The sequence below is a fragment of the Pinus tabuliformis genome, chromosome 6 (genome assembly GCF_031772625.1).
Source record: "Pinus tabuliformis cultivar Carrire ecotype Pingquan chromosome 6, CPIR1, whole genome shotgun sequence".
In the NCBI taxonomy this organism is placed as follows: Eukaryota; Viridiplantae; Streptophyta; class Pinopsida; order Pinales; family Pinaceae; genus Pinus; species Pinus tabuliformis.
In genome coordinates, this window is record NC_142292.1 from 340,320,650 (window position 1) to 340,464,828 (window position 144,179).

At 37.5% G+C, this 144,179-nt stretch overlaps 2 pseudogenes; one reads left to right on the top strand and one right to left on the bottom strand.

Moving 5' to 3' along the window:
- Positions 1-16,751: 16,751 nt before the first annotated feature.
- Positions 16,752-63,319, bottom strand: LOC149258689 (ribonucleoside-diphosphate reductase large subunit-like; annotated as a pseudogene).
- Positions 63,320-83,115: 19,796 nt separating this feature from the next.
- On the top strand, positions 83,116-84,158 carry LOC149258690 (microtubule-associated protein 70-1-like; annotated as a pseudogene).
- The last annotated feature ends 60,021 nt before the right edge of the window (positions 84,159-144,179 follow it).

The window sequence follows — 144,179 nt, forward strand, 5'->3', positions numbered from 1 at the left end:
ACACCTTTGTGCATTATCTCATTGATTTAAGGCCAGTACAATTCCTACTGCATTTATGGAAATAATTCAAAAGCTACATGGAAACACAAAAGATTATTGTAAGTGACAGAGATCCAATTTTCACTAGAAATTTTTGGACAGAATTATTTTCTTGTCTGGGTACTCAGTTAGCTCATAGCTCATCTTATCATCCTCAATTTGATGGGCAAGCTGAGATAGTGAACAAATATTTGGAAGGATATCTCTATTGCTTTGTATATGATAAACAGACACAATGGGTCAAATGGTTTCCTCTTGCTGAATGGTGGTATAACTTTTCCTTCCATACTGTAGCAAAAGTGCCCCCATTTATGGCATTTATGTATTTATGTATATCATCACCGTCCATCACATCATATTTAAGAGAAAATTCTAAGGTTCAAGCAGTGGAAAATCAGATCGAGCATCAACAGAAAGTTCTCCAACTCTTAAAGGATAACCTCACTTTGGCGTAGAATAGAATGAAACAATAGGCAAATCAAAATGCCAGCAAAAGAAGTATTGATATAGGTGACTGGGTATTTCTACGACTACAACCATACAAACAAATGTCCCTCAAGCAAGCTAATAAAGATAATAAATTATCATCAAAGTATTATGGTCCATACAAGGTGTTGCGAAAGATTGGTACTATGGCATACAAATTGGAACTTCTTGCATCTTCCCGAGTGCACCCAGTTTTCCATGTTTCATGCTTAAAGAAGCTTATAGGTGACAAGCTCCGAGTTCAAACTATATTTCCAGAGCTTGACGAGGAAGGAAAAATCATATTGGAACCTGAAGCAGTCACAGAAATAAGAACTCGACAGCTGTGAAATTGATCAATTTCAGAGTATCTCATCAAGTGGAAGAACTTACCCACTGAATATTCTTCATGTGAGGATGAGAATTTTATACAGAAGCATCCAGAACTACTCAAGCGTTGAGGAAAACAATTTTTTGAAGGAGAGGGGCATGTTAGGTCCCTATAATACTAGTGCATTCCCTTATTATTATTGTCATTGTACCCCTTATTGTTATTGTTGTGCTCATGTTGTCCCCATATTGTTATTATTGTGCCCCATAGAAGCCTACTATTGTTATTTTTGTGCCCTTACATTATTATTGTTATGTCAGCTCTGATGATATTGTCAACCCTCATACTCCTATATATAAAAAGGAGGCCTTGTCATTTGTATCATCCAACAATTGTTAATTTGTGTAATGTAAAGGAGGTTTTCCCCTCGAAGAGGCTACGTTTCAAGTCATTGATATATCTCTTTCTTCTATTTTGTGAGCTAGTTGCATAACATTCAGGGAAATAAATCACCTCTTATGCTCTTGCCACCCTTGTATTTCCTTTCAAAGCACCATAAAAAATAACATGGGTGAAGAATGTCTACCTTTTGAGGACCATAACTCATCATTTCCCAATCTTAAAACCTAATTTTTGTTTCATTCAAGTGATCACTGAAGTTGACAACATGAACTAATAAGGCATACATGTCTATCCCACTCTTCTCCAACTCAGATAAGTCATCGACATTAGAAGCCTTGACACCTTTCTCCAATAAAGTATCAAAGAGAAAAGACATGGCTTTGGAAGCTACATGAATAACTAAAAGAGATTGATTTTTAAAAATGGCTTTATATATTTCTAACCAAATTGTCCAACACATAATTTTTGGAAGAGATGCCGAGGCCTGCTAGGTAATGGAGGATTTAGTATTTTATTTTGGACAAATGTTGATCCAAGTTTCAAACATTTCCAACCAATTTGAGGGGATGGAATATATTGGGTGCACCTTTTCAAAGGCAAAATTCCATACCTACAATGAGAACGAGAAAACTTGGAATAAATCACTTATTGATTCTTCTTCACATTTACATAATATGCACATGGAGGGGCCATGGATACTTTTGTGTCTGATATTTTCCGCAATGAGAACTTTCTCATGTATCAAAATCTAGCAAAAGAAATTGACCTTTCAGATGTCATCTCTATTCCATATTGATTTCCAAATCTTTGAAGGAGAAGGAAGTGAGAGCTTGTGCATCAAGACTCTATATCCTTCTTTGACTAAATGATGAGATGTTTTACTTGGATGCCAAGACCGGAAATCCAGAAAACCACATCTTATTGTGGCTAAAACTTTCAAGGAGGAGGCCTGCATTAAATTCCATTAGTGCTATAAATGTGAAGAAAGACCATGACATTCCCATCCTTGCCACATTCCTGAATCATCCTAGCTAGTTATGTCTTTCAATCTCACAAATCCATTTTATTTCATCCAATATACAAGATCCTTAAGCTCACTTTGATCATTTCTCAAATTGTCTGGGATGAATTTATCTCTCCATATTTTAATCTTTGCTTTGTTGCCTACATTCCATCCCAAGTTATCAACAATTAGAGGCGCTTTTGTCTTGCATAACCTCTATACCTTGGAACCACTTCCTGACCACTGAACGCTTTCAATTCTTAAGAGTCTAATCTTGTGAAAATATTTCTTTAGGAAATATTCTTTCCACCATTATTGAGAATAAACCTCCAGACTATTTTAGCCCCTAATGCTAGGATCATAAAATCTATAACGTTAATCTCCAATTCCCCACATGCTTTTGGAAGGCGTACTATATTCCAATTTACTAAATGAAACTTCCTGTCATTATTTTTACCCCACCGCCATAAGAATTTTCTAATCATTATACTTATTTAATTGAGAATTATTTTTAGAGCTAAGATCCTAGAGCATAGATACATAGACAAAGTTGAAAAGAATGACTTAATTAATATTGTTTTCCTATCTATATTCAAGCAAAAAGAACCCTGAATTCCTATTTTCTTCTTAAATTTTTGGATTGTCTCCAGCGAATCATCTTGGAAGGGAAAACCTAAATATATCAGGACTCCCAAATATTTAAAATATTTCCATCCAATTTGAATCCATAAGTCCAAAGCTAAATTGATCTCCTGTAACATTACATAAGAATTGTTCCAACTATAAATACGACTCTTCATTTTGTTTATTGATCCTCCCGTAAGTTCTAAGTAAACTTCAAGAATCCCTTTGAATCTTCTTGCAATGATTTTTAAAGCACCACTCAAAATAATTGTGTCATCAATGAATTGGGAATGGTTGATGTCTTTGAAATCTCTAACGATGTTAAGGCCAGATAGTTATCCACTTACTCTAGCATTTTCTAAATTTTTGCTTAAACTCTCTGCCACTAAGATATATAATAGAGGTGAGAGCAGACAACCTTGATGAAAACCTCTAGATGCTCTAAATAAAGGATATGTTTTACCATTGATTAAGGGGGAAATCCAAGGGGATCTAATACAAGCATTTATCCAAAGAATTAATCCCTTGCAAAAACCAAGTTTCTCCATAATAAGGAAGAGGAAAAATGACTTACATGGTTAAAGGCATTTTCTGTTGGGTGTGGAGTCTGATTATCTTCTTTATTCAGAGGTATCACTGCATTGGACCCCAGTTCGTAATGTGGCGGCAACACCGCCTGTAATATTTGCGCTGCAAGGGGGGTCGGGGGGGCTGCCCCCGAAGCTAAAAATAGATGTAAAATTGCCTTGTAAAATGTTGTAATTTCGTAGTCAATCTAGGTCGTTCATTAGGCAGAGATCTGAAAGTAGAAGTTCTATTTAATTTAGGGTTTTTTTCCCTAGAAGGCAAACCCTTGCTATATATGAGGGAATTGTATTGCGTCTATGTAGATCGGTATTCTAAGTGAGAAAGAGAGAGGAGATTGAGTGAGAGAGAAGAGGGAATTACAATGGATCTACTTTGGGTTGTATCTTTCTAGTTTGATGGATAATATAAAAGGAAGGACTGGAATTGGGTGAACCATGTATATCTGTGTCTCTCTTGTTTTATGTGTTTTCTATGTTTATATTTTTGCAATATATTTTATGTGTTCCATTTCTCTGTAATATATAATTTTCTAACAACTGGTATCAGAGGCGAAGGTCTATTTGGTTGATAAACTCGTAGGAGAGAAGGGTTCTTGGTTTGAGTGGGAGCAATGGCGGAAGATGGTAGGTTTAGGGTCGAAAAATTTAATGGACAAAACTACCAGCTGTGGAAGATACAGACGAAATATTATCTGTACTAGAAAGATCTGTACCAACCATTGAGTGGAAAGGCAAAGAAGCCGACGAGTATGACAGACAAAGAATAGGATATTCTCGACAGAAAGGCACTTGGAACAATACGGTTGTGCATAGTGGAGTTTGTAGCATTTAATATTTGAAAGGAAACGACAACAGAGGGTTTATTTCGGCATTGGCCAAACTATATGAAAAACCCTCGACCTCAAATAAGGTATTTCTTATGAAGTGCTTATTTAATATGAAAATGTGAGAAGCTGGATCTGTTGCTTATCATTTAAATGAATTTAATACAATTACCAGTCAGTTAAGTTATGTCGGGGTAAGTTTTTGATGATGAAGTGAGGGCTATGTTATTTTTGTGCTCATTTCCAGAAAGTTGGAATGGTTTAGTTATGGCCATTAGTATCTGTGTCTCTAGATCTAGTACGTTAAAGTTTGATGATGTTGTCGGCGCAATCCTTAGTGAGGAAATGCGACGGAAAAGCTCTGGTGAGACATCATGTAATGCTTTGGCTGTAGAGACTAGGGGAAGAAAAATGGAAAGAGGAAAGAGCCCAAGATGTCATAGTAAGTCAAGGAAAGGTAGATCCAAGTCCAAATCAGGGATAGTGTGTTGGAAATGTGGGAAGAAAGGACACCTGAAGAAAGACTGCAAGTCTCGAAAGGGAAAATAAGGAGACACACAACAAGAAAACAATCATGAAGCGAATGTGACAGGTGATGTGTTGCAAGATGCTTTGATTCTATAATTAGAAAATATTATTGATGCCTGGGTGGTAGATTCAAGGGCCTCATTCCATGCCACACATGATAAGAAACAATTTCATGTTTATGTTCAAGGAGACTTTGGACAGGTTCGATTGGGTGATGATGAACCCTATAAAATCATTAGAATGGGTACAGTTTTCATAAAACAACAGAATGGAAATCAATGGCTATTGAAGGAGCTATGGCATGTTCCAGATCTGAAGAAACATCTAATTTCAACAGGGCAGTTCAGAGGTGAAGGCAATGTAACTACTTTTACAGAAAAAACCTGGAAGGTTACTAAAGGAGCCCTGATAATAGAAAAAGGAGAAAAGGTTGGTGCATTGTATTTATGCAATGGTATTTCTAATTCTGTTAATGCTTTAACCTCTATAGGAGAAGATATGGAATTGTGGCATCATAGGCTCGGGCACATGAGTGAGAAGGGGATGTAGATTCTTCACTCAAGAAATTCGTTGCCAGGTTTGAAGCATGTTGATTTAAAATTCTGTGAGAAATGTGTTTATGGAAAACAGAAGAGAGTCAAGTTCCTCAAAGTTGGGAAAGAAATGAAGAGCGAAAAATTAGAGCTTGTGCATACAAATGTATGGGGACCTACTCAGGTATCATCTCTCGGTGGCTCTCGTTATTATGTTACTTTTATTGATGATGCAACCATAAAAACATGGATTTATTGTATTCGAAATAAATATGATGTATTTGATACTTTCAAGAAATGGAAAGCTTTCATTGAAAATGAGACAGGAAAAAGGTTGAAGTGTCTTAGATCAGACAACAGAGGTGAATATTGCAGCAAAGAATTTGACAGGTACTGTTCAGAGAATGGAATTCGCAGAGAGAAGACAGTTCCCGGAACGCCACAGGAAAATGGTGTGTCAAAAAGGATGAACATGACAATCATGGAGCGTGAAAGGTGCATGAAATTGCATGCAGGATTGCCTTTACAATTTTGGGCAGATGCTGTAGATATTGCTATTTATCTATTTAACAAAGGGCCTTCAAGTTCCTTGGATGGTGGTATTCCAGAGGAGGCATGGACAGGTAAAAAGGTAAATGACTCATTTTTAAAGACTTTTGGTTGTGAAGCCTTTGTCCACATTAATAAAGAAAATAGAGCAAAGCTTGAGGCAAAATCAAAGAAATGTACCTTTATTGGATATGGTGTTAATGATTTTGGTTATCGCTTTTATGATTATGAAAAACATAAAATCATTAGGAGCAGAGATGTCATATTCAATGAAAATGTTTTGTATAAGGATCAATTGCAGGAAAAGAAACAAGAAAAAGAAAACAGATAATACACAATGCTTGATGAGATCACAGAAAAAGTGAAGGTGCTTGAAAATCATAATGATCAACAGCCAGAACAACAACAACAACCACAACAACAACAAGCCCCTCAAATTCCTGAACGTGGTGTTAGAAGATCTACCAGGATGAGTAGACCCCCTAAACGATACTCTCCTTCATTATATTATGTATTGTTGATTGATTCTGGTGAATCAGAATGTTATGAAGAAGTAGTGTAGGTAGAAACCAGGAAGAAGTGGGAGCAAGCCATGAAAGAAGCGATGGAATCCTTAGCACATAACTAGACTTGGGACTTAGTCAGGTTACCTACAGGTAAAACAACATTACAGAATAAATGCGTTTACAGGTTGAAGGAAGAAGATGGAGGTAGAAAAATTTATAAAGATAGACTTGTGGTGAAGGGGTTTGCACAGAAAAAGGGTATAGACTTTGATGAGATATTTTATCTTGTTGTTAAAATGACTTCAATCAGAAATATTTTAAGTCTAGTAGCAGCTGAAGATTTGCATCTTGACTAGCTAGATGTAAAGACAACCTTTCTCCATGGCGATTTGGAGGAAGAGACATATATGCAGTAGCCACAAGGATATGAGGTAAAAGGGAAGGAGAAACTAGTGTGCAGGTTGAAGAGGAGCTTGTATGGCTTAAAACAAGCTCCAAGGCAGTGGTATCTAAAATTTGACAGGTTTATGTCTGAACAAGGTTATAATACATTTCACTCTAATCATTGTGTTTATCTCAAAAGGCAAAATGATGGTAGCTATATTATATTGTTATTGTATGTAGATGACATGCTTGTTGCAGTTTCTAACATGCAGGAAATAAATGTGCTCAAAAGAAATTTGGCGAACTCATTTGCAATGAAGGATTTGGGTGCTGCAAAATAAATCCTTGGTATGAGAATAACTAGAGACAGGAAGAATCGAAAATTAACATTGTCTCAGAGTGAGTACATAGAAAAGGTGTTGAAAATATTTAATATGAAAAATGTAAAACCAGTTAGTATACCTTTGGATAACCATTTCAAACTAAGCAAGGAGGTGTGTCCCAAGACTCAAGAAGAAATGGCTTATATGTCTAAAGTTCCATATGCATCAGCGGTTGGAAGCTTAATGTATGCAATGGTCTGCACTAGGCCTGATATTGCACATGCAATGGGAGTTGTAAGAAGGTACATGAAAAATCCAGGAAAAGAACATTGGATGGTGGTGAAGTGGATTCTCAGGTATTTGAGAGGTATCACAAATCAAGAATTATTCTTTGGTGGTTCAAACATTGCTCTACAGGGATATGTTTATGTAGATATGGCGGGTGATAGAGATAGTAGGAGGAGCACAACAAAGTATATGTTTACTATAGGTGAAATAGCTGTCAGTTGGGTTTCAAAACTGTGAAGTGTTGTTTCACTCTCAACAACGGAAGCAGAGTATGTTGCTGCTAAAAATACTAGTAAATAAATGATTTGGTTACAAAGGTTTCTGGATGAATTGGGTAAGAAGCAGGAGTTGGGTAGGTTATACAGTGACAGCCAGAGTGTCATACATCTTGCAAAGAACTCTGCATTTCATTCCAGGACTAAACATATACAACTCAAGTACCATTTCATACGATCAGTGTTGGAGGATGGATAGTTGAAGCTGGAAAAGATACACACTAGCCATAATCTTGAAGATATGTTGAAAAAAGTTGTAACTAGGGAGAAACTGAGATTTTTCTTGGTTTCAATTGCTCTTCAAGTATGATGATGAATATGAGAAACAAGCAGGTCCAAAGTGGAGTCATTATCTAGCAAATGAAGCAGCGATAGAGTTGCTATAATCAGTCTCCAAGCGGGAGATTGTTGGGTGTGGAGCCTGATTACCTTCTTTATTCAGAGGTATCACCGCATTGGACCCTCGTTCATAATGTGGTGGAAACACCGCTCATAATATTTGCGCTACACAGAGGGGGTGGGCACTGCGATCTTTGGGAGCCACCCCCGGCAGGGGATCAGGGGCAGCGCACTCGAAGCTAAAAATAGATGTAAAATTGCCTTGTAAAATGTTGTAATTTCGTAGTCAATCTGGGTCGTTGATTAGGTGGAGATATGACAATAGAAGTTATGTTTAATTTAGGGTTTTTTTCCCTAGAAGGAAACCCCTCACTATATATGAGGGAATTGTATTGCGTCTATGTAGATCGACATTCTGAGTGAGAAAGAGAGAGGTGATTGAGCGAGAGAGAAGAGGGAATTACAACGGATCTGCTGTAGGTTGTATCTCTTTAGTTTGCTGGATAATATAAAAGGAAGGACTGGCTATTTCTCCGTGGACGTAGCCCAAATTGGGTGAACCACGTATATCTGTGTCTCTCTTATTTTATGTGTTTTCTGTGTTTATATTTCTGCAATATATTTTATGTGTTCCATTTCTCTGTAATATATAATTTCCTAACATTTTCCATATCCAACTTTGTTACAATTTGGATTTCACCCGTTTCTTTGCTCGAATGAATGGTTTCTTACACTAAAATAATATCATCCAAGATATGTCTATGCCGAATAAAACCTCCCTAATTATCATAAATAAGACTAGACATCAATTTCTCTAATCAACATTCAATATTTTTTTAATATCTTGTACGAGGCATTACATAGTGAGATGGGGAGAAATATGGAGAAATTTAATAACATTAGGCTCTTTAAGAATCAAAGTAAGAAAAGTTGAATTAATTCCCCCTCCAACCTTACACTTGGCTTTCGACCAGTTGATCATTTTGTTAAGGTCTTTTTTGATCAATGACCAAAAGGATCGATAGAAGCTAATAGGAAATCCATCGAGACTTGGAGCCTTATTTGGATCCATAGACCAAATTGCTTCTCCACTTCTTCTTCTGCAACTTCCTTCATTAGATATTGATTTTCCTCTTCTGAAATCTCTGGAAGAAATGAGAACAAAAATTCCTCATCCTTACTTAGATAAAATTCTTTGTCTGAAGAATACAAGGACTGTAAATCTCGAAGGCTTCAACTTTAATTTATGAGAATAAAGTTATTATTGCCTAAACATCTAGAGTGATATCCCTCACCCTATTCCTTATTTCATTTTCTCTTGTATGCTTATGGAAAAGTCTCCAATACTCTTCCTCCTTCAGATTTTCTTGAAAGCTCTGATTGTTTAAAATTTTCTATCTCTCTAAATGCCAATCCTCCATTGCATTTTTTTCCATACTGGATGGAAGTTGTTCCAATTCGTTAAGCAATTTGTTACACCTTTTGCCTAGCATGACATGCACTTCCTTTTTCTAGGCTCTAAGCACTTGCTTAACAAATTTTATCTTTGACTACCAAACAAAGGTTGGGGAACCTCAAATTGAGATGTTCAAAGCCTAAGATATAATGTCCAAAAATCCTTCCTCTTTCATCCATCAGAGGTTAAACTGAAAAGGGATAGGTCCCAAATCCTTCAATGCTTCCATCACCAATGAAATTAATCAATGGTCTAACTCACTCAAGGATAGGATGGAGGAAGAGGGATCCAAACCTTTGAGGATCCATGATCTTTGAATTAAAATTCGATCAAGGTGGGCCGCTATATGACTAGGTCCACTTCTTCTATTCGACCATGTAAACTTCCTTTTTTTTTTTTTCATCTATTAAATCTCATTCTTATATGAGGTCTTCCATCGTTTCTCTAAATGGATCACACACTACATTTCCTCCCCTTTTCTCCGATGCAAATAGGGTAGTATTAAAGTCATCTATGATGATACAACTCTGATTCCATTGATCATTCTTTAGCAATATAAGCTTGTCCTATAATTCCATCTTTCCCCATATATGGACGACACATAGACATTCACTAGCTTAACCTTCTCTTTGCAATCATTTCTTTCTAAAATAAGAGAAATCCAGTTCATATTTTTTACACATTCAATTAGAGTGAATTAAAATTTGTTCCAAAACTTCCCAAAACTCCAAATGCTCCCCGAGATCTCTGCCCAACTCCATCACCTTCTTTCCAAATTTTTTTTCCACATTCATCAATTCTTCTTCTTCTAACTTGATTTCCTAGAGAATAAGAATGGAAGGCTTCTCTGCTTTGATTAGATCCTTAACCGAGAGGGATTTTGAGAGTCCTCCCAAACCCCTTATGTTCCGTGAGAGAAGCTTCATCCTTTCTTATGAGGCGAGTGAGATTTGGTACCTTCGTCCATTGTACCCAGTGTGCCTTTGTTTTCTGGAAACTTTAGCATATTTTCCTCACTTCTTTTTTCTTAGGTGTTCTTAAAGTCTCGAGCGAAGTGCCCATATTCATGGTAGCCCTGACACTTGAAGGGAATATGTTCACAATATATATCTTGACAGTGTTTCCAATCTCTCATTGCAAGAAAAATATATGTGGATAGTCCCTTCTCCAAATCCATCTCTACATAGATTTTTATGCATGTAAACTAACCTCCCTTAGGCTCAGATCTGTTAATGTATTTACCTTGTCCATTACTGATGGATCTAAGACAATCATCATTCCAATAGGAGAGAGGGAGATGAGGGAGTTTTATCCACACTTGAACACCATTTGGGATGTCTTCCACTGAATCGAAATCTAATGACCATCTATTCAAATACATTCCCCTATTCCCAAAGAAATCTGGGACATTTTTGAAAATAACCTCTTTGTCTCCCTTGAGCTAAAAAAGAAAGGTGAAAAATCCATTTCCAACTGTATATATTCCTAGGTTTCTATTTTATTTTTAGCCCAGGACTCTATTGATTTTGGTGATGACCAGATCCCTGTGAATTTTCCCACTAAGGATCTATCTAATAAAGCCAACATGGAATGATAGAGGACAAAGGGCATTGCCACCGATGAAATTTCATTCACACTTTTCATGAATTTGGAAGGGTTTTCCTTGGATTTTTGCTTCAATGGAAGAGATGTGATCAAAGGGAGAAGAGCCCCCTCCAAGCTGGCCATGCCAAGAGTGCAGAAAGTGGGAAGATAGGGTTTCTAGGGTTGCTTACAAGAGTGATTTTGAGTGAAGTGCATCTCTTTATAGTTGTTAGTAGCCACATTTTTTCCACTTTCCCTTCCATACCAAAACCATGCTCTAGGGATTTAAGTTCAAAGATATTCACCTCATGTTGAATGTTCTCCTTTAAATTTCACATAAAGATATCTAGTATATTACCCTTTGGAATATTATTTACCGTGAGACTAAGGTTTTTGAATTGTTGAATGTGATTTGTGAATAGAAATTTTTTCTAAATATTTATCAATTGACTAAAGAATATGTCACTCTTAATACCCCCATAACATGCTATCAATCCATCCACAAAAATGGAGCAAGAGATAATAGGATCCTTTTTCCATTCACAAAGCCATTGGCACCAAACAAATTGATAAGGTTTTAAATACAAGGTTGCAAGAGTTACCTTCTATAAAGTTGGCACTTGGGGTATATCAAATAATTTCTCCATATGGATATCAAAATTATAATATTTTACCATAAAATTTCCTCATATCAATCTTGGAAATTAATAAGTTTCTCAATGTATAGTGGAACCCTCGATGATGCAAATTTAGAGGTGATGAATAATCAAGATTCTACTACTCAACCTTTATTTCCTCCAGATATCCATGATTTCCTTACATCTTGATATGTCATTTAGCGAGACTCTCATTTAGGGTATGTAGGGTGGCAAACATGGACATTTCCAATTCTTCCATCTTTTTATCCATCTTAGTTTTTATATGTTCCCTATTTTCATCCATCTTCTTTTCTATATGTTCCCTATTTTCATCCATCTTCTTTTCCATGTATTCCCTATTATCATTCAATTCATTAATTGTTATTCAACACCCACTAAATTTATAAAATGGCTCTCCAATTTAGGTATTTGGTGGAAAATCTCCTCTATCTTCTTTAGTCATGGTTGATTTCTTTGGATGTTCATTGCAAGTAAAAAATTTGCAGAATCCTTTGTGAAAAAATTTATAATGTCCTCTTTTTTATCTTTATCACAAGTTTGAATGACTAAAAATACATCTTCCAATCTAAAGTGACACCAATGATAAGTTACATACCTTTAAAACTTTGATGTCGATATTGTTTTGAAGTTGAAATTTCTCCTAATATATCTCTAGAATTCCATCCTTTATGAGTATGGGAATTTGTCTTGTAGTAATCTAATATGTATTCTCCACAATGCCATAAGCATGATTAAAATTTGATGTGCCAAATGAAAGTTATAATAACCTCCCAAAACTTGTTGATTCTTGGCCTTTTCTGGATAATGAACTTGTATGGAATGCCACATGCTCAATATTTCAGGTCTACTTTTAAAAGTTTACTAGAACTAATATGGTCTATCTTCTTTCCAAATGAACTAGTGGAAATCAATTTAGACTTTGTAATATTTAGGTCAATAACACTTGTTTAAGACTAGTTTTTGGACTAGTAAGAGAAACCAATTTCATAGTTTGTATTTCATAGTCTGAAACTTCACCAAAACAATTATAGCAAAAATTCCTATATAACTTGTTTGAGACTAATTTGAGGACTAGTCAAACTCCATAACTACCACAAGATATATTCCATAAAGTGTAATGGTTCAAAACATGAAATTTTAACATAGGTAATTTCTATGTCTCCTCAATATCTTGAAAGTTTTACGATATGAAACTTCACCCCAAAAAAATTCATAGCGAAAATTCCAAGATAACTTTTTTAAAGTAGATTTCAAGACTAGTCACAAACCCTAAGTTTCACAAACTATATCTTAGAAATTATAATGAACAAAAAATTGAAATTTTGGCCATATATACCTTGATAATAATCCTCAATCCCCTCAAAATTTTGGTATATAAATCTTCACAAAAAAGTTATAGTGAAAATTGCAAGATTTCTTAATCAAAGGAGCAAAGCCCTAGGATCACAGTGTTTGATACCAAATGTTAACATCAAAATAGATTAAAAATAGAGGATATAAATCCACGCCTTGAGAAATAATATAAGAATTAAAGATGAGTTTATCCTAATCCTTAGGTAGGGCATTATCTAAGGAAGAAATAATAGAACTAATAAAGGAGGCTAACACTTCCAATGTTGTTAGGAATTTTGGTGTCACAAATATTATGTATAGCTTGAAAATAATGTTTATTGGGCCAATTTTCTAGTTTCTAGTATGATCCATAAACTGTCGTGGATATTCCACTCGATATTTCGCCACAACAAATCTGATAATATTATATTAAAAATATGAAATTCTACACTATTATAGTTTTATTGTATTTTTGGATCTGTAGATCTACTATTAATAGTGCATGCATGCAAATGAAAATTATGCAGAAAATAACGAACAACGAAATAAAATATCACACACACATATAAAACAAGATATGCTCTGGGAAACCCTTTCTGGGGAAAAGCCCAATTGGAAGGTGAGGCCGCTCCGCTCTCTTTCTCTGAATGAAAATACAGCTGCAAGTACATAGAAGTATGACCTATGGCATGTGGGCTACTACAACATAAAAATCTTATCTGTGTGCTCTATTTCCTATCCCTCTTGGCTATTTTTTCTCAGCTATGGAACAAATGCACTCGAAAGAATGGGATCTCTTTTTTCCTCCTAGTGGTCCAGTTATAACATAGCCTGATAGCCTACTAGTGTTTAGGTTTGACTACGTCAACTCTTAACCAGAATTACAATATATAATCTTCTAGACTCTTCTACATCATAATCACTTGGATAACCCCTTTTTCCGTGAATAATGGGGGTTGATGTGGCATCCTCTCGAACCATGGTGGTTAAAACAAGAAGGTCAACTTCTAAGTGGCATAATTTTCGCATACAGACTTCGATTAACACACTTCTTGCATCGTTGGAAAGGTCTATGTGTGTAGAATAACGCGAAAAGGTGCCACACTAAATAAACAATATTTACCCCCAAAAAACATCGTTTTATGCCTTAAAATGCTTTCAAAAGGTTTCAGAGTTTGTTTTTTCAAACTAGGTCCCGCTGGTAAAAATGGTCCCGTGAGTTGATTCCTCCACTTTTTCCACTTTGAAAGCATCGAGATGGATGAAAAACAATATAATGATCCAATCCAGATCATAGTATGATAAAATTTGTACATTATATATTATGAGAAAGCCTAGTGCTAGGAAACAAGGACAAAACCATGCACTTCTAGTCCTTGTAAGGCCATGTAAAGCATATTATGGAATTTGTTGGGAGTTTGTTGAACACAATAAGAGGACATGACTACTATATGTGGTAGAATTCTACTTTTTATAAGGCCATTGGAGGACAAGGAGTGGCAAGGTCATTCTTTGGAATGGTTTGAATGGACCCGAGATTCCAAGGAGCATCATATTAGACATAAATACTAGATTTGTTAATACATTTTGAACTTCATCATGAGAGAAGTTTGGTGCTAAATTGAAGTGATCCACCACCATTTTGCGCATAGTAGAAGTTGGCAAATATTACTTGGTTCAACTTTTGATAGGTTGCAATCATAAGCATCATAAGACTTGTGATGGAAATTTGATTTACATATAACATTCTTATAATATAGTTGTCCACATTTTCACTAGTAAGTCCCCTTCTGATTTTGATTTTGGATATTTTCCACTACCACTATTGGATATTTTAATGCATAGCCTAAGGTAGGTACATCATCCACAAGTTTTGCATTAAAGGTTGACAAATTCATAAACAAGATTAGGAATATAAACCTACAAGTATAAGAGAAGCTAAATAAATCTCAAGAGAAGTCCAAGTTCATGCATGATCAACATAGGATCGAAAAGGCCTCCTAAGTAGGTGAGAAAGTAGGAGACAATGTTTGGTTGCACATTAATAAGGAAAAGTTACATTGCTTAGGAAAGAAAATCAAGACTTTGTGCTATGTACCTTTTGAAGGATTAAAGCAGGTAGGAAATGGTGCTTATAGATTCAGTCTTCCACTTTATATGCACATTGATCGAGTAACAAATTTAGAGAACTTGAAACTCTACTAGCCACCTATGATAAATGTGTATGAAAGGGTTTGATTCTTACCTTCCATATATAAAGACTTGGCACTAGCATAATTACTAGAGGACATTATTATGCAAACTAATATTAGAATGACTAGGAGAGGTCAACAAAAAATTGGTAGGTGGAATTAAAAGGACAACTACCATCCAAGGCCAAATGGTACTCCCAGGAGAATACTAAGGAAATGTGAATCTTTTGGAAATGAAAAGCCTCCCAAAATTAGGATGGACAATTTCAAAATATATATAAATAATCACCATTAGACTTTATTGATTATTTGGAAACCACACTAACATACTAGAGCATACCAACATACTAAAACTAAAATTCCTCCTATTTGGGGTAAACAAATGTCGATAGGGTCTTGTAACTTAAGGACATGGATCTTAGTGGTCGTCACTACTTTCTATTAGACAATATCTTTCCAATGTTGTTTTGTTTTATCAAACATAATGCATATGTAAACGTTATGCCCTTGACAAGAGAATAGTCCAATTATACTTCACACATCCAACTGATAATGATGTCAACTCACCATGATTTACACATATTATAAGAATCTAATAAAAACTTCTAAAAGTAAGAAGAAAATTCCAAGACAATTCTTAAATCCTAAATCTCACTATAATTTCTTTATAAAAAAATTAATTCAAAAAATTTAACCATTTTTATTTTCCCATTATATATGAATAGTGAATATAAAATAAATATTTAAATAATAAAATATAAAATATAAAAAAATAAAAAAATCATAATATTTAATAAATTTATAATAAACTTAAACTTATATTTTCTAAATTAATTCTTTAATAAAAACACTAAATAAGAGTCTAAATCTTGAAATTATGTTTTAAAATTTTTTTTAAGTTAAAATGAGATATATCTCTTCTTTCACATGTCTCTGTTTAAAAGAAATTTAACAAGTTTTTTAAAATACACTAAAAAAAACTCTCTTCAAAAAATGTCAAATAAATTGAAATAAAATGTACCTTAAGAATGAAAAAGACGAAACACCCATCATGATAACCAAAGCCTAACCATCATCGTGCCCACTTGTATGGTTATAGGGAACACTCCATAGGTTGTCTGGTTGGCAAGTTTGTTCTATTAAGAAGTTTTTTTTAATAGCGAAAAGTTTTTGGGTGGCGAATGATGTCATCGATTTTTAATAATGTCCGAACAATAAATATAAATTATGTTTATCGTAAATTATAATGTCCACGTTTTGTTGCACACGGTAAATTAAATTTTACATTTTCAATTATTACTACAATATATCATTTTAGAAAGCAAAAATAAATAGGTAATTATTTATTTGTGTTTCTTTTACAACATAATTTAGAATATAAATAATAGCGATGTAAAGATAAAAACTGATATGACAGTTTTTGACACTATCAAAAAAATAATTATAATAGCAAACAATAGAGTGGGTATGGAATTAGAAGGGAGTAATTTGAATTAAAAAAAAATAAATTTAAACATGGGTAATTAATTTATTTATAATTAGGTTGATTCATATGAATATTGAGACTTTGGTTCTAATTTATATAATAACAATGATCAACTGCTAAGTCCACAAGTGTTCAGTTGCATATTTTACTAAACATATAATTAGCCTAAAATTAATGACTATTGTTAAACCTGTAAATAGTCTTAAGTTCTTCTAGAATCTCACTCGTGCTTTGAACTAAGCCATTATGATAAATAACCTCATTCTTTAAAGCAGGAGATCATAGTCCAATGTCAGTTAAATCATGAAGAAGATGTTTGTTCACCACCACAAATTCATCACTATTCAACACAACAAGTTATTTTAAATACTAAAATTAGAAAGACAATTGAAAAAATACATACAAAACAAGCAACTCTAAGAAAAAATGACAATCACATAAAATAATCACCTCAACACTCTTCTGCTATAAATATTTGATGTATAAGGTTCAAAGCACTAATTATTCCAAGAATTTAACTAGTTGATGCAATTGGCATAGGAGCAAAAAGAAGAGAGTTTCTCACACCATGCTTTGTTATCATGTCCCTTAGCCCAGCCCAATCCCAACAATCAAAAGGCTTTACACCCCACATGTTTGGTTGAAGTATTCCCTGAATCATGATCAAAAGGCTTTACACCCAACATGTTTGTTGAAGTATTCCTCGAATCATTCAAAACAAAGACAATATTATTACATTCATAACATTGGGGATCCTTCTCCCTTGAAGGCAGTTAGCACTAGCCTTAATATTAATGGGACAAGAACTACAAACTCTTTTTTATAGATTAACCTTACTCACAGGGCTCCCATAGTAGGTTTCATATGGACCTTTCGTAATAGCAAGCTCAACTGATGCTTTCGAGGCATGATAATAAATTGTTTCAAAAATATCCTTATTCAACTTTTGAGCTTGCATGAAATATTTGTTATTAGAGACATCCCTATCAAACATACATAATCAAAGAGACATATCTTTATTGCCTGACCTCTTATTATTCAAGGCATTCCAAGTGGTGTAAACGTGTCAGCAAGACCCCAAAAACCTATACCAATTGGCTTATGTCACATATTTGATAGTTTTGCAGTTTCCATAGGATAAAAGTTCACATCAATTATCTTATTGAGGTTGATAGCAACTATTGATGTGACCTACTTCAACAATGCAATGTTAGATTCTTTTACTTGCACACAAATAAAAACTAGACACATTGGAGACAACCACTGAAGATTTGAATGTTCAAAGTATCACTTCATAAAAGAAAAATAACAAGACCAACCTCTGCTAATTTATCAAAACCAAAGTAACGGTTCCTCCAACCTCTACTACCAAACAACTTAGAGGGTTGATAATCAAGGGTTATACCCTAAATAAGTGGAATAAGTTAGTTTTCATCTTTAATTAAGTTGATCTCTACAACAATGATGTAATTAACAAATATACATTTTCCCTCACATATCTAGGCAATACAATAGATGTCAAGTTACATAGTGTTGTTTCTGGTGGACTTGTAAATTCAATAATCTCTGTGCATAAGTTAGAAGATTTGATGGTTCCCAGATTTTGTTGATTGCTTTTTCTGTTACAAGTATCCTGCATAGCTAGTAAAAAATAGTTGGAGACATTCAATTAATTTTGCATAATGCATTCATTTTAAATTGCATTAAACAGACATTTAATCCAACATTTATCAAACTATAGATCCATAAATTGTGTACCTTGAAGAGCATGTATGGATTGCATGTTTCTATCTGAGCTTCCAAAATAGAAAACCAAATCTTCTATGCCTATGTAACCTTTTTTGTCTTACCTTGATTTTGAAAAAAAAAATGTTATAATTAGTTGTTCAACTGTCAAAAGATACAATAAATATACAAAAATAATGCACACCTCTTGCTCATATTTCATGCACAATTTTTCAAATTCTTCACCCCAATGATCAACAAACCCAAGAACTTCACTCAGAAAAAATAATGTCCATGTAGAATTCTCTTGAAAGAGAACTGACATGCAAAGTGCAAAAAATAAATCACATGCTCTATTCTCTTCCTATAAAATACACAACTATAAATCTATTTTTTCTAATATATGTAAAAAGGAGGAAAAATAATTTGGTATTTAAAACAACCCTAGATGAAGCAATGAAAAAAACACCAAATAAACCACAAAGCCAACCTATGTTCATAACATTTCACAAAAGCAATATGTTTGCTATATTTTAGATCAACGAACACGTCAATATGTGATAAGGAAGATTGATACCTTCCCATGGTTCTTTCTCAACTCTAGAAACTCAAAAACATTTGCATGCCATGGCTCTAAGTACATGGAAAATGCATCTGCAAAAGGAAAAATATCCCCATTAATATTTCTTTCATTTATTAACTAAAATTAGTTTTTGAATACAAAAACAAGTCGTGTAATGAGCACTCACCGTTCCTCTTGCCTCCACCTTGATCAACATAACAAGCAGTATCATTGAATACTCTCAACATTGGCACAATACCATTCAATTTGTCATTTGTTCCTCAAATATAACTACTAGTTGCACGAATGTTATGAATTAAAACACCAATTCCTCCAGCTGATTTTCTTATTATAACACATTCCTTTAGAGTATCATATATCCCCTCAATGCTATCATATTTCATACAAACAAGGAAACAACTATTCAACTGCCAAGTAAAGGGAGCAAAAATAAGTTGATTCTAGAATAAAAATAGGAATCTAACTTTGCTCCAACTGCATGTCAGGAACCGACCATCACACATGACCCCAAAAGTTGAAGATAATAAAGTCCACTTTAGTTTAATCCTTTCATTTCAGACACTACGTTTTATGGACTAATAAAATTATTTTCATTGTCAAAGCAAGTTCCAACCTGTGGCCTTGGTGTACCAGCATTGAAAAGTGTAGGAGAAGCATGGTTGAACCAACGTTGTGACATTAAATGGTAAGTTTTGATGGCTGAATCAATATCATTCTTATGGATCCCTACAGCAACCCTCATTATCATATGTTGAGGCCTCTTGACTCAACAATTCCATTGTATTTTAAAAGATATGATTTCTCCAATGTCTTAAAACCAAAGTAGTTGTACTCAAAATCCCTATCATAGATGATTTCACTATCCAAATGAGTTGCATTATGAACATCAATAAGAAAGTCTTAGAAAGCATAGTCTACCAAGACTCACAAATACATGCACATTTTGCATCTAGGTAGACAACTAATTTAATGCATAGTTAGTTACTTCTACAAAACCAATAACAATAATCTTTCATTTGAAATGTGCAAATTCAAATTAATATTGAGGTTGTTGAAAGTGTAATATACTAGAATACAACCCAAACCTTCATGATGATTTCATAAACATCATTTGCAATCACAAAATCCTTTGAACCAGATTGCTTATTGACACGAGCATACATTTGCTTTATTCTATAAAACCACCCAATATTTGTGAAGAAATGAAGTTATACTTAAAAAATTTCATAGGAAACATGAGAAATACACAAGTGTTGTCATACTAATTAATTACAATTAGAAACAACTTTTAAACCTAATAAGATCAACTTCATTTCACAATTCACAAATGACAGAAGCACTTACGTCTTAGAGAATGAACTATTTGTATTCTTGTGAATATTGGAAACAATTCCATTGCATAAACTTGGAAATATTGTTTACTATTAAAGAAAAGGGCACCTGAACGACTAGGGAAACCATACACAAAGTCAATTATTTTTTTATTATACTAGTTTTCTTTAGAAAGTTATTGTTAAACAATATCCAATTGACAACCATGATAGCTTGAACGTCAATATAAAACAATTTTTTCTAATATAAATTAAAAATAGGGTTAGGGTGCAAAATAATTTGTGTTTTTGTTAGGAAAAAAATGGGTAAGCCTCCCCAACAAGGCCAATCCACCTTGGACTATTTACAATACGTATACCAAGTTGGAGAAACCATATTTGACATTTGTTTATTATTATACATAATTCATACAAGGCCAATCCACCTTGGACTATTTACAATACGTATACCAAGTTGGAGAAACCATATTTGACATTTGTTTATTATTATACATAATTCATACAATATAGTATCTGTCCATACCACTTGTTCCTAGCCTTGATTAAGGAGTGCATTTGCACTAGCTCTTCTTACATATGGTATCTTTGATGCAAATCTTTCTCTCCCTCGTTGTTGATTTGGTTGCTAAAAGTTTGTGACATGCATACTAAAAAACAAACACGAAATCAATGGATGAAAACTTGAAATCTTGATACTGATAAAGATACATAATCAAGCCTCAAAAGGCCAGCATAAAAGGAAAAAAAAACTAGAAAGTATATTTGACAATAAGAAAAGTATAGCGAAATTATTAACTCTACCTTAATTTTTTGGTTGAAATATATTTCATTGTGTTTCTTCCTATAACTATGGATACGTTCCTTATGTTCTTCCACAATGTAATGTCCAATTCTGAATTCCTTATCTTCTTAGCCCTGTGTTAGCTTGGGAACTAAAAAATTTATAACACCACCATTATATAGAAGAGAAAGGTTGTGGAGCCTAGGAAGTAACATGGCCCATCCTCAATGGAAACAACAAGATACTCGATTCAATTATCCTTGGCGGGATATCACTAGTGTTCTTCGCCTACCTGAGAATAACCCGAGTCAATTACCTTTGATGGGATATCACTAGTCTTTTTTCTTACCTGAGGATAATCTGATTCCCTTAGCTGTCTTAAGATATTGAAAAGAAATCTTATATGGACCTAATCAAACCAAATCTTGTACCGCGACAACATAAAAAGGAAACCCTACGTGAAACCATGGAGAAGAACGTTTACAGAGACAATTACATTAGAGAGAACAAGGAGTCTTATGGTGATCTTTGTTTGTCCCAAGGCATTCCTCTGAAAATATTGTCCCAAATAACCAGGATGGAAATACCCTCTATCTTTTATATGATGAGCATTCTTACCCATATTCCACCTCCTGACAAAGCAATTTTGTTGATCTTAAGCTACACATGTAGTATATCACACAACTAGCTCGATGCATGCTTGGTTTTGGCCACAGCTAAGTGGTACTATATTGTTTAATTTAATTAGTTTTGGATTAAAGGTTACACAACAACTTAATTCATAGGCCCATCTATTGCCCACATGCCCAATATGCGGTAAAACAAAAAATTTGTTGCTTTTCTTAGAATGCAAGTTTTTGTGATTCATGATTTATACAATTTTTTTTTTAAAGAAATCACATATCAAATTTTATGTCAACCCTTTCGAACCACTTATTGTGGTTCATCATCAGGATATAAATTGTTGCCAACTTCTAGGTTTGGAGTAGAGAAGGGATTAATAATCAATCAATCACCATGGTATAAGTTCAGTCAAATAATCAAATCATTAATTATGTTTGTGAGGTCATTTCCCAGATCAAAAGATTAGGAATAGTTGGATGACTTGTTGGTTAGATTTGCTTCATTGAATTACTATTGTTGATTTGAGTGCATCCATGGTTGCATAACTTGTTTGGATCCATGGTGATGTGTGGCCACAAATTGATGGTTTTTTCCATCCTATCACATTATTCAATTAGAATTGAAGCTTGCATCCATGGCTATGTAAGTTTCAACAAATTTTGTTGCACCATTCGACAACAATGTCAGGAAATCTTCTCCCTGGCTGAATAACTCAAGCACATCATCATTCATCGTATCGGGTCACCTCATGAAGGTAAATTGATTGGCTGCATCATAGCTCACCATTATACAATGAAGGTCTCAAGGTATGTATAAGTTTCAAGGCTTCTCAGTTTCATGTGCTTTTAGTCTTAGTTTATTCCTCCATCTTCATAATGCCATGGTTTTATTTGATTGGATTCGTTGAAATATTTTATGTCCGTGAGATCTCACATATTTATTTGTCTTTCATCTCATCTCACATATTTATTTATTTTTCCCTTTATTAGTGTAATTTTTTACTCTGTAGCAAATATCCATAGTCAAAGTAATTTATGTAGCAAACCCCAACTACTTAGTTGCAAGTACTGGTTTATTATTTAGCTGGTATATAATATAGATAGGTATTCGAGATAAATGAGTATGTCACCATGATTCGGGTAGATGAGGTTGGATGAGAAACACAATGTTAGGACCAATTTGATTGGTTCAATGAGTGTCCAATAAGTGCGGGTTAAAACCTATATATAGTGAGCTATTGGTAGTTCAAGTAGCTATGCTTGCTTGTTTGTTCATTAGGGTGATTTGGCCATCCTCCCCATGTATTTTCCCAAAAGCCTTTCTCCTTTTATGTAATATTGAGTGACATAAATAGGGGAAAGGAGGTTTATCAAGAGCCATAGGGAGGTTTATAAAGAGCCATATAACCCTAGAGCCTTAAATAAGTATTCATATTGCTGAAGAAAATATTCTATCCCTTTAGAGTATGTTCTTAGAGGAGTTATCCAGAAACTTACCTTAAAAAATGTGAGACTTTGAGCCAGTATTTCATTAGTTAATTACACTTTGATGCTCAGTGAGGAAGTACATAATTTGAATTTTCTCAATCAAGAAATACAAAAGGACAAGGAAGCGCTGTGATTTCTTACCAAAATATTGTCCAAGAGATCTTCTCACTTGAATTTGCACTAATTTTTTGATGAGAAATAATATATGGAAACATTACTAACCAATTCTCTTTTTTCTCTAAAACAGGTTCACAAGGTCAATTCTTCCTCCGTTCTTTAGTGCACTCCTTCATTCTTTAGTACATTCTTGTCATACATTGATGAATTATTAATATAGTTGATGGTAAAAGTGGTAATAGATTTGTGAAGTGGTGTATTAGAGGGCGAGTTATGAAGCGGTCGACAACATGTATTGTAAGGGGTTTTTTCTTCCACGTGTCATAAGGGGAAATGTCAGTGGAAACATGTTTGAATATGGGTAGCTAAAAAAATAAAAGAAGAAATATGCATTGAAGAACTTTGGATATCCTGAAGAGCACATTGGCATCAACTAAAACTTTGGATATTATAAATGAAGACTATTATCACAACATATATCATATGAAAAATATGCAATAAGAGGATTTAGGATATTCTAAAGTTTTGTAAATTTATATCATATGAAAAATATGCAATAAGAAGATTTAGGATATTCTCAAGTTTTGTAAAATTTTTGATGACAAATATATATTGGTAAAGTTTTTAACGTTTCACTTTGTAGTAAAACCGCAAAGTGGCGTTGTCCAATGAAAATTGACACACACACACACAAAATATGGTTTTATACTCCAAACATTAGAAAATGATGAAAAATATATATAGAAAACTAAATTAATGGCTAGTCAATGATCTACCGATCGATATAGGCCCTATTTTCCATATTTGATTTTTAGGTAGAGACTGTTAAGGGTAATGATTCTTGTATGTGTGAATATAATGATCATCACATTTATAGGTGGTTTGAATTATTTACTATCAATTATTTTATTATGACATCAATATGAAAAAGTATTTTTAAGACTTTGACAGTTATTTTATATATATATATATATTTCAAAATAATTTGGATAGATGAGATTTTTAATTGTTAATTACAAGAGTAGTTAATAATTTTGAGGGACTTAATCAAATTTATATCTATTATTCATGGGTTCCAATCAACATTATGACTTTGAGTGAGAGCGCATGCTACCTCCTATATATAGAGAAAGAGAGATACCTCCCATAGAGAAAGATACCTCCTACATATAGAAAGAAAGATAGCATAATTGATTGAACTATGTCTCTTATTTATAAAAGTGAAGCAATGATCACATCTTTAATTTGGTCTTCAATTTTTTGAAAAAAGTAAACAATTTAAATATTGAATATGCAATTATAAAATATGTTTAGGATATTTAATTAATTAGCAAAAGACTATGTGTGAAGGTATAAAGGTTCCAATAAAGTCTTTTTGGAAAATAATCAAAGTATCTCCCAAAATTATATCCTAAAACATCAATTAAAATGTTACACCAAAGCTTGTCAAAATTCCTCAATGAAACTCACATTAAAATTTTAAAGAGAATAAATTGGAATACAAATCTCCAAATAAAATTTACATTAAAATTGCAAAGAAAATGAATTGAATATATATTAATATTTTTTTTTGTTGATCAAGGTTCTATTCATTCTTCCAAAAAAGAGTACATTAGTAGTAGAGTGTAGGTAGTCTGACCCCAACCAGGTTTGTTGAATACCGTTGTTAGCTTATGACAAAGAAATAGAAAAACATCATGAGACATAGTCCACAACTTGAGAGGCCAGAAGCACTAGTAAACAAACAAAACAAGTAAAACACCTGTAACCATGCTAGTCATCAAAGGTGATGGAGGTTGGGTTGTCCAGAGCTGTTCCTGGAGGAGGAGGAGGACGAAAGGAGACTTGAACGTTCTCTTCAAAATGGGCCATCCAGGCCTCCAACTTTTCTACTTTCTCATGTAAGATGTTATGGACCCGTCAGACCACCACTACGAACTCTCAGACATGGCACTGAAAATAATGCATTTTTTACAAAGTAGCCATTAGCTCAATGTGTTCCTAACACCTCATCCACTCTGAGGTTTCCTGACATTCAAGAACTAATTAAATCAAATCCTGACAACGCTCCATCCCTTGTGTCCTCGAACCTTCGTGACGATTCGACCGACCACGTTGTTGACCCCATAATGTGAAACCCCCATGACCAGTTAATGAGCCACCCCGACTGCTACCACCACAAACTTCAGAACCCACTCGACTAGAGTGGCTTGCCCTGCCACCATCTCGACCACCAGGGACTGCCTTACCCGAGCGACCACCTTTGTTACCTCCTCACATGGAGCAATTTGGATGGGACGCTAATTCCAATGGTGAGAGACTCTCACCACCCATAGAGTTGTCGGAATTGGCCTTAATTTGGGATGAGGAGTAGGGAAAATGGGGAACCTAACACATGATGATCATCCCAACACCACAGGGATGAACATAGGCTAACCAACAATGATCTTTCCAAACTGTAACTATCACTGAGGAAAAACACACCACCGCCACTGGCATGACCACCGCCAGCCGGTCCAGAATGAACGCAGAGGACCACAATTTTACCACAATCACATGCAATTCATCGTCCTGCTCCCTAGGAAGAACCCACGCAAACCATACCACCCAAAAAGTAGTGTATCTACTCCACAAACACTGCCAAGGTCGACAAGACCTCGAGAAAGGACCGTTAGAGGCTGCATATCCAATTCCACTCCAACACGAAAGAGATAATAGCAGACCCCAACAGGACTAACAAAGGACCACCAGAATAAAACAACCAGGTCTTTTCCTATGTTAAAAAAACCTTAAATTGAGAACCAAACTGGAAATTGACAAGAATTCACACCTTTAAGCCGAGGAGGGGATGTAGACGGATCAAACGCCACCTCAACCAGACAGGGTGCCTGTAGAAACAACCACTTCCTTTCTCAGAAATCGAATTTCCAATTCCATACCACAACTAAACTCTGAATGTCTGATAGCAGACCGCATCACCCTCCATAAATTTCCAACATACACCACCTCCTGCGAAATCCAAGACAAAATGAAATCTCACAAGGTTCAATATATGCTCTCCTACACAAGGTGCATGGATAGGATGGGGAGATCGGTCCTCAGACCTGCAGCCACGCACCCCTCATGAATGCCCACGCGTTCCTTCGGGAACAATATCCATTTGGTTAATCACCCCGATTGGGGTAAATATATATTAATATTATTATATAAACATTTATATGGAGGAAAATTCTTGATCACCCGTTTTGATATCCAATATACATCTTTAATAACATTGAATTTATATGAAGGCATTACTCCAATGAAAAGACATCAATATATCCAATATACATCTTTAAAAACATTGAATCTATATGAAGACATTACTCCAATGAAAAGACATCAAATAATTACACTATGAAACATTTATAAGTTATTAGATAGTTTTTATGGTTCTAGTTTTAAAATACACCTTTTTTTAATAACAAATATATATCTTTAAAATCATGTTCTCATTGTTGGTTCGACAACTAAGTTATAATAGGTTTTCCATTTTTTTTTAACAAGATCGGGTACTTATATATTAAAAAACATCAAAAGAGGGACAAAGTCCCATTACATATGCCTGAGGTAACATAATGGAATTGGTGCAAAATGGGCACGCAGTCCCGATTTCCAATTCACTGCTCTTGTTTCTTAAGTTTTGAAAGACATAACGGCTATATTGCCGAAGGAACTGACCTAAAAGAAAACAATATTTACAATGCATGGAGAGTTAACACCAGAATTGGTTAACTGAGTCATCTAGGGGCTGATCTTTCTATCACTGTGCTTGGTGGATGCTTCACCTTGCACACTTTGATTCAACGTCCTTATATAGCTGACTGCTTCTTCTAAGTGGTGGCACTTCTCTTTAAGTCCTTCTATTTCGGCTTTCTGTTTTTCAAATTTCTTTTTCTTTGACTTGTTCTCGGACTCGACTTCAGCTTTGAGTTCGTTGAAGTATTTTATGAATCGTGCTATCATAAAGCAGTGCGCCTTGCAGAGAGCGTAACTACTATTGGTCTCAATATGGTCCAAGGGATTATCAGACATTGTTGAAGCGAGATTGATTGACTCCTTGTGCTTGATTCGAAGCTTGATCTGCGGTCTCCTGGAGGGAGAAGGGTGGGAAGCAGAGATTCTGTGGGTAGTTATCAGGCGATTCCAACTGTTCAGGACTCTATTGCAATCCCGGGAAATCTTGTAATGCTGAAGAGCACCGAAAACTAGCTGGGGCAGGGAACTGAAGGGGAGAATGATGGCAGAGATGGAGGAGAAACCATAGGGATTTGACTGTGAAAAAGAGGGGACAAGGACAGAAGGCACTGCAGTGAATGAGAAGGGTGCAGAGAGTGGTAGAATGGAGACAGGGCGAAGATGGAACCAGCAAGAAAAAGACGATCACCACGAAACTTGAAGCAATCTGATCCACAATTACATGCCAAGAGTTAGCGAAAAAATGTTTAAGGTAGTTACAGACAAAGGCAATACCTCTCTCGGCTGGCAGAAGAGAAGAAAAGACGCTCCACCTCCAACCGAAACCACTGCAACACTTTCTGCTCACTGCGAGCTGCCTGATAAGGAAGCAGCAAGAACCCGTTCCTAAAACTTTGACGAGCAGAGAGCGATCCCCGAACTTGTTTTCACAACCACTGATTCTCGGGTGAATCCAGCGAGCCCCAAACTGCTTATAAGCCAGCTCGATCACCATTTTCTCATGATTCTGATCACCCTTCTCGGGATTGCACCTGTCACAGGAATCATTTCTTATTTTGCCTGCGCAGACTCTACTGATTTTGAAATGACTAAAACCAAACTTTTGTATGTCCTTTGAGCGGGATTTTTCTGACTCCAACATCCAATGCGGATCATCACTTGATCTATAGATTCTCCTCGCTGATCTAAGGGGATGATCAGAGATTTTGTCAGTCCTGAGATGATAGGTCCTCCAGTTCTTTTGACTGTGGGGAGTTGTATCCATTTGGCTGAAATGACTGGTGGTACAATGTGACTCAAACCCATCCAAGGGGAATGGAAAATCAGGGGATTGATTTTTCATAAATATTATGGATGTCTTTAACCTGCCCAACCGACCGATTCACTGCATTGTTGGCAAGGGAGTCGGCCTCATGATTATAGATTCTCAGGACATGTTTATACTTGATGTTTCCCAACTGCTTGGTGTTTTCCAAAATCCTTTGTTTAATTCTATTAAGAGCCTGATTTTTAAAATCTCCCCCTGATTCCATAGCAGCGATGATTATTGCTGAGTCGCCGATTATTACTGGGTCTTTGGCTTGGAGATTTTTGAGAATGCAAGTGCCAAGAAACAAACTGTATGCCTCCGCTTTATTATTTGTCATATTACCAAGCCCCCATTCGTAAGTAGAGATGACTTTTCCTTCCTGATCAAGGATAATTCCCCCAGCTCCTGCTTTACCGGGGTTGTTTTTGGAGGCCCCATCGAAATGAAGAGTGAATGTCTTTTGGTTTTGGATCCACTTTTCAATTTCATTTTGGCTTCCCCTGAGCTTCCAACCTTTATTTCTTCCCCCTGTCTTAGCTGACACTTGTTTATTCACTGAACACACCAAAGGGAATTTATTGTACCATTCCTTTTCTTCTTTCTGCCAGTTATTTTGGTTGACTTTGTACACTGAGTTAGCACTGATCATTTCTGCAACTAACCCCCAAGTTTTAGCCAGAATGAGTGCTGGGTTTGGCTTTTGGTTTTTGAAGATACAACTATTTCTAGAGAGCCATATTTTCCAATAGAGAGCAGATGGGAGGCATTTCCAAATTCGGATAATAGCAGATTTACTTTGTTTTGTATATGGGTAGCATTTCTCCCAATTCCTGTTTAAAGTTGTGAGTTGGTCAAAATTTTCCGTGGGCAACTTCAGAGGGCTTATAATTTGCTGCCAACAATGCTTAGCAATGGCACAATCTAAAAAGAGATGTTGGTTGCTTTCCTCCTTTTGACATAAACAACACATAGATGGCCCTTGAATCCCTTTTTTCCTGAGATTTTTAGCAGTGAGAATTTTACCCTTCAGAAGGGTCCAGGCAAAATTTTTTATTTTTGGAAGACACTCGTTCTTCCAAACTGCTGTCTGAAGGTTCCAATTTTCAAGGTTGTTGCTAGGTTGGAGGAACTTATACCCGAATTTCACTGTAAACTTTCCTCCGCTTGGGTCCCAAACAAAGCTGTCTTGGATTGTTTTATTTATTGGGGCGGCTCCAGTCAGCGTTGTCTTCAATTTAGCCCACTGATTTTTCAAGTTATTTGGGAGAGGAAGGTCCTTCCATGTGGACCAGCTGTTTTGATCCCAGACTGAAATGTCATGGAGAGAAGTTATACTTTTTGCATCCATCCAATTTTTCAAGGATCTATACTGCTGACATTGAATTCGAGGCTCCGATCCCATTATTCTGTCAGTCCATAAATCTGTGTCTTTTCCATTTCCAGGGCTCTTTGAAATGTAATTTTTAATTTGAGGGATGACCTTTTTAATGAGTCTCCACGCTTGAGTGCATGGTCTTTCTGTGATCAGATCAGAGAGAATCTTTGAGTGCTGTCCATTGAGATATTTCTTTAGAAGAGCCTCGACCCACCAGCTGCCTTTTTCGATTAACATTCGCCAAACAAGCTTAAAGCCCATGGCTTTGTTTGTTAGACTGGGAATCCTGATGGAGATGCCTCCTTTTTCAAAGGGGAGGGTCACCTGTTCCCAGCGAACCAAACTAAATTTTTTTGTGTCTTGCTTCCCTCCTTGCCAGAGGAATCCTCTCATGATTAGCTCCATTTGTTTATGGATGCTGGCAGGAGCCAATATTACAGCATACTGATAGATGGGAAGAGCTGATAGAAGAGCTTTTATGAGGATGGTTATGCCCGCTAAATTTAACCACATCAGCCCCCAGCTTTGAAGTTTCCCTCTCATCTTTTCTATCTGTTTGTTCCATGTCTCGGACTTGACCCCTTCCTTTGCCAGAGGTAAACCGAGGTAGGAAAAATGGCTCCAGTTCCTTTGGACTGGGATGTCCATAATTTGGGAGATCCTTTGCATTACTTTGGGCGAGACATTCCAAGTATAGATTCTGCACTTCTTATTGTTTAGCAAACCCCCTGAGATAGCTAGAAGGCTTCTAAAATTTTCTTGAATCTCCTAGCTATTATACTTGAGGCTCCTCCAATTAGAAGTGTATCATCGACAAAGAGAGAATGATTAATTTCTTTTATCCCTCGCGCTATGCTGATGCCAATTATCTCCCTTTTTTTCCTTTGATTTTCAAGATGTATACTTAAAGTTTCCGCCATAATGATAAATAGGAAAGGGGAGAGAGGACAACCTTGTCTCAAACCTCTGGTACTGTGAAAGTAGCGGCTGGGCCTTCCATTGATCAGGGGGGCTGTCCAAGGATTTGAAATACATTCCATTATAATGTTGATGAACTTGTTAGAGATTCCAAACTTCTGAAGTACTGCCACTAGAAACTGATGACTGACCCTGTCAAAAGCATTAGCCATATCAAGTTTGATGACCATGCCTTTTTCGTTTCTTTGTATACTGCTATGGATGGCTTCCTGTACAAGAATTACATTATCCGTTATCTGTCTTTTTGGGACGAACCCTCCTTGATTCTCTGAAATGAGACTGGGCAAGATCTTTTTCAGCCTATTTGCCAGGATTTTTGTAACAATTTTATAGGAGGCGTTACAAAGAGAGATGGGTCTGAAATGATCAAAAGAGAGGGGGTTTGGCTCCTTGGGGATGAGCGCCAAATGAGAAGTTTTTGTGTTTTCTCCCATCTTGTTTTTTTGAAAACGTTTTTAACCATCCTGACAAAATCTTTCTTTATTATGTCCCAATGTGTCTTGTAGAAAGCTATGGTGAAGCCATCTGGACCGGGAGCTTTGTCCGGATGCATGCTCCACATTGCTTCTCTAATTTCTTCCTCAGACACCTCCTTCTCCAGCTCACTGTTTTGCTGTCCACTGATTTTACTGTCAAGATGTTGAAGGAAATCAGCGCTGTCCAGAGGCTGAACATCAGCTGATAAGAGGGATTTAAAGTGATTGTGAGCTGCTTCTTTGATTTCCTCCCACTCGTTTATTTCTTTCCCTTCAGCAAGAATTCTATCTATTTGGTTGCCAGCTCTTCTAAGCTTGAGGTTGTTATGAAAGAAGGAGGTATTTTTATCTCCCGCTTTCAGCCAGAGGCACCTAGATTTTTGTCTCAGCTCCTCCTCCTCTTGTCTGTTCTGCCTGTACAATTCCATAAAAATTCCTTTTTCATGGACTTGTTCTTCCTCTATTATTTGCTGGTTTTCCTTTTCCTGGCTCCAGATTTCCAGCTTTCTATGCAGCTCGATTTTTTTGTTTTTCTCTGTTAGTGCATTCTCTCTTCTCCACTTTTTAGTTGCTGCTCAGATTTTTTAATTTTGATTCCCATACAAAATGAGGAGAACCAAAGACTTCGATTTTCGAGCTTTCCTTTATGATCTTGCTAAAATCCTCCTTGCTGTCCTTTATGATCTTGCTAAAATCCTCCTTGTTGTCCCAATTTTTATTGTATTTAAAGGGGATTGGCCCAAAGTTTTCGAGTCTGTCTAAAATCAGAACCACTGGCTTGTGGTCAGAGGTTGTGGCATGAACAATCTTGCTTTTTATGGATGAGAATCCTGCAGCTATACTCTCATGGATTAAGATCCTATCCAATCTTTCTTTGATATTTTGAGTTCCGGCTCTTTTATTGCTCCAAGTAAATTTCCCATTACATGGAGGGATGTCAATGAGTTTATGGGCTTCTATAATTTCTTCCAGAGCAGCTCTTGATGGGTCATTGAGATATTTTCCTCCCATCTTTTCTTCAATGTTCCTTATTAAATTCAGATCGCCTCCCAAGACCAGCTTACTTCTTTGGCACTCTTGCACCTCTGTTTTGACGGAGTCCCAACATAATGCTTTGTCCCTGTAATGGTTTGGAGCGTAAATATTTAACACTGTAAATTCTTCATTTGTAATTTTATTTTTGTGATCTGTTCTGACCCACCAGTTATTTAATTTTTGACTAGTGAGCTCCCATTTCCTTTTATTCCATATTGTGCCTATGCCTCCTGAAGCACCAATTGAATCTGTCACTATTCCTTCAAAACTTTTTTGTTTTTTCATTAATTTTTGAAAATCTTGGTTGGACATTTTGGTCTCTTGGATCAAAAAGATATCTGGCTGTTCTTGTCTAATGATATCTCGGGCTGCGTTGGATTTAAGAGAGGAGCCCAAACCCCTGCTGTTCCAAGAGACCAAAATCATTACTTACTTGATTTTTGGTGGGCCCCGCTCTTCTCCTTCTGCTTTTCCCAGCTTCCTCTTTGTTTGGCCAAAAAGGAATCCATTGGTTGTTGGGTACCTGTGGCCATTTCTTTAGCTGCTGTTTCATCTCTTATTTCTTTATTCGACTTCCTCCCTGCTTTTTTTGGTTGCTCTGAGGTGTTGTTTGATTCTTTGACTTTGTTTCTTGTGAGGATTCGGTCTATAGTGGGAGGAGGGGATGGGAAGTTCTGAATGGGAGAGTGTATGACTGCTAGAGATTTGTCTTGAGAAGGAGAACGAGGGGATGAAGGTTCTTCTTCTTCCAAGGATTCGAAAGGATTTGATGATGAAGGTATTGGCTGGGCCATGATGAGAGGAGGAGTGGAGGTAGCAGCCAGGTTTTCCAGGGGTTGTTTGGGGTTTGGACCTAATTGTTTGGAGTTTGTTTTCTTTCTCTTGACTTGTTCCCATGTGCCTTCATTTACTTCTACATTCTCAGTCGTTTTAGTTTCTTTTAATTTGCTACATCTATTAGCAAAATGACCGTATTCATGGCATACCTTACATTTGAATGGGATTTTCTTGTAGTCTAGCTATTGAATGTGAGTCCACTGGTCCACTTTGATCTTGATTGCTTTCGGGAGGCCCTTCCCCAAGTCTACTTCTACACAAATCCTGGCGCAGGCATGCATATTGTCCTTTGGTTCGCATCTGTCAATGTATTTTCCAATAGCATTTCCTATTACTTTGACTGATTTGTCTCCCCAACAGCGGAAGGGAGGTGAGGCAAACGGACCCAGACCAGAATTGCATTAGGGACATCCATTTCTGGATCGAAATCTGGGGACCATCTGTTCAAGTAGAGGCCTCTTGAATCCATGAAGTAAGGGCTGCTTCTGAAATAAGGTTCCGATCTTCTTTGGTTTCAAAGAGGAACGTATAGTATCCTCTACCACAAAATCTTATTGCTATTTTCCCTTGGATATTAGCGCTCCAGTTGCGCTCCACCCATTTCTGAACAGCTCTGGGGGAGGGCCACAGTCCAGTAAATTGACCAACCAATCCTCTTTCAGCTAGAGAAATAGCTGCTTTCCTTGGAAGACTAGGAGGTAAAGAAATTTCTGGGATATCAGCCAGTTTTTTAACAAACTTGGTTGCTGTAGGCTTGATTCTTGGGGCACCATTTTCAGAGATTAATGAAGCAAAAATCGCGGCTTGTTCATCAGTGTCATGCAGGTGGGAGGAGTCGCACCCTGCCATGAGGGGCGAGGGACGAAGAAGGAGGCCAGCAATGGATCTGGCAATGAAGGGAAGGCAGAGCCCAGATGCGGGGATACCAGGGGCGCAACCAGGGGGCCCAGCAGCAGGGGCTGCCAGGCGAAGGGCCTGCAGAAGGCAGCGAGAACTGAGGCTGAGCAAGGGCGCGCGGGAGCTCCAATTAGATATAATAGGTTTTCCATTATTAAAAGAAAAAAAAAATATTGAATTTATACTTTGGCATTACTCCAAGAGAAAGGTATCAAACAACTGCACTATATAACATTTATAAGATATTAGCAAGCTTCTATGATTCTTGTCCATTTTAAAAATTCATATACTAAGTAGCGTTTTTTGATGCTCCATGCGAAAGGATTTTACTAGAAATAAATCATTGTCCTTAAAAACCTTATATTATTATTTTTTATTTTTAAGTATTTTGTTATATATATATATGTGTGTGTGTGTGTGTGTGTGACAATATATATTATATTTTTTTGATTGATATTAATGAGGAGACATTAATATTAATAAACTATATAATATATAACTATTATAAATTTTCAGAGTAGTATGATATACATTATATATATATTTTAAATAAAAAATATTAATATCAAGTTAGATACCAACGAAGTTACAATAAAGGATGGTAAGATAAAAAATAATAGAATAGTTTGTATATTTCAAAAGATTTATGAAGTTACAACAAAGGACGGGAAGATAAAAAAATATTAGAATAGTTTATATATTTCAAGAGATTTTCTTACAAATTTCATAGACACATCATTATTATTAAATTTGTTAACGCAACTAGTTGATGAGACCAAGATAAACAAATTTGGATATAAAAGGTTGTCTTTGGATTTGAGAGAGGTATATGAAAGCACTAAAGGGATTTGTAAAGTAGTTGGCATGTTCGAAGGGTTTTGATGCTAAATGATTTTCCATAATTTTTTCTTCTTCTTTAATAAATATGTTGGCATTATGGCTAATGTGTTGTCCTTGATGGCAACCTACTTGATAAAGATATCAACATTATGATAACAAGATGATTATGCAGGCTAGTACATATGTGATAGGTGATATTGACAAAAGAATATCAGTTTAGAGATAGATGAATAATAAAGGTGATGTTTGGGAAAGTATACGTGGATCCTATTTGGAAGTGTCACGTACATACGCAGGTATTGTGAAGAAAATTCGCGTACAGAATCCACACCATGGTAATCTAGATACCAAGGGTCTTTACCATGGTATTGGACCATACTAATGAGAGTGACAATGGTTATTTGATCCCATCAAAGAATACTAATGGCATTACCAAAGGATTGGCCTAAGGTATTGGCTAAGACTAAAATCTATACAAGGAGATGGAGATCAAAGTGTTAGGTGTGCAAGTGATGGATTCTTTATGAACGATTTGGTTTGAAACGCGTGTGCATCACGGAGCAAGGAGAAGACTTAGATCTGAAATATCTAAAGCATGGTGACATACTTGTTTGATTTACTTATTGAAAATGTCTAAGTAACTAACAATGAAAAAAAAGCATGAGATATGGTATCGGAATTGATGGTTTATGCAGGAGTCATTTATGGTTTCGACCGGGCTAGCCTCCTGAGCAACAACAATGCACCAAGCTCAGACTCCCAAGGTACATCAAGCAAATCCACCATCTGTTTTGGGAAATCGGTTGGGTTATTACTACAAACTTTCTTACATGAACTGGTGCCAATGATCCATGCCCTCGTACAAAATCTCACTGGAAATTTGAAACTCCTTTTCCCTCTGAAACACATGCCTATGTCCAGATCTGACAAAGTTTCCACGGTTTCACCCACACTGCAAGTAGATCTGCCCATGCACAGGCCGAATCTAGAGTTACACTTATCTTTTGGCTCATACTCTGGATCAAAACCCATCTTTATAACGAACACGCCCTTACATCAAGTGGATCTTCCCATGCACATGCTGGATCTGGAGATTCACGTACTTTTTGTAACCTGCACCAGATCAGATTCCATAATCGATGCCCTTATCAGATTTACTATCTGGCACAAATATGGTCCAGAAGTAAAGGGACCACTTGAAGCACAATTTGTCCCGACCCCCTTAGATCGCAATGGGCCTCCTGCGAACTTTGTGAATCTAATCCAAAACCCACAAAATTGTGAGTTTGGTTTCGATAAGTGCCACTTAGGATCTAGATCAGAAAATGTAGTGAATGTTTTAAATGAGGTCCTTTCTGTTTTGGGTGATGGGGAGCCCCCACTGCCTACCCTACAGGTAGAATAAAAGATGGGGATAGTGTATCCTCGCAAACCCAAGAAGCATAGCTATGCTGGGCCAACATGGATGCTTTAAACAAAGGATTGGGGTTTTAATCACCCATATCTATCAGATCCAATATCCCTTACAATAGATCAACCCTTGTCAAGGATAGATCTACCCATTACAGATCTGGATCTGATACAAATTTTCATCAGAACCTTGCAAGGAAATACTGTCTGCAAGCGGATGTGGAAGGGAAGGCTGATACAAGAATTGAAGCATGAAATCCAAGTGCATATAGGCATATTAGTAAGTATGCAAAGCTTGATATATGCAGGAAAAATTATGCGGGATAATTACACATTATAGGACTATGGAATTATCTCAGATTCAACCATCATCCTCAATTTGAGGCTGCGAGGTGGATGTTCTGGAACTAGCTCAAAGGGAACGAGTTCCTTCAAAGAGGCAGTCAAAGGGAAGGGAGAAGCCAACACCAAGCCAACACCACCACCAGAACTACCTGGACCCTACATTATGGAGAAAAAATCACAGATATTAGCCTTGATAGTCTCTTTGCTTGAGGTAAATGAGCTTTATGCAGAATTCTATACTAAAGCTGTCATATGTAGATTCAATGGTTTTGGCCTAAATCAGATGCTTTACACCAATGGATCTTCTCCACATGGACAACGAATTGTGATATTCATCTATGTTCCAAGGGGTTTTTTATTGTCAAATTTGACACAATCAAGGATAAGGAATATGCCCTTAATGAGGGACCATGGTTCTGGGGCAACACAGGAATTTTCATGATCCCTTGGTTCCCAGGTTTTGATGCCACCACTATGGTGGTTTCTAAAATGCCTTTTTTGGTCAAGATACACAACCTCCCACTACATTTCTGGCATCACAAAGTATTAGAAGGACTAGGGAATTTGCTGGGAAAATTTCTCAAGATAGATGCAGATAGAGTCTCAAGAGGCATATTCACCTTCGCCAAAATTTGTGTTGAAGTAGATCTTAGTCAGGGATTACCTGATAGCATTATTTTGATCCATAACAATATACAATGGACACAACCATTAGATTATGAAAATACGACATTTTGTTGGCGTGGCTGTCAACAAACAGGTCACCTTCACAGTGCCTGCCCATAAGAAAAAAAAGACACTAGAAGAAACAAGAAACAATCACAAAAACTAAAAGGTTGGAAATGCACAAAGCCTCAAGCTAAAACAATAGCATAAGTTGAGACAACAAAGAAAACTGCAGACAATAATGTGCAAACTGTACAGATCAATCCAAAAAAGGATAACATTGAGCATAACTCTGCATTAACACAACGGCCAACAACCCCACACTGTAGAATGAGCAACAAAAGAAGTTAGTGGTAGAAAACGAATCCATGGATTAGATGGATCTAATCTTGAAAAAGAATATTTAACTAATACTAATGAGAATCCCATATCTATTGTAACTTCCACTCCCAACATTGGTGGTTGGCGAAAAGTGGAAAAGAAGAAAGGTAGGAAATAATATATTAGGTTTTTTATGGATTCTGAGAAATCAGAACCTTCTATTACTGCATATGCTCATTAGCATCTACAACATGTAATTTTTCTCTTTTTGAATAAAATTACGATTTTTCCAAGGGAAAAAAAGTAACTAATGATGATAGATTTGTGGTTGTAATGGTGTTGTTATTTGAATGAAGTATTCTAATGTAATTATGACAGTAAGGCATGCAGCGAGTAAAATTGTTTTTGCAGGAAAAATTTCCAGATATGTATGCAAGTTTATCGTAGGTTAGTGGCGTACATATGCAGATCTTCTCCTAGGTAGTCATGCATATATTCTACGAAGTGTTTTTCAGTATGTTCAGATATGTACATGGGTATTGTGAATGTTAAGCACATACATATGCTGATATGTTTTGTGGAGGTCACATACATATGTTAAGGTTTTGTAGTATGGCTAGTTGATGACATTTGATCATTTTTATTCTGATTGTTGTTGTCTATCTTTGATGTCTCTATTATAATGATCTGTATCTGATAGTGTTGATTGGGTTAAATATGAAATGGTATATTGATTGATAATGATGCTACAATATGGTGATCTATGCGTAAGTGATATGTGGCTGATGAAATGATATAAGTATGGTTCAATGATTCAGTGTTCATTATTCTGAGATATGTATGCAGGTGTGATATAGAGGAAGCACGTACATATGTGGTTTTTGCTCAAAATAGTAGTGTATACCTTTTGATGTATGTTTGATCATAGTTTGTAGTGACAACAATTGGTTTCTATGATGACTAACAGTGTATGGATTGGTATATTGATGAGTGGTTGTGCATTGATATGATTTGTTATAGATTGGTTTGATCTAGTTACATTGGTTTATTGTGATTCAGTGATTGGTTTACTTATGTTATAGTGATTCAGGTGGTTCAGTAATAAATGATTTGATTCAAAATTTGGTTTCAGAATTGTTACTTGGTATTAGGCTTAATGATGAAAGTGGGTCAAGTTTGAAAATATGATGAAAGGTGGCCTACAAGTTTGATGTTTTGAGTCAAGTGGATCCAGTATGAAATATTATGAAACATGGTCCACAAAGGTGCTGAGGGTTGGAGCCTTCAGTGAGGGAGTCAAAGCTTCCTTCCAATAGTAGTTAGTGAATTTTTGCAATGGGTAGGTGCTCCCTTATGTAGGAGCTGGTAAAGGAGATCAGGGGGTTGGATCTCCCTTCTAGTGGGTGTTGGAGAAAGAAAGAAGGTTGTATCATTCTACAGGTGGGTGCTTGCATACTGGTAGGAGTCTACACTAATACAAGATTGTAAGAAGTTTTCATTTACAATAAAAGAAAAAGACAAAGACAACGACAACGATGGTTTTCTCCCACATTGGGTTTCCACCTAAAATCATGGTGTTCATGTGTATTGATATGTTTCTTGTGTGTTGATGATCTATCTGCTTCTTAATGCTCATGGTTACTGTTTAATTAATGAATAATGAAGTAATAATGCACTGGTTAAAGATGAACAAATGATGAAATATATGAAAAGTTAGTTAACTGTATATGCGTTGTTTTCCTTTACTAAATTCACGTACATACGTTGGTTGCATGAATGACAATAGCGTAAATAAATCAGAATATGAAATGAAAAGTTTAAAGCGAGTTTAAAAATACTGATTCACTCCCCCTCTCAGTATTTTTCCTAGCAATTGGTATCAAAGCAGATCACTTCAGTTGAAGCTTAATAGCTTGGAGTGGATCAAGGACAATGGGAAAGAAGCAAAAGAAGAAGGAAGCTCAAAGGAAGAAGTCAATTTGGGAGAACAATGACAATGATGCATACGATGTTATGAAAATATATGCATTTATGGGTCAAGAACAATCTGTAGTAGAATAACAAGGTGAGTTAGAAACCATGGACAATAAATGTATGTTTATGCTAAGTGATGATAACTATCAAGAATGGAAAGAAGAGATGAAGTATAAGTTAATGAACCTAGGATCTGATGTTTGGAATTTGGTATGTAATGGTTGCAGTAAAACTTGAATCAAATGAAGAATAACAAAAGAATAATGTAGCATTAAATGAAATCATTGGTAACATACCCGATTCAACATTAGGAGAGGTTATGCACTATGAAACTGCAAAAGAAGTATGGGATAATCTGCAGGTCATTCATGAAGGAAAATCAAAGGAAGATTGTTCATTAGGAGAACCATCAAGTAATCTTATTTCTAAAGATGTGTCAAAAAATGAGTATGATGATAAATCAACCTTTCTTATGTCAGATGGAGTTACTGATTCATAAGAAGACAGGTTGGAGGAAGTTCTTAATCTTAGAAGAAAACTTGATTTTGCTTTAAAAGGATTAACAATATTAAGAATAAGTTTCAAGCATATGATAACAAGGATCATGTTAAATTAGTAAGTGGCTACAGTAGAATCTAAACAATATTGTGAAGGACTTGAAGCTGAGATCGTTTCTCTAAGAACAGATCTTGAAAAGTAAAACAAAAGAAATGAAGATACTTCAAGTGTTTGAAGAACAAGAGAATGGGATGAAGGACAAGATTATCAAATTAAAGGAGCTATTGGAAGAATGAAGAAAGGTTGAAGAAGGAATGAGGAAGTAGTATTTAGAAAAGGACGAACAATACCAAAGAATGGAGGTTGAGGTAAATGTTCTAAAAGGTAAATTAGAAGACAAGGATAAACACTTGAGAATTCAATATAGTATTAATATTTTGGATAACATTCTTAGTAGTAAAAGGTCTCCTTCCATTAAATATGGTCTTGGTTTTCATGAATTTGTAAAAGGAGAATCTAGTTCACATGCTTGGGCAAGGATTTTGAAGGATAACAATACAAAATATGAAATCCCTGTTAAAGAGATAAGAAGTCAATCAGATCAACATCCAAGGAAGATATTTTTTCAAAAGAGACTATTTGCTCCCAAAAATAGAAACATTAATCAATTCTCTCCTTTGATCAATAATGTTGAATGCTTTATATGTCATACTTATGGACATGTTGCAGCCAATTGAAGAAGCATATTGTTTTGATCTCAAGTAAATAACCACTTCATAGGAAGATCATAAACTCCCAGGTACTTAGGTTTATTTAAGGGATATTGCTTTGCTTGCAACATATTTGGTCACAAAGCTATTGGTTGCAATAGGAGGAATATGAAACAAAAATATTATAATTCCTCTATTCCCTTTTCTGTTCATATAAGATGTTATACTTGTAATAAGTTTGGGCATGTAGAAAAAGAATTCAAGAACAAGTCAATGGACCTCCACAGACAACATGACAAGCAATCATATAACAATATTGTTTCCAAAAGACCTGAGAAGGATGGATCCACCAACACTTCTCATAATAAGCAGAAACAAGAAGAACAAACAAGGTGTGGTCTTTCTCTGTGCTCATTTGAAGATGAAGAAGAATGGTACATAGATAACGGATGCTCTCATCACATGACTGGAGATAAGGAAAAGTTTGGATTTCTCAAGAAAAACAAAGATGGTAAGGTAATTCTTGGAAATATTGCTCCAACAAAAGTTATGGGAAAAGGTAGAATCAAACTTGAGAAGTATGCAAAAGTAATTGATGCATTATTAGTTCAAGGGCTAAAGTAAAATATTCTAAGTGTAGGTCAAATGGTTGACAAAGGACGTATAATTGTATTTACATCAAATAAATTCAAAGTTATAGACAATGAAACTTGAAAGGTTATAACAAGAGGATACATAAATCTAGACAAACTATATGTGTTAACAGAGAAAAATTTAGGTTTAAATAAGAGGTATAATTCCTCTTCTTCTTCAGATTCAGAATAAAAGAAGATAGTTCCCATTGCAATCTATTTTGTTTAAAGCATACTTCTAATAGTGATTGTAGAAGTGATGTAAGGTACATGACCTCATGAATAGCAGATGATGATTATCAAGTCTACAGGATCACTGATGTATGATCTTAGGGGGAGCTATGCATGAGTATCTTAGTGATAGTTCTCTAGGTTAGTTTGATATTCATTTGGTGATGCTTATACTGCTAACATTGCATTGATGAAGTAACAGTGAACAAGAACATGTATGGTATGATCAGGGGGGCCGTTGTCATGAAAATTTCAACATTTTACTTTCTGTGCACAGATCACATGAAGGACAGTTGTGTGTATATACGAGTTTTGATCTAAACATTCGTACATGTTTCTCTGAGATGAAGAAATAATGGGGCAATCTTAGGGGAATTTCTGATATGCTTCAATCAATTATTATTGGCTTTCTGGTTCTGATATTGACTTATTGCAGACTGTTAATAATGCTTAGGAATGATGGTTGGTTCATGATCGTTCATGAGATGTTGCAAAATGTTATTGATGTTGATTAATGAGGTGGATATGATCAAATTTGACAGTGAAGAGTTTGCACAGGTTCATGGGGAGCATCTGCTATGCTTATAATGATGCATTGTTGGCATTATGGTTTCTTAAGAATTACTTGTTGCATGATTATTTTCATGATAAGTACATATAATTGGTGATGTATAGTTGTTACTGTTGTTATTGGTGAAGATACATATGATGTTGGCATTCTGTCGTTAGTAATGATGAAGGCATGGATGATGCCTATATATTGCTTAAGTTTCACTTAGTGAAGTTAATCCTACTTGATACACTTGATGAAGAGGATGTGTATGCTATGGTCGATGATGATTAGTTTATGATTCACGCACTACTTGTTGACATTTATATGTTGTTGTCATTATGTCATCAATGATGCATGGGTTTCATGTGATGAAGTTATGGATGATGCCTATATCTTGCTTGTGATACATTTGGAAAAGTTGTTATGTTCATTATGATGTTGTCGATCAATCCTATTCCACTCAGTGATATATATGTTATGATCATTGAAAATGTTGATTGATGATACCGGTGATCAGTTATATGCTTTGTGATGCTGGAGATACTCTTGCTTCTGACATATGTTGTTGTTGCATCAAATTAATATGCATATGCTGCTTATGGTGTTGTGTTTCAAGAGATTAATATGTATTTGGTGTTCATGGATTGTGGCTCTTCCTACAAATGAAAAGAGCATGTTGACCTTGATGATATGAGGTCAAGAGGATGTTTATTGATATTCTACTACTATAGTTGATTGGTGACGCCTATAAGAATTTTATATTTGATCACATGTTGATGATGTTGAATATTGATGCTACATTGTTTTATCTTACATAGCTTCTTAATGATGAGGATGTTCAAACTGTTGTCTATGTTGTTGCAATTAGATGTTCATGTTGCAGGTTCATATATGGTGTATTATGGTTGTTGATGACTGTCATGGTATTGCTACCTGGTGGTCTGGGTGCAGGTGTTAGAGATAATCGTTCAAAACCAGAAACGATCTCTTCTAGTTCAGGTGGAACTTCTTCTCAGGTTTCCTTTGGAGTTTCAGTCATAAACCTCTATTTTTAGTTATTCTGCTATAATAGCAGAACTGGTTAATTTACTCGAAATATGGCAACTGTTTAGGGCTTTCCACATAATCAAAAAGGAAATAAAACTTCAGTTTAAAACCTTATCGCATCCGTCATTCCACAAACCTTTATTGCGTTAAATCTTCGCCGTTGATCTCAACACTCAATCCGACAGTTATCACTTCCATGATTGTTTGTATCAATGTTTCGAGCCATCCACCATGGCTCATAAATGCGAGAACTACGAAAGAAAATAACACACAAAGCACATCCTGATGATGAGCCACGGTGGATGGCTTGAAACGTCGATACAGACAATCATGGATGCGAGAACTCTGGAAGAAAACAACACACAAAGCACATCCTGATGATGAGCCATGGTGGATGGCTCGAAAGGTCGATACAAACAATCATGGATGCGAGAACTCCAGAAGAAAACAACACACAAAGCACATCCTGATGATGAGCCACGATGGATGTCTTGAAATGTCAATACAAACAATCATGGATGCGAGAACTCCGGAAGAAAACAACACACAAAGCACATCCTGATGATGAGCCACGGTGGATGGCTCGAAATGTCGATACAAACAATCATAGATGCGAGAACTCTAGAAGAAAACAACACACAAAGCACATCCTAATGATGAGCCATGGTGGATGGCTCGAAACGTAGATACAAACAATCATGGATGCAAGAACTCCGGAAGAAAACAACACACAAAGCACATCTTGATGATGAGCCACGGTGTATGGCTCAAAACGTCGATACAAACAATCATGGATGTGAGAACTCTGGAAGAAAACAACACACAAAGCACTAATTGTAGAAGCCTCAAAACAATAAGTTATTGCTTTCCTCGCTCGCAAACTAGGAGGATGATCTTCACCATTGATCAATCCCGCTTGATCCAATGGTTGACGCCTAATACTGCATGGAATTCTTGCCGATGTATAACAAGCCAAGCGCACATGAGAAAAGCAGTTTCCCCGTGCTACGTGTCGGCTGCTAAGTGGAATCATGTGAATTTTCAAAATACAACTTACCACCTTGAGACTGCTCCAGAAACAACTTTCATCTACGAAGATTGTCATTCTATTTCGTTTAACTTCTGCACTTGTTAGCACGCGATAACTGTTAGATCTATTGGATCTGTCGATTGGATGGTTCAGACCTTTTCCTGGGTTTCTTGCGTGTTTATTAGGTTTTCCTCATTCTACCAAGGTTTTAGCGCTTCTGCCAAGTTTAAACTATGTCTAAGTTATATTCAGGATATCTCTAAGTAAACTCCATGGGTTCAAAATACATCCCGATTAAATCAATACACAGTGAACGAAGACTTAAACGTGATAACAAAAGATTATATAAAGTCTAGTTTTAAAGGGCCAAACTGGAAATCAACAACATTCAAAAATATTTCGAAGGAACTTCAAACCTCTGGGATTGACCATTTATGCGTAGAATACACAGAGGCATAATGATTTCAAATTTTTACAGTCTAATCCTCCACAACCAAATCCAGCCAAATCCCCTTACAATAATTCAAAACTTACATAAATACCAGTACATACAAATAATCAGATCCTCAATCAATGGATCGAATCTGTCTAATCCTAGATAATACCTACTCTGCATGATATTCTCCTCGAGAATCTCAACTAAGTCTAAACTACTTGAATTAATTACAAAATCATTCAAATCCCTGAATTCTAGCTCTAATCCTATCTAGAAAGCTTTGTAAAGTGACAGCTAAAGGATCCCACTCCTTTGCTTGTAATTTTTTTTGTATTTTTTGAATAAAATCAAAGCCTTTTGTCTTCAAGCCTCATGCTCCTGCATTAGACTCCTGAGGACAAAATTCTTCATGGGCTCCTGTCCATGAGCTCTTCTACAGAACTGCCCAATTTTTGTAGCATGGCATCTGTCATCCAAGTAGCTTCAACAATTGGTTGATCCTTCCATTTGACCAAATACTGAAAATACTCCTGTCCCCTTGTCCTTTTAAACACTCTCTTATCCAAAATGTTTTCTAGCTGCAATGCCTTTGTTGTAGGTAACTGTTTTACCCAATCAACCTCTTGTTCTTCTTGTTGGCATTATGTTTTCTGGTATGACTGTATGTTACAAATGTTGTACTTGATGGCAACTCCAGTGGCAAGGCTCTCAGTTTGTTGAAAATTAAGAAGGACGCAGGAAACCAGTTCAGGAGGTGCGTACCCGCAGGTACACCATGCAGGGTCCGCGTCCAGAGACGCTGGCCAGCCGTTCAAGGGGTGCGTCCACCCAGTGCACACATTTCAAGGCAGAGAAAAAGCATGTGGGGGTTTCTTGTGTGGTATCTAGCCAACGGTTTTGTGTTTCTATGGTGTCGGCTCGTGGTATTGTTCCATGTTTTGGGGAGGAGCTTGCCTATATAAAGCAAAGGAGTTCATTTGGATTGAGCATTGTCTTTGGTTGAATATCTTATTTGGTGAGATCTAGTCCAGATCTAAGAGGGCGAATCTTCTAATGGACTGTGATCTCTATGGCGCATGATCAGATCTGTAGATCTGACTGTTTGGGTTAGTCTTGAAGTCTTCATATCATTTATATCTGAAGGGACGCAAGTTCAGTGGAAGAAGAGTGCGCCGGGACGCAGGTACTGTAAAGGGCAAGTGCGCCGTGACGCAGCACAGTAGAGAGAGACCTGCGTGGGGACGCAGGGCGATCAAGGTTCAGGTGCGTCTCTGAAGCAGAAGGACGCGGCGCGATAGTGTTTTCAGGTGCGTCTCTGTAGCGAAAGACGCGGCACGATAGTATCTTTGGGTGCGTCCTTGAAGCAACAGAACGCAGAGCAGTCAAAGAAACAGTGCGTGGGCACGCAGCGGAGCAGAAGGATATCTGCGTGTGGACGCAGAGTAGCAGAAGGTTAACGGCGTCGGGTCGCAGGCCACAGAAAGAAAAACTGCGTCTCTGTTTTAAGATGTTCTGTTGATTGAATTTCTCTATTGATAAGGTGTTCTGGGTTAGTTCTGTTGTTGCTGATCTGATATCTGTAGTGATCTATATCTGTTATGTACTTGTTGATTATCTGATGCTTTATGAAGAGAAGTAGGGGGTTGTAGCTCCCTTCCAGGAGTAGACTGGAAAACGAGAGAGAGAGAGAGAGTTGTAGCTCTCTGCAGGCTGCAGCTTGCGTACTGGTAAAGGACTGCACCAGTACAAAATCATTGTAAAAGAAGTTTCTAAATTGAAAGAAGATAGAGACATATTGCAGCAGGTGGTTTTCACCCACATTGGGTTTCCACCTTACATCTTGTGTTCTTTGGTGTGACTATCTGTTTTTCATGCTCATTATTTTATGGTACTGACATGCTAAAATAATTCAAAGATCAAATAAGGAAGATTTATTAAATTGCTAGATAATACTGATTCACCCCCCCCTCTCAGTATTATTTCCAACAATTGGTATCAGAGCAGGTCCTTCAGAGAAGCTTGATCGCTTGAAGGTAGATCATTCATCATGAGCAACTACGAGAGAGAAGCATCAATCAGGCCACCGATTTTTTATGGGACAAACTTCAATTATTGGAAGGTAAGAGTTACTGCATATCTTCAATCTCTTGGTACAGAAGTTTGGGACATTGTAGAAACAGGCTATGCTTTTCCTTCAGCTACTCCTACAGATCCAGCTGAGAAAAAGAAGTATGAAACAAATGCAAAAGCAGTCAATACTCTATTAGGAAGTATATCCCAAACAGAATTCATGAAGGTAATGCACTTCAAATCAGCAAAAGAGATATGGGACAAAATGGTCACGAGCTATGAAGGAGATGAACAGGTAAAACAAGCTAAACTTCAAACTCTCAGGATTCAATATGAGACTCTCAAGATGTATAATGATGAAAGTGTTGCTAATTATTTTCTTCGGGTAGATGAGATTGTTAATTGTATGAAAAATTTGGGTGAAGAAATAAAAGAGGCTATAGTAGTTCAAAAGATTCTAAGATCATTATCCCCCAAATTTGAATCTAAAGTATCTGCAATAGAAGAAAAGGAAAATCTCTGTGTTCTCACTATGTCTCAGCTACATGGAATTCTAACTGCTTATGAAATGAGAAAGGGAGGTCCATCAGACAGAAGGGAAGCTGCTTTTAAGGCATCAGGCAAAGAAGATGACTATGAAGCAAGCCATGTTCCAGAAGAAGAGGAAGAAGAATCAAATTTTGTCAGAAATCTTCAAAGGGGTTCTGGAAGGTTCAGAGGTAAGCTACCTTTCAAATGCTTTGCTTGTGGAAGAGTAGGTCATTATGCTGCAAAATGTCCTTATAAGGATAAAGGAAAGGAACCTGCTAGATGGAACAAGAAACAAAGTGCAGATAAGAAAAGCTACTACACCCATGAAGATAGTGATGGTTTATCAAACAGTGATGAAGATGAACAAGGTAATAAATATAAGTTGTTAATGGCATTTGAAGATGATGATTATGAGGATGCTGTAGATGTGAATAACCTCTATGATGAAATTACTAGACTCAAGAGATGTATAGAAGAAAAGAATGTGATCATTGATACTCTACAATTTCAAATTGATGAAAAAGAAAAACATCTTGAAAAACTAGAAGGTGAAATTGTTGGTCTCAGAAAAGAAATTGAGAAAACAAAAGCTATTAATCTTAAGTTTGTCAAAGGATCTGAAACTTTGGATGAGATTATCAATGTGCAGCGGTCTCCTCTAAACAAGACAGGTTTGGGTTACAATGGAGAAACCTCTCAAGCATCCACCTCAAAAAGTTATCTTGATGCGGCAAGAAGAAATGAGCAGAAGAACAATGAAGATAATCAGGTAAAGCAGGGACAAAATACAAACAGAAACTATCAGGGGCAATCCATCTTAACGGTGAACAAAAGCTACAACCAGCCACAGGTAAAATCTTCTCAGTTTGGTTCAAGAATAGATGAAAATAGAAATTACAATCAGTTGGTAGGTAGATTCAATAACCGCAGAAGCTTCTTCAATGGACAGTGCTTTTCTTGCCATAATTTTGGTCACAAAGCAGCTCAATGTGTTGCATATAAAACAATCATGACTAGGGAAGCTCAAAAACAAAGAAGTATGACAGGGATAACAAAAAGGACCTATAACAACTTTTCGGTTCTTGAAAATGAAGTCGAATGTTCTATTTGCAATAACTTTGGTCATGAAGAATCTGAATGCAGGAGCAGGTTTCAGCAGAAAAAGGAGCAAGCCTCAAGCACCAAAACATGGAGAATAAAGGAACCTCAAACAGAAAGATGTGGAATAGCATTTTATGTAGAGGGACAGGAAAATCTATGGTACATTGACAGTGGATGTTCGAAGCATATGACAGGTGATAAAGAAAAACTTGAATCTTATTCTGTTCTAGAAAAAGGAAAGAAAGTCTCTTTTGGAAACGATACTCCTGCAATTATAAAAGGAAAAGGCATTGCTCAGTTAAAAGGAAAGGTCAAGGCTGGAAATGTTTTGTATGTTGATGGATTAAAGCATAATCTTCTAAGTGTCAGCCAGATGTGTGATCAAAGGACCGAGGTTATTTTCAGATCGAATGGATGTCTTGTTCGTGATCTTGATACAGGTAAAACAGTACTCAAAGGCAAAAGAACTCCAAATAATCTGTACATATTTGAAGAAGGACAACAACAATGCTATCTGAGCAAGGATGAAGAGCACTGGTTATGGCATCGAAGGTTGGGACATCTAAGCTTCTCACAAATAAGGAAAGCATGCAAATATCAGGCAGTTCGCGATCTTCCAGATATCAAAATTCCTGACAACACCATATGCAGATCATGTCAGTTTGGAAAACAAACCAGGACTAACTTTCCAGAGAAGGAAGGATCAGCTAGCATGCCTCTTGAGCTAGTACATACAGATACATGTGGTCCATTCAGGAAAAGAACACCTAGAGGAGAGGAATACTTGATATTATTTATTGACGATTTCTCCAAGTTTGTCTGGTTAGGACTTATGAAGCACAAAGATGAAGCTTTCGAAAAATTCAAATCCTTCAAAGCCTTGGTTGAAAATGAATCAGGTCACAAAATTAAGTGCCTCAGATCCGACAGAGGTGGGGAATTTACTTCAAATGAATTTTTCGATTTCTGTGATGAACATGGCATAAGGAGAGAATTCTCTACAGCTAGAACTCCTCAGCAAAATGGAGTTGTTGAAAGAATGAACAGAACAATCCAACAAATGGCTCGTGCTATGCTTGATGAATCAGGAACTCCCGCAACTTTCTGGGGTGAAGCTGCACATGCTGTGGTTATTATTCTCAACAAGACAAATGTCCGGGTAAACAGCACTCAAACTCCTCATGAGCTCTGGAGTGGTAAAACTCCTTCGGTAAAGCACTTCAAAATCTTTGGGAGCAAATTCTATATCAAGAATACTGATGAGCAGCTTGGCAAACTTGAACCTAGAGCAGATGAAGGCATTCTTCTTGGTTACTCTCCACATAGCAAAGCATACAAGTGCTACAATAAAAGACTTGGCAGAATTGTTGACAGCATTGATGTGGTGGTTGATGAGAAGGGATACATTCCTAGGCAAGTACATCGGGAAGATATCGAAGAAGATGAAGGCTACCCTCAAAGACAGAATGATGAAGAAGAAGAACCTCAAGAAGAACCTCAAGAAGAACCAGAGGAGCAGACAAGAATAGAAGAGAAAACTCCATCCAGATATGTTCAGAAGAATCATCCAGAATCTCAGATTGTGGGGCAGAAAGAAGCAGGTGTACAAACAAGAAGAACAGTTGCAGAAGCCTCAAGCTATTTGGCATTACTATCCTCTACTGAACCACAAAATGTGAAAGAAGCATGCAAAGATGAATGTTGGGTAAAAGCAATGGATGAAGAACTTGAGCAAATCGAAAAGAACAACACTTGGGAGCTGGTTCCTAGACCAAAGGATAAGAATGTTATCGGAACAAAATGGGTCTTCAAAAATAAATTGAATGAAAATGGAGAAGTAATTAGAAACAAAGCCAGACTTGTTTGTAAAGGGTATGCGCAGCAAGAAGGAATAGACTTTGAAGAAACTTTTGCTCCTGTTGCAAGACTTGAGGCCATCCGAATGTTCCTTGCTCTCTCAAGTTTTCAAAACTTCAAAGTATTTCAAATGGACGTGAAATCAGCCTTTCTGAATGGAGACTTGGAAGAAGAAGTGTACGTTGAACAGCCAGATGGGTTCATTCTTGGAAATGATCCAAATCTTGTATGCCGATTGAAAAAGGCTCTCTATGGTCTCAAACAAGCTCCAAGGGCTTGGTACTACCGGTTGGACAAATATCTTCATCAACAAGGTTTTTCAAAAGGTTCAGCAGATAGCAATCTGTATATAAAAGTTGAAAATGACAAATTGCTAATACTTGTTGTGTATGTAGATGACATTATTTTTGGCAGCAATGAAGAAGCTATGAGTCAAAGTTTTGCCTCGGTCATGCAGAAAGAATTTGAAATGTCCTTGCTAGGAGAACTGACATATTTCCTTGGTTTGCAAATCCAACAAAAGGAAGGAGGAATTTTTTTATCTCAAACCAAGTATCTCAAACAGATTTTGAAGAAATATGGCATGGAAGATGCAAAACCAGTATGTACACCCATGGTCACAGGATGTAGTCTCAGTGCAAATGATGAATCTGCAGCAGTACATCAACCAACCTACAGATCTATGATTGGAAGTTTACTATATTTGACAGGTACCCGACCAGACATCATGCATGCAGTTGGAATAGTTGGAAGATTTCAGGAAAATCCAAAGGAGACTCATCTTCAGGCAGTAAAGAGAATCTTCAAATATCTTCAAGGGACTCAAAATTATGGCTTATGGTATCCTAGAGATATAGATCTTTCTCTTCATGCTTATACAGATGCAGATTGGGCCGGAAGCGTGGATGACAGGAAAAGCACAAGTGGTGGTGCGTTCTTTATGGGTTCCAGACTGGTATCTTGGTTCAGCAAGAAACAGAGTTCGATCGCCCTGTCTACAGCTGAAGCGGAATATGTTGATGCTGCATCTTGTTGCACCCAACTTCTTTGGATGATGCAGACTTTGCAGGATTTTCAAATCACTTGTACACCACCAATCCCCATCTTATGTGATAATACAAGTGCAATCAGCATCTCAAAGAACCCTGTTATGCATTCAAAAACCAAGCACATACCAATCAAGTACCATTTTCTCCGGGAACAAGTGCTTGAACAGAAAGTCAAGTTGGAGTATGTTCCTTCCAAGGAACAAGTTGCTGATATTCTCACCAAACCATTGCCCAGGGACACGTTTGAATACCTCAGGCAAAAGCTGGGGGTTGTTGATGCATCATCTTATTGTTGAACATCTTCTTATTGGTGGTACAGGCTCAGGGGGAGCACATAATGCATTGTTGGCATTATGGAGAAGGAGATCTTGGAAATAGCTGCAATATGTCTCTATCTCTTTCATGGTGGATCTCTGGTTATTTGTTGCAGATATGGAGGAGCATGAGCTTAGGGGGAGCATACCCTTTGCCCTTGATGTCAAAGGGGGAGAATGAAGCTGAAGTTTGTAAGGTTGCCATCAAGTCCAAAGGGGGAGATTGTTGGCATTATGTTTTCTGGTATGACTGTATGTTACAGATGTTGTACTTGATGGCAACTCCAGTGGCAAGGCTCTCAGTTTGTTGAAAATTAAGAAGGACGCAGGAAACCAGCCCGCAGGTACACCATGCGGGGTCCGCGTCCAGAGACGCTGGCCAGCCGTTCAAGGGGTGCGTCCACCCAGTGCACACATTTCAAGGCAGAGAAAAAGCATGTGGGGGTTTCTTGTGTGGTATCTAGCCGACGGTTTTGTGTTTCTATGGTGTCGGCTCGTGGTATTGTTCCATGTTTTGGGGGGAGCTTGCCTATATAAAGCAAAGGAGTTCATTTGGATTGAGCATTGTCTTTGGTTGAATATCTTATTTGGTGAGATCTAGTCCAGATCTAAGAGGGCGAATCTTCTAATGGACTGTGATCTCTATGGCGCATGATCAGATCTGTAGATCTGACTGTTTGGGTTAGTCTTGAAGTCTTCATATCATTTATATCTGAAGGGACGCAGGTTCAGTGGAAGAAAAGTGCGCCGGGACGCAGGTACTGTAAAGGGCAAGTGCGCCGAGACGCAGCACAGTAGAGAGAGACCTGCGTGGGGACGCAGGGCGATCAAGGTTCAGGTGCGTCTCTGAAGCAGAAGGACGCGGCGCGATAGTGTTTTCAGGTGCGTCTCTGTAGCGAAAGACGCGGCGCGATAGTATCTTTGGGTGCGTCCCTGAAGCAACAGAACGCAGAGCAGTCAAAGAAACAGTGCGTGGGCACGCAGCGGAGCATAAGGATATCTGCGTGTGGACGCAGAGTAGCAGAAGGTTAACGGCGTCGGGTCGCAGGCCACAGAAAGAAAAACTGCGTCTCTGTTTTAAGATGTTCTGTTGATTGAATTTCTCTATTGATAAGGTGTTCTGGGTTAGTTCTGTTGTTGCTGATCTGATATCTGTAGTGATCTATATCTGTTATGTACTTGTTGATTATCTGATGCTTTATGAAGAGAAGTAGGGGGTTGTAGCTCCCTTCCAGGAGTAGACTGGAAAACGAGAGAGAGAGAGAGAGAGTTGTAGCTCTCTGCAGGTTGCAGCCTGCGTACTGGTAAAGGACTGCACCAGTACAAAATCATTGTAAAAGAAGTTTCTAAATTGAAAGAAGATAGAGACATATTGCAGCAGGTGGTTTTCACCCACATTGGGTTTCCACCTTACATCTTGTGTTCTTTGGTGTGACTATCTGTTTTTCATGCTCATTATTTTATGGTACTGACATGCTAAAATAATTCAAAGATCAAATAAGGAAGATTTATTAAATTGCTAGATAATACTGATTCACCCCCCCCTCTCAGTATTATTTCCAACACTTCTTTACCCTCTGATGTGTCATCTGCATTTCCCTTTTCATACCTGTACAAATTAGCAACATTGAAAATTGGAGATATTCCAATATCAAGGGGTAATTCAATTTCATATGCGTTTGTAGAAACTTTCCTCAAGACTCTGCATGGTCCAATTTTCTTAAATTTTAACTTGTTATACTCCATTTTTGGAAATCTTTCCTTCCTCAGGTGTGCTAAAACCAAATCTCCAACCTCAAAATTAACTTCTCTCTTCTTCAAATCTGCTATGCTCTTGTACTTTATGTTGCTATCCTGTAATTGCTGCTTTACCTGTTCATGTATTGCTTGAACCTCTGAAGCAAAATCTTCTCCTTTGACATTTCTCATTTCAGCTTTTTCCAAGTCTCTTAATTCAGACACTCCTCTTGGATGCATTCTATAAACTATATGGAATGGACGCTACCCTGTACTCATGTTAGGAGAATCATTATTAGCATATTCAACTTGTGCTAAAACTTGATCCCACTGTTTTGGGTGTTCACTTGCAAGACTTCTCAGAAGATTACCCAAGCTTTTGTTTAAAACTTCAGTCTGAGGATAATAAGCTGAACTGAAACTTAGTTTAGTACCAAGTTTCTTCCATAAGGTTCTCTAGAAATGACCAACACTTGAATTTGACTTTCTTGAACTAAAATGTTTTTTCTGCTTAAGGCATCTGCTACCTTGTTTGACTGACCATTTATATGTTTTAATAAAAAATTAAAACTTTGAAGATATTATACCCATTTTGCAAGTTTCTGACTAAGCTTTGGCTGTTGCATAATGTACTGCAATGCGTGATTGTCTGAATAAAGTATAAACTCCTTAGTCATCAAGTAATGTCTCCACTTCTTCAATGACTGCACAACTACATAAAACTCCTTATCATAAGAAGAATATTTATTCTTTGATTCATTTAGTTTTTCATTGAAATAAGCTACAGGTCTGTCCTCCTGACTTAAAACAGCTCCAATTGCTTCTCCATTGGCATCACATTTCACTTGAAAAGGTTTGTTAAAATCAGGCAAAATCAAAATAGGTTTTTCAGTGATTTTTCTTTTCAACAGCTGGAAGTTCCTTTCTGTTTCAACAATCCACTTAAATGGTTGTTTATCCTTCTTGATAGTGTCAATAATAGAAGCATTGATCTTACTAAAATTCCTTATGAATTTCCTATAAAAACTAGCAAGACCATGAAAACTTCTTACCTCAAAAACAATTTTCGGTGAAGGCCACTCTATGATTGCCTTTATCTTCTCTGGACCCATTTTTAATCTATCAGAAGAAACAACAAAGCCCAAATATACCAACTCTTCCTTCATGAATGAACATTTCTTTAAATTTAGCAGTAACTTTTCTTGTTGTAGCTTATGTAAGACATAATTAAGATGTCTCATATGTTCCTCTTTAGATCTACTATAAACTAATATATCATCCAGATATACTATTACAAATTTACCAATAAATTCTTTCAACACTTCATTCATAAGCCTCATAAATGTACTAGGAGCATTTGATAACCCAAAAGGCATTACCATCCATTCATACAGTCCTTCATTTGTTTTAAAAGCAGTTTTCCATTCATCTCCTTCTCTAATCCTTATTTGATGATAACCACTTTTTAAATCCAGCTTTGTAAAATATCTTGCTCCACTTAAACAATCCATCAAATCTTCAATTCTAGGTAAAGGAAATCTGTACCTGATTGTTATTTTGTTGATTGCTCTTGAATCAGTGCACATTCTCCAGCCTCCATCTTTCTTTGGACTCAACATTGTTGGCACTGCACAAGGACTCAAGCTCTCTCTAATCAGTCCTTTATCTAACAGTTCCTGAACCTGTTTCCTGATTTCTTCATTTTCTGTGGGAGTCATCCTGTAAGCTGCTTTATTTGGTAGATTTTCCCCTGGAATCAAATCTATATGATGACTGATTTTTCTAATGGGTGGTAACTCATTAGGAAAATCGTCTACAATGATATCACAATAATTGTCCAACATCTCTTGAATTTCAATTGGAAAATTAGAAATTTTAGTGGAAGTAATAATTACCTTGGGTTTGCAAATCAATACAAAATTTACCTCATCCTCTTCAATCTGCTACAAGTATTCTTTTCCACTCAGCAATAGGGTCTTTGGATCATATTTTCTTGATGCATCCTTTTCTTCCATAGGCAACAATGTATGATTAACACCATCTTTACCAAATTTGTATGTGTTCTTTTTCCCATCATGTATAGCTCCTTTGTCATACTTCCAAGGTCTTCCAAGAAATATGTGACACACATCCATATGCATCACATCACACAGAATTTTATCTTTGTATTTGCCCAGCTGCAACTCCACTTCACACTGTTCATTTACTAACAACTGATGTCCTTTTTGAAGCCATGACACCTTGTAAGGTGTTGGATGTTTCTTTGTCTTTAACTTCAACTTCTCCACCACTTCTATAGAGACCAAATTATCAGTACAACCACTATCAATTACCATTTTACAACATTTTCCTTGAACCTTGCACACAGTCCTAAACAAATTCTTTCTCTGTACTGGTTCAACAACTTCCAAAATTGTTGGCTTTAACAAAACTTTGTTAACTACCAAATATTCCCCTCTCTGGTACAGTCTCCTCTTCTGTCATCTTTGCTGCTTCTTCTTCAGTCTTAGAAACAATTTCATTTCTCTGATTTGTTCCTATGTTTTCTGGGCACTCATAGGCTCTGTGTCCTAGCTTGTTACATCTATAACATTTGATTTCTCTTCCTCTGGAAAAACTCCCTCTGCCACTTGCATCACCTTCTGTGGGTGTATGCTGACTCGAGCTACTGCTAGCTCCATCTCTAGGTGTTGTAGATCTTCCTCTACCATCTTGACTTCCCCTTCCTCGGAAAGTACCTCTACTTTTGGCAGATTGCTTCCTCAGGAGTTTTTCTTCAGCCTTCAATACCATCTGATAGGCCTCTTCTACTGTTTTAGGAGACAACACACTTATCTCATCTTGAATCTCCATTCTAAGGCCATTTACATATCTTGCAACCTTCTCATATGTATCTTGAATTTGTCCAACTCTTATACTCACTTTGTAAAATTCCTCTGTATATTCTTTCACTGTCAAAGACCTCTGTCTAAGATTTTGCATCTGTCTAAATAATGAAAGTTGATAATCACTTGGAAAAAACATACCTCTCAACTTTTCCACCATCCTGTTCCAATTTTTAATTGGATGCTTACCAAGTCTTTTTCTTTCTGCCTGCACTCCATCCCACCAAAGTGCTGCATGACCTTTCAATTTTGTGACAACAAGTTTCACTCTCTTTCCTTCTTCAGTTTCTTCATAACCAAAAATTTTCTCCATGTCATTAATCTAGTCTATCAACTCCTCAGGGTTTAAACCTCTTGTATAAGCTGAAACCTCAAGTCTGGGTTTAGATGTGGATCTCAACACTGATTTAAAGAATCTCATTTCAAGGTTTACATCTGCAGGTTCCTCCTCTTATGCAGCTTCAACTTCATGCTCACTGACATCTCCATCTCTTTGATTTCCCATTTCCACTGCTTCTAGTCTAGCTTGCATCTCTTGCATAACTTCCAACACTTCAACATTTGCAACTGGTCTTCCTCTTCTTTGAGGACCACCATCTCTTCCTCCAACTCTGAAAGCCATGTTGGATTTCTTTCTACGATCTTTGATATCCTAATCAGCGTCAATAAGCTGTTGTGATACCACTAATGGTGGTTTGGGTGTAGGTGTTAGAGATAATAGTTCAAAACCAGAAACAATCTCTTCTAGTTCAGGTGGAACTTCTTCTCAGGTTTCCTTTGGAGATTCAGTCATCAACCTCTATTTTTAGTTATTATGCTATAATAGTAGAATTGGTTAATTTACCCGAAGTATGGCAACCCTTTAGGACTTTCCACAGAATCAAAAAGGAAATAAAACTTCAGTTTAAAACCTTATTGCATCTGTCATTCCACAAACCTTTGTCGCGTTAAACCTCTGCCGTCGATCTCAATGCTCAATCCGACAGTTATCACTTTCCCAACTCGCAAACTAGCTGGATTATCTTCACCATTGCTCAACCCCGCTTGATCCAACGGTTGACACCTAATATCGCGTGGAATTCTTGCCGATGTATAACAAGCCGAGCGCATGCAAGAAAAGCAATTTCCCCGTGCTACGTGTCGACTGCTAAGTGGAATCATGTGATTTTTCAAAATACAACTTACCACCTTGAGACCGCGTGAGAAACAACTTTCACCTACGAATACCTCCATTCTATTCTATTTAACGTCTGTGCTTGTTAGCACGCGATAACCGTTAGATCTATTGGATCTGTCGATCAGACGATTTAGACCTTTTCCTGGGTTTCTTGCGCGTTTATTAGGTTTTCCTCATTCCGCCAAGGTTTTAGCGCTTCCGCCAAGTTTAAACTATGTCTAAGTTATATTCAAGATATCGCTAACTAAACTCCATGGGTTTGAAATACATCCCGATTAACTCAATACACAATGAATGAAGACTTAAACGTGATAACACAAGATTATATAAAGTCTAGTTTTAAAGGGTGAAACTGGAAATCAACAACATTCAGAAATATTTCGAAGGAACTTCAAACCTCCGGGATTGACCATTCATGCGCAGAATACACAGAGGCACAGTGATTTCAAATTTTTACAGTCTAATCCTCCACAACCAAATCCAGCCAAATCCCCTTACAATCATTCAAAACTTACATAAATACCAGTACATACAAACAATCAGATCCTCAATCAATGGATCAAATCTGTCTAATCCTAGATAATACCTACTCTGCATGATATTCTCCTTGAGAATCTCAACTAAGTCTAAACTACTTGAATTAATTACAAAATCATTCAAATCCCTGAATTCTAGCTCTAATCCTATCTAGAAAGCTTTGTAAAGTGACAGCTAAAGGATCCCACTCCTTTGCTTGTAAACTTTTTTTGTATTTTTGGAATAAAATCGAAGCCTTTTGTCTTCAAGCCTCATGCTCCTGCATCACTACCTCAGGAGCGAGGTTCTTGTATTTTGTTATAAATGTTATATCTATCTCTTAATGTAAAGGTCATGAAAAGACCCATGTTGTAGTCATTGTAATATTCGGTCATGTATGGGCTATTGGGATCAAATCATGATTTGTAGGTAATCCCATTATTTTGGGAAATTGATGTAATGTTGGGTCAAATATGTAACCCCACTATGTTGGGTGATTGATGTATCATGATTCATTGGTGACAGGAAAGGTATTATCTAGTTAAGTCATAGAGTCTTTTTCTTTTAGATTCAAAAGGTTCAACATATGCTCGGGGGGAGCATGGTCAACATGTAGTTCTCATATTCAATAGATTAACCCTACAATGGTTCTCTATACAAAGGGAGAAGATGTTATGAAACCAGCTCAAGAAAAGATAGAAAAGATAGATCAACGCCTTAGAATTCAGCCTCTAGGAGGGGGCAGCCTCCTTTACATTACATAAATGAACAATTCTTCGATGATACAAATGACAAAGCCTCCTTTCTATAAATAGGAGTCTAAGGAGTTACAATATAACCCAGTCGACCTAACAATAATACTATAAAGCCACAAAAATAACAATAGAGGGTTTCTATGGGGCACAATAATAACAATATGGGGGCAATAGGGGCACAACAATATTAATAAGGGATACAACTACAATAGTAATGGGGTAATCACTAGTATTATAGGGATCTAACATGCCCTTCTCCTTCAAAAAAGTGTTGTCCTCAACGCTTGAGTAGTTCTAGATGCTTTTGTATAAAATTCTCATCCTCCCATGTGGAATGTTCAGCGGATAAGTTCTTCCACTTGATGAGATACTCTGAAATTGATCGATTTCGTAGCTGTCTAGTTCTTGTCTCTGTGACTACTTCTGATTCCAATATAATTTTTCCTTCCTCATCAAGTTCTGGCAATATTGTTTGAACTGGGAGCTTGTTGCCTATAACCTTCTTTAAACATGAAACATGGAAAACTGGGTGCATTCGAGAAGCTGCAGGAAGCTCCAATTTGTATGCCATAGTACCAATCTTTTGCAACACCTTGTACGGACCATAATACTTTGGTGATAATTTATTATCCTTCTTAGCTTGCTTCAGGGACATTTTTTTATATGGTTGTAGCCGTAGGAATACCCAATCACCTACATCAAAACTTCTTTCACTGCAATGTTGATCTGCCTGTTGTTTCATTCTATTCTGTGCCAACACGAGGTTATCCTTTAAGAGTTGGAGGACTTGTTGTTGATGTTCGATGTGATGTTCCACTGCTTGAACCTTAGAATTTTCTCTTAAATATGATGTGATGGATGGTGGCTGATATCCATAAAGTGCCATAAATGGGGTCATTTTTGTTGTTGTATGGAAGGATGTGTTATACCACCATTCAGCTAGAGGCAACCATTTGACCCATTTTGTTTGTTTATCAGATACAAAGCAACGAAGATATCCTTCCAGACATTTGTTTACTATCTTAGTTTTCCCATCAGATTGAGGATGATAAGATGAGCTATGAGCTAACTGAGTACCAAGACAAGAAAATAATTTTGTCCAAAAATTTCTAGTAAAGATGGGATCTCTGTCACTTACAATAATCTTTGTATTTCCATGTAGCTTTTGAATTGTTTCCATAAATGAAGTAGAAACTGTACTGGCTTTAAATGGATGTGATAATGCACAAAAGTGTGCATACTTGGTAAGTCTGTCAACTACCACCATGATGACACTCTTTCCCTCAGACTTGGGTAAACCTGTGATAAAATCCATTGAAACCTCCTCCCAACGTTGGCTTGGAATGGATAAAGGTTGTAATAGACCCGGGGTCTTAATTGTTTCAACTTTATTTTGTTGGCAAACCAAACATTCTGCCACAAACTTTTGAATATCCGATTTAAGGCCATCCCAAAAAAATTCCTTCTTAACCATGTGGTAAGTTTTTAAAAATCCTGAGTGCCCTCCTAAGGGAGAAGTGTGCAATTCCATAAGAATCTTTTGTTTGAGTTGGGAATTCTTACAGAGGTATAAGCGATCTTTGTACCATAACGAATCATTTTTCCAGCTAAATGTATAAGATGTACTGGAATCTTGTTGTAACTTTCGAATAAGTGCCCACACTTCTTCATCATTCTTCCATTCCTCCCTTGCTTCGTTTATCCAATCTGGTTGGATAATAGAAATGGCGCACAACAATGCTTCCACATCCTCATCCTTTCTTGAGAGTGCATTTGCCACCACATTTTGCTTCCCTTTTTTGTAGATGATTTCAAAGTCATAACCCAACATCTTTGTGACCCACTTTTGTTTCTCTTCAGAGGATAATCTTTGTTCTAAAAAGTATTTAAGGCTATCATGATCCGTTTTTACCTTGAAGTGTCTTCCCATTAGGTAGGGTCGCCATTTCTTAAGTGCATGTAGTATTGCCAACATTTCCTTCTCATAAATAGCTTTGTGTAAAAACTTTCCCTTGATTGGACGACTTTCAAAAGCAATGGGTCTTTCATCTTGCATTAAAACAACACCAATTCCATTTCCTGAAGCATCACATTCCACAATAAAGGTTTTTGTGAAGTTCGGTGTAGCTAAGACCGGTGCTTGGCACATTGCCTCTTTAAGATGTTCGAAGGCCTTTGTTGCTTCTGTAGTCCATGAAAATGCATCTTTCTTCAATAATGTTGTTAGAGGTGCTACTATTCTCCCATAATTCTTAACAAACTTGCGATAATACCCTTTCAACCCGAGAAATCCTCGCAGATGCTTTATGGATGTGGGGATTTTCCATTCCTTAATGGCTTTAATTTTGCTAGGGTCTACCTTAACTCCTTCATGAGATACAATATGACCCAGATATTCCACCTCTTATACTCCAAAGAAACATTTGGATATTTTTGCATATAATTGTTTCTCCTCCAATAGTTGTAGCACCCTGTCAACATGTTCAACATGATCCTTCCAAGACTTGTTGTAGATTAGTATATCATCAAAAAATACTAACACAAATTTTCTAAGGAAGGGTTTGAAAATGGAATTCATCAAACCTTGAAATGTAGAAGGTGCATTGGTAAGGCCAAAAGGCATGACCAAAAATTCATAATGACCCTCATGAGTTCTAAATGCTGTTTTCGGAATGTCTTCAGTCTTCATTCTGATTTGATGATATCATGAACGAAGATCCAACTTGGTGAAGTAAATTGATACATGCAATTCATCAATGACAGGAATGGGAAACTTATCTTTAATAGTGAGCTTGTTGAGCTCCCTATAATCTGGACACATGCGCCATGATCCATCCTTCTTGTGCACCAATACTATTGGAGCAAAGAAAGAACTTTGACTAGGTTGAATTATACCAACCTCTAGCATTTCTGCAACCATAAGTTCAATTTCACTCTTTTGGGCATAGGGATATCTGTACGGCCTGATGTTTGGAGGAACACTTCCTGGAATCAGATGAATAGCATGATCATGATCACGAATAGGTGGGAGACCTTTGGGAGTCTCAAATACCTTGGAATGATTGTCCAAGACTTTTTGGAGATTTGGAGAAATAGATGATTCCGATGTGGAAACATCTAGCGAACATAATTGTGCAATTACACCTCTTTGTTCCTTTTTTAGAAGCTTTGTCATACCGTTAGAGCTGATTATCTTTCCTGGTTTCCCTGCAATACCCCTTAATTCAACTTCCTTTCCTTCCGCATAAAATTTCATGAAAAGTTCTTGAAAATTAAAAGATATTGTACCCAAGGATTGTAGCCATTGGACTCTTAGTACAACATCAACATCTTCCATTGGAATGGAAAGCATTGGGTTAGTCAACACATATTCTCCCATGGATAGCTTGATATTATGGCACTTTCCAGAGCAATTTATTGTTCCTTCATTTGCAACCATCACTTGACACTCTGGTGCTGGATATAAGAAGCAATTCAATTCTTTTACTACCTTACAATGAATAAAATTGTGGGTACTTCCTGAATCAATCAACACTATTACCTTTTTATTCTTGATTTGTCCTTCTATCTTGATAGTTTGAGGAGTGGTAATTCCCGCCAATGCATTACAAGATATGGTCGGATTCATTTCTTCTTTATCTAGGCTTTTTTCCTGGAGTATATCCTCCTCTTTTGACCTTTCTTTCTCCTTTTCTTCTTCCTCTTCACAATCTATGTAGAATAATTTCTTCTCAGCACACTTATGACCTTTAGTGTATTTGCTATCACAACTGTAACAAAGCCCTTTTGCTCTTTTTTCTTCCAATTTTTGTGGTGTCAACCTTATAGGTTGTGGAAGACTAGGGGCAACAACACTTCCATCTTTATAGTTGTGAGTGGTATGCTTCCTGGTTGCCATAATTTTGCTTTCCATTTTTCTTGCTAACCTGAATGCCTTCTCTAATGAATCAGGTTCCCAAAGGCGAACATCATGTTGGATATTATCCTTTAAAGTCCCTATGAACACATGAATCCTGTGCTCCTCTGATATATTTTTTACCCTTATGTTCAATTTTTGGAACTCCTCAATGTGCTCCATTATTGAACCCTTTTGTTTGGGACTTATCAATTGGCTAAAAAAAGTGTTGCTTTTTGTATCCTCATAATGTGCTGTTAATTCTTCCGTAAAAATTGCCCAAGTGATAATTTGTTTATGAGAGCAAAGCCATTGATACCATACAAACTGATTTGGTTCTAAATATAAAGTTGCAATACGTACCTTTTGTGTGTTTTGCACATTATTGAGATCGAAAAATTGCTCCATCTGTAATATACATGTTGCGGGATCCTTGCCATCAAACTTCCTCATATCGATTTTTGGAATATGGTGGGTCTTCGATCCAACATTAGAGTCTATGAAATCATGATTAACATTTCTTTTGTTCTCATCATGAGTTTCCTTTACTACCCGGGAAAAAAAGACAACGAAAAAAAAGCATCTCTATGAAGGATTTGAACACGAGATACAGATGGCGCTCTGCAGCTGCCCGCGAGGGTTTCGGTTAGGGCTTTCTGAAAACCCTTCCTCTATCGCCCGAAGACTAACCGCACACCTGATCTGCCTGTAACCTGGCCCGACTTTTCAGGCCCCATCTGTCGTTTTCAAAATGGCCCCAGATACTGTCGGTGATGTAATGGAAACGGAGGAGGAGGTTGACTATTCAGAAGACCCGCTTTCTTCACAGGTTATTTTTGATCGCCCTTCTTTCATTTCGTTGTCTGCTGGCCCTAGCCATTCACCGCATTCTGCGCCGCATCCCTCTCCGGTGGTTACTATCCCCCCCCCCCCCCCCCCCCCTCTTGCCTGCCTGAAGGAACCTCCCCTCTCGAGCCCCCTGGCTTGGATCTCCCTCCTCTGTCACCGGGGACCCTCCGTTTCCTGTCGACTGTCATCCCACCGTCGCCTCCCTTTGATTCGCACCCTCCGTCCTCCTCGTACCCGGCTTCAACATCTGCTGGACTGCCTCTTTCGTTGGTGGCCGGGCCCTCTGCTCTCCTCCACTCACCCTCGGGTTGCTTTGAGACCCCTGCAGTCAGAGTCAGTTCATCAAAGGCGACTCCCCTGGAACGCTCCCCGGACCCCTTGGTGGATCACCCTTCAGCTCCGCGTTCGGGTAAGAAAAGAACTAAGTGTGTCAAAGCTACATCCAGGGACATTTCTATTCGGTTTGGAGAGACATCGGCTATTGGGGAGGCAGCCAAAATGGCGAATACCATTCTCGTTGGACATGTTCGAGGGCGTGCTTATTCAGCGACCCGGCTCACCCTTTGGGTGAAGGAGATTTGGGGAGGGGTTCTGAAAGAACTCCCTGAAGTACAAGTTCTACCCCGAGGCTGGTTCGCCCTACACTTTGCTAAGGAAAACTACACGGACCTGGTATTAGCTAGATACTGGCACATCGAGATGGCGCCGGTGCTGTTAAAAAGATGGAGCCCTCTCTTCGACCCTGAACGAGAACAGATTGGGGCAGGGCCATTGTGGGTTCATCTACCTGGGCTCCCCCTCCAATACTGGAGCGAAGAAGTCTTCATTCGCATTGGGAACGCCCTGGGAACATACCTCGACCATGATCGTACCTTCGTGGAATCCAGGAACAGAACGCTTGCTCGCATCCTTGTACACCTAGACACTCGTGAAGGCCTGGAGGAAAAGATCACACTACACTGGGGCAGATTCACTCGGGTACAGATCCTAGACTACGAAGGGGTACCTTTCAGATGCTGCCGCTGTCATAGGGTGGGTCATATATTCAAGGATTTCCCTCTCAACAAGAGAACAGATGAAGCACCTGTGCCTTCTACCATTCCATCGAGGACTATATCACTGGCCGCTCAACGCATTCCGGTCTCGGGCATTCCCTTCAGCACTCCACTACAGGCACCGGGAGCTGCTCCATGTCATGCATCTACTCCGGTCACCAGATCTCGGGCAGCCTCAGCAGCTACATCCACTCCGGGTACATCACTTTTCCCTCCTTTGTCTATTTTCACTACTGCTCCCACTTCACTCTCTCCCTCATTGTCTGTTGCATACTGCACTATGCCCTCCTCCCCGGTTATTGCTCCTTCCGCTCCATCATCTCATAAGCTCCCGTCGCCATCATCTTCTCCCTCATCATCCCGGGGCTCTAAACACACCTATAATCTGCGTCCTCGTACTCACACCCTGGGAACTCATCTGAAAATCACCGGTCTGGGTATCACATCATCCGGGTTGACCCCCTTGTCTGCTCGAGGGAGAAAATCAGACCTTACAAAAGCTATCAGGAGAGCGGAAGCTGAGGTTGCTTCTGGGTGACAATCCACCATTGTTGGGGTACTTAGAGCGAAGAATACCCCTGGCAATCTTCCTCCATGAAGTGCCTCTCTTTCAACTGCAGAGGCTTGGCTAGTGCCTCCAAGAAACTAGCCCTGAAAAGACTGATTGAATCATCTCCTGTTGACATTATTCTCCTCCAGGAAACCCTTGGCCCTGCGGACTCCATATCTGCCTCTCTATCCTCCATCACCCCGGGATGGCATTTCACGGCGATGGACTCCTCGGGTAGATCGGGGGGCCTAGCGATTGGTTTTAACCCTGCTTCTATTAGGGCTCATGGTTCATGGGGGGGACCTGGATTCTTGGGACTTGACCTCTTCTCGGCTGATCTGGGTATCAATCTCAGGGTTATCAACATATATGGACCCTGCCATCAAAGAGAATCCTTCTGGAATCACCTTCTGAGCTTATCTATCCTCTCAGCCGAGAATTCCATCCTAGGGGGCGATCTAAATTTCTCCCTGGGTTATAGCGAATCCTGGGGATCCACGGCACAAATTGACTCGATCACCGGGTTTATGACCGACCTCCTGGAACGTCATGATCTGATCGATGTTCCCATGAACAAACCTCTCCCAACCTGGAGGAACAGAAGAATTGGTGAAGCTGCCCTGGCGCGCAGACTCGATAGATTCATTATGAAAGGCACTCTATTTCAACAGCTTCATCACTACAAACAATGGGTTGGTTCCGAGGGAATATCTGACCACTATCCTATCTATCTGGAGATTACGGGGCCAAACAAAAAACCAAAAGCCCCCTTCAAGTTCAACCATGGCTGGTTACAGGATCCCTCCTACATCAAGCTCGTTAAGGACTTCTGGATCCACAATCCGATTGATAGAACAGACACTCTGGCAAAAGGCTTCTGCATGAACCTATCGCAGCTCAAGCATCACACTATCGAATGGGCCAGAGAAAAACACCAAAAGGAGAACTCAGCTCTTATGCTCATAGAATCCGAACTATCCTCACTTTCAGATGAAAGAGGTCTGGGCTTTACCACAGCTGAAGATAAAGCCCACTTGGTGGAACTTGAAAATCAGAAGCAAAAAATATTAAGGGAGAGAGAAGAATCTATTCGACTTCGTAGCAAAGCAACATGGCTTAAGGCCAGAGATGACAATACCCGCTTCTTTCACAATTATGCTAAAGGCAGGAAGGTTAAAAATACTATATGGAACCTCCCTCTGCCAGAGGGTGGAGTGGCAGACACTTTCTCCAAGCTCTCACAGCTGGGATCATCCCACTTCAGGAACCTCTACAAGCAACCCCCGGGCTCTACTATTGCAGATATCATCAACATTGTTGGTCATTTCCCCAGGTTTGTAAATGAAGAAGAAGCGGAGAACCTTTTCGATCCAGTGACTCCTGAGGAACTTGAAAACACCATAAAATGGTTCAAGAAGGATCGCAGCCCGGGGCCGGACGGATGGACCATCGAATTTTACATTGCCTTCTATGAGCTGATCAGCAATGATCTACTAAGGGTTGTAGAGGAATGTCGGGTGTCCGGGACCCTGTACAATGCCATCAATTCAACTTTCATAGCTTTGATCCCCAAATCTGATACTCCTTCCTCATTTGATGATTACCGCCCCATCTCCCTCTGCAACGTGCTCTACAAGATCATTTCCAAAATCATTGCAAATCGCATCCGTCCTATTCTGTCCCGTCATATCGCTCCTCAACAATTTTCTTTCCTGGAACAACGTCAGATTCATGAAGCCATTGGTGCTGCACAAGAAGCCTTTCACACTATCTGGACCAAGCATCACAAAGCCATCATCTTAAAGATTGATTTAGCCAAGGCATTTGACCGGGTCAGTTGGCTCTATCTCAAGATGCTTCTCATCCACCTGGGGTTCCCTCATAATTTCATCACTTGGATTATGGCTTGCATCACCACTCCCACCTTCAGTGTTCTGATTAATGGATCTGCATCCCAGTTTTTTCATTCTGAACGTGGTCTTAGACAGGGCTGTCCTCTGTCTCCCCTTCTTTTCCTAATTGTCATGGATGGACTGAGCCGCCTAATAAACTCTGCTAAGAGAAATGGGGATTTTAGTGGACTCAAAATAACAGACGACTGCTTCCTCACCCACCTTCTTTTTGTGGATGACGTCATGATCTTCCTTGATGGCAGTATTCGAGACTCCCGTTCTTTCTCGAACATTATCACTCTTTTCTCATCCGCCACGGGGATGCTTGCCAACCATTCAAAATCCTCCATTATTCTCTCCAGAACTTCTATCCATGAATCCCTCCTGGCCCAACAGCTGTTTCCTTACAGCATCCATCCCTTAGACCTCGGCCTCAAATATTTGGGTTTCTGGATCAAGCCTATCAGCTCAAAGATTGCGGATTGGGTCTGGCTAGTCGCAAAATTGGAGAAGCGCCTCAATATCTGGAGCCATCGATATCTCTCAAGAGCAGGCAGACTCGTTCTGGTAAAAGCTGTCCTGGAAGCTACCCCGGTCTTTTGGATGGCATTAGCCTAGATCCCGCGCAGCATCTTGACCAGGCTACAGCAAACTTGCAATAGATACCTGTGGAATGGGAATCAGGAAAAGCGCATATTTGCTTGGGTTGGATGGAAGAAGATCGCTACTCCAAAGAAATGGGGTGGATGGGGTCTAAAAGATCTCCCTACTTTCGCGCAAGCCCTTGCGGCTAAAATGGGGTGGACCTTACTCACTGGGAACAACCTCTGGACCAATATCTCTTATCACAAATATATCTAGCCTCTCCATATCTTGGATTGGATTCGCCTCCCTACCTGGCCTAAATCTGGTATATCATCCGTTTGGAAAGCGCTTCTTAACTCTATGACACTTATCAGGGATAATCTGGTATGGAAAATCAATGATGGAACACAGGCTCGTATTGGTCTGGATCCTTGGAATGGAAGCGGCGGTAGGCACATTCTTCCTGAAGGCCTCATCCGGCATCTTCACACACAGGGGATTAAAGTTCTGGCTGACATTGCTGATCCACAAAACACTTCCATTTTTGAACAGCGTTGGAAAAATGCAATTCAGATCAATATACCACCACTCTGGCATCAGGATTGGTTGGCATATATCAATGCATTATCAGAATCGCATATAAGGATCAAACAAGGGCAGGACGAGCTCGTATGGTATCATTCGGAGAACGGAGCATACACCCCAAAGGCTGGCTACCACACTCTGATATCGCATAAGGTTCCAGACACAATCTCTTTTTGGTGGAACTCTATTTGGAAACTCACCGCTCCCCCCAGGCAGAAGCTATTTTTCTGGTGTATCTTAAAGGGTGTTGTCCCTACTGGGGAATATCTCATGCGTCGTGCAGTCTATGGACCAACCTGGTGCACCCTGTGCAAACATACCTCCGAAACGAGCGTTCATTTGTTCTTAAACTGTTCTGCGTTAACGTCTTTATGGCAATCTATATCATCCACTATACAACACACCGGCAAATGGGAGGGCGATGATATTAATCGAACCTGGGAAACTTGGTTTTACCATCACAAAAACTCCAAACTCCAAAGCCTGCCTATCATTATTTGTTGGTACCTATGGCTTGCACGAAACCGAATGATCTTCGAAGATAAACCTGTACACTGGCCGCATCTTATTGCCAAAATCATATCGGCCTATAATGAGACGCCTGAGCCGCCGCAGCCTAAGGTTCGAAGACCCCGTGACCCTCCACATATAGATCATAGCACCCCATGGGCTTTCTTCGATGGCGCAGCCCAACAGCAGGGCTGTGGGGGAGGTTTTCTACTATTCATCAATGATCAGCATTTCTACAAAGCAAAACTGGGGTTGGGAGCTGGCACAAATAATTTTGCTGAGATTATCACCCTCCGTCATCTCTTGCATTTTGCATTGGGGCACAATTGCATGCATATTCATATATATGGAGATTCGAAGATTGTCATTGATTGGTTCAACAATATTACTGTTTGCCACACACACACACTTAGAGAAACATTTTGGATGATATTAATTTACTGAAGGCACAATTTATTGACATCACTTGTCAACATATCTACAGGGAACACAACAGCAGTGCCGACCAACTATCCAAGGAGGCCACGGCATTTCCCAGAGGAGAGTGGATGATACAGGAGCAGCGAGGAACAAATGCATACCAATACTACCACCGCCCATACATAGATGCACACTATCACAGGGCAGCCAGCCCATGAGATACAGATCTGAAAATGATACTTTTTTGGAACTTTTTTGTACATAGATGATAAAAATTACAAAACTGAAGCCCTGCGTGGCAATATGTATATATATAACTGATAACAAAGAACATCCTGCGTGATGATTTTTGCTTTTGAACAGACAGAATAGATAAATAGCTACCCACATGTGGCAGAAGAACATACAGCATATGCAAAATGCATCTACAATATGTAATTTTTCTAAGTTAATGAAAGATTACGATTTTTCCAGTGGGAAAAAAAAGAGTTTCCTTTACTACCCTTTCACCATTAGTAAGCATTTCTTGTAGAAACTTTGTCAAATCTATCTTCAAATCTTCCATGCCTGTCTTCAAATCTTCCATGCTTGTCTTTAAACAATCCATCTTAGCTTCTACGCCTTTCTTTAAACCATCCATCTTAGCTTCTACATCTTTCTTTAAACCATCCATCTTAGATTCTGTTGCTTTTTGTGCAAGTGACACTTGTTGCACTTGGTCTCGTAATTTTGATATATCATGTTGCATTTCTTCCTCTTCTTCATGAGTCATGCTAGAGCTTTCAGGTTGCCTACTAGGTGTTTGCATTTTCTTCCCTCGGGTCATCAATTACTGATAATAATGCTTTACTATGCCCTTTGAATTCCTTCAAACTAATTTTTCAAACCAAGCTTATGCAAAAATTTAAAAAAACTACACACATTTTTTCACTTTGTAGGAGCTTGATATTGCATCTGATGTATCTCTATAATTTCGAATCATCTAGTTCTAAAATTGCAACTTGAGATAGCCCTTTGTGTCCTCTTTCCAATGCCACCAATCTAATCCAAATTGGATTCTCCACGGAATAGTTATGCCAAATCTCCCACAGTGACCTGATTATAGACTATTTCAGTAGAGCGAACTTGTATGACGTGCCACAAGTCACTGTTTCAACCTTTGGATCTGAAAAATATATAAAAGAAAACTACAGTCCATCCTCTTTTTGTACCTTCTTACAAAATTTCAATCTGATGCTTAGAGAGAAAGTTATGACGATTTTCCCCAAGTCACCTATTTGGAATGTAATTCAGGAGTCTGCGAAAAGACCAACTTCCTCAGATCATATCTCCGCAAATATAGAGCGAAAAGCTCTGAAATTTAGACCCGAGATTCAGCATGATGTCTTCTCAAATGGGTTTTTTTTTAGCTTCTGAAACATCGCAGAAAAAAGTTATAGCGAAAATTCCACGATGACCTGTTTGGAGTAGCGAAACCCTAGAATCCAAAGCTCTGATACCAAATGTTATGAAACCAGCTCAAGAAAAGATAGAAAAGATAGATCAACGCCTTAGAATTCAGCCTCTTCAAGGGGGAAACCTCCTTTACATTACATAAATGAACAATTCTTCGATGATACAAATGACAAAACCTCCTTTCTATATATAGGAGTCTAAGGAGTCACAATATAACCCAGCCGACCTAACAATAATACTATAAAGCCACAAAAATAACAATAGAGGGTTTCTATGGGGCACAATAATAACAATATGGGGGCAATAGGGGCACAACAATATTAATAAGGGATACAACTACAATAGTAATGGGGTAATCACTAGTATTATAGGGATCTAACAGAAGAAGCCTTCATTCAAGATTGGTCATCCCTTTGTCCTTTATGTCAAAGGGGGAGATAAGCTTGGTGCTTGAAGAAGAATGCTTGTTGAAAAGTCTTGATATTTGTAGGTGTGTTTTCAGATGATTACAGGTGGTGACCAAACACCAAAGTGGTTTCCATCAAGTCCAAAAGGGGGTATTGTTGGCATTATGGCTGTGTTGTCCTTGATGGAAACCTACTTGATAAAGATGTCAACATTATGATAAAATGATGATTATGTAGGCTGGTACAAATGTGACAGGTGATATGGACAAAGGAATATCAATTTAGAGATAGACGAATAATAAAGGTGATGTTTGGGAAAGTATACGTGGATCCTATTCAGAAGGGTCTTATACATATGCAGGTATTGTGAAGAAAATTTGCATAAATAATCTACACCATGGTAATCTAGATAGTAGGGGACTTTACCATGGTATTGACCCATAGTAATGAGAGTGAAAATGATTATTTGATCGTCAAAGAATACTAATGGAATTACCAAAGGATTGGCCATTGGCTAAGACTAAAATTTATATAAGGGGATGGAGATCAAAGTGTTAGGTGTGCAAGTGATGGATTATTTATGAATGATTTGATCTGAAATAGGTGTGTATCAGGGAGCAAGGAGAAGACTCAGATCTGAAAGATGTAAAGTATGGTGACATATGTTCTTGTTTGATTTACTTATTGAAAATGTCTAAGTAACTAACAATGATATATCTATGGTTGTAATGATTTTGTGATCTGAATGAAGTATTCTAAATTATGTAATTTTGATAGTAAAGGATGTAGAGAGTCAAATTGTGTTTGCAACAAAAGTTTACAGATATGTACACATATTTGTCTCAGGTTAGTCATGTACATACGTGGATCTTCTTTTGGGTAGTCGCGTATATATTCTGTGAAGTTTTTTTTTTAGTATGTTTAGATCTGTATGCAGGTATTGTGAATGGTAAGTGCGTACATATGCTAATATGTTTTGTGTAGATTTTGTACATATGCTAGGGTTTTGCAATATGAGTATTTTATGATATTTGATCAGTTCTGTTCTGATTGTTGTTGTCTATCGATGATGTCTCTATTATAATGATCTGTATCTAACAATGTTGACTGGGTTAAATATGAAATTTCATATTTATTGATAATGATGTTACAATATCGTGATCTATGCTTAAGTGATTTGTGACTGATGAAATGATCTAAGTATGGTTCAATGATTCAATGTTCAACATTTAGAGATATGCACGCATGTGTGATACAAAGCAAGCGCGTACATACATGGTTTTTCTTCAGAACAATAGCGTATAACTTCTAATGTATGTTTGATCAGAGTTTGTAATGACAACAATTGGTTTCTGTGATGACTAACAGTGTATGGCTTGGTATATTGATGAGTGATTGTGCATTGATATGATCAATTATGGATTGGTTTGAGCTAGTTACATTTGTTGATTAAGATTCAATGATTGGTTTTCTTATGTTATAGTGATTCAGGTGGTTCGGTAATTGATAATTTTGATTCAACTTTTGGTTTCAGAATTGTTACTTAGTATTGGGCTTAATGATGAAAGTGGGCCCAATATGAAAATATGATGAAAGGTGACCTACATGTTTGATTTTTTGAGTTAGGTGGATCTAGTATGAAATATTATGAAACATGGTCCATAGAGGTGTTGAGGATTGGAGCCTTCAGTGAGGGATTTGAAGCTTCCTTCCAGTAGTAGCTAGTGAATTTGTGCAGGGGGTGGGTGCCCCTTTCTGGTAGGAGCTAGTAAACGAGATTAGGGGGTTGGAGCTTCCTTCCAGTGGATGTTGGAGAACAAGAGAAGGTTGTAGCCTTCTACAGGTGAGTGCTTGGGTACGGGTAATAGTTTGCGCTAGTACAATATTGTAAGAATTTTTCCTTTATAATAAAAGAATATGACAAAGATGATGGCAATGGTCATTTTCTCCTACGTTGACTTTCCACCTAAAATACCGGTGTTCATGTGTGTTGATGATCTATCTTCTTCTTACTGTTCATGGTTACTATTTAATTAATGAATAATGAAGTAATAATTCCTTGGTTAAAGATGAATAGATGATGAAATATATGAAAAGTTAGTTAATTGTATATACGATGTTTGCCTTTACTAAAGTCGCATACATACGTTGGTTGCATGAATGACAATAGCGTACATAAATCAAAATATGAAATAAAAAGTTTAAAGTGAGTTTAAAAACACCAATTCACCTCCCTCTTGGTATTTTTCCCAACAAAATACATAGAAAATTGTTATACCAATGTATCACATATGTGTGATTTGGCTTAAAAAAAAAATTAATGGAAAAACTCCTACGAGGCTTCGAAACATATAAGTTTTTATTATGTAAAAATAATATAACTAATTTTATTTTAAAATTAATTTATTATTACTTTATATATATTACTTAAAATTTATTTAAGTAACCATCAAAGAAAAGGATGCATTACGAATTGAGGGTTTTTCTCCTTGTAATGAGGTTTGCCATTACGAAATATCCTCTTATGACATTGTTTATGATTTGTTATTATTATTATTTTTTGTTCTTATGGAATGTATGTTTTTATTTTTTATATGTTATTGCTTATCCCACTTTCCACTAATAAATGAGAGTGAGATATTGCTCATGACTTCCCAATAAACAATTGGTTTATGGAGAGAAAACATGTTACAAATGGAATTTAAACCTAGGTGAGGAGGATAGAAATTTATTTTCTCGACTTCCCGAGCTAAATCATTTGACTTGAGCTATTCATTTTTATGAAAAAAATAACAAATTAAAATTAAAATATACTTAGTATTCTTCTATTAGTAATTAACTTATAACAACGGGGGAGGCATGAGTGGGAGGGGTAATTTATTGCCCCATTGAAGAAATAGAGATAAAATATGCATGTGGATTAGGAACTTCCACCAATAATTAGCCCAAGGCACTAGCTCTATGGCTAGGAATGAAGCTAGCCATAGCTAGAGGTATACACCAACTAATTGTTTTGGGAGATTCGATGTTAAACATTTAAGGATTCGAGAGAAAATTAAAAAGTTTATTATTTCTTATCACATAAGATGAGAAAACAACAAGATTGTTGATGAGTATGAAAACATAGGGGCTTGCCTTGAACAGGGTTCTACTTCTCAATCAAGGAGATAAATCATATCATTATATTCCATGACACTTAAAAAATTTGATAAAGATATGGTAGGGATCACCAAGCTTTGGATGATGAGATGGAATAATAGGGTCCTGAGGCTTGTTCGAGTATCAATTAATATCATGGTAATGAATATAAAGAAGGGAATGAAGTGGTGACTCTTGGGAATAGAGTCAATGGCAGGTAGCTTGTCCAAATGAAAAACGGTGAAGGAAAATGTCACAACAAAGGACACATGGAGTCATTCCCCATGTGAATTCACCATGGAATGTAACACCCCTAGGAAAATTATTCATTCCTTTGTAGGCAAAGTAAGTGTGGAAATATTGATAGTTGGATCATGATAAGGTTGCATGACATAAGTAAAATCACAGAGTGAATGTATAGTAATGGCATTCAATGGACGATAATGAAAACAGAGCTTGGAATTGGTCATAAACATGAATATAAATGGAAATAATACAGAAAGGAACATCGCCAAGTCTTAGTGATAATTTGTCTGAATTCGAGAATGGCATCCTCAACTGAGGCAGGTGTAGAGAAGTCGGGAACAAATCAAGAGGTGACATCAATGGAAGAGAAATTGTCCAAATTAGATGATGTTGGGGATTAGATAATGGAGGAAGTGTGAACTCATTTTTCGTTGCTAATATGAGAGGTCCAAATATTGAGGGAGGACGTAGAGAGGCTTCGGCTTACAATGGTGAATTTGACTACTAAGGTTGACAATATTTCTGCAAAGGTGGAAGGAATGGAGGTAACAGTGGAAGTGACAACTGTTGGGGTTCTTAAGGAAGTCTTTAGTATCCAAGACCCTCCTTCTCCTAATGTAGAAAATCCATGCGATCCTGAGGAGCTGGTGAATATAGAGATTCCAATGCAGACAAAGGCAGAAAATGCAACGCGATCGCTGATGGAGAACTTCCAGGAATGTAAATATATTTCAACTTTCTTTTTTATTAATGTTATGTAAATCAGTGCTCTATAATGTCATGTATTGGAGATTATACAAGATAAATTTGGTTAGAATCATTACATGATATAGGCAAGGTAGCAGTAGAATGCTTTTTGATCAGATTTGGATCTCAGTAGTTGATGAACAGTTTGTGAATGTAAGGTATTGGCTTCTTGACTAGTTTAATAAATATAAAGCTACCTGTTCCCTTTAAAAAAACAAAAATTTAACTTATAAGAATATTAAATATTTTATTTAATATATATATATACACTAAATATCAAATATATTTATACTTTTTCTTTTTAAAATTTAAAATTTTAATATAATTAATATTAAAATTTAATATTTTAACTAACATTAATATTTTAGCTATATGATATGTATCACTAAGTATACACTCTATCTATCATTAAGTATCTACCCTATTTCCATATGCAAGAGAAGTATATATCACATTTCCATATGTATAAGAAATGAAGTCCATGTGTTAAAAATAATTAAGAGTCGTGAATGCCACATCCTCGTATGTATAAAGAAATAATAATCTATTAGATGAACTCTAATTGATACGAACAATTATTAGGATCCTTTTTATTGCACTAAGAGGTGCTCTCCATCATAGTATGGTTGAGATATAATGTCATGTAAACATTTTAACTTAGACAAAAATAAAATAAAACATAAAAATAAAAATAAAAATTAATTTATTAATTTTCATAATTTATTACCAGTGGTTTTTGAGCTCTAGGTTTATGACAACCCATGTTATTAACCCATGGTATTCAAGTGGAATATAGCCTATTTAAAAGGGGAAATTAAAACAACCTAGATCCATCTTAACTATGGATCTACCAAGCGTGGAGAGGGATCAAATCTCTTGAGATGAAAACGTCTTTTAAAGTGAAAAGAAATTTGATCGCTCTCAGCGCTTGGTAGATCCAGAGTTAAGATGAATCTAAACCGGTCCTTATTTGATTAAAAACCCTTATTATTCACTATTTAGCTCAAGCTCCATTACATTAACATTTCATTCCTCATTCTCTTGAGTGAGAGGCTTATATTTCTTCTATGTTTCCAAGATCTTCAAGGTCAACATAAAAAATTACCATCTGGTACTAATATTTGTATAAATTGGTATGCGTAAATATATTATGTTATTTTGGCATGGCATTTGTAGCTTATTATACATCGATTAAAAAAAGGAAATTTATTAATTTTTTTTAATATTTATATAAATGGTAAAATCTTGCTAAGAAGATATGTTTACATACAAATATAATTGAAAAATTCCCTTTGACTCTTTTGGTATTGCATTTATGCTAAGTTTATTAAAGCTAAGTTATTACTTTTGTGCCCAACTCATGTTTTATGTTGATAGACATTCTTTGATGAGGTTTTTCCTCATGACATTGTTGAGGATTCATTGTCCTCAATAGGTGTCCCCTTTATCTTCCATGTGATGTTTTTTAAGCAAGAGTTCCTAGGGTAGTTTTCCTTGCTTGTCCACATGAAATGAATAGTTGTGAGATGTTGATGAAGAGATACAAGAAAGCCACTGGGAATTAAGTAGTTTCAATACATATCCATCCATCTGTGTGCAAAAGGTGGTGTATTGAATGAATCTTATACCAAACTTCCTTCCTTACGATACTTTAGTATACCTGCCACCTATCCATGCCATATGTCACAAATATCTAAACAAGATCATGGGAGAATTATTCGATCCTTTAAAGGAAATATTTGTCCTATGCGCTTTTATTTTACTCCACCAAAGATATGATCAGGCCTTGCAACTTGTATTTTTTTGTTATTTGTGAGCAAAATCGACCTCTGATTTGATCCACATTTTTTATTCTTATGTATGGCCAACTGTATTTCCACTAGTTTGTTTTTGGTAGAACTAGTGCCATAGATGTCTAGTACTCAACATGTCCATGTGGTCAATTATTATCTTTGAAGAATATATGGTTATAACCTACTCCACCAACATTCAAACTTTATACCAACTTCCTTTCATCACATCAACACCTCCTCCAATAGTTTTCCATTCACAGATGCAATATCACACATCAATTTGTAACTTGCATGACATGGAATAACGATTTGGCATCCGTCAAACTCAATATCCAAGGGAGGTGTTAGCGCTTGAAATTTCACCTCAGGCTGAGAAAGGTAAACCTCAAGGCTACATCAAACCATTTAGCCTCGTAGCTAGCCCTACGGGGCAGGAGAAGGCTCTCTCCGGCCTATCTCGGTAAAATCTTCAATGGATGAGATGACCAACAAGGTAACACTGATATTAGGCTAGTAAACTGATTAAAAAGGTTGATTTGGGGTTTTTTGGGTTTTTGGTGGCAAATTGAGGAATTGCAATTTTGGGTGCGGGGATTTGACACAGTTTCTGCAGGGGATTCTTTGGGGCGAGGTAGGAGACAGTATTGATGCCTTTGATTGAGGTGAGTGGATGGAAAAGACCGGTGAGGAGCTAAGGAGAGCAAATAATACTTTGAATTCTCCTTAAACAGTAGAAAACATAGAAATTAAACAAATTTAAAAGTAGAGCATGGCAAGCATGAATTCTTACTTTAACACTTCATTTGTTTAATATGCAGAAGGAAAGAAAGGAGATGAATCACATAACACACTTACAAGAACATTAAGAAGCACTCCATCAATACATGAAACCACAAGAATCCCAAAAAGGACTGCAAAACCCTGGTCTTCCTTAGCCAAAAATTGCAGAGATACAAGTGAAATAATACAATGATAGCTTCTCCCTCAAGAGTCCAACCATGAAAATGAGCAAGAAAGTACATAATATAGATGATCTAACCTCTTTCCCTGCGTCCATGGGTCGAGCTCACTATCCTAGGAGCTGTTTCAACCACTTCTAAACTAAGCACTACAAACTAGGCAGTCAAACAACTTGCCTCTATAAACTTGGAAACCAATTCATACATTTAATTTTTACCCTTTACATGAATGAATCTTCTAGAAGTGTTAAACAATAGTAAAAGTGTCTTAGAGTTACAATAATTACATCAAAGATAATCATCTTCCACCCCAAAAAGTCAAACTGAGTCAAATCTGCGTTTTCTGCGCTGTACAGTGCAATCTGGCAAAAAACTGCCTGACAGGTCGCGCCCCCCTGCCTGACGGGTCGCGCCCCTTTGGATCTCTGTTTGGGGTACTTTCAGGTGGCCAAATTGAGCAAAAGTGGGCTTGTTGGAAAGGTCTGTGAGTCGACGTTCCAACCCAACTAGAATTTTTGAATTTGGAGTTCATTTGCCCTGTCAAAAACCAATTCTCCAAGACAGCTTTCTGCAGTTCAAAAAAGTGGCAGAAAGTCAAATTTTGCATGTATTTTGACCTTCTGGAGGCCCAAAACTCCATAAAAACTCAAGTCCATCCATGGGAATATGTAACTTTGCATAAAAAATCAGGAAATGCTGAGTTTTTGTGAAAAAGAGTTGGTGAGACCCGTTAAAGAGCCAAAACCTGTAAATTACCAAAAAATGCCAAAATTACCCAAAATTCTCAAAAATTTTTGGGTTTTGAGCTGTGGCTAGGCTATTGAGTGCCATGATCTTTGAGTGAAGCCTCAGCCAAGATACGGAGTGGATTGGTCTTCTTTTTCCCTTTTAGGGCCTCGGACAACCGCCTTTGAAACATCTTCATTTTGGCCTTGCACACATGCATTCTTGCCCAGTGATGGTTTTTCATGTTCCTCAGCAATATCTTCTCTTGGTTGGCCTTATCCAACAGCCTCTCCAAGTGTGCGTTCTCCTGGATTAGCATAGACTCTCGGTCAGCAGGCAATGGGTCACCGGGTCTTCTACGGTTCAAGGTTCGGTCACTACGAATCCTCCATAGCTCATCAAGTGCTTTCTCATCCTCCAACTGTTTGTTGCACTGCTCCAGGTATGAGATTGTCCATTGTGCACCTTCTAGTCTTTGCTGCAACAAGCGGTTCTCTGCCTCCTTTTGTTGAATAGCCTCATGATGCTCCGAAGTAGGAGAGCGGGTATCAAGATCAATAATGTCAATGTCGGGATCACCGGTCATCTCCCCCTTGATCATGGGCTGCTTGCCCCTCTGTGCTACCTGTGCTGGTGAAGAAAGCGAGGCCCCTTCCACCCGATGTGGAGATAACACTCACTGAGCTGATGATGAAGGCGAGACCCCTTCCACATGCTGTGGAGAAATTACTCGCTGAGCTGCTGCAAACAAGGCCCTCTGGCCTCTCTGATAAGTGAGCTGAGATGAGGAACTAACATGTCTAGTGACAGGGATGTGATGCTGCTGTGATGGTCCTTCCTCCTCGTGAACAATCTTAGGATGTGGTGGTGGTGTTGTGCATGACATATACATCATCATACAATTTCATTTGCAAGGATGTTATGGGAGGTAGGGTTAGGGTTTAATTTTTTGATTTCTTAGGAAGAGGGGTAGGGTTTAGGGCTCTTAGCAATTGTGGAAGGGAAATTTAAATAAAAATGATAGGGAATATGGAATGGGAGGTGAAAAATAGGGAAGACAAGGGATACCTCAAAACAGCATATAAAACCCTAGCAATTTGACAACTTCAAGCCAAAGCACAATGGAGACTTCTACTTGCAAATGGAGACCTCTACAAATATAATCATGATCTTCTTAAACTGTAACAAGCAACAATTTTTCATGATTTGAGGGCCTACCTTACAAAATTTGGCAATTTGTGGCTCCTTGGCAAGTTTACTGGCAAATTTCTGTGGAGAAATCCCCAACGGGTCGCGCGCCCCTGACGGGTCGCGCCAGTGTAATTTTTGCACTGGCAGAGGGTGCCTGACGGGTCGCGCGCCTCTGACGGGTCGTGCGCCTTTCAGGAGGCTTTTGGAGGCCTTTTCAGTGTCATAATTAGGTGCAGTATAGCTCGTTGGAAAGGTCTTTGAGTCTACTTTCCAACCCAACTGAAATTTTTCAATTTGGAGTTCATTTGGCCTGTCAAAAATCAAATCTCCCAAGACTGGTCAAAAAGTGCCAAATGAGGCTGCCTCAAGGAAGAGTGCTGTTGCAGTCAACTTTTGAATGTCTTCCTCAACCCCAAATTGAGCTCATGATAGCTCATTGGAAAGATCTTTGTGTATAGTTATCATTTTACCCATCAAGAAAATCATTTGGCCAACCAAGCTAGGAGAAAACTTGATTTTCCCAAGGTCACTTCAGAGGTGTCTTTGATTCTCCTGAGGCAACGATATTCTTGACATTTCTCTCAAACCATGACACCTGTGTAAAAAGTGAAGGAGGTTTTTCTTCCTTGGAATGTTTTGGACAAAAACCTCTCTCAGTTTCCCAAAATTCATCTTTGATTGCTCTGAAACAGCTTTTGAGTGAAACTTATCCCGATGTGTGAAACAAGGAATTTTGTAGAAATGGAGCGAAATGAAGGGGATAGGGGGCTTCTAAATTCTTGAGGAAATTTTTGGGAGTAGGGAGGGATGTTATGAAGCAGGGGAAAGTGGAATCTCAGAGTTTGAGTGAGGGGAAGGGGTCCAAAAGGGCAAAACACAGGCCCAACCTAGAAAATTGCCAAGTTGTAGCAAGAAGCTAGGGTTTGTGCAAAAATGAGGAATTTGGGGGATCTCAGTGATGGGAAGTGTTTGATAAGGTACTTTAAGGATAGGGGAAGGTGTATGAACATCAGGATATGAGTTTTGTCGATGATTTGGCCGCCCAAGAGAAATTGGCTTGAAAACCCTAGGAGAGGGAAATGACCTTGCCTAGGCACAACTGAAGCATGAATAAGTTGTAAAAAGACTCATTAGACACTGAGATGATAATGAAAACCCTATGAATGATGATAGACTCAACTGAATAATGACATGGACCGCCATTTGGACAACTTTGAGAAGAGTGAGAGCAAACCCTAGACCTAATGCCTAGTGACCAAATTTTGCTTGAAGACTCACTGAAATAACAAAATTTGACCTTAACACTCTGAGACCACTTTGTAAGAGCATATTTGATCACTGTAGGAAGGCTGGAAAGACTGACACTAACAGGAGGAATTTAGAGGTATGTTAATTTTATATAACCACCCATTTTGGAGCATGTATTTTGTTTTATGGCATGGAACAAGGGTTCAATATCAAATTACTTTTGAAGTTGATGAATGCCATCAAATCTGATGTTGACAAGAAACTGGGTCACATTGTGGAGCACTATGGTCATCTTGTTCATCAGGTAGAGGTTTGAATTTTGGCTAGAGTAGCGCGGGCTGCACGCGGTCCACAACTTCAGAGATGCAAGGTAATATACTCTTTCTCTACTCTCTTTGATTATATTTCTCTTCGTCCATGTTCTTTTGTATCTCTGTCTTTGTTGACTAGATGTCAAACCAAGAATTGTTTCATCTCGTACCTACCAATGGCCTCCATGTTGAGAACTATATTGTTTATGCTAGGAATCAGACTCCTTATTTCCTTTTTGCAACCATGCGACCTGTTTTTGTTCTATTCCTATTTGGATGGACTCCACATCAGTACATTACTAATGGTACCCATTATCATCACTACAAGGAATCCTAATAAATGGGAAATTTTCCAGCCCCCAAATTAAAAATGTCACTAATGATACTATTATCGTGAATGTGTTTGATCACCTTTTTTTTATCTCCCTTTTGATGATATGTGTGAATTTTTAAATTCATTTAATAGGGCCCATAGTTTTAGCAAGAGGTATCACATGTAGTGTATAAGTTGGTTTCATATGATTCATTTGATGGATTGCATGCATCATGATTGTTCTACAACTTATAGAGGAGCTGAGGAAATTGGATGGAAAACTGAAGACTAATGAGATCCTTCGTAAAAATAGGGTACATTTCCCAACTTGAACTATTATATTGGTCTTCCTTTAGTTGCCATTCCAGGTTATGAAGAGACATTTTAAAATATAAATTGTGATGACCTTACATGATGCTTGTTACTATAGAACCTTGAGATAAAGAAAATAACCAATGAGAAGAAAGATGCATTGGTTACACAATTTACAACAGAAGCTACTCTTCGAAGGGTGCATGCTTCTCAAAAATATGATGACATGCCACCGATTGAAGCTATTCTTGCACTAGTGGAGGCAGAACTTAAACTTTCTAGGAAATAGGTACTTCCTTCCTGTGGAAAAATCAATTATTTGTCTTGTGTGCCATAGCTAGCCCCTTTAACTCGGGGATGCTTGTGGTTTATGCCTGTAGATTCCACACCACTACACTGGTGGATCGTCTTAAACTTTTTTCTATCTTGCAAATTATGAAATTATAGGAAGATAATAGGGCTTTGGAACAACTTAGCAAGTCAAAGGAAGCAACTTTGCTCGATGTAAAGAGGACAATGAAAAGTGTTTTAGAAAAGGATTCAATGGTTGATGATATTCAAAATAGGAACCACGAATTGGTGAAATAGATTGAAATTTGTCAGGTGTTGTTTCTGTTGTAGTTTACTTATTAATATTATGGAAATGTGCAACGCACTTAATTTTAATGTTGGTCCTAAATTCTTTAAATTGAATTTTAGTTATCTATGTAAATAAGAGAATAAAATTTTGGACAAGATGCACCACCAAAAAGAGCAGAGGTTGAGAAGCTAAGCCAAATTGTTTGTGAGCTTGAATAAGTTTTTCTTACTAGGGGAGTTGTTGCAAATGTAGTGCATGATTATCAACGGAAATTTCAAGAGTTGAATGTAAAAAAATCACATTTTTGTTTATTCAGAATGTCGTTTAGCTCTAAGCTGTAATAGAATTTTATTTTCACAATTCCTATATGCATTCAAAAGTTTGATTTGTTCCTGTGTTATATTGCTCAGGAAGAGAGGAAAACAATGGATAGAGAATTTGCACATGCAAAGGTTACAGTGAATTGAGTTGCAGTTGTAGTTGCAAAAGAATGGAAAGATTTCAATGATAAAGTTATGCCTATCAAGTAGTGGCTTGAAGAATGATGATTCAACTAGGTGATTTATTCCATTCAATTACAGTTCTTTGTCTGAGTCAGTGAAGTAAATTTTTGACAAGGACATGGATTTGGAAGGATCGTCTACTTGATTTGTCACTCAGAATGTACTACATTTTTCCTACAGGGTGAAATAACAAATTTAGGACAAGTTAGCCACTATTGAAAGAATTGCCAAGTTTGAGGAACAACTCAAAGTCACTATTATTTCTTTCATTTCTTTCCTCGTATCTTACTTACTTCCATCAAATAGTTTGATTATTAATTTTATTGTGCTTCTTCATAGCATGCTTGAGTTTCTATATACTTCTTGACATTTTAGGAAAAGTTGCAATTATGATTAAAAGTATGGGAAGATGGACTAAGGTCATCTTCAAATGGTGTTGTTCGCTTGGAGTTGTGAAGTTGCAACAATGGTTGTTCATGCCATCAATCTATAGGGGGTGTTAAAAGTTTATCAAGATCACCTTCAAATGTATTTGGACCGCGCTGGGTAGAAATCTCCCAACCAAGGGCTCCTATATTTATTAACACAAGTACAATTTTAAAACATGCAAAAGGAATCTCAAAATATTTTGATGGTGGCACATTAATTGAATGCATTAGGTCACTGAACAATAACAATTATTTTACAAATGGATTTGAGGGGAACCAATTAACTGAAAAAAATAGTGAGGTGTCAAAAAAAGATTGAATCACAAGATACATGGAAGGACAATTTAGATAACAAGCCACCTGAATTTGTAGAAATTAGTCAGGATGATATGATGTCAGGGTTGTTGTATGATATGTTCCAGAAGGAGGTCATAACATTGAGAAAAACCAGTCATGAGAAGGATAAAGTATTAAGGACAAGGATGATGAAACATAGGTATGTCGCCTTATCATTCCATCATAGAGTGCATTTGTCTTCATAAGTTCTTTCCAAAATCCATTGTCTTATGATTATAATATTTTTCTTGGAAATTCACAGTCATATGCTAGAAAATAAATTAGATACCTTAACAAAATAAATGGAGGTTGAAGCCAAAAAAATGTGCAGGGAGGTGTCTTCTATGGAGAAAGAGGTAGTTGCATTGTAGATTGACAAGGAGAATGATCAATGGGCAAGATGTCTGACTAGCTCGAAGTTTGTAAAGAAATATTAATTTATTTCTGGAATAATATTAGGAACTAATAGAGGAGGAATTCGTGGCAAGATGGAGTTTTGGGAACAAAATATCATATACCACCAGGATAGAACTTTACATACAAGTTCCAGGTGAAGGACCAAACAAGAAACTACTACGAATTTCCGTCAATGTATATGCACAAAGCAACTAGGGGATTTGGAGGGATAACTGTTGCAAGCAATCCCCTCATCCTTATTTTATTTCCTACTCTTGGTGGTGATATCACTCTGCTCATAGGTGACTGGTACAAGAAAAACCACACAATAAGTTGTTAATATGTCTCGAAAACAAGTACATCTTTTGAATTTAAAGATATTAACTATGTTCAACTTCACTATGACCATCAAAATGTTCTCTTACACTGCATCAATCTCGTACATTTTCTAGCTTTGGGCATATCATTTAGAGAGAACTTCACATGGGAAAATTGCTTGGTAATCTTGATGTTGTTCTCATTAATGGTTTTGGGCCAGCAAGTGGTGCAATAATCACAATGGATCAAGGTATATATCAATTCTCTATAACAAGGCAGATTGCTAGACTTATTGTGGACGTGTTTAGGTACCCAATGGTCCATAAGATGGAGTTGGTTTTGATTTTATCTGATAAAATATCTTTCTTGATCAATTCTTTTTACTTATATATCTAAAATGAGATATCTATTTATTTGTAAGGAAAAATTAATGCCTATAGATTTCAAATGTCGGATTGTCATCCACTTTGAACTTCAAGATCCAGGGTCATAAATTGAAGCTTGTGGAGGTGTAAGGATATAACATTGTTAAAAATGTATATTATTCTCTTGATATTCATGTTGGCCAAACCTAATATGTTCTAGTCATTGCAAACCAACCATCTTGGGACTATTACATGGTTGCAACTACTCATTTTACTAGTCCTATTCTCACTGGCATTGCCACTTTCCACTATAGAATTTTTTAGAAGAAGGTCTATGGAACAATTCAAAGAGCCCCAATAGATATTGTTTGGTATATGAACCAAGCAAGATCTATTAGTTTTGGTTCTTACCTTGCTTACTTTGGGTCTAGCATCATGTATCTAGGGAGGGATATCTGTATATATTTTACAGATAGATAGATGCATGAATATGCTTATTTATTAATGTTTTTAGTATTGTTTAAAAATATAGATAAAGGAATTATTGTGGAAAGTGAGGATGGCTATGGAAATTTAATTGCCTAGAATATTCATAGAAAAACCAGGGATGAATTCTAAAATATCCATCAAGTGTATGTTATGCAACCATTTCACAAATAGATATATCAATGACTTAAAAATTATCCTCTTCAAGGAGGAAACCTCATGTACATTACATAAATGAACAATTATTGGATGATTCAAATGAAAAAATATCCTTTCTATATATAGGAGTCTAAGGGGTCAAAATATAATCAGAGACGACATAAAAATGTAAGGGCACACCAATAATAATAGTGGGCTTCTATGGGGCACAACAATAACAATAGTGGGCTTCTATGGGGTACAATAATAAAAATATGGGGACTACATGGGCACAACAACAATAAGGGGGCTACACTGACAATAACAATGAGGGGGTACACTAGTATTATAGGGACCTAACATGCCCCTCTCCTTCAAAAAAGTGTTTTCCTCAACGCTTGAGTAGTTTTGGATGCTTATGTATAAAATTCTCATCCTCCCACTTGGAATCTTCAACAGGTAAGTTCTTCCACTTGATGATATACTCTAAAATTGATTGATTTCGTAGCTGTCAAGTTCTTGTTTCCGTGACTTCTTCAGGTTCCAATATGATTTTTCCCTCCTCGTCAAGTTCTAGCGATATTGTTTGAACTGGGAGCTTATCACATTTAACCTTATTTAAGCATGAAACATGGAAAAATGGGTGGACTCGGGACGATGCAGGAAGCTCCAATTTGTATTCCATAGTACCAATCTTTTGCAATACATTGTAAGGACCATAATACTTTTGTGATAATTTATTATCCTTCTTAGCTTGCTTGAGGGACATTTGTTTGTATGGTTGTAGCTGTAAAAATGCCTAGTCGCCTACATCAAAAATTCTTTCCCTACGATGTTAATTTGCCTATTGTTTCATTCTATTTTGTGCCAAACTAAGGTTATCCTTTAAGAGTTGGAGAAATTGTTGTTGATGCTCGATGTGATCTTCCATTGCTCGAGCCTTATAATTTTCTCTTAAAGATGATGTGATGGACGGTGGATGATATCCATAAAGTGTCGTAAATGGGGTCATTTTTGCTGCAGTATGGAAGGAAGTGTTATACCACCATTCAACCAGAGGTAACCACTTGACCCATTATGTTTGTTTATCAGATACAAATCAACGAAGATATCCTTCCAAACATTTGTTCACTATCTTAGTTTTCCTATCATATTGAGGATGATAATATGAGCTATGAGCTAATTGAGTACCCAAAAAAGAATATAATCCCATCCATAAATTTACAGTGAAAATGGAATCTTTGTCACTTACTATAATCTTTGGATTTCCCTGAAGCTTTTGAATTGTTTCCATAAATGTAGTAGCAACTGTGATGGATTTAAAATGATCAGATAATGCACAAAAGTGTGCATAATTGGTAAGTCTATCAACTACCACCATGATGACACTCTTTCCTTCAGACTTGGGCATTGGTACTTCCTACCAATGTTGACTTGGAATGGCTAAAGGTTGTAGAAGACCTAGAGTCTTAACTATCTCAACTTTATTCTATTGGCAAACCAAACATTCTTCCATGAATGTCTGAATATCAAATTTAAGGCCATCCCAAAAAAATCCTTCTTGATCCTATGGGAAGTTTTTAAAAACCCTGAGTGCCCTCCTAAGGGAGAGGTGTGCAATTCCAAATGAAAATTTTGTTTAAGTTGGGAATTCTTACAAAGATATAAGCAATATTTGTACCATAATGAATCATTTTTCTAGCTAAATGTATTAGATGTACTCGGATCTTGCTACAACTTTTGAATGAGTGACCACACCTCTTCATCATTCTTCCATTCATCCCTTGCTTCGGTTATCCATTGAGGTTGGATAATAGAAATGGCACAAAGTAATTCTTCCACATCCTCACCCTTTCTTGAGAGTGTATTTGCAACAAAATTTTGCTTCCCTTTTTTGTAGATGATTTCAAAGTCATAACCCAACATCTTTGTCACCCATTTTTTCTTCTCTTCTAAAGATAATCTTTGCTCCAAAAAGTATTTAATACTATCATGATCTTTGTTTACCTTGAAGTGTGTTCCCATTAGGCAGGGTCGCCATTGCTTTAGTGCATGTAGTATTTCCAACATTGCCTTCTCATAAATAGGTTTGTGTAAATAATTTCCTTTGATTAGATGACTTTTCAAAAGTAATGGGTCTTCCTTCTTGCATTAAAACAACACTAATTCCATTTCTTGAAGAATCACATTCCACAATAAAAATTTTTGTGAGGTTTGGAATAGCTAAGACCGGTGCTTGGAACATTGCCTCTTTAAGATGTTCAAAGGCCTTCCTTGCTTCTAGAGGCCAAGAAAATGCATCTTTCTTCAATAATGATGTTAGAGGTTCCGCTATTCTCCCATAATTATTAACAAAATTATGATAATACCCTGTCAACTTGAGAAATCCTCAAAGATGCTTTATGGTTGTGGGGATTTTCCATTCCTTAATGGCTTTAATTTTGTTAGGGTCTACCTTAACACCTTCATGAGATACAATATGACCCAGTATTCCACCTCCTATACTCCAAAGAAACATTTGGAGGTTTTTTCATATAATTGTTTCTCTGCCAAAAGTTTGAGCACCCTATCAATATGTTGAACATGGTCCTTCCAAGACTTGTTATAGATTAGTATATCATCAAAAAATACTAACACAAATTTTCTAAGGAATGGTTTGAAAATGGAATTCATCAAACCTTGAAATGTGGAAGGTGCATTAGTGAGGCCAAAAGGCATGACAAAAAATTCATAATGACCCTCATGAGTTCTTTTTAGAATGCCTTCAATATTCATTATAATTTGATGATATCCTGAACGAAGATCCAACTTGGTGAAGTAAATTGCTCCATGTCATTCTTCCAACAATTCATCAACGACAGGAATGGGAAATTTATCTTTAATAGTGAGTTCGTTGAGCTCCCTATAACATGGACACATACACCATGATCCATCCTTATTGTGCACCAATACTATTGGAGTAGAGAAAGAGTTGTGACTAGGTTGAATTATACCAGTCTCTAGCATTTCTGCAACCCTACGTTCAATTTCACTCTTTTGGCCATAAGGATATTTGCAAGGTATGATTTTTGGAGGAACACTTCCTGGAATCAAGTGAATCACATGATCATGATCACGAATAGATGAGATGCCTTTGGGAGACTCAAACACCTTGGAATGATTGTCCAAGACTTTTTGGAGATCTAAATAAATAGATGATTTCAATGTTTGAACCCTTAGTGAGCATAATTATGCAATTACGCCCCATTGTTCTTTCTTTAGAAGTTTTTTGATGCCATTAGAGTTGATTATATTTCCTGGTTTCCTTGCAATACTATTGAAAAGTGTGCAACAAGAAATGCTAAAAATAGCACTGCTATAAATAGCCTGGATATAAATAGCAGTTCAGCCATTGGTGATCTTAGTAACAATGGGTGAAAAGTGAAAGTGCTAAAAGTAGCTTTTCTAAAAATAGCATTTTGGGATCCCTTCTTATTTTAGTTGGTCCCTGGACTAAACATAGGAAGTAAAATTCGAATTTGATATCAACAGCAGTTTGAAAATTAATTAATTAATTCATCTTGAGTTAATTAGTTAAGGAAAATCAAACTTGAAGTCTATGTGAGGACATGCAACAATTTCTCCTTTGATTGAGGGATTTATCCATCAGTTAAAGAGATAAGAGTGAGTTGTAATATTGAGTTGTAATTAGTTGACTTAGTTTAATTGAGTCAAGTCCAGTTAGATTAATTTAACAGTTTGTTAAATTAATGAGAGTTCAGTTAGTTAATGCTTGCATGCATGTAACTACTGTATTTCAGATAACTGAGTATTCACTCATGGATAACTCATCCATGTCAGTTTAGTCAGAGACCCAGTTGAGATCAGATGGAGGGATAGTGTACTATCAGTTGCTAGGATATTCGTTGGTGAATATTCCTTGCATGCAGAAGGAATATTATTCCTTAAGGATTGCGCAGTTGGACCTGAGGTTACAGTGAATGTGAGGAGGCCAATTCACACATGTGATATCATGGACCCCAATCAAAACTGCACAAGGAAATAGGAGGCTTGGAGGGCTTGAGGAAGATATATTCTATGTCTATTGAGTCTGTGAGCTGTATTGTTTGATTGCAGAGAGAGAAGGATAGCTCGAGAGTTGTTTCTTTTTGTAACTTGAACAAGATTTCCACTTGTATGATAATACAGAGTTGGGGTTTTAGGCTGGTGCTTTCCCCAGTGATATATCTTTTGTGTTATGGTTGATTACTTCTCATTCTCAGTTATATCTGTTCAAGCTTGATCTTACTCATGTTCGATTAAGCTTCCGCTAAATTGGTTGTAGAAGTAGATCAAGTGTTTTGCTTTAGTACATTGCATTACCAGGTGATCTACAGTGGGAATTTCTACAAATACCCCTTAATTCAACTTCCTTTCCTTTCCAAAAAAATTTCAAGAAAAATTCATGAAAATTGAAAGATATCGTCCCCAAAGATTGTAACCATTGGAATCCTAGTACAACATCAACACCACCCATTGGAATGGAAATCAACAAACTATTCTTTACATATTCCCCCATGGTTATCTTGATATTATGGCACTATCCAGAGAAATTTATAGTTCCTCCATTTGCAACCATCACTTGACACTTTGGTGTTGATATAGGAATAAATTCAATTCCTTGGCTATCTTACAATGAATAAAATTATGGGTACTACCCGAATCAATCAACATTATTACCTTTTTCTTATTGATATATCCTTCTATCTTGAGATTTTGAGGAGTGGTAATTCCTGCCAATGCATTACAAGATATGGTCAGATTCATTTCTTCTTTCTCTGGGGTTGGTTCCTAGTGTATATCCTCCTCTTTTGATGTTTCTTGTTCTTTTTCTTCCTCCTCTTTGCAATCTAAATAGAATAATTTCTTCTCAACACACTTATGACCTTTAGTGTATTTGCTATCACAATTTTAACAAAGCCCTTTTGCTCTTTCTTCCTCCAATTGTTGTGGTGTCAACCTTGTAGGTACACCAATACAATAAGGGGATTACAGTAATAGAAATAAGGGGGTACACTAGCAGTATAGGGACCTAACATGCCCCTCTCCTCCAAAAAAGTGTTGTCCTCAATGCTTGAGTAGTTTTGGATGCTTATGTATAAAATTATCATCCTCCCATGTGGAGTCTTTAGCAGGTAAGTTATTCCACTTAATGAGATACTCTGAAATTGATTAATTTCATAGCTGTCGGGTTCTTGACACAAAATAACAAGCTCAGAAAAGAGAAGAAAAGATAGATCAATGACTTCAAAATCAGCCTCTTCGAGGGGGAAACCTTCTTTACATTACACGAATGAACAATCCTTGGGTCATATCTCCTAAAATATAGTAAACCAAGTTCTGAAATTTGTATACGAGGTGTAGCATGATTTCGGCTCAAATGGGTTTTAATTTCAACTTCGGAATCTTCGTATAAAAAAACATTATAGAAAAAATGCCATGATGGTCTGTTTGAGATGGAATTCTAGAGCCTACAAAAAAACCTAACTTCCGGAGCTCATATCTCTAAAAATATAGCAAGAAAAGATCTAAAATTCGGACACGAGGTTCAACAAGCTTTCAACTCAAATGAGTTTTAATTTCATCTTCTAAAATGTCGTATTAGGAAAGACAGACAGATGGACAATCATCTAGGGACACTCTTTGAGTTCTGATTCAAAAAAGGTTATAGCGAAAATTCCACAATGGCCTATTTGAAGCAACAAAACCCTAGAATATAAAGCTCTGATACCAAATGTTATGAAACCAACTCACAAAAGAGAAGAAAATATAGATCAACGACTTCAAAATTATCCTCTTCGAGGGGCAAACCTCCTTTACATTACACAAATGAATAATTCTTTGATGATACAAATGGGAAGACCTCGTTTCTACATATAGGAGTCTAAGGGGTCCCAATATAATCAGATCCTACATAACAGTAATATTGTAGGGGCACAACAATAACAATAATGGGCTTCTATGGGGCACAATAATAACTACATGCACACAACAATACAATAAGGGGGTTGCAAAATTAACAATAAGGGGGTATACTAGCAATATAGGGACCTAACAACAAGTTTGATTGAGATTGGATTCTTTAAGGAAGAGTTATGCCAAATATCCCATGATGACTTGATTATGGACTAGTTCAGTAGAGCAACGTTGTACAGGATGCCACATGTCATTGTTTCAACCTCCAGCCCTAAAATTTCTACACGAAAAGCTATAGTCTGTTCACTTTCAACCACTTTTTACAGAATTCAAATATGATACTTGAAACGAAAGTTACGACAATTTTCCCTAGGTCACCTATTTGAGACAGAATTCTGGAGCCCACAAAAACCCTAACTTGCTTTGAACGTATCTCCTAAGATATAGAGAACCAAGATATGAAATTTTTACACAAAGTTCTCTGAGATTTCGGCTCCACGTGGTAAAATTTCAGCTTCTGAAACCTTGTAGGAAAAAAGTTATAGCGAAAATGCCAAGATGACCTGTTTGAAGAAGCCAAACCCTAGAATCCCAAGCTCTGAAACCAAATGTTATGCAACCAACTCACAAATAGATAGATAAACGACTTAAAAATAATCCTCTTCGAGGGAGGAACCTCTTGTACATTACATAAATGAACAATTCTTGGATGATTCAAATGAAAAAACCTCCTTTCTATATATAGGAGTCTAAGGGGTTGTAATATAATCAGAGCCGACATAACAATAATAATGTAAGGGCACAACAATAAAAATAGTGGGACTCCATGGGGCACAATAAAAAAAATATGGGGACTACATGGGCACAACAATAATAAGTGGGCTACACTGACAATAAAAATGAGGGAATACACTAGTATTATAGGGACCTAACAATGTATGATTGGTGGGAGTTACATCCATATATGTACTCAAATTCTCAATTTTGAATGGCAATGGTTGTGCAGATGGAACTTGACAGCTAGTGCAGCTTGTCCTAATCCATAAGGATCTTATGGCTATGGAAACATCACTGCGACTCTCGTCAAAATCTCCAATACTACCACAAATGAGAACAATAATCACTACAATGGCACATGTGGAGCTCCAGTTGTGGCAGAAAGGGAAATAATTCCAATGTTCAATGTTATATCATGAATGTCACTTGAAGAATGATGGGCTCTAAAGTGTTCTGGTTCTTGAATGGTTTGAATGTATAAATGAATCTAAATCATTTCTTATTTGCATTAATATAAATTCTCTCTTTCTCCATATATTATTGTACATATAATATTTGATATATGTACCCCTGACATACTCTTGTCCCATGTTTTGAAAAGTGAGGTACCCATACCTAAACTTTCACCCATGTACCTATATCTTGGCATCGTAGGTCTATTTGTATCTTTGTACACGATACAATGTGCAAGGTAGGTTCAAAATCTCAGTCATAATATTGTGTAATTAGTGTTGATCATGTGATCCACAATTGGGATACTAAAATTTTGATATTGTGAAGATGTTATTTTTTCAACAATATATAACATGACTCCTTTTTATGATGAATTTGTTTTTTCTCTTGTAGGAAACCTACTAAACGAAAATTTTGGAAAGTTGAAATACATTGTTTATGGGAAATTAATTTTACATCCTCTGTAGATTTCTTGATATAAAAACATACTAAGAAATTAATAATGCATTATATTTATTGAATTTTTAAGTTCATGTTCTTGATGTGCCTCTCTCGACCTGGTTTTCATTGATGTCCTTTCATAATTAGGAATTCTAGGTTCAAAATGAGGAGTTTGTGGAGATGTATGAACCTAAATTCTATGATGTTGGATATGAGATCTATAAACTTGGATGCATCAATAATCGTGGAGATGGCAACTTAATTTTTTCTGTAACCTTCACCGTTTATATATTGTGCCCTATAATATCACTTTACAAGAACTTTGAATTTGTTTCACATAATTCCCGTTAGATTGACAATGTTATGAAAAAAGAACATGAAAATAACATATTTATGTATGTACTATGTTCACCACTCAACATGTCTCTGGTTTGCTACAACAATTTAATCGCCTTTTCAAATTTATTAAAATTGGTGCTTAGGCTAGTTATATGGACCATTTTCTAATGTTTTTTAATTTGGATTTTAGTGGTTGTAACATTTTACTTTGTTATAGTAAAATATATTGCATATGGTTATTTGTCTATGTTATTTATCTATTTATTTATTCTATATTTTTAAAATGTTTTTAAGGAGATGATTAAGATCCTCTTTCACACAACCATATACTACAAACAACCACCTATTATTGATAGTCTATTACAAACAATCACCTATTATTAGTCTAGCTTTGTTGATAGTCTATTACAAGCAACCACATGTTATTGGAACATAATTGGCCACATCTCAGTTTCCAAAATGGCACTCTACTTTTGTTTTACATTATATACACCTTGTATTCTCTTCAACATTTTCTTCCCCCCACTTTGAGTTTTCAAAACCTGGGTGGGGGGGAGATCTCTCTAACCACTAATGGTTTTGTTGTTGGGACCATCTGTCCTTCCACTCCAAGCACTATGGTTTTCATTATCGAGGCCCACATATCCTTTTGCCTCTATTTCAAATGTTATTGTATATATATTTGAAGGGTCAAAAAACCCCAAAACACTATCAGTATTCCCTTGCACCTTTTGGTGCAAATGCTAGTTATTAATGTTTTGGAAATTCGATCTCTCTAGGAGATTAGTTTCTATAAACTATTGATAGATGTGTTACATTGCAATTAATTAGAATTAAATTATTATATAAATTGGTAAGAATACAAATAATTTCATATTATTAATGTATATTTTATTTTTATGTGTGGAAGTGGACCTCAATAAATAGTTCTTTGATAAAATCCTTCTCAAATGGAGTTGTAGGGTTTATTCACAACTGATAGATTATGAAAAAACTGCTTTCCATTATAGGACCTGTCAATAGTATGGTCATCTTTATAATACCTTACCTTTTTCACAAGGGTCTTGTAACCATCTCAATGTTAAGAAAAAGAGCCACGTATGGCAAAGATCCAAAGAACATGAAAGGATCCAAGAATACTTTGGCTCACAAGCAAAACAACACCTAGCAATAGAAGACACCCACTACCAAATAAACTCCTTCAAACCCAGATTAGCCACATGTAGAGCCATCTCAACCCTAAGTAGAGTAATTTTATCCTTCGACTGTAAAGGAAAGAGAATCTGCCATAATTTTGGCTTTGTCTATGAGTGGGGACAAACATATCCATGAACCAGATCACTTGGATAGTAACAAGGAAACAAAAAACATGAAAAAACCTCCTGGAATGGAACCATCTCAAGGAAATGTCATCATTGTTCCATATACATATGTTCCTGATAACTCCTTGGAATGGAATGACATCCATAAGAGAAAAGGAAAAAATGAAAAATCCATAAACAATCTTGGCATATAGGATAAGGAAGGTAGTAAATGTATTGTTGTGCAATGTGCTTATCAGTGATGTAAGGACCATAGTACTTAGGTTCTAATTTTTTGTCCTCTTAGTTTCTTAAAGGACATTTGTTTTTATGGTTGTAACCTTAGAAATATTTAAACGTGTACTTAAAAATTGCTTTCATTTCAATGTTGATCTACTTTTTGTTTAATCATATCTTGTGCTATATCCAAGTTTTCCTTCAATAATTGGAGAACCTCTTGTTGGTCTTCTATACATTTTTTTTATGGTTGTAACCTTAGAAATATTTAAACGTGTACTTAAAAATTGCTTTCATTTCAATGTTGATCTACTTTTTGTTTAATCATATCTTGTGCTATATCCAAGTTTTCCTTCAATAATTGGAGAACCTCTTGTTGGTCTTCTATGTGATCCTTCACTACTTGAACCTTAACCTTTATCATACCCATAAAATGCCATAAATGGGGATATTTTTAATGAAGTATGGAAGGAAGTGTTGTCCCAACATTTTGCCAAGGGTAACCACTTGACCCATTGTGTCTAATCAAATGTAAATAAATAGAAATAATATTCTAGACATGAGTTCACAATATCATTTTCCCCATTAGATTGAGGATGATAAGATGAATTGTAAGGTACCCAAACAAGAAAATACTTTAATCCAAAAATTACTTGTGAAAATTGAATCTCTTTCACTTACAACAATATTGGGGTTTCAATATATATTTTGAATTATTTTCATATATGTTGTAGCTGCTATACTTACTCTAAAAGGATGAGAAAGAGAGCCAAATGGGTTTACTTTGCGAGACTACCCACTACCACCATCATGACATTCATTCCTTCAGATTTTTTTAGACCTGTAATGAAATCCAAAATTTTGAACATTAGTTTTAATACCTTTCAAGAAAAAATCCTTCTTGATCCTATTGTAGACACCTTTAATGTTAAATTGTAGTACAAGTGTGCAATTTTGAATGAATTTCTATTTGAGTTGGAAATTCTTAAATAAATATAGACAATCTTGATACCAAAGTGAACTATTCTCTCATGGAAATTTATATGATTCCATAGGGTCCTCTTATGGTTGTTTAACTAACTTCCATGAATTTTGATTCTATTTCCATATTATCCTTGCTCCTTCACCCAATTAGGTTGTAAAATGGAAATAGAAAAAAGTAGGCACTCAATGTCTTTATCTTTCCTTTAAAGTGCATTCTCACTACATTTTGTTTCCCTTCTTGGTAAATCATTTCAAAGTCATAAACTAGCATCTTTTTAACCTGTTTTTGTTTCTCTTTTGAATATGGTCATTGTTCCAAGAAGTAATTCAAACTACCATGATATGATTTTTCTTTGAAGTGTCTTCTTATTAAGTAAGGGCTCCATTGCTTACTTGCATGCAATAAGGCCAACATTCATTCTCATCCATGGGTTTAAGTAACTATTTCCTTTAAATTTGTGGCTTTCAAAATCAAAGGGGATTCTTTCTTGCAATAATATTGCACTAATGCCATGCTCAAGGCATCACAATCAATGATAAAGGTGTTTTGGAAGTCGATTGTGGCTAGGAGAGGAGTCATACATGTTGCTTAAATTTTTCAAAAGCTTTTGTTTCTTCTTGAGTACAAGAAAATACATCCCTTTTCAATAATAGTGTTAGAGGTGATGCTGCTTGACCATAGATCTTGATAAATCTAGGGAAATAACCTAACATATTAAGAATCCTATAATATTCTTTAAGGTTTTTGGAATTGGTCATTCCATCACAGGTTTAATTTCGTTAGGCTCCTCTTTAACACCTTTATGATATACAACATGATCCAAATATTCTAGTTCTTGAACCCCAAGGGCACACTTGGAAGGCTTTGCATATTGTTTTTGTTCCTCCAATAGCTTTAAGACATTTTTTTTTAATAAGATCAGATAGTGGATATATTACCAAAAATTGTGATGGAGCAAGCTCCTATTACAATCAACTATATCATAAGTGGAAACTAAGCTGTGAGAATGTGTTGGGAACACAGTCCCTTCTCCTGTGCTTATATTAAAAAATTCATAGATTTCTGTAGCTATTCTTGAATATTGTTTAACATATTGTCCTACTAGTAAAGAAAATTTACATAACATTGATTCTCTGGTACCTTTTCATGGTTTGTAGACTAACTACTCCTGAGAGGGATGATTATTCTTGTCTTGAATTCCATTTGGTTTGCTTCCTCCTTTTTCCCCTTGGGCTGCTTGCTGTTCCTTTTGTTGTTGAGTTGTTCCTTCTGCTTGCTGTTCCTTCTATTGACTGTTCCTTCAGTTGTTGTGTTGTTCCTTCTGTTGGTTGTGGCTGTTCCTTCTACTTGCTATTCCTTTTGTTGTTGTGTTGTTCCTTCTGCTTGTTGTTCCTTCTGTTGTTGTGTTCAGTTCCTTTTGTTGGTTGTGGATGTTTCTTTTGCTTGTTGTTCCTTCTGTTTGTTATGTTGTTCCTTCTGCTTGTTGTTCCTTCTGTTGTTATGTTGATCCTTCTGCTTGTTGTTCCTTCTGTTGTTGTGCTATTCCTTCTGCTTGTTGTTCCTTCTATTGGATGTGGCTGCTTGTTGTTCCTTCTACTTGCTGCTTGGCGTTCCCGAGTGTGACTGATAGGGAGGAGAGGCGCTGATGGGGGAGAGGTAAAGATGCAGAAATGGTCGCTAGAGGGGGAGAGAGGTTGGTGGCTGGAGGTTTGCACAACACAGATGGCTGGAAGTAAGACATATCTCCAGAGAGCCCTTAAATGAAGATCTCCTCCATGTCTGGGTTTTATTCAAAATTCTAAGTACAATGCTCAATCTAAGTGTTGAGGCCAATGAATGCAGATCTGCTTGTTGTAGCTTGGTTAAGGCAAAGGATGACACGAGTAGGGTCCTCCATTGAGACTAAGGTTTCCTTAAGGTAGCAGGCAACATTTATTTTCCAAAGAGTCTGCTTGCTTATTTAAATCCCGCAGAATGTGGTAAGAGTCAACTCTGTAAAAATCTTTCAAAGTGTTTCAGATTCGCTGCAGAGTTTTGTTTAATGTAGGATTACAAAAATGATCTTCAGAGTTTAAAAGTTTAATCAGAAGCTCCAAGTCTCCAAAAATTTGAATTATTTTATAACCTATCTCCTTCGCAATCTGACAAGATTTTAGGAGACCGTAACTCTCTGCTTGATTGTTCGAGCTAGTGCCTAGGCCCCAACTGAAGCCAGTTTCACTCGATCTATCTGGGGAAAGAATCAAACCCCTGCACCTGAAGTTCCTAGGTTTCCCTTGGACACTCCATCAAAGAAGATCGTGGCTTTTGAGGTCCCCTGCGACCACGTGTGAAAGTCACCTTCAGTGAGTCGCAAGCGCCAAGAAGGAGCATTCAACGGTTTTTTGACTGAATCGTTCCTCTCTCTTGTCAAGCAGGATCCCAGCCACGCAAAATATTCTAAAGGTAAAGAGGAGGTGGGCGTTGATTTACCTGCAATTTCCAGGAAGAGGGATTTCACTTTGGCTGCCACTACCACTGAATTTGGAAGCTTGTTGTTGAAAACGCAGTCATTTCTAGCCAACCACACTTTCCACCAAAGGAATTTTGGAATAGCTTGCCAGATGTTGTTCTAGACTACGTTTTTAGCCTTTTTCTCTAGATTTTGGTCTATCCAGGAGATGTAAAGAGAAACGACAGATGTCTGGGAGGGGGAGGAAGCACGAAGACCGTGAAGGACCAAATTCTAGACTGCTTGTGTGAAATCATAGTCAACCAGTAAATGATTAGAAGTTTCAGCAGCAGAGTTTCATAAGAAGCATCTAAAGGGGCCCTGGAACCCTCTTTTGTTAAGATTTTCACCTATTAGTGCCTTTATATGCATGAGTAACTATGTGAAGAAATTCACCTTTGGTAGGCTAAAGGGGGACCAAACTGATTTCCAGAGCTTCGGTGTCAATGAAGGGGCATGAGTAGATTGTAAAGAGGAGAACCTTGAGCTGCTATGTAAATTCCTATTCTTCACCACCCCCATTTGTCCTTGGATGAGTGGTGGACAGGGGCAAGGCCAGATAGAGTTGTATAAAACAAGTTTTTTTGAGCGTGAAGAGGTTTTGGGACCCATGAAAAAGTCCATCCTGCCCAATTCCCTTTGTTGTCCAAAGAGCAAATGTTTGCAAGTTGGAGGAGACCTTTATTCACTAGCCAAATCTTTAACTCGTTGCAGGAATTTAGGGATGCCAAAGGGGCATTCCCTTGAATAGTATCCTCCTACAGTAAGGTTCTCAAACCATTTCCAGGGATTCTGAATAAATGTTGTTGTAAGTGATCGATGCATCTTCTTCTTAAATTCCAAATTGTTGTTCCTATTGGAGTAGATGTTGTTGTAAGGTTTCTTAAGGAGCCTCCCTTTGGTTATTTCATCCAGAGGATCTTGCTGACAAGATGTTTTTTGTCTGCATACAACTGCCATATGATTTTTCCACCAAGAGCCAAATTTTTGAGGCCTAGATCCCAAATATGTAACCCGCCTTCCTAGAGTGGTATTTTAAGGATATCCCATCTTACCAGATGTAACTTGCTCTGGTTGCCCTTACCCCCGTTCCATAGAAAATCCCGAAGGAGCTTGGAGATCTGTTCCGTGATAGACTTGGGCGCTAACAGGAGGGAAGACTGGAAGATGGGGAGGGCAGAGAGGACTGCCTTTATCAAAACTAGCTTCCTAGCCTTTGTTAGCCATTGGCCTCCCCAATATGCTATTTTTGCTTTTATCTTGCTAATTACTTCGATCTAGAGGGAGGGAGGGCTTGGTCCCAAGGTTAAGGGAAGGCCTAGGTATTTGATCTTTTCCCATTTGTCATACCCAGGGAATCCCAAGGAGCAAGCGATTCGAAGGATAGTTGGATGATATACATTCCAACTGTAGATAACACTTTTTCTTTTGTTGATCAAGGCTCATGTAATTAATAAGAAGTGTTGAAGAATGTCATTGAAAGCCCTTGCTATCTTAATCGAGGCCCCTCCCAAGAGGAGAGAGTCATCTACAAATAGGGCATGATTTATAGGATCCACACCTCTTGCTGCCTTAATGCCTGGGATAGAGCCTACTTCCCTTTCAACTGTTAGCTTTCTGCTTAGGGGTTCTGCCAACAGGATATAAAGAGAGGGTGACAATGGGAACCCTTGGTAGAGCCCTCTTGTAGCTTGGAAGAAATCAGCAGGTCTGCCATTAACCAAGGGTGCTATCTAAGGTCTACATGTGCATGCTTTTATCAAGTTGACAAACTCAACACTAAAACCAAAAGAGAGGAGGATTTTATAGAGGAATGAGAGTTTAACCCGGTCAAAAGCATTTGACATATCCAACTTGATAAGCATGCATTTTTCCTTCCAAATGTGGCTAGAGTGGAGGGCTTCTTGCACTTGGATCACATTGCTTATGAGGTGCCTTCCTTTGAAAAAACTGCCCTGAAGAGGGGAGAGCAGATTCCCTAATAGAGGCTTGAGTCTATTGGCTAAAGGTTTGGCAAGAATCTTGTATGAGGCATTGCAGAGTGAGATAGGTTGGAACCTGTCGAAAGTCTCTGGGTTAACTTCTTTTGGGATTAAAGAAAGGAAGGTGGAGTTGGTGCACCCTCCCACTTTAGATTTCTTTTGGAATGCTTTTATCATTAGGAGGAGATCGAGTTTTATTACATTATAACAAGCTCTATAAGAATGGATGGTGAAGCCATTCGAACCAGTGGCTTTATCCCGATCCATTGACCATATGACTTCCACCATCTCTTTTTCAATAAAATGCTTCAATAACCCAGCGTTTAAATCTACAGTGACAAGTCAAGGGATGTTTGACAAAAAGTCAGCAGCTAGATCATCATCAGAAGAACCATCCTCTTGAAACAGTTGCTGAAAATGAGATGTGGTAGTGTGTTTTAAAAGAGGTTTTCCTTTGATGACTTCCCCCTCCCTGGTGGATATTCCCAAGATGTGATTCCGAGAGAGATGAGCTATGCATTGTCTGTGAAAGAATGATGTGTTTCTATCTCCATCTTGTAGCCAGAGGCTACGAGACTTGAGGCACCAGTACTCCTCTTCCTGGCGAAAGGAGAGAAAAGAGTTGAACTTGGCATTCTGTTCAATGAGCAGCTGAGCTTTGGTGGTTTTAGTTTCTTCCATGCCTAGCTGAATCTTGGCTAAAGCCTGCACAGTCTTTTGTCTATTGCTCATTGGAGAGGAGAAGGGTTTTTTTTTGCCCAGGTTTTTAAGGCATACTTAGTGTACTTAAGTTTTGCTCCCACACAAAGCTGGGGGATACTTCAACTGGTTTAGACCAAGCTTGAGCCATTATGTCCATAAAGCCCTCTCTTGCTACCCAAAGAGTATTGAATCTAAAGGGAATAGGGCCTAAGTCTTCCTCTTTTTCTAGCAGCAATGAGATGGGGTTATCATTAGATGTTATCTTGGGTAGAATTTTTGAAGAGATTAAATTCTTCCCCTCCATCAAAGAAATTTGAACTAGAAACTGGTCTAGATGAGCAGCAATGTTGGCATTACCAACTCTATTGTTAGTCCAGGTATAATGACCTTTCTTAGGTTTGAGGTCAAGGAGGTCCCAAGCAAGAATCAGAGACTCCACTGAGACATGGAAAGGATATTTACCCCAAACTCCACCTTTTTTCTCTTTCGGATCTAAAGTGATGTTAAGATCCCCTGCCAGTATGATGTTTGGGGGAGTGTAGATTTCTAGGAAGTCTGAGAGAGAATTCTAGCATCCCTTCTTTTCCAGGAAATTAACAACGACATAAAGATTGAAGAGAGCCAAAGAAATATTACTTGGAAGATTTTGAAGTTCTGTGTATATCCAGTGTTGGGTTACAAAGGAGCTTTTCAACTTAAACATATCCTTTGACCATAAGGTTGTAAGACCCCCCAAAGTACCTCCGGCGCTAACCGCTTTTCCTGAGTTCTTATTCCACTTGATTTGACTTAAGGATAGAAGAGCATCCTCTTCTATCTTTGTCTTTTGGAGTAGGAGGATATCTGAGGGTTCCATTCTTAATAGATATTTTACTGCTTTAGCTTTCAATGGGTTCCCCAAACCCCTGCAATTCCAAGAGATAATCTGCATTATTTACCAGGGAAGGAAGGAGTAGGCCCTCCCTTTGTGGGTCGAGCCCTTATGTTTCTGCCTAATGAAATTTTGATTGTGGATTGACTGCCCTGCATCTTTAATCTCTCCACCTCTTCTTCTCTGATCTCCTTACGAGACTTCCTTCCTGCCTTTTTGGTGGATCGCTCAAAAGAGTCTTCTTCAGAAGAACCAGGGTTGTCTATCAGCTTTTTCTTTTTGATCATTTCTACATAAGAGAGTGGGGATATGGTGCCTACTGGAGAGCCATGGGTTTCTTGTGGGGTTGCGTCTACACAAGGGATTTCTGAGGTGGCTACTCCAGTTTGTTCTTGAGATCCTGAGTTTATTTCTGCGTCTGCTATTTGTTCAATATATTGCTGCACCTCTCCCTCTTCAAGTTCTGGTTGGTTTTGATCTTCTAGAGGGTTTAGAACAACAAAAGGATTTGTTGAAGTGGTGGCATTTGCTGTGGCTTGAACTTCAGGTAGTCTCTTCCCAGAAGAGGGTCCTCCAGTCTCTGCATTCCCTCCTTTCCCTTTCGCTCTATTGGTCTGCTTGGATGTGCCTGCTTTTCGGGCTTGTGTCCACTATTCACCCTTCTCTTTTTCAGATTCTTCCTCAGTTTTCTTCTTGCAGTTTTGAGCGAAATGGCCATAGTCGTGACAGTGTCGGCACTTGAAGGGGAGTTGTTCATAATCAAGTTCCTATATGTGAGACCAGCCAACTATGGTTAGCTTGATCACCTCGGGCAACCCTATCTCCAAGTCGACTTCTACAAATATTTTGGCACACGAATATTGTTCTCTCCTTTGTGCCCTATCAATGTATTTGCCTAGTTTGTTCTCGATGGTTTCCATAGATTCCGGGTTCCAGCCATGAAGAGGGAGCTGGGGTAACCTTACCTAGATAGGAATGACTGAAGGAATATCCTAGGAAGGGTCAAAGTCCGGCATCCATTTATTAAGATAGAGCCCTTGGGGGCCGATGAAATATGGACTGTTTCGGAAAATAAGGTCTCGATCTTCTGTTGAATCAAAGACAAAAACGTAATAGCCTCTGCCTACCAGATGATTTCAGATTCTTCAAAGACAAGGGGCCTCTAGTATTGCTAGACCCATCCATAAATAGCTTTGGGAGAGGGCTAGAGGCGCGTAAATTGACCAATGAGCCCGCATCCTTCTAGGTTCAGCGCAGTTCGGCACGAGCGTTCCACAGGCAGTTCAATAGAGGGGATGGATTTAGCTTTCTTTACAAACTTCTACTAATTCGAGTTTGCTTTCCTCTTGTCACATGAGGGTACCAGACGTTTGAAGGCATCGATCTCAGGAGGAAGGGGAGGATGAGGGCCCCCTCCGGAGTCCATGCGGGCATAACTCGAATTTTTACGAGTTGGATCGTTTTAGGGTTTACCAACTAGCTCTTGAAAATATCAACAACAATAGTTTTAAGACATTTTAGTAAGTTAGTATATCATCAAAAAATACTAACACAAATTTTCTAAAAAAAGGCTTGAAACACGAATTTTTCAAGCTTTGAAATGTGTAAGGTGTATTAGTAAGGCCAAATGACGTCAACAAAAATTCACAATGACCTTCATGTGTTTTAAATGTTGTTTTGAGGGTATGTTCTTCCTTCATTCTAATATGATGATATCATGAATTACGATCACTTAGGAAAGGAAATGGCTCCCTGTGATTCATCTAACAATTTAAGAATGACATGGATATGAAACTTATGTTTAATGTTAATCTTGTTGATATCTTTACAAGTCAAACACATATTCCATGATCATCCTTTTTGGGAACCATCACACTTGGTGGATAAGAATCACTTTGGGTAGGTGTAATGACGTTGACATCTAACATTTCATGATCATATGTTCAATCTCATGTTTTTGGGCATGGGGCTATTTATTTGGTTTGATGTTGGGAGTAAAGCTACTTGGTTGCAAGTGAATAACATGGATAGGTGGAAGTCCTTTAGGCATCTTTCAAAATGCCTTATAATGATTATACATAACTATTAGAGATCTAAGAGAACAAACATGTTAGATGTTTGAACATCTAGTGAGCACAATTCCAAAATTACACATTGTGTCCCTTTTTTAACAATTTTGTCATTCTATTAGAATTTATCACTTTAAAGTGTTTCCCTTGGATACCTTTGACTTAATATTCCTTTCCTTTTGAGGAGAATCTCATGAAAAAATCCTTAAAATCAAAATCCAATATTCATAATGATTGTAACCATTGGACCCCTAAAGTTTTATATGAAAATACCTGCTTGGATTGAAATCATTTGACTATCCAAAAAATAATCCCCCATAGTAAGATTAATGTTATGGAATTTCCCAAAACAATTCATGGTACCTCCATCTTTAACCAATACTTGAAATTTTGGTGTTGATATATAAAGCAATTGGAAAGATGGCCAATTTACAATTAATGAAGTTATGGTTACTACCATAATAAATATTACCTTTTGCACATACACACACACATTGAAAGTTTGAGTGTTAATGCTGACCAAAGCATCACACATTATTGTTGGCATAATATCTTATTTTTTTGAGAACATTCTAATTCTCATTCCTCCCTCCTTCATAGTCTATGTAGAATAATTTCTTCTTACTACTCTTATGCCCTTTATTGTACTTGGTGCCAAAATTGAAACATAACCCCTTTTCTTTTATTTATCAATTTACCAAGTCAATCTTGTAGGTTGAGTGTGGTTAGATGTGGAAGCATTATTTTCTCTATAAGTGTTAGTGGAAACCCTTCTAATAGCCGTAGTTTTTCTTTCAACTTTCCTTTCCATACTAAAAGGATTCTCCAATGATTTAGGCTCCAAGAGGCGCACCTCATGTTGAATGTGCTCTTTCAAAGTTCCTAAAAATATATCAAACAAATTATCCTCCATATTGGAAGCACTTCCAAAGAAGAGAACATGGAAAATTCTTTGAAATTCTAATATAAAAGTAATATATGTGAATTATCCATATATTTCAAAGATGTGGATAGCCAATGCATATCAAGTACAATAAAAACATGAAGAAACTCAATAATATTGTTTGCAACTTGAGTAAAAAAGAACATAAAAACTTAATGAAAATGTTTGGAGAGGAATTAAGTGGATTGAAAGGTGATCAACATGAAAATTTTGTTTAACTTTTACTAATAATGTACTTCTTAATAGTAATCACTAACACGTTTCAACACTTGATTTTTCACATGTTGAATGCTTGTAGGAATTTATAGGATTGTCTTAAGAGGAAAACAATTACAAAGGATATAAATAGTGATGAATCAGTCCTCAATTAATTTATAGTGGTATTGGAAGTTAATGATAAGGGGAAACTTTAGTAAAATTATGAGGGATATATTGGAAAAATGTGTACATGCTATTTTCTCTTATAGTACATAAATTAATTTAATGACTCCAAGAATTAGGTTATATATAAACTACAACAAGAATTTCTAGAGTAATGGCCAATGAGACTGGTGATATTTGCAATAGAAAGAACAAACATTAACAAAATGAATCATTTAAAAAGTATTGATAAGTATGTTTTTCTATAATAAATCTATACTAGTCCAAAAAATTCTCAAATTGATATTGTCTTTTTATTTTTCAAGAATATTGATAAATTTCCAAAGGACAAACAATGTGATAACCAAAACATGAGCTTGATAGCGATGTTAAAAAAAAAGCGAGAGGAGATGGTAAATAAATGAATATAATTATCACTTGAAATGATACTTTATATTTTTGTTGTTGTAAAGAAAAAATAAAATGGAACCCTTTAGCACATAAGGCAAGTTGATAAGGAAAGAAAGGGTTGGCCACAAAGCTTTTGAGTACTTGTGTTTTCTTTAATTAAGATTTCATATATATTGTGATTCTTATATTTTAATTAATTGTTGATCAATCCAAGGATTTTTTCTAATAGATGTGAACATAGAAAGAAGAACCATTCAAACATCCGATTAGCATTAAATTAGACACGGGTTTTGAATATATGTTGCAGTATCAATGATTATTAATGAATTCATGATATTGTTTACTTTATTTATTTTGTAATTAATGGTAAAACAAGAAACCTTTAATTATATCTATGTTTTATCATGCAATATAAATATCCTATGAAACAAAGTATAGAAATAAGAAAATAAGAGAAGAGAGATGCCACAGCGATAGACATGCTACCATATTAAGTAATTGTACACATATAAATTATAACGATAGACATGCTACCATGTTAAAATCATAACTAGTTGACTGAATATCTCAACCACACACTAAACTAGGGGCTAGTCTAGTTCTCATCCAACAACATTGTCAAGCCACTTAAGAAGACCATTCACTTAGATTCATTCTCTACTTGACAATAACCAACACAATAACAAACTTATGTGATTGAATAATAGAAAACAAGACAAGTATGAGTTAAATCTTCCAATAATCCCTCTTAATGAGTACCATTCTTGTCCAATTATTCTTTGGTCTCCTACAACAAATGTTTTTTTGATCCTGAAGATGATGTTACATTGCAAATGATTCTTTTGCTCTGACACAATACTTGTATACTATAACTTGAGCATATAGTCACCACCAAAATATGAAATTCCATATAAAGGAACAACCGACCAATTGAATACATAAGTACTCAACCATTCTAATCACTAGTCTAGTAGTAAGTCCTTCATGTACATGGTTCATAAAACTCCTTGATGGGATCCTCTTGAATGTGCAAATAACTTTGCCAAAAATTTTCAATAATTAACGAGTGCAATTGATGCACCTTGTTCTATACTAACATATGTTTCTTGAATCCGCTTGATTTTATTTTGACACACCTAGTCCAACATCACCCAAATTATACATCCAATAAATGGCTAACCCAACATGCAAGTGTTAACAACTCTTTATATAGGTGAACTACCTCCCCTTCAAGGAAACTTAGCAATGAAAATCAAACCTCCCATTATGAGTTTTATGCCACACAAACATTTTTGAATATCATACCATGAGTCATAACCAAACTAGGGTTATGCATTCCTATATAGGGATTACAAACATATGCCCAATTACATTATAACATTTTTAAAACTTTCCTGAAGTACCATAATACTTTCCTTTGTTAATTTATTCTTCCTTGTGTTCCTTTAAATTCATGTACATAATTGGTGTCTCGACGTTTGTTATATATGGTTTATACTTACAAGTAAAGCTTGTGGAATATTGGAGTGCCTAATTCCAATATGGATGAATCCTTGCAACATTGAGTTAAGTGACTCAATGCTATTTGTTGTCATGGACCACTTCTTGACAGCTACAAAATTTCGACCCTTTCTCAGCTACAATCAAGATATATTCCTTATTTGAGGCACCCCTTCGTACACTCCTCCCATTTACAACTTGGTCAAAACACATAAGAAGACATTGTATGATGTCCCTTTCATAGATGTATTTCATACCTTATAATTTTGTTTTTTCTCAAATGACCACGAAAAAACATCATAGTGCATGACATCCAACTATTTCCCACATGAACAATCACATCATAAAATACACTTTCAATGCACATTGACCATGTCCTTAATGACCTTTAGTTGAACTCTCACCATAAAATTGGAAACCTTGGAGCTTTACTTTGAACTTAGGTTATCATGCACTCCCAACTTCTCAAGACAACAAATCTCTATGAATAGACCATGATATAGTTGTAATTACTTTAATGTCATTTTATGACATGTATACCCAAATTTATTTGTAATAAGTGTTGAAGAATGTAACTAGGTTCGATCTTCATAAATGTATTTGAGTCATTATGTAATGTACTTATCAAAAGAATAAGGAAAATTTTATTGTATCAATGACTTATTAAAACATGGGTTTCATGCTTGGATCATAATTATATTAGTCAAAGTCCCCATCGTGGACTCCTAGGATTAATATTGAGTCAATAGAGTCATTGTACAATTAAAGAGACCCTTCTTGGTCTTTGAAATCATGTAAATTTTTTTATTATTCAGTAAGATATGATTTATGTAACCTCCACACCAAGTCAGCCCAAAGGAGATCAAGTAGGCCTAAGGGACACCAATTCAACCTCATTTGGAGCCTATACATAGAAGGATATCGAATTCATTTGGAGCATCTCATCTCAAGCAAGTTTGATATCTCGAAGTGGGTAAAGGAGGTAAAAATAAATATGATTTGGGTCAAGGTCAAAGAGAAAAGGAGAATTGAAGTTTTAGTGGTACTCTCTCTCTCTTTCGTGCCCTATTTTTGGAGGCTGAAGTATTTCAAGTGTTGTTATTGCCAGTTGCTCCCTTATGCCATAAGTTGCTGCATAGTCAAAGTTGCTGGGGTGGAAGTGTTGTTGCAAAGGGGTTGAAGATATAGAAGGGTTGACTTGGTGTGGAGGGAAGGTTTGGTCTATGTCTAGGTTAAAGAGTCTCGAAGAAAACTATTGAAGGAAGAGAATTTTTGACTGGGTTTTCCCCTTGAGAGGGGTTTTCCCCCGGCATAATGCCTACATCTCGTGTCTTGTGTTTTTGTGATCTTAATACACACATAATATGGTAATTGATTGATGAAATATAAGATAATAAAGAAGTAAAAGAAGCCAACATAACTCACAAGTAATTATTAAGAAAGAGGAATCAAACCCCAATGTACTTGCATTAATTTCTCAACAATAAGCCCTTCATCTTACCATCACAATTTTAGAGAGATATGCACCCTAAACTAATGATCTAGTTTCTCATGCCAACGACTACCTAAATTGTAAATAAATCACATGACCATTACATTAATTTTTTTATTTTTTTTTATAAACATATTACCACAATAAAAAAAAAATTAAATATTTTAATAATTCAAATAGACAATGCAACAAATAAACAAATACCTTGTGTGATATTAATTGAGTACTTCTCTTCTTCACGTTGCTTCATATTGCAATGTTATGGTCTTCGTTGAAAGGTGCCACCTAAGATTGACCCCAAGGCCCTTATCTATGAGAATTTCGACTAAGTATCGTGAGTTTTTCAACATATTTTGGTTCACCATATTGAATGCCAGGCTCACAAACTCAATGACACCATCAAGGCACCAATATTTTTTGAATTGAAGGATGATCATGGTGACCCATTTTTGTTCACAACATTGCAGATATCCTCATGCATGTCTCAAAATGGAGATATTGCAATCATTGGTCTGACTATGAATTTTCTCAAGAATGCATATGCCTTGAATACAGCCATAATTTGGTCTTGTTATGATTGGTAAGTTATGGTTCCAAAAGGGAAGGCTATTTTCCCTTGCCTTGTGAACTATCATGATGGTAGAAATTTTTTTATATAGATCCACCAAGTGCATAATATAGAGGTATAAAATATTCTTTTTAACTCCCTATGATGCCTCTATTAGGTTTTCCATGGCTAGAATGTTCCTCGTACCATGTACATAGACTATAGTTCTTCGCTCATCTAGCTTATCTCTTCATATATTTACATTCTTATATGGGACTGGATTACTTTTCTAGTTTGTATATGTCCATTATTGTAGGCATTGTGAATAATTTTGTGAGAAAATCCATTAATGCAAGCACTAGAAATGTTTTTTCATTCAACACATTCCTATCATTTTTAATGTTGAGGAAAACTAAATCCACTAAGCCTTTGGTATTCATTAAAAAAAAACCTAGGGTCAATGCATTGCAAAAGTGCACTTTATGGGTTATTGCAACCAAAAAACTTCCTAGAACTTCCCAACACAAGCAATGGTAATGACCAAGAAAACTAGACCCCAAGATTGACATCCATGAATAGCTGCGACATTAGTCTTAAAACCATTTGAGATAAATCAAAGTGGAAGGAACAAGCTTGATAAGAAGTCTTCAATATTTTTTAGTCAACATCCTTGTGAATAGCACATCTTTTCTAGTTACTAATCAAAATGCAAAATCCAGAATCCAAAAATTTGAGTGAATTCCAAATGCGTCAGTGACAAATCTAGTTGTCATGACTATAGCAAGCGTAAGGATAACATATGCCTTATTTATTAGATCATTTTCAGGTGAATAGTGGAAAGTGCAAATTATTGCAAATTTCACTATTAACATCATGAAACCACACATGATATGCTATATAGAAGAAGATAGAATGATGTGGCTAGGTTCTTGACTGTGTTTGAAAGAGCAACAACAAGGGCTAAGAGAATCCAAGCAACCACATAGTTTACAACAATTGTAGACATAGCCATCTGTTAGGGTCCTATAATTTATAGGATCAAATGATGATTGAATGATTTTTTCCAGTATTTCAAATTGTAAATAATATTGCATACTGCAAATGATTTTGAAAAAAAGAGAAAGATATAAAAATGAAAAGAGGGTAAAAATAGAAAAAATAGAAAAAGAAAAAGAAATGATAAAAGAACCCCACCAAAAAAGAATAAATGTGAAAGTGATGCGAGTTGAAGTGCCACTGATAGTCTAATAATTCTGTAGTGAATAAATTCATGAAATTGTGTGCATCTTGTTTAAAATGCCACAATACTTCCTATTGTTTGAAATATACAGTTTAATCATGTTCAAGCAAATTTCAATTTATGTCAGTAAGATTAGAGAGAATAACTTAGCCAAACAGTGTAATTGATCCGAATTGGATCCTAAAACACTCTCTAAGTTTTCATAACTTTGTAAAATTCATGCCAAAGTTTCAAAGACTTACAAAGGTCGATCTTATCAGGAATACCCTAGGAACAATTGTAATTTGTGAGCAGCGTGGAGCAACGAGGACCCTCGGTTAAGCGCGCAGACCGTTGGCCCATGGTAATGCGCGCTGCCATGAAACAACAAAACGGGAGGTCTTTTGGAGAAACGAGGGAGGTTTCTGATATACAATTAGCGACACAAGTCACTAATCGCATATCGCTGGGCAAACTCGTCAGTGAAGGAAAATCTCCAATCGACCGGAACTGAAAAGTCAATAACCATACGAAATTCGCCGATTCCGTTAGAGGCGGGTCCCACACGAAAATCAGCAGGATATCGGAAGGGCTTCGAGCAATAAGCATTTCAATCGAGTCCCGCCCAATGCCACACACTAGGTGCCACGCGCCCGGTGGAAGAGAGAGAAAATTGCTCACATCGGATGGGTAAACGTCACACAACTTGCTCGCCCGATATGGACGAAGACCGTAGGATCTGGAGGCTCCAGATCGACGGCGGACATGCGATCCGATGGATGACTGGATTCAACGGGGTAAACAGGCTGAGTTATATAAATTTTGAAGTCCAGCATGAATGATGAGTTGGCAGGAGAATCATGTTCATGGGCAATCTGGGAGTTAAATGGAAATAACGACCGTTCAAACATTTCCAAGGGAACTAACACTCAGTTCATTATGACACAGGTGGCCACCTCCCTATGAAGCGTTACACAATGATCAAGAAGCAGAACAGGGGAATTCAAATGGACAGAGGTAGGAGAACCAGAATGCCGGGAAGCAGAAATGAACAGTCAGAAAGCAGATTGGCTTTAAAGCCACAAACTGACAGAGACAAAGCAAGTAGCTAGAAAGCAGTGAGAAAAGAAAGTAAGAAAGCTAATAACAGAGAACAGAGAAAGTAAGTCGAGCTGATCTGCAGAGCAAAGGGAGCATTGAGATAGAGCTAAAGAGATTCAGAGAGTCTATTCACTCCAGAGAAGGCTTGAGAGGTTCAAGCAAACTCCTCGGCATAGGCCTGTCATGTATGAGTCTCAGATTGGGCTCATACTACTGTGACCAGTAGAGGTTAAGTTTCAGTAAGGAGAGTCTGTGTACTCCAGTCTTATTGATTCATATCTATTGAGTGAGACTCAAATTGAGCTCACCGTTGTAAAAACTCTGCTTTGAAAACATAATAGAGAGGCCACCACTGAAGGCTGGACCAGGAGACGTAGCCCGGGAGAATTGGGTGAACTCCTTATTAAACTTGTTGTATTACATGTTTTCCTATTTTGTTTTCTCTAACTGATTCAATGTCTATGTATTTTGCAATCTTATTGATCCATTTCATAAAGTAACATAAAAACATCCATGCACATGAGTCTGTAATATCTTTAATTCTTTGTCCTGGATAAATTCCAGATCAAGTGGTATCAAAGCTCTAGGTTACTAAGGTTAGACAAGCTTGCGCTGGATTTTGTTGTTGAATGATAACTAGATCAAAGCTTAAATTAGGAGAAGAATAATTGGTTGAAGCTAACCCTAAAATTGGAAGAGTCTATCCTAAGAGGAAAATGTCAGAAGAAAGTCCCTTGGAATCAGACTCCCAGTTCATGGATGGTTTCATGACCATGAAAGCCATGGTAGAGGAAATGTATAGAGAATTTAAGAAAGGTAGAGAAGAAGATCCATCAAACTCCAAACAAGATAAAGGAGCAGAGGAATCTCTCCTCCATGACCACTCTAAGGGAAAAGGGAAAGAAGAGAAACTTCCCACACCTCCTAGTAGCCCTGAAAATAAAAATAAAACATCTTTGATTAAATTAGATGTTAAAATTGATTTGCCGATATATGATGGAGAGTTGAATGCAGAGAAGCTGGATAATTGGGTCAGACAGATTGATGTTTATTGCAGAGTGCAGAGCATCGATTCAAACAAGAGTAAGATTCAGCTAGCCAGCCTATGCCTTGGAGGCACTGCCTTGGTATGGTGGGAAGGCAAGACATAGGCTGACATGAATAAGCATGGTAAAATCCTTTCTGTCTGGAGTGAATTTGTTTCTGCAATTAAAAAGCAATTCTATCCACTCACCTATATGCAGCAAGCCATGATGAGCTGGCAAACTCTTTGTTACACAATAATTTATCACTTTCTTCACTCCAGTCTTCCTACTGTGTCATGTGTCCAAGTAATTCATGCTTATGTTAGACAAATGTTCTCTAATGTTTCCAAATGACCCACTTTTCCAAAGGTTTCTACCTCATTGCGTCTGTTGGCTTAATAAACGCGCTGAAGGGCGCTCCAAAACAGTACGCAAGCGCTGCCATCGCGGAAGTACACCTGATTCCTGTGATGGTCCGATTTTATGTGCCAACGGGACTGTCACTTGTAATTCTGAGCGATGACCTGACTAGCTACGTTATTCAATAGCGATGTCAGTGCGGAAGGCCAGTTATGTGCCCGCGATGATCCAGATTGGGCGAATTTGTTCCAACAGTTGGCCTTCCAGATGACTCCAGAACTAGTTGTTGGCCTAGTTTATGTCGCCCTCCTTTCTCTGGCATGGCTGTTTCGTCATTTGTGCTACCCTCCTTGGAGATAAGCTCACTCTCCCACCTTTCATGGAGACTCCTTCTCCTATTTAAACTCTCACCATTGCTATGTGCTGCTAGTTTGGAGTTCTTAGTCTTTGGAATGGTTGTTGATAGCATTGTTAGTATTTGTGAGTTTGATAGATAGCTGGTGTGAGTGTGACAAGTGTGGAATTGTTGATAGCTTGAGGAAGGTTGTGAAGTGCCCTTAATCTTGTGCAAAACTTGTGAGTGAGATACTTGTGTGTTGGGAGATCCATCTTTAAAGAGTGAATGCTTGAGGAACATGCTGGCTGGATCCCTCTGAGAAGGCTTGTGACGTCAAGACTTTGGTTGTAAGCTTACTCTTATTTTATAATTAATGCAATCAATGATTTTTTCCTATGTCTTGTATGTAATGTACTTGATAGCTCATGACTTCTTAACTTTGTGAGTAAATAGATCATTGTTGTCCCGGTTACGTGCTTTGTTGTATTTCTTTTGCATTGTTTCAGGTTGATTACTCATTAGGAGAAGGAAGCGGAAGCTGGAGCAGCGCAACGGAACTCCATCGACCACCGGTTGAGGTAGTCCTCCAACTATGACTGTTTAAGGAAAGCTATTGTTGATCTGTCCTTGTTTATGACTAGACCCACTCTAGGGCTAGACGGGTTGCCTCTGTCCGTAGAGGGAACACTTTCCTGCATCACAAATTGGAGACTCCGCTGGGGACTTTGGCCTTTGTTCTTCTTTTGTTTGCTCTTGTTTTGATTTTTGATCTGGTCCCTTTTGAAGTTTGGGGATTAATTATCAGTCTTTTGAGTTTCCTGGGTTGATCTGGGAAATACCTCTATTTGATTGAAGGGTTGACTGGTTTTGGTTCGGGAGTTTTTTTTCATTTGTCATTATTTTTTGCATCATCGCGGAAAAAAGCCTAACAGTCGTGATGTCATCGCTACTTTGTAGCTTTTTACCCGCGATGAACTTGAGTTTCTAGCTTAATTCCCGCGACGACTCTCGAAATCGCATCATCGCGGAAAATAGGTGTTTTTCCGCGATCATCTCGGGTTGTCTGTGTAAAACTTGCGCTAATATCTCTAGTTGTCTGTCCATCACTTGCGATGGTTTCTAAACTTGCGATGACATCTTTAGTTGTTAGTGTACAACTTGCGATGATTCCTGTAAAGTTGTTTTTATAACTTTACCTCATGAATTCATCAATCTTGCTTATCCCCTGTTGTTTCTTGTCTCTCATTAGCTTGTTTTAAATGCTTTTGGTTAGGGTACTGTCTCTTTGATTTCATTGAGTGAGTCTTGTGTTTTTTGGACCATGTGACCTAGCCCTTTAGAAGTTTCGTTGAGAAACCATTTGCTTGGGTTACTTGTCTGTTCGAGGTTCATCCACAACCCTCTTATTGATTTTCTTGAGGCTTTTTCACTGCTTGTTTTCTTGCTGGTTGATTGTTAGTGTTGATTATTGAACCAATTTTTTATGCTGATTCGATTTCTTCACTACCAAGCATAGATCACAATTGTTTGGATCGATCAATTCACACTTGCTTGTTTGTCTCTTTGAATTCACAAAAAAAAAAATAAATTTAAGTTTGCATTCATTTAGCATACGAAAGTGAAAGTACATTTGCATTACGAATTTTCATGTTTGAGAAATTGGAAAGCAAATTTTAAATCTTTCATTAGTAGTATCGATGCATTGTGAGATTATTGTATTGATGCATTGTGTTTATTAGTGTTTGCATTCTCTTGTCTTGGTTTGGGAATGAACTCTCTACCTTTCTGTAAGTAGGTGTTCATCGAAATGAAAGATGCTTTACTCATTCTAGCTGCATCCTAGGTTTTTGATATACATACCAGGGAAAATTTTAAGAACCCCCCACTAAATTTATAAATATAATAAATGGGCGAATCTCCATGGTATATAAGAAAAATTGAAGGCGATTTTATCAATAATATAATATGTATATATAATTTTTTGGTGAATCTCTCAGGAGAATATTTTACTCAATTATAAAATCTTGTAAGGTCTTGGCGAGTCTTTCACTAAATAATAAAACTTTGTAAAGTCCTAGTGAATCTTAGCATAGGCTACATGCTCGTTTAATTCTCCCATTTAAATAGGCTACATTCCGGGTGAATACCATGGGTCAATACCATGTGCCATTTTGGTGAATACCATGGGTCAATACCATGTGCCATTTTGGTGAATACCATGGGTCAATACCATGTGCCATTTTTATTTTTATTAATTCTAATATTAGGGTTAATAATGGTTTTTTGCATGGTATTAATAACAATCTAGTCCATGGTATTTGTCCCATAGTATTTTGGCCATAGGTTTCACCTAAATATAACCCATTTTTTGAGTGTTCGTAAATATAAGGTGACTTATGGAGTAAATATAAAAAAAATGTTTTATTTGTTTACCATACCTCTCGTTTATTTATATTTTTATTAATTTACCATACCTCTTTTACAAATATGGTATTTGGCCCATAGGATTCACTTAAAATAAAACCTCTTTCTTGAGCCTTCATAAATAGAACGAGGGTTATGGACTAAATATAAAAAGAGGTTTTATTTATTTACAATACGTCTAGTTTATTTATATTTTTATTTATTTACCATACCTTTTGAGTAAGTATAAAAAGACGTTTTATTTATTTACCATACCTCCACTTTACTTATATTTTTATTTGTTTACACCCTTACATGTATATAAGGTGACTTATGGAGTAAATATAAAAAATGTTTTATTTATTTACCATACCTCTCATTTATTTATATTTTTATTAATTTACCATACCTCTTTTATAAATATGGTATTTGGCCCACGGGATTCACTTAAATAAAACCTATTCTTGAAAATGGGCAAATGGAAGGTTGTAAGTCCTAATTTCAAGGGCTAAATTTACCTTTTTTACTCTCTCCCTTAAAATAAGGTGGGCTATTTGAGGTGATTTGTAAAAATGTACTATGATACAAAATATTCGCCCACTAAAAATTTAAAACCCTTTAATTTCGCCAAAGGGCGAACATTCGCCCCTAAAATTATCCTTGATACATACGGTAGGGCCTGGAAACTGAAACTTAATCCAAGATCAACTTTAAAATGAACTGAATAAATCTAACAATGTATTGGAACATAATGCACACATTTAGAGGTCTAGGCTAGAGACGTGCTCCGGCGTCGTTAAACCTAGTCACTTTTGTTTCCACTCAAGGCTGGGTGATTCCTCCTTTTGTGACTCAATAATGGTCTAGCACGGAATTATGCTCCCATGTACCGTCGAGTATATGCCGGGAGATCCCACTAGGTTATCATCCTTTATCCATAGGAAGCCATGTCTGCCGCCTTACAAGCCGTAACACACCGAACACAGCATTCGGGAAGATTGACTGCCGTACGGAAAGTCCTTGGATTTCATATGACTACCAAGGTGTATATGCAGTTTTACGAATTTGTCTGGTAAACCTTTTGCCTAGTTCTCCAGAGTAGTCACTTTCATTCCTTTTTGGACTCCCTAAAAGAAAAGGTCCATCTGAGCACTTGTCCTTTCAGGCTCATTAAACCTCAAGAGAGATAGAGTCATCTTTTTGTCCTTTTCTCGACTCTTTAAAGATGAAAAGGTCATGTTTTGTTCCTGTGTCATAAAATTTACTGCCCACGCAACATTCCTGGTAAAAGTTGGAGTTCTTAGTTATGATAAGAGTGTTTTTCAGGTTTGTTCTCGATGGAAATATTCCCCGAGTCTACCAGCCAAGGTCTTCCACCGGATGGAAATCCTGGTCCATTTCCTCCATTTGGAAATGTCGGTGCTCCATATATGGCAACATTGTCTTTGCCTGGGTTAACCATCGGTTTGCCCGTATGGTTGTTTTCAACCTCGGTGGTCCCGAGCATCATGACTCTTGTTCCATCGTCTTCTTCATCTGAACCACGACATGTTGATTCCAAGGTTGAGCCTACGCCTTCTTCCCCTGTTTCTTCCTCCTCCTCTCCTCCTTCGCCTGGTGAAAGTTTCACATCTAGTAACCAGGAGACTAAGAAGAAGAAGAAGAAGGTCCAATAAATCCAAGTCCACCTGTGCAGTTACTGCTCCGAGTCCATCCCAGGTCGGGCCACCTTTTGCTCCTCTGTGGAAGGTTAAGTTTCCTTGTAAATTGTGCAAGGGTGACCATCTTCTTCGTGATTGTCCTGGTATTCCTAGGATCCTAGAAGTATGGTCTCACGACCCGGCTCATCCCTCATCATCCTCTAAAGATCATGGCGATGCTACCCTATCAACTGGCAGTATTAAGAAGAAACGGAAGATTCGATTCCCCTGTAGGCTATGTGAAGGCAACCATCCCCTTCACCTTTGTCCGCTCATGGATAAAGCTTCCGCCGTTTTGGAAATTCTTACAGCTTCTTCACCCCAACTTCCTGTTGGTTATCAAAGGCTCTCTTCAGACCCTCTCCCGATTGACAAAGAGATTGACTTAGATTCTTCTCTTGTCCACCCTCCTCCTTTCGAGCCTGGCTGTGCTAAGCCTGTTCCAGACCAACAATTGGTCGGAGAGAGTGTCGACTTGGGTTCACCACCTGTTGATCACTCTGTTTTGGAAGAGTGCCATGCTCATGTTCTTCTCATCTCATCAGATTCTCCCGAGTCCGAAAACGACTCTCCTCTCCCAGTTGATCCAGAGAGTCCTTCGGTTCCTGTAGGGCAGGGGGGAAATCATACGATTCCCCCACCAAGTAGTTTGGTCGTTTCCTTCGACTGGAGTCACTTGAATGCTTTCTGCCTTCCATCCTATGTGCCTTTCAAGATTACAGTACACGCCTACGATAAGGCAGTACCTAGCACTGTCCTGGACGAGGGTGTGTCTGTCAGTCTTATGCCTTCCACTACTTGGCAAGCTTTGGGATCCCCATAGCTTGTGACGGTTGCACAACATCTGTTAGCGTTTGACAGAGGAACCAGTCAACCTTTAGGGATCCTCCCGAAGCTTCCTGTTACTTTGGGGGGCAAAACCGTCTATATCGACGTGATGGTTGTCCAAGGTGCTTTAGATTTCAGTCTTCTCCTTGGTCGTGACTATATTTATGCCATGGGGGCCCTTGTCTCTTCCCTTTCCATGTGGTTTGTTTTCCACACGATGGAAGAATGGTGACCATCAATCAATTGTCGTTCTTCAGTCCCCCGGTGCCTCCTGTGTAGCTGTCATCCCCTCTCGTTTCTTACTCGCAAGCAGTACCTTCTTTGCCACAGGTTAATTATGTGTCCACCCGTTCCATCTTCGTCTATGTTGATGATCATGCAGATGGTCTGGTACAAGATGTACTAGGGGCATTGGAACCCGATCTGTCATTGGTGCATCATGACATGTATTCCTCCCAGAGTGTGTTTCTTCCGTCCCGTGAAGACCTCTTGGGAGCCATGTTCTCGTGTGGCCCATGAACAGGAGTCCGAGGATAGTTTTGATCTTGTGTCAACCTCGTTAAAAAATGAAACAAGGTGTCCCGAGGATAGTTTTGATCTTGTGTCAACCTCGTTAAAAAATGAAACAAGGTGTCACGAGGATAGTTTGTTCCTGTGTCAACCTCGTTTAAAAATGAAACAAGGAGTCATGAGGATAGTTCTTTTTCACTGTGTCCCTAAAAAATGAAACAACCCCCTTTCCAAATCGAGTCTTTGATTAAGATCTCGTAAAATCCAAGTGGAGTCTTTCCAAGATCTCGAAAGTGAACCTTCATTCCATCCACCTCGTTGAATGCAATGAAGCTTGGGGGGCATGTACCTCGATTTGTGTCATTATGCTGGGGGCATACAAACTCATATCAAGCATAGTTTTTCGTTTCGAGCTTGTGTAAACATGAAACTGAATCCAAGCAGAGTTCTCCATGGTTCAAGCTTGTGTAAAAATGAACCCATACCTGATTTACACCTCGTGATTGCCGTTTATTCGCTAAATTTTGCTAGATGAGCCTTGGCTGTTTCATTCCATCGCCACCATCTCTTTGGCTGATCATATGCTTTCACTTGATTGTTTTCCTGAGGAACTGCAGTGATGAGTGGTTTTATTAGCCAGCCTCTTGACCATTACATGTTTTGAGCAGTTCTACCATTGCCAGAACCAGTTGCTACCCTTTATACCACTCGTTCCTCTAGGACGAGTCACCTTTAAGCCCTTTTCTGACTCGTAAAATATGAAAAGATTGCCGAGTATTTTTTCCCTTTTTGACTCGTTAAAGAAAATAAAAATGGAGGTCTACTTTCAGCTCTTTTCCAACCATTTAAAGACGAAAAGATTGCCAAGTTTTCCCTCTTAACTCGTTAAAAGAAGTAAGAGGTGGTCCCATTTAAGCTCTTTTTTGACCGTGTAAAAACGAAAAGATTGCCGAGCCTTTGTCATTTCAAGCTCGTTATCGGTTACGAAATGACGCGACTCTGACCGCTTTTCTACTTTTTCGGGTAGAAGTCACTAGTTACGAAAAGTACTCCGCGATCGTACTGGTCGGGCGGTTCTTTCGAGTATTGTTTTATAATTTTTTGGGCTCGAGAGACACAAATTTACGAAAAAGGACCCCCCTGGAGTTTTCTTTTCCGTGTCTTTTTCAAACTCTCTAAACATGAAAAAGACTCCAAGTTTTGCCTATGTCAGACTCATTAAACCCTGACGACATTAGACTCGTCACCATGACGAGACTCGAGCTTCTCCTTCCTAGGGCTCATTAAATTATTACTAGGTTGGAATCAATAACAGGTTTATCATTGATTGTCTATGGCAGCTAGTCACTCTTGAACATTGACACTTTTGCTTCTTGTCGGGTTGGGACATCCATACATCGTCATTTGGCCTTCCGCGGGTTTGGGTCATCATTCTAGCCTCATTCCATCTGATTCATGCCGTCTCCTTCGAGCCTTTGATCCCTTGGTGCCTGAATGCTGCCACCCCCCTCCGGAGTCGTGTCGTCGACATGTTCAAGAGTATAATCCTTCTGCAGTTTACACCCTCGTCTTCTCCTCTGATACTCTATTTCGCCATCTACCACTTGTTCCTTATCTCGTGTCGTTGATGGGGGAAACATTATGGCCCTCCTGCGATGGGTCGTCTCCTGTTGACATCAGCTCATTATCCAGGAGATTGACCTAGAGATCCCCTTTGGTACCTTAGAGCTTGCATGCCTCAATGGCAAGTTCTTCGCACCTGACGATCGACTCTCATCATTGGTCGTCGATTGGGTGATTCCACGAGTGTTCAAATTCAGCTCCTTTTTCACACTTTGTGGATTGTGCTAGCTAGTACCTTGAGGCCCATTGGCATTATTGGTGGTTTCTCTCGCGCTTGTTAACGGTTTTCATCATTGACCAGTAATCAAGCGACTTTCTATCATGCTCGACCTCATCACATCTATTCGCATGTTAGAATTTGTACTATGATCGGATGGGTTCAAGACCCCGAACTCAGATGACACATGTTCAGGCTGCGTGGATTGGTTTATGATTACATGACTCATTGATGGATGGTTGCGACCATGCCTGAGTCTTCGTGGATGGTTGCGACCATACCTTTATTATCATCATGGTCTCATTAGCTGAATGGCTACGTCCATACCACAGACCTAGTTCGTATGTCTTTTGGATGGCTCGCCCATGCCTAGACTACATGTACTTCATTATCAAAGATATCCGTTGTACTTGCGTGAAGGTTCTTCCATATGGTGTTCCAGTTCAGTCAGTTTCGTAAATCATTTCACCCCTCCCTCTCTCTCGGGCTTCATACTTTAAGGGGCATCTGTTACACAGTAATTTATCACTGTCTTCACTCCAGTCTTCCTGTTGTGTCATATGTCCAATTCATTCATGCTCATGTTAGACAAATGCTCTCTGATGTTGCCAAATGACCCACTTTTCCAAAGGTTTCTGCCTCATCGCGTCTGTTGGCTTAATAAATGTGCTGAAGGGCGCTCCAAAACAGTACGGAAGCGCTACCATCGCGGAAGTACACCTGATTCCCGTGATGGTTCAATTATATGTGCCAGCGCGACTGTCACTTGTAATTATGAGTGATGACCTGACTAGCTACGTTATTCAATAGCGATGTCAGCACGAAAGACCAGTTATGTGCCCGTGATGATCCAAATTGGGCGAATTTTTTCCAACGGTCGGCCTTCCAGATGACTCCAGACCTCCTTTCTCTGGCGTGGCTGTTTCGTCATTTGTGCTACCATCCTTGGAGATAAGCTCACTCTCCCACCTTTCATGGAGACTCCTTCTCCTATTTAAACTCTCACCATTGCTATGTGCTGCTAGTTTGGAGTTCTTAGTCTTTGGAATGGTTGCTGATAGTGCTGTTAGTATTTGTGAGTTTGCTAGGTAGCTAGTGTGAGTGTGACAAGTGTGGAATTGTTGATAGCTTGAGGAAGGTTGTGAAGTGCCCTTAATCTTGTGCAAAACTTGTGAGTGAGAGAGACTTGTGTGTTGGGAGATCCATCTTCAAAGAGTTAATGCTTGAGGAACATGCTGGCTGGATCCCTCTAAGAAGGCTTGTGACGTCAAGAATTTGGTTGTAAGCTTACTCTTATTTTATAATTAATGCAATCAATGATGTTTTCTTATGTCTTGTATGTAATGTACTTGATAGCTCATGACTTCTTGACTTTGTGAGTAAATAGATCATTGTTGTCCCGGTTACGTGCTTTGTTGTATTTCCTTTGCATTGTTTCAAGTTGATTACTCATTAGGAGAAGGAAGTGGAAGCTGGAGCAGCGCAACGGAACTCCATCGACCACCAGTTGAGGTAGGCCTCCAAATATGACTGTTTAAGGAAAGATATCGTTGATCTCTCTTTGATTGTGACTAGACCCACTCTAGGGCTAGAGGGGTTGCCTCTGTCCGTAGAGGGAACACTTTCCTGCATCACAAATTGTCGACTCCGCTGGGGAGTGGCAGCATTCAGGCACCAAGGGATCAGAGGCTCGAAGGAGACGGCATGAATCAGATGGGATGAGGCTAGAATGATGACCCAAACCCGCGGAATGCCAAATGACGATGTATGGATGTCCCAACCCGACAAGAAGCAAAAGTGTCGATGCTCAAGTGTGACTAGCTGCCATAGACAATCAATGATAAACCTGTTATTGAGTCCAACCTAGTAATAATTTAACGAGCCCTAGGAAGGAGAAGCTCGAGTCTCGTCATGGTGACGAGTCCAATGTCGTTAGGGTTTAACGAGTCCGACATAGGGAAAACTCGGAGTCTTTTTCATGTTTAGAGAGTTTGAAAAAGACACGGAAAAGAAAACTCCAGGGGGGTCCTTTTTTGTAAATTTGTGTCTCTCGAGCCCGAAAAAGTATAAAACAATACTTGAAAGAACTGCCCGACCATTACGATCGTAGAGTACTTTTCGTAACTAGTGACTTCTACTCGAAAAAGTAGAAAAGCGGTCAGAGTCACATCGTTTCGTAACCAGTAACGAGCTTGAAATGACAAAGGCTCAGCAATCTTTTCGGTTTCACACGGTCGAAAAAGAGCTTAAAGGTGACCACCTCTTACTTCTTTTAACGAGTTAAGAGGGAAAACTCAGCAATCTTTTCGTCTTTAAACGATTGGAAAAGAGCTGAAAGTAGACCTCCATTTTTATTTTCTTTAACGAGTCAAAAAGGGAAAAAATACTCGACAATCTTTTCATATTTTACGAGTCAGAAAAGGGCTTAAAGGTGACTCGTGCTAGAGGAACGAGTGGTATAAATGGTAGCAACTGGTTCCAGCAATGGTGGAACTGCTCAAAACATGTAATGGTCAAGAGGCTGGCTAATAAAACCACTCATCACTGCAGTTCCTCAGGAAGACAATCAAGTGAAAGCATATGATCAGCCAAAAAGATGGTGGAGATGGAATGAACCAACCAAGGCTCATCTAGCAAAATTTAGCGGATAACCGGCAATCACGAGGTGTAAATCAGGTATGGGTTCATTTTTACACAAGCTTGAACCATGGAGAACTCTACTTGGATTCGGTTTCATGTTTACACAAGCTTGAAACGAAAAACTATGCTTGATATGAGTTCACATGCCCCCAACATAATGACGGAAAGCTATTGTTGATCTGGCCTTGTTTGTGACTAGACCCACTCTAGGGCTAGAGGGGTTTCCTCTGTCCGCAGAGGGAACACTTTCCTACATCACACTCTTCGCCAATTAAAAGGGCAAAGTGTACAAGGCTACACTCAAGAATTTAGGAAAAGAGCTTTGATTCTAGGAATTTCTTTAGAGTCACCTGAAACTCTGTTGAAGTATATAGGTGGTCTACACAGCTACTTAAGGCACACTATTCTCATGTTTAATCCCACTAGCATAGATGAGGTATCTGTTCAGGCTACACATCTAGAGGCTAGAGGCAAGAATGTGAACCCAGAAGTTGGGGGATCATCAAAACCCACTGCAAGAAAAAGCAAGGAAAAGAGAAAACAGAAATGGAAAGAGAGGAAGACAAATATTATACAAAAGACCAAATATTCATGCACTCACTGTAAGAAGGATGGGCATGATGATGAACACTGCTGGATCCTACATCCGGAGCTGAGACCCAAGAAGTTCAAGGGCAAAAAGAAGAAGACTGTTGCAGCTATTCAAAAGGATTTGGGGTCAGACTCAGGAGATGAAACAACAATCACAACCATAGGTATAAAAGGTAAAAATTCTGAAGCATCTACTAGTAATTCTACACAATCTACTGATAATGAAGAAAATGAGAGGAAAAGACATGAGCTTTTTCATATTCGAGTTATTTCCAAGCATCAAAAGATTGATACTTTGTTTGATAGTGGCTCACAAGTAAATTTAATTTCTGAAGCAATTGTAAAGAAGTTGGGATTACTAACCACACCTCACAAGAAACCATATCCATTAGGTTGGTTATGTGATAAAGCAAAGCTACAAGTGACTAGACAATGTAAACTTAAGTTTTCTTTTGGGTCAGAATTTGTAGATGAGGTTGAGTTAGATATAGTTCCTTCGTATATATGTGGAATTGTTTTAGGAAGTCCTTACTTGTATGATAGGAAAGCTATTTTCTATAGAGCTGAGAACAAGTATCAACTTGTTAAAGATGGAATTGAATATATTGTAAGAGCTCATAAACTCAAGAATAATTATACTCTCATAAACTCAGGGCAGATGAAAAGAATTGTAAATTCGTGCAAACAATTTTTATTGATGGTAGTAAAGGAAAAGAAACCTGATAAAACCAATGTATTTGAGGGTTGTGATGCTAAACAGCAAGCTGATTTAGAAAAAGTTGTTTCAGAATATTATATACTATTTCATGAACCTAAAATTCTGCCACCCCAAAAAGAAATAGCACATGATATTAATTTGCAGCAAGATGCTCCATTGCCTAACATCGAAATGTACAGGTTATCCGCTTTAGAGAATGCAGAAATCAAGAAGCAGGTATAGGAGCTACTTGAGAAAGGGTTCATAAGACCTAACACATCACCATGTGGGTCTCCTATTGTCTTAGTGAGAAAGAAATATGGCTCATGGAGAATGTGCATTGATTACTGAGCACTGAATAAGATAACGATAAAAAATCGTTATGCCCTTCCTTGCATAGATGATCTATTAGATCAATTAAAAGAAGCTGTTTATTTTTCCAAGTTGGACTTGCATAGTGGCTATCATCAGGTCAGATTTATAGAGCAAGATGCATGGAATACTGCTTTCAAAAAAAAGCAGGGATTGTATGAGTGGTTGGTTATGCCTTTTGGCTTAACTTATGCTCCTGCTACTTTCATGAGAGTAATGAATGATGTACTCAGACCTTTTCTTGATGATTTTTTCATTGTATATTTGGATGACATTCTTATATCCAATAAAACGTGGGAAGAACATTTAAAGCATGTCAAGCAGACTCTATATGTTTTGAAAAGAGAAAATCTTTATGTTAAGCTCTCAAAATGTGAATTTGGCAAAACATCTTTGAATTATTTGGGTCATATTGTAGGGGGTGGTGAATTAAAGATAGATCCCTCTAAGGTTGCAGTCATTGTAAACTGGCCTAAACCCAAAACTTCTACAGAAGTTAGAAGCTTCTTAGGAGCAGCACAGTATTGGAGAAAGTTTATTGCTAACTATTCCTTAATTGCAACTCCCTTACATGCTTTAACAGGATTGAACAAGGTGTTTCAGTGGGCAGGCAAACAACAGAAAGCCTTTGACACCTTAAAAGAAATTATTAATACAGCACCAGTACTAGCAGTGCCCGATCTTCAAAGCCCATTTGAGATTGAAACAGATGCCAGTGACTATGCCATGGGAGCAGTGTTGATGCAGCACGGTAAACCCATATGTTATCATTTTGAGACATTTAATTTTGCAGTAGTTAACTATCCCACATATGATAAAGAATTGTATGCATTAGTACAGAGTGTGAAAAAGTGGAAACATTATTTAATGGGCAAAGAGACAGTTATACATACTGATCATCAACCACTTCAATATTTACACTCCCAAACTAAGTTGCAACAATCAAGAAACTATAGATGGATGGGTTTTCTACAACAGTTTCATCTAGTCATCAGATATAAAAATGGCATACACAATAAAGTTGCAGATATGTTGTCCAGACCAATCATAAGTGTATCTACTATACTTAAGAATAATTCAATATTGCATGAAAACTACATTGAAAATTATGATCAAGATATAGATTTTAAAGAAGTATATGCAACTTTAAGTCATGGCAAACAAGTAGAAGAATTGGATCATCATGTTAAGGACCAACTCTTGTATCATTTTGGAAAGTTATGCATTCCACAAACTGAAAGAGTAAAGATAATTCAAGAAGCACACACTTCTCTAATATCAGGTCACTTTGGTGTAAGTAAAAGAGTTGCACAACTACAAAGATTTTGTTATTGGCCGAAAATGAATGAGACAGTTTCTAGATATGTAAGAGGGTGTACCATGTGTGTTAAAAGCAAGCCCAACAATAGAAAACTAGGCTTGTACACTCCACTACCAATTCCTTCTCATCCTTGGGAAAGTGTTTCCATGGACTTCGTTGGGGGACTGCCTAAATCTAGGAAAGGTCATGACTATTTATATGTTGTTATGGATATGTTCAGTAAAATGTGTATTTTAATACCTTGTAACAAACAGAATACAGCTGAACAAACTGCAAAGTTGTTCTTTAAGCATGTATGGGTTCATTTTGGATTACCCACTTCCATTATATCTGATTGAGATACCCGATTTGTTGGGAAATTTTGGTCAAGTTTGTGGGAATTGATGGACACCAGACTGAGAAAGAGCACAGCTTTTCATCCAAACAAATGGCCAAACAGAAGTGGTCAACAGGACAGTAGTCCAGTTGCTCAGAGGCTATTACAACAAGCATCCCAAGCTTTGGGATGAACACTTATGTTATGTGCAGCATGCTTACAACCGAGCTAAACATTCTTCTACATAGAGATCTCCTTTTGAGACCTATTTTGGTTTCACACCAAGGTTTCCCTTGGATTTTGTCTTTGGTAAAGACATATCAGTTGATGGAAACAATGATTTGGACAAGGAAACCAAGTTCATCGAACAAATCCAAGAGATTCACCAGGCAGTACAGGAACAGCTGGAAAAGATCCAAGCCAAGTACAAGGTAAGGCATGATAAGCATCGGATGGAGCATAGTTTCCAAGTTAGTGATCAAGTCTGGTTGTATATCAGCAAAGACAGAATGCAAGGTGAAGGTAAGAAGTTGAAGCCAATAAGGTATGGACCTTTCAAGATACTTGAGAAAATTGGTGAGAATGATCTTGATTTACCAGCTTACATTCACATCTACTCAGTTGTTAATGCAGACAGCTTGAGACTATTTGAACCTTCATTAATTGAAGATCCCAAAGAGTAGAGTCAATTGCCTTTTATTGATGATATGTTGCCTGAATATCTTAATGAATTGCAGGAAGATATAGTTCTGGACCGGAAGGTGAGAACTATGCACAGAGGGGATGTTGAGTACCTCAGGATTTGACTCAAAGGTTCAAAACCAAATAGTGCAAAATGGATAGAAATTGGGCAAGCGAGGAATCAGTACCCTCACTTGATGGATGCTTAAAAACCAACTTTTGGTGGTCCAAAATATTTTTCAGTGGGAAGGTCGTGATCTGAATTGGATCCTAAAACACTCTCTAAGTTTTCATAACTCTGTAAAATTCATGCCAAAGTTTCAAAGACTTACAAAGGTCAAGCTTATTAGGAATACCCTCGTAACAGTTGTAATTTGTGAGCAGTGCGGAGCAACGAGGACCCTCGGTCAAGCGCGCATACCATTGGCCCATGGTAACGCGCGCTGCCATGAAAAAACAAAATAGGAGGTCTTTTGGAGAAACGGGGGAGGTTTCTAATATGCGATTAGTGACAAATCGCATATTGTTGGGCAAACCCCTCAGTGAAGGAAAAGCCCCAAGCGACTAGAACCGAAAAGTCAATAACCATATGGAATTCGCCGATTCCGTCAGAGGCAGGTCCCACACGAAAACCGACAAGATATTAGAAAGGCTTCGAGTGATGAGCGGTTTCAACCGAGTCCCACCCGATGCCACACACTACGTGCCACGGGTCCGGTGGAAGAGAGAGAAAACCGCTCACATCGGATGGGTAAACGTCATGCAACTTACCCGCACGATATGGATGGAGACAGTAGGATCTGGAGGCTCCAAATTGACGACAGACATGCGATCCGATAGATGACCAGATTCAACGGGGTAAACAAAATGAGTTATATAAAGTTTGAAGTCCAGCATGAATGATGAGTTGGAAAGAGAATCATGTTCGCGGGAAATTTGGGAGTTAAATGGAAATAACGACCGTTCAAACATTTCCAAGAGAACTGACACTCAGTTTCTTATAAAACAGGTGGCCACCTCCCTGTGAATTACACAGTGAATATGACGCAGAACAGGGGAATTCAAATTGATAGAGGTAGGAGAACCAGAACGCCGGGAAGCAGAAATGAACAGTCAGAAAGCAAATTGGCTTTAAAGCCACAAACTGACAGAGACAAAGCAAGCAACTAGAAAGCAGTGAGAAAAGCGAGTAAGAAAGCTAAGAGAAGAGAACAGAGAAAGTAAGTCGAGCTGACTTGCAGAGAAAAGGCAACATCGAGACAGAGCCAAAGAGAGTTAGAGAGTTTGTGCACTCCAAAGAAGGCTTGAGAGGTTCAAGCGAACTCCTCGGCATAGGCCTGTCATGTATGAGTCTCAGATTGGGCTCATACTACTGTGACCAGTAGAGGTCAAGTTTTAGTAAGGAGAGTCTATGTACTCCAGTCCTACTAATTCATATCTGTTGAGTGAGACTCAAATTGAGCTCACTGTTGTAAAAACTCTGCTTTGAAAACATAATAGAGAGGCCACCACTGAAGGCTGGACCAGGAGACGTAGCCCAGGAGCATTGGGCGAACACCTTATTAAACTTCTTGTATTACATGTTTTCTTGTTGTGTTTTCTCTAAATTCTTCAATGTCTATGCATTTTGCAATCTTATTGATCCATTGCATAAAGTAACATAGGCACATCCATGCACATGAGTCTATAATATCTTTAATTCTTTGTCCTAGATAAATTCCAGATCAGTAATCTTGGCTAAGATTAGAGAGGTAGAATAGGTGAATAAATTAATCCAACAATTTAATCTAGATTAATGTAGTTGTTAGATTAGTTTAGTGGTTTGAATAGATATTCTTAATCTTGTAAAATGGAAAAATAAAATAGGGTTTGCACTCTCAAATGCACCCTCATTGCTTAAGTTACACTAGTTTAGGAAAAATTGGAGTTGTTATGTAATTGGGTAATATGTTAATTTGTTTAATGTTTGGATTTTATTGTAAAAATATGTGCACATCAAATGTTGTGGGACCACTGACGTTAAACCTTGCTCACCTTACCTCCCCCAATCACGACCCCACTTGGATCCAATGGATCCTAAGCCTTTTCGGACCCCCCCGCTGTGTTTCTATTTAACGATTGGGGGGGGGGAGGGGTGGGGGTCCGAAAAGTGGTTTCCCCACCGCAACGTGTCATCCCCTTATGATTTCAGACCCCCCCCCCCTTGAATACCACAAACAACCTTGACCCCCATCCAAAAGTGGTTTCCTCTATCCCATCGCATCCCGCCTTCCCACCAATGTTCACCTGCCACGTCCCTGCTCAATCGCCACTCCACTATCGCCACATATCTCTCCTCCTGTCACTTCTCGCCAACGACCCCATGTCTCCCTCTACCTATCCTTTTCCACCACGTCGACAACCGTTACCCTTTCCATTATAGTTTACTCCCATTGCTTCCATCTCATCGCAGAGTAAATACCCCCGAACGACCAATGATCCAACGGTCCCTCTCTAGTTATGAATCCATAAAGCTCCATTTCTCCCACACTCACATCCCTTTCACATTCTCCTACTGTTTCATTGCTCCCGAGCCCTCTATTTTGTGCCTATCGGTGACTATTCACAAATGAATTGCCTATCGACGACTATTTACAAAGGAACTCCCCCCAAACTTTTTCCTGCGAAATTTACTGTGACCATCTGCAATTATTGACTTGTCATCCTCTCTAATTCCATTCTGCTACCATGATGGTCCCCAAAACTTCCATGGTGGTAAACCCCATGCTCACTCCCCCCGTGGATTTAGACCACATTCCTCTTGCTGATAAAGATTACAAGATTTCCAAGACATAGTGTGAATTTGACCTTTTCGAACTACGCTGTTGGTTTCGTGACACTTTTACTTAACCACTCTGACGAAATTAACCTCTAGAAATCTAGTCTACCCCTGTTCATTTTCCCCTAGTCCTACTATTTCCCAGAATTCTTCCTCAAATTCCATGCCTCTTATCTCTCAAGTAAGAGGGCTATCATCTCCCCTGGTGGTGAAATCCTTTTCACCATTACCTCTAAAATTATAAACCAAATGTTGGAGGTCCCCTACAGTGACTCTCTAACTCCCTTTTCCCTTGAAGTTCTTAAAGAAATATATCAAAGTCTTACCCTCCCCTAGAGAGCCAGGATTTTTGAGGATTTCCTTCCAGAAGATTCTCAACTCCCCAAGAAGAATCCCCCTTATCCCTCTTCTATTATCCCTCAAAGAACTAGACAGATTATTTTTGTCTTGTCCTACCTTCTTAGTTACTTTTCAGATGAATGGGTAGATGAACATATTTTAAGCTTTCTATCCACTCTCAGTCACCTTTGACTATGGTCACTTCCTTGAAAATGTAATTTAGGAACAATTCCTTTAGTTTTTAATTGAAGGAATGTTCAAATATTCTTCAATTATTACGTATATGTTCATTTTCTTCTAGATAGACAGGTTCCCCTTTGCAATGCAAAAGCTCAATCAGAAAGGAGAGCCTCAATCCATTATTTTCTGGACTTCTATCATCAGAAAGCAATCACGGGAGTTCAATTTTACAGGGTTTATTGATCAGTTTGTGTATCCAACAACTAGTTTGTTGAGTGGCCAGAAGATTCCAAGAATCAATGAGGATATTTAGAAAGTGTTACAACTCAGTGAACAGGTGAAGACAAGGGATTGGTACCTATACCAATCATTTACAGAGATCAGAGTTTATGGCTCAGAGCTGCCACCATATAAGTTGCCCAAGTACCTTCCAATGAGGATATTTAACTTGGAGTACATCAGGAAAATAATCCACTCAGAAAACATCCATTTTGTGGCAACTAAGAAGAAGTCTTAATTTAGAATTAAGATACAGATAGGACCTTTTATCTATAACAACAGAGAAGCAGGAGAGGAAGTAGACCTCCTGCTACAACAAATGAATTTCCCTCTTAGATTTACATGGTCTTATGACCCCTTTGGGGTAATTTCTAAGCTAAGAGTGGAAGATAAGGAAAATCCCTATGTGCATACCCAAAGACCAGAAATAGAGAAGTACATGAACCAAGAGAATTGGGTAGATAACACATTACGGGAGGTCGAAGAGCAGGTTCTTTCCAGGACTTCGTCAAAGACTCCCATACTTAGAGAAAGACCGAGAAGAGATCGAGAGAGGATGACCCTCCTTCAGTCTCAAAAGTCTCATCCAAAGAATTCAAGATTTGTACAAAGAATATTAAGATAAGCTCTTAGATAGACTTCCCACTACTGGAGCAAACACAGGGTAGCATTGTACTCTTTGGACTTCAAACTTTGAAGTTTGATAACAATACCACCGATTCTCCATCATCCTCGACTACTAAAGAGGTTCCATCTACAATACCTCACACACAAGAGTCATCTACATAATAGAGGCATTTGGACATTTTCCAAATATATAAAGAAATTAAAGAGAGGAATGAAACCATTCATGACAACGTTTCTGCTCAATTTAGGAAGCATTCTTCCTCAATCTAGCACATGCTCATTTAAGCCTATGAAATAGATAAAGGAAGAATTCATATGGAATTATTACAGGCACAGGTTCCACAACCAAAATCAACCGCTGACTTCAAGTAGACTACCTTTTAGTTTGAGGCAAAGGATGTTCATCCTTTGGATCAAATGGACATGCACATGCAGACATGGGAAATGGTCTAATCAAACTTCACACATACTGCCCTCACTACTTCCAAACTACAACTTTCTTTAAATAATGTTCAATCTCAGCTTAAACTGGAGAAGGTTTTCTCCATGGCTAAAGAAAACAGAATTAAATATTTGGAGGAAATGGTGATCAAAGAAGGTTTTGATCCTAGTAATTCAAAGGCCATGGAAGAAATTATTAATAAGAATAATGTTGATATAGCATCCCTAAAGAAGCAATTGAAGCTTCCTACGACTAAAGATCCCCAAGCAAAGGAGTTAGGAGAGACAGAGTTACAAAAGGAAGAAATGTTGAAGCTACTGGTGGAGCAAAGTGCAAAAATCAAGGAGATGGAAGTAGAAATGGATAAGTTGATCAAAGAGAAGGAGAAGAGTTCACAACTTTCAGTATCTCCTCTTGATGCAGTACTAATTGCATCCTTACTTCAAAAAGATATTCCTACATCAACTACAATAGTAGGAACATCCTCTTCTACAATACTTCCCACATCAACTGTAGATGATTCGAGTAAGTTGGCCCAATCCCTGGAAAACATGTCTATACAGGGAGAAGAAATTAATAAGTTAAGACAATATATGAAACTCCTACAAGAGAAAGAAATAGATATGAGAATTATCTCATGACAGAGATGCATAAATATGAGACACTGTCCGGGAGATTGCAACAGATGGAAAAAGATACTGCCATGGGTAATACCCTAGCCCAGGTCAAAGAAAATATTTGGAAACTGATCAATGAAGATATGATAGATATTTGGCCTTCAATACAAATTATATTTGAGCAACGAGAATTGATTGAAAGATCCAATGAAGCCTTTGAAGAAGTCAGAAAATAGCTGGGTGACAAACCCAATGAAGTTAGAGATTGAAGATAGAAAATAAACTATATTGGAAGTCAAGAAGGTGTTGACTAAGAGACATTTTGTAAGGCATCTTGAAGAAAAGTGTCAGACTCTGAACATGGGCATACAAAGATTCTTCAGGAAGATAGAAACCCTCTACAAAAAGGTACTTCCTAATTTATTGGTAAGAAATGACAAGCTCAGTAGATGGACCGATTACAATGAGAAATTAATGATCAAGGTTAAATACAGTTCCAAAGTTATAGGTGGAAGAATCAGTATGACAGGAAAATCATTCTTGGAAGATTTGGCATATGACCTGGACATTCTGTATGAAATTAAACACATATTCATTTCCAAAACAACATTTTCTAAATATACTAACGTCGACGAGGTTTACAGAAAAGTTACCAAAGACAACTATCGCGAGTGAGCAGCGCTGGGATAAATTATGTGAATCACTGGAGTAAGCAGCGGATTTGGTTGTAAAACTCGGCATCAATAGAACAACAGGATTTGAAGGGAAAATGAGTTATCATTTCCATAGATTTAGTGCCAACACTACATACAGTTTGAATTTTCCTAAATATTTGTAATAAGGTAGATAGATTCAGTTTAGGAATTCGTAAATACATCCTAGTCAGTTTTGACATGATTTTTTGTAAATATCTTATAAATACTTCTCTTTTAGAAGTATCAAGGGTTGATTTCTGCGTGGATTTTTGTATTCTAGAACACTATTGTACTATTTTCATTTGATGGGTTGATTAGTAATAAAAAGGAAATTCTTCACAGGATTCATGTGTTAGACTATCTGGTGATGTGCTTCTTTCACTGTTAATGTGTTATTACTTTGTTTCCGTCCTTATTTTTTTTGAACTCTGAATTATTTTACATAAAATTGATGAACATAATTTGTTGAAAAATACACTCTGCTTCTGGATGAAAATAATTTATATGTTTTCTTCTGATATCATGTTAAGGAATTCTTAATTTCTCTTTAAGTTCTATTGAACTTATATCTTTTCTTCCATTCCATTTCACTTTAATATAAAAGATCCATCTATTTTAGCTACCTTGTCCTATGAAACTCCTTTTAAAAGCTGAAATAGACCCCCTTTAAATTGTAGATTCCAATAACCCTATGGAAGGTTCAGGAACTTAATCAACCAAACAATTTAAAACCAAACTTCGAACACTCATAAATATCCTAATATCTAATACAACAAAGTTAAATATTACAGAGAGATCCCTCTTTGAAGTTGGCAAGGTTAGATCCCAGCTTCCAAAGTTTTTTGTGATTACCTTTATGATTTTCTTCTGCAACCTCGGAAAATTACAGAGTGCTAACACTCTGGCGACCATACTGAGGATTTAAAACAATCCTTCATTTCATTTTCATAAGGTTAACTTCCCTAGTTTCTAAAACTTTATTTTAGGAAGAACATTGTTTCAAATTTTAGAAATAAAGGATTAGAGGTTGTTCTTCACTTTTAAGAGCTAGCTCTAGAAAGAATCTATACCAGATCTAATCCTAATCTAGAAAACCTCAATACCATACAAGATATTTAGTTTGACTTACCTTTTAAACATAGTCTATTCAAGACAAATTCTAAAAGTTTTATTGATCAGACAATAAGTGATGAAACTATTTTGCAACCCTACAAACATGTAGAACCATCTGTTGAACCTGTTTTGCATCAGGAAGCCCTCCAAGGCTTTGAAAAATTGTAGGTTCTTGTGTCAACACTTGATCAAGTTGTGCATCAAGCTTACATTCAACGATCTATTGAACTTTCTTCTCTTACTATTGCAACATCAACTTGCTCTTCCCAATCTAATCATCAAACATCAATTTCCCCACCCCTTCTGTAATTTATACTACTCATCCAATAGTGTCACTACTAGTAATCCAACCTATCCCCACAAATCTTGTATTTGCCCCTCCATTAATACCACTCATTGTTCCACCCATCATGGTTGCTCGTTATGCTCCCCTGGTTTTACCTGCGCAGTTGCATGATATGCCCCAAGACTATTAAACTAGGATTCCCCAATTCGATAGCACTGGTGTTGTCAATGCACAACAACACATAGACAAGATGGATGACTTTTTCGATCTTCATGAAGTAGATGAGAATGATGTAAAACTGAGTCTTTTTTCCCATAGCTTAGGAGGAGAGGTAAGAAAATGGTTCAAAAACTTAGCAGAAAATAGTATAGCTGACCTTTCTATCTTTCACCAATCTTTCCTAAATAGGTGGGAAACAAAAAAGAGTCCTCTTCAAATCCTTAATGAATACAAAAACCTTTAGAGTGGACAAAAAGAAACTGTAGAAGAATAATGTGAAAGATTTAATAAAGTGTACAATGCAATTCCAGCTACCATCAAACCTCCCCCTAGCTTGGCCCTGATACATTTCCCAAAAGGATTCGATGTTGATATGGCTTATCAACTAAGAGAAAGAGATCCCATGACCTTAGAGGAAATGCAAGCTAATGCACTCAAAGTTGAGGCTAATTTATTAGCCAAAAAGCTAAATTGAAAGCTGACAAAAGGGTTACTATTAAAGAGGAACCCTCATCTTCCTCTACCACTAATTATAAAATAGACAGTCTACTTAGAACTGTGGAGAAAATGATGGATATAATAAGCATAACTGATAGGGCTCCTCCTAGAGAAATCCAAACTGGTCAAATCAGAAACCCAAACTTTAGAAGAAACCAACCCCAGATCAAACAAAGAGAAGCAAAATGTACAGATCAGTAGGTAAGGCCTCCTTTCCAAGAGAATTAAACAGATGAGGAAGAAGAGATAGCTGATGTATAAATTATACTCAAATAAATTTAATGGGAGTAAATGATAATGATTCTACTTTTCTTACTCAAGAAGAAAAATACCTTTTTCTTCTATCCCGGGATGAAATAGAGCCTAAAGAATCAAAGGAGTATAAAAAAGGTTTTGAAAATGCCATTATGGAAGTCCATAAGAAATACAATCTAAGGAGTAGGAAAACACCTGATACTCCAACTAAAAAATCAGCTGATCCACCTGCTAAGAAGAACATTGAGATTCTTTCTAGAAAGAATACTAATGTTCCAATCCAAAACAGACCTATTACTGCATCCAAATCAATTCAAACAAATGATCCCTCCACTAGCCAACAAAGAGACATATCCCAAAAGGATTTGGCTAATAAACAAGAGGCTACCAATTTAAACAAAACTCAGACATCATTTAATATAGAACATGAATTGGCAAAGCTCAAAATACCCATTCCCCTTACAAAACTGATGAACAAAACCACATACAGATCACAAGTAATGAAAGCTTTAAGCATAGGAGAAAATAATGATACTTGTCAATGTATCAGATGATCAACCTGAAATACTGTTTGGCCTTGAAGTCGATGGTAAACTCCAAGATGGATATGTACCACCATTTTACATTAGCTTGAACATTCATGACAAAATCTTACAAAACAATATGCTCGACTCAGGAGCCTCTCATAATCTCATGCCTAAAGTAGTCATGGAAAATTGGGATTAGATATTACTATAAGATATAAAGATTTGTATTCATTTGATTCCAGTCAAGTAAAGTGCCTTGGACTTATTAAGGATTTATGTGTCAACTTAATCCAAATACCTTCCAAAAGTGTGCTAATGGACATAGTTATTGCTGACATACCTCCTAAATATGGCATCCTTCTTTCACGTTCATGGGGAGCTAAACTCCAAGGAACCCTACAAATGGATATGTCCTACGCTGCAATTCCAGTATTTGGTTAGAATAGGAGACTGTACAGGGAAAAACTCATAAAATTCATGGTCACAACTCAAGAGAGACCTAATAATTATCCCTTATATTATGTTCTTTTGGACCTTGATTCATTTATTCTATATAATGATGGAAATGTACAGGAATAAGTTCCTAATCAAAATACTGCATTATGTCACACTGAGGTATGCCAAACATTAATTAGTGTACATGATAAATCATGTGAAACCTTATGGAATTTGAGTTTTGATGGATCTGTTAGTAAAGAAGGGTTAGGAGCTCGTGTATAGGTTTCTAATTCATACACTCATCACTCAGAGAGTCATTCCTATAAATTAAATTTCCAATGTTCTAATAACGTAACAGAGTACAAAGCCTTAATCATAGGGTTGCAGCTTTTAAAGGAGCTGGGTGCTAAACGAATTTCTATCCATGGAGATTTTGAGTTCGTAATAAAACAAATTAAAGGAGAATATTATGCTAAACATCCAAGGATGAGAGGATATAAGAATGTTGTGTTGGATTTTATGGAATCTTTCATTGAATATAGTTTGTTTGTGGTTTCTAGAGATCAAAACATTCTGCCTGACAGTCTGGCTACTTCGGAAAGTACTTGCAAATTACCATTGCGTCCTACTCACCAATATACTGTCGAAGTAAAGAACATAACAATTGTACCTGATAACATTAGATATTGGCATGTTTTGGAAATGATGCCCATATTGAGAATTTTTCACAGTCTAAGGATGAATTTGAAGATGCTTATATAGATACATAATGTGAATTAGAAGATACTGTGAATAATAGTGTGAATAAATTACAATTAAGAGAAATAGATCAAGACAAACAAGAAACATAAATTTTTCAACTGAAAGACAATATTTTTCCAAGGGGTTTAGCTCCATTAGAAGACTTGTTCGACTTTACTGATGTAGCTAAGAAGCCCAAAATTGGACCCATTGGAGGTGGAGTTGAGGAGTATAACAAGAACCTAAGATAATCAAGCTGTCTAAATCATTACCCTAAGCAGAAAAGCTAAAGTACATTGAATTGTTCAAAGAATTCATAGATGTCTTCATGTGGAGTTATGAGGATTTAAAATCCTATGACACCAACATTATACAACACAAGATTCCCTTAAAAGAGGATCATAAACCTTTTAAACAGAAATTAAGGAGAATCAACCCAATACTTATGCCTCTTATTGAAAAAGACATTAAAAGAATGTATGATGCAAAGATCATAGTGCCCTTAAGATATTCCAAATGGGTGTTTAATTTGGTTCCGACTCGAAAAAAGACTGGTGAAACAAGACTCTGTATTGATTTCAGGAACCTGAATAAATCCTCTTTGAAAGACAACTACCCTCTACCCAAGATGGACCACATTCTACAGAAGGTGGTTGGATTTAGCATAATTTCCCTGTTAGATGGATTTTCTAGTTATAATCAAGTCTTAGTACACCCTGAAGACCAAGAGAAGACAACATTTACTACACCCTGGGGCACTTTCATGTATGTGAAAATTCCTTTTGGTCTAATGAATGCTGGTGCCACTTTCTAGAGAGCAATGGATTTTACCTTTGCAGATGAAATGGGTCATTTTATAGTCATATACCTTGATGACATCACTATTTTTTCGAAAACAGATGAGGAACACTTAAATCACCTAAGAAGAGTCTTTGAAAAATGTAGGAGATTTGGTATCTTCCTCAACCCGAAGAAAACACTATTTGGTTTACAAGAAGGAAAATTGTTGGGACACATAATTTCAAAGGAAGGAATTAAAATAGATCCCAGCAGAATTGAAGATATATTAAAAATTAATCCCCTAAGAAATGTAAAGGAAGTTCAATATTTTATTTGACAGATCAGTTTTCTAAGGAGATCCATTCCTAATCTAGTAGAGAATTTAAACAATATAACCAACATGTTGAGGAAAGACACTGAGGTGAAATGGAACATTGAAGCTAAGCAGTCATTTGACAAGGTAAAACAGGCTTTAACTCAAGCTCATATATTAATTAGTCCATATTTTACAAAATATTTTCTCATTTTCTCATTTTCTTCTGAGCACATGATTGTTGCAGTTCTCTTATAGAAGAATAATGAAGTCCATGAACAACCTATTGCTTTCTTTAGCAAAGCTTTGAGAGATGTTGCATTAAAATATGACATCATGGAAAAACAAGCTTTTGCCCTTGTAAAAGAAATAAAATATTTTAGAGTGTATATCCTCCATTTACATATAATTGCCTTTGTTCCAAATGCAGTGGTTAAAGATATACTGACCCAAAACGATCCTCATGGGAAGAGGGGTAAGTGGATTGCCATTGTATTAGAATATGCCATTGAAATCCGACCTACCAAACTTATTAAGGGTTAGGTGTTAGCAAGTTAACGGCATAATCTAATTTACATTCTTTGGATATAAATTTTCTAGCAATATTCAATGAACTAGACAAGTTGGCGACTCCACAGGTAGCAGAATATTTTGCTACCTCTCCCTGGTATGTAGACATTATTTTTGTTCTACATTATTTACACGCTCCTCTTGGTTTGAATAAAACAAAAGCTAGATTTATTAAACTCAAAGATATGAAATTTTGTATTCTGGATAAAAATCTGTATTGGAAAGATGTTGGTGGAATTTTACTTAATTGTTTGTTGAAAAATGAAGCAGATAAGGTGATGCAGGAATTTCATGAAGGAGACTGTGGTGGACACCTGTACTGGAAGACTACTGCCAACAAGATCCTAAGGGCAGGATTTTATTGGCTAACCTTATTTTCTGATGTCCAAAAGAAAGTCACCTCATGCCACAAATGCCAAATATTCGAAGGCAAAAGGAAACTATTGCCTTTACCCTTAAAGCCCATATCTGCTAAAACTCCTTTCCAACAATGGGGCCTTGACTTTATAGGAGAAATTCATCCTTCCTCTTCTGCCCAACATAAGTGGATTCTTACAACCACTGATTACTTTACAAAATGGATAGAAAACATACCTACTAGACAAGCCTCTGATGCAATAATCATTAAATTCCAAGAGACCAATATCCTTTCAAGATTTGGGTTCCCTAGGAAAATCATTACATATAATGCTGCAACATTCAGGTCAAAGAGGATGAAAGATTTTTGCAATAGATATCAGATGACTTTGGCACATTCTACAACCTATTACTCTCAACGAAATGGAATGGCGGTGGAATATTCTAACAAAAGCTTGGTTAATATTATTAAAAAGTTGTTGTAGGATAACAAGAAATCATGGCACAATAAACTAGTGAATGCATTATGGGCTGACAAACTTACTACCAAGAAGTCAATAGGCATGTCTCCTTACCAGCTAGTTTATGGAATAGATGTTGTTTTTCCAACCTCGTTGGGAATTCCTATTTTGAAGATGCTTTAAGAATTGGAGGTTGAACCAAATGATCTTCAAAGGAGAATAAATCAAACAATTCACCTGCAGCAGTCAAGAGAGGAGGTTCACAACAAAACTCAGTTGATCCAGGAAAGTATCAAGAAGACATTTGACAGAAGAACTAAGGCTGATGATTTTTAGATCGACAATCATGTTTTGAAATGGGATTCTAGAAGAGAAGAGAAAGGCAAGCATGGTAAGTTTGAAAATTTATGGATGGGACCTTACATTATTCATGCTTACAGAGGTAATGATGCATTTTTTCTAAAGGACATGGAAGGAACGAAACTACCTGGAGGACCTGTCAATGGCAGGATGCTGAAACATTATGCTTTTTAGGAGTAAAAGCAGTTTTAATCACACCCATTATATATACCATTTACTTTGTACTGTCATGAGTGGGTAGCTTATGTCTGAAAGTTGAAGCCCGTGGAGAAGGCCCTAAGATTTTAGTCATTTTTCCACCATAACTACAATAAGTACAAAGTCAAATGCAACAAAGCACTGAAGACAAGGATTCAAGGCTACTAGTCTACTATTCTTGACACCTCACAAGGAGAGTGTCATCCCCAGCTGGAGCCACTATTAGGGTCCTATAATTTATAGGATCAAATGATGATTGAATGATTTTTTTCCAATATTTCAAATTGTAAATAATATTACATACTACAAATGATTTCCAAAAAAAGAAAGATATAAAGATGAAAATGAAAAGAGGGTATAAATAGAAAAAATAGAAAAATAAAAAGAAATGATAAAATAACCCCACCAAAAAAGAATAAATGTGAAAGTGATGCGAGTTGCAGTGCCACTGATAGTCCAATAATTCTATAGTGAATAAATTCATGAAATTGTGTGCAACTTGTTTAAAATGCCACAATACTTCCTTTTGTTTGAAACATATAGTTTAATCATGTTCAAGCAAATTTCAATTTATGTCAGTTAGATTAGAGAGAATAACTTAGCCAAACAGTGTAATCTTGGATGAGATTAGATAGGTAGAATATGTGAATAAATTAATCCAACAATTTAATCTGGATTAATGTAGTTGTTAGATTAGTTTAGTGGTTTGAATATATATTCTTAGTCCTGTAAAATGGCAAAATAAAATAGGGTTTGCACTCTCAAATGCACCCTCATTGGTTAAGTTACATTAGTTTAGGAAAAATTGGAGTTGTTATGTAATTGGGTAATATGTTAATTTGTCCAAAATTTGGACTTTATTGTAAAAATATGTGCACATAAAATGTTGTGGGACCGCCAGCGTTAAATGCCACTCACCTTACCTCCCATGATCACGACCCTACTTGAAACCAACGAATCTTAAGCCTTTTCGGACCCCACCGCTGTTTTTCTATTTAACAGCGAGGGGGGCCGGGGGGTGTCTGAAAAGGGTTTCCCCACCGCAACGTGTCATCCCATTATGATTTCAGACCCCCTCCCCCCTTGAATACCATAAACAACCATGACCCCCCTCCGAAAGCGGTTTCCTCCATCTCGCCGCAACTCGCTTCCCACTAATGTTCACCCGCCATGTCCTTGCTCAACAGCCACTCCACTACGGCCACGTATCCCTCCTCCTGTCACTTCCCGCCAATGGCCTCGTGCCTCCCTTCACCTATCCTTTGCCACCACGTCGACGACCATTACCCTTTCCGTTGCTTCTGTCCCATCGCAGAGTAAATGCCCCCGAACAACCGTTGATCCAATGGTCCCTCTCTGGTTATGAATCCATAAAGCTCCATTTCTCCCGCGCTCACATGCATTTCTCATTCCCCTATTGTTTCATTGCTCCCAAGCCCTCTGTTTCATGCTTATAAACGATTATTCACAAATGAATTGCCTATCCACGACCGTTTACAGAGGAAATCCCCCCAAGCTTTTTCCCGTGAAATTTACTATGATCATCTGCAATTCTCGACCTATCATTCTCTGTAATTCCATTATGCTACCATGATGGCCCCCAAAACTTCCACTATGGTAAATCCCATGCTCACTCCCCCTGTGGATTTAGACAACATTTCTCTTGCTGATAAAGATTACAAGATTGCTAAGACACAGTGTGAATTCGACCTCTTCGAATTACACTGTTGGTTTTGTGACACTTACTCTTGGGCACGAGATCCCCCAAGGGCAATTTTGGAGCTTAAAGCCCAGATTTTGGTCCAATTTTGTAATCCAAATGTAAAGACTCTGCATTTTGTGGTCACAGAGTGCTTAGCTATTAAAGAGTCATAGGGTTGTCCTCCCTTATTTTGAAAATGTAATTTCGGCTGTAGAAGATCTACCCATGGTCCGTGACCATGGGATTGTATAAATAGAGCTAAGCTCTAATTAGTTAGAGAAGATAATCAATCAAGCAAGATATGATGTATGAGAGATAACTCTGAAGTAGGAGTCTAAGTTTTGGGTCGTAGCGTAGGTTGTTATGAAACCAGCTCAAGAAAAGATAGAAAAGATAGATCAACGCCTTAGAATTCAGCCTCTTCGAGGGGGAAACCTCCTTTACATTACATAAATGAACAATTCTTGGATCATTCAAATGACAAAACCTCCTTTCTATATATAGGAGTCTAAGGAGTCACAATATAATCCAGCCGACCTAACAATAATAATATAAAGCCACAAAAATAATAATAGAGGGATTCTATGGGGCACAGAAATAACAATATGGGGGTAATAGGGGCACAACAATATAAATAAGGGGTATAACTACAATAGTAATGGGGTAATCACTAGTATTATAGGGACCCAACATGCCCCTCTCCTTCAAAAAAGTGTTGTCCTCAACGCTTGAGTAGTTCTGGATACTTCTGCATAAAATTCTCATCCTCCCATGTGGAATCTTCAGCGGATAAGTTCTTCCACTTGATAAGATACTCTGAAATTGATCGATTTCGTAGCTGTCGAGTTCTTGTTTCTGTGACTGCTTCCGGTTCCAATATAATTTTTCCTTCCTCGTCAAGTTCTGGCAATATTGTTTGAATTGGGAGCTTGTCGCCTATAACCTTCTTTAAACATGAAACATGGAAAACTGGGTGCAATCGAGAAGCTGCAGGAAGCTCCAATTTGTATGCCATAGTACCAATCTTTTGCAACACCTTGTACGGACCATAATACTTTGGTGATAATTTATTATCCTTCTTAGCTTGCTTTAGGGACATTTGCTTATATGGTTGTAGCCGTAGGAATACCCAATCACCTACATCAAAACTTCTTTCACTACGATGTTGATCTGCCTGTTGTTTCATTCTATTTTGTGCCAACACGAGGTTATCCTTTAAGAGTTGGAGGACTTGTTGTTGATGTTTGATGTGATGTTCCACTGCCTGAACCTTAGAATTTTCTCTTAAATATGATGTGATGGATGGTGGTTGATACCCATAAAGTGCCATAAATGGGGTCATTTTTGTTGTTGTATGGAAGGAAGTGTTATACCACCATTTAGCCAGAGGCAACCATTTGACCCATTGTGTCTGTTTATCAGATACAAAGCAACGAAGATATCCTTCCAAACATTTGTTTACTATCTCAGTTTGCCCATCAGATTGAGGATGATAAGATGAGCTATGAGCTAACTGAGTACCAAGACAAGAAAATAATTATGTCCAAAAATTTCCAGTGAAAATGGGATCTCTGTCACTTACAATAATCTTTGGGTTTCCATGTAGCTTTTGAACTGTTTCCATAAATGCAGTAGAAACTGTACTGGCTTTAAATGGATGTGATAATGCACAAAAGTGTGCATACTTGGTAAGTCTATCAACTACCACCATGATGACACTCTTTCCCTCAGACTTGGGTAAACCTGTGATAAAATCCATTGAAACCTCCTCCCAACGTTGGCTTGGAATGGATAAAGGTTGTAATAGACCCGGTGTCTTAATTGTTTCAACTTTATTTTGTTGGCAAACCAAACATTCCGCCACAAACTTTTGAATATCTGATTTAAGGCCATCCCAAAAAAATTCCTTCTTAACCCTGTGGTAAGTTTTTAAAAATCCTGAGTGCCCTCCTAAGGGAGAAGTGTGCAATTCCATAAGAATCTTTTGTTTTAGCTGGGAATTCTTACAGAGGTATAAGCGATCTTTGTACCATAACGAATCATTTTTCCAGCTAAATGTATCAGAAGTACTGGAATCTTGTTGTAGCTTTTGAATAAGTGCCCACACTTCTTCGTCATTCTTCCATTCCTCCCTTGCTTCATT